Source organism: Ambystoma mexicanum, chromosome 3q (assembly GCF_040938575.1).
Source record: "Ambystoma mexicanum isolate Mex_15411 chromosome 3q, UKY_AmexF1_1, whole genome shotgun sequence".
Lineage (NCBI taxonomy): Eukaryota > Metazoa > Chordata > Amphibia > Caudata > Ambystomatidae > Ambystoma > Ambystoma mexicanum.
Window position 1 is genome coordinate 133,670,632 of NC_090926.1, and position 144,179 is coordinate 133,814,810.

Genomic DNA, 144,179 nt, shown 5'->3' on the forward strand with positions numbered 1-144,179 from the left:
AATGTGTTCCATAGTGCGTATTCATGTTGCAGCATTAGTAATTCCTCAAAGCGACCTGAACATTGGATAGTTTCCAAAAGCAGATGCCCATTTGGGGAGAAGATCACTTGAATTCCTCACTCGAACATGGAGGGAGAATAATTTCTCTGCTAAATCGATAGAAGCCTTGATCCTTTTCCATATGAGCATAGGCTATTCAGCAAAATTGCCTCAATCTTCATGACTATCTTCATGCCAGGGATCCAGACGATGGCCAACACCAAATGGTTACAGACTACCATAAAGGTATTCAATGCGATCAAGGTAGAATTGAGGGCTATAAGGATGATGACCCTCCAGAACAGATATGTCCTTGATATGTTCACCGCAATGGATGGAGTGGTTGGCACCAAAATCAGAGAATTGTGTTGCACATTCATACCTTCTCACGATGATGAGAATGGGACCTTGACAGAGGCTATAAAGTTGCTAACAAAGCTACACAGTGAACCCGTAGACCCTTTAAGATGAGATAAAAGTATCTCAGATGGATGGGGATGCAGATCTTACTCTAACATCAATAATCAGACCGGCACAACTTTTTAATTGCAATTGTCTAAAACAGGGAGTACAACTGACATCAAGGGATGCCACACAAACATTCTCTCAGCGATTTACATGAAAAGACACATATTTATAACAGAAATTTGTCATCATTGACATCATACTACATGGCAAAATAAGAAAACCTACCAGTGGATGTGATAGTCTTAAGGGGAACATCTATGTATACTTTCTATGCGGTGTGGGATCGTGATTGGGACTCTATGGTCAGGTGGACAGCTATGCCCACCCCTAGTGCAAGTCATCTTCCTTGTCATGAAAATACACTACGGTTCATTGGCTTTCAAACTATAGGGCCCATTGCTATGCGGCCCTCTACAATTGGTTGGCATGCTTGTACTCTTCTGGAATATTCAACTCGCTAGTAGAACGCAAGCTGGTACCCCAGGTCCTGGAAGGTTGGCTTGGTCATGGCTCCCCACCCAATTAGCCCATCATCCATCATCACTCCTACTGTCTATCATTCAATTAGTCAATTATTCCTTTGAACTCTGTCTTGCAAAGGATCTATGTGCCTGAGAATAAAAGGGAATGTGAGCATGGTCTTATCTGCTAATCTCAGTGTAGCTTGCCCAAAGTCTATTTTCATCTGACCATGTGACAGGAGACCATGTGTCATGATGCCCACTCCCGGGGAGCCGGTTCAAGCCCTGCGTCCCCAAAAGCGGACATCCAGTCCCCAAGGAAGGACCCATCAACCCCATATAGGGGCCCTTTGGACAGTGTCCTGGCGCCTATGGCGCCAGGCTCATAAAAGACATCAGTCCTGGCGCCATAGGGGCCAGGCTCATTATGGGAGTGCTTGGTTGCACTTACCTGATGCAGACCATGCTGCAGGATCCTGGCCTCCTTGAGGCCTGAAAGGAACTACTTTACCTGTGGGACTAATTTACCATCCGGGCGTGGTCGGGGAAGGATACATACCTGATTGGAGGAAGGATACATACCTGGAACTTCTTCCAAGGCTATTTAAACCCCACCCGAACAGCCACACGTGCTTCGTGTTGTTCTGCATCTAGCAGCTGGACGCTCACCGTGTCTGCTCCTGCATCCTGACTTCTGCCACGCCTGCCAGCATCCTGGACACCTGCAAAGGAAGGGAAGAAGAGAACAGAAGAAGGAAAAGTCCTTACCTGCTAAATCCTCATCCCGGAGACATCTCGCCGACAATCCTGAAAAGGAAGACTTTTATTTAAAAGCTCATTGCGTCGATCGCTGCGGCGCCGCATTCCACTCACCTTTACAGGGCGCCTCCATGTTCAGCAGCGATCATCCGGATTCACAGTCACGCCCCAGCGCCTAGGGAGAAAAAGACCAGAACAAAAGGTGAGAGAGAGAAGGGAATAGGGATAGCTAAACCTCCATGTTAAGACTTACCTGTTGATTCATTCCCTCTTCATTTCGGGTCCGCGCCGCATCCTGGCATTTCCGGCCCCAGCCCCTAAGGGGAAAAAGAGACATCAGCGTTAATGAGCGAATGAAAAGACATTACCAAAAAACGCTCATTACAGACTTACCTGATTTCTACAAGGATTTCACCTCCCATCTCGGGTTGGTGCATGTTCCCTGGCATTCCCTACCCCGGCCCCTATGAGGAAAAAGACACTAGCATTAGTACAATAATGCATGGACACAAGGGGAACCTTTTATCAAAAAACTTACCTGGAAGCCAAGCAAGTTTGGTTCTCATCAATCCGAAAATCCAGTGAAGTAACTGGATACCAACGCGCCCCTGCATCAGAAGCAGGATGGAGAGCTCGTCCTTCCAGACCATAAGGTGAGACGCTACGAGGAATCACAGAAGGGTTTCGAGGAGGGTGAGAGGGGAAAGTGGGAGGCCGATTGCATTACCCCGCAGACAGTTAATCCCCTATTTTCGCCTACAGAAGGATACTTCTGCGAGCCAGACAAGCCAGATTTGGGGGACCGGTCCAGTCCATCTTCCGAACCCTGCGCATCACCTTAGAAGAGGTCACAGCAGCGCGAACCAGGCCAGAGCCTCCGTAGGAGTCAGGTGAGCGTTACAGAACACAAAGCCTTCCTACAAATTCCCAACCAGGCGCTATGGAAAGTTCTGAGACTGATCAGTTGGCCCAATTACTGGGGGAATTACGGGCCGAAGTACATGCCGCTCGTCAAGAGAATAATGCCCTCAGGAGGGAATTAATAATATCAAAGGAAAGAACTGATGACTTGGCCAGACAGCTTTTTCAAGGCCAAGCTGGGCAAACTCCTCTACCCGGTTCCGGAGGGAACCCCGCTCCTGTGGTTTCCAGTAACCCTGTGCAGATTGATCTACCTGGAAACATGCCTCTGGCCCCACCCGAACGCTTTGCTGGGGACCCCAAATGATTCGCCGTATTCATGAATCAGTGTCGTTTGCACTTCCTATGCAGATCTGGGGCCTTCCCTTATGATCAGACCAAGGTAGCCTTTGTATTGTCATATCTCAGCGGTTGCGCTGCCGATTGGTCAGTTCCACTGGTTACTCAAGATGACCCGATTCTCCGTGATTTTCAAAGGTTTCAAGCAAGCATGGAAAGGTTATTTGCTCGACACTCTCAGGGGCAGGCTCTGGATGACGAACTTCTATCCCTGCGACAGGGCAATCAGGACCTCCTATCCTATATTGCAACCTTTAATAGACTAATTGTGGAAACGGGATGGCCAGTGGATAAAAGAGTCACGTTGTTTTATCGAGGCCTACGCGGAGAACTTAAAGATGTCTTGGCCCAAGTTGTAAATCCGCCCCAAGAATGCACAGAGTATATAGACTTAGTGGTCCAATTGGATCACAGACTTCAAAACAGAAAAGCTGATCAGTCCAGGTTTGAGACCCGGGTGTTGGTTGGTCAAGACCCATGCTAATCCCAAGGGAGTTGATGTCTCTCAGCCTATGCAAATTGGAGGGGTTAAAGGACCCTTAACTCAAAAGGAACGTGAAAGGAGGCGGCAGTTCAAATTATGTCTTTATTGTAGGAATTCTGGACACTTTCTACGAGATTGCCTGGCAAAACCGCCCCGAAAGGCGGTAGGAGCCGCTGATAAAAACCAGGAAGACTCTGTTTCGGGAAACGACTCCGCCCGACAAGTGTAGGGGTCCGCTTGCCGAGCTTGAAAATTAACTCTCAGACCTCGCATTTCATTGTGCCAATGGTTCTCGTAGATCCAGAACAGCCTAAGCGGTTGCATGCAATAAAGGCATACATCGATAGTGGGGCTATTGGAAACTATGTAGATCGTAAATTGGTCTCTAGGATTAACCTCCCTCTCCGTCCTAAAACCAGCAAAGATGTCATCACCACAGTCGATGGAACCTCTGGACCGGTAACACATTCCACTACTGAGGTGACTCTTATTGGTCCCGATGGCCATCGGGAGGGTGTTGTGTTTGATGTAATCAAGGCTCCACAGTTTCAGGTTATTCTTGGAATCTCTTGGTTAGAGACACATAATCCTTGAATTGATTGGCGAGCTAAGAGAATAACCTTCCCGGATTGTACACAAACCTGCTACCCAGAAAACCTGAAGATTAATCTAGCATCTGTAACCTCTGCCTCCATGCAACTACCTCCGGAATACCTAGACTTTCAGGACGTCTTCCAAAAGGAACAGGCCAACACGTTACCTCCTCACAGATCGTACGATTGCCAAATCGATCTGGTACCCGGTGCACAACCCCCTTGTAGCAGGATTTATGCCCTTACCGAACCTGAGAGCCTGCATTTGAGACAATATTTGGATCAATACCTAGCTAATGGTTTTATTCGCCCGTCAAAGTCCCCGGCACCCTCGGCATTGTTCTTCGTGCCCAAAAAAGAAGGCAACCTTAGAACTTGTATCGATTACCGCGCATTGAACCAGAAAACGGTTAAAAAACGTTATCCTCTGCCTCTGATCCCTGAACTCCTTGACCAGGTGAAGGACGCTTGCATATACACCAAGTTAGATCTCTGGGGGGCTTATCATCTGGTACGAGTTAAAGAAGGCGACGAATGGAAAACTGCCTCCCGTACTAAATACGGATTATTCGAGTACCAGGTGATGCCTTTCGGATTGTGTAACGCCCCGGCTGCCTTCCAATACTTCATGAATGATGTCCTTCGGGAACTCATCGATGTTTGTGTTGTCGTATATATCGATGACATTCTGGTGTACTCCTCTTCGGAATCTGATCACAGAAAACACGTCAGGGCAGTACTTGAAAAACTGCGCCAACACAAACTATTTGCTAAATTGGAGAAATGTGTTTTCCATACCACAGAAGTCGAGTTTCTAGGTTTCATCCTGACACCCAAAGGAGTCCGAATGGACTCAAGAAAAGTGGATGCCATCCTCAAATGGCCATCACCGAGCTCTGTAAAAAGGGGTACAAAGCATGCTTGGCTTTGCCAATTTCTATCGCAGGTTTATCCCGGAATTTTCACGCGTGGTACAACCCATTACTTCACTCTTGAGGAAAAATAAACGTTTTGAATGGTCTGAAGAAGCCGAGCAGGCCTTTCAGGATTTAAAAGCTAAGTTTACCTCTGCACCTATATTGAAACACCCGCATCCAGATCTCCCTTATGTCGTTGAGACTGACGCATCCAGCCTAACCATGGGAGCTGTCCTGTCCCAAAGAGATCCCGAAACCAACCAACTGCATCCCGTAGCATTTTGGTCCAGAGAATTCTCGGCACCCGAGGTTAATTATGCAATCACGGACAAAGAACTGTTAGCCATTAAGTCCGCTTTTAAAGCCTGGCGGCATTATCTGCTTGGCGCTCGACATACCATCACAGTGATCACTGATCACCGGAATTTACAGTATTTGAAAACCGCCAAGGCTCAGTCATCATGGCAGCTCCGATGGGCTTTGTTTTTCGCTGAATTTGATTTACCTATCGACCTGGCTGCAAGAATGGCAAAGCAGACGCCTTATCCCGAATTGGAATGGGAGAATCTGATACAAACTCAGAACCAGTACCAATAATTCCCAAACAGAGGATTCTAGGCATGACTTCGTTACAGACGCTTGAAGACATTCAGGCCAGAGTGAAACAACTCCTGGACTCTACAACCTTACAGGATTGGATACAAAAGGGATCAGACTTTACCATAGATAATGGTTTACCTTATTTCCAAGGACGCTTATTCCTGCCACATAAGGAATTACACGAACTAGTTATTTCCGGTTATCATGATACATTAATAGAGGGACACCCCGGTATTGCCAAGACAGAGGAAAAGGTGAAACGACAATTTTGGTGGCCCTCTTGGCGAAAAGATGTTAAATCTTTTGTGATGTCCTGTGGTGTTTGCGCCCAAAATAAAAGTCAAAAGAAAAGACCAGCCGGTCTCCTTCAACCTCTAGACATACCGCAAGCACCCTGGCACACCCTATCAATGGATTTTATTACGGACCTGCCTCCTTGTTCGGGGTACAATAATATTCTGGTAATTGTGGATTTGTTTTCCAAAATGGCCCACTTTATTCCTTTGAAAGGTTTACCTTCAGCTTCTGTCCTAGCCAAAGAATTCCTCGAAAATATTGTTCGGCTACATGGATTCCCATCTATACTAATCTCTGACCGGGGAAGCCAATTCATTTCCCACTTCTGGCGCAAATGTTGTCAAATGACGCAGATCGATGTAAGATTATCGACCAGTCACCACCCTCAGACCCATGGTCAGACCGAGAGGACAAATCAGACCCTTGAGCAGTACTTACGGTGTATGTTACAGCAATCTGAAAGCAACTGGAAAGACATTCTTTGGATAGCCGAATACGCATATAATAATTCGGTACACTCTGGAACTGGCCACAGTCCTTTTTATATTCTGTTTGGGCATCACCCTCGAACCTCAAACCTTGACTCACCTCAGAACCTCGGAATACCTGCAGTAGAACATCTGCATTCTACAATTACCCAAGCCTTCAAAGAGGCAACTACGCATTTACAACAAGCCAAGAGAAAATACAAGGAGAATGCTGATGTACATCGGAGTGAAGCACCTCCGTATCAGATTGGGGATCAAGTGTGGTTAGCTACCAGACATTTACCACTCAAAGGGCCTCGAACATTTAACCCAAAATATCTAGGACCTTATTCTATTACGGCAATAATTAACCCAGTGGCTATTAACCTTGATTTACCAGCTAGTATGTGAATTCACCCTGTTTTTAATGTGTCACTTCTGAAACCAGTTGTACCCGGAACCCGCCTACTCAAACCTCCAGAACCTATTCTAATAGATGGGGAGCCCGAATTCGAAGTGAAGAACATTTTAGACTCAAAAATGTTTAGGTCAAAACTGTTCTACCTAATTGATTGGAAGGGATACGGACCTCAGGAGAGGTCGTGGGAACCCAGCGACAATGTGCATGCACCTCGATTAGTCAGGAAATTCCACCGACTCTTCCCAGATAAACCAAAACCCCCGGAGGGAACAACCTTGGGAGGGGCCTTGGGGGGGAGTGCTGTCATGATGCCCGCTCCCGGGGAGCCGGTTCAAGCCCTGCGTCCCGAAAGCGGACATCCAGTCCCCAAGGAAGGACCCAGCAACCCCATATAGGGGCCCTTTGGACAGTGTCCTGGCGCCTATGGCGCCAGGCTCATAAAAGACATCAGTCCTGGCGCCATAGGGGCCAGGCTCATTATGGGAGTGCTTGGGTGCACTTACCTGATGCAGACCATGCTGCAGGATCCTGGCCTCCTTGAGGCCTGAAAGGAACTACTTTACCTGTGGGACTAATTGACCATCCGGGCGTGGTCGGGGAAGGATACATACCGGATTGGAGGAAGGATACATACCTGGAACTTCTTCCAAGGCTATTTAAACCCCACCCGAACAGCCACACGTGCTTCGTGTTGTTCTGCATCTAGCAGCTGGACGCTCACCGTGTCTGCTCCTGCATCCTGACTTCTGCCATGCCTGCCAGCATCCTGGATCACCTGCAAAGGAAGAGAAGAAGAGAACAGAAGAAGGAAAAGTCCTTACCTGCTAAACCCGCATCCCGGAGACATCTCGCCGACAATCCTGAAAAGGAAGAATTTTATTTAAAAGCTCATTGCGTCGATCGCTGCAGCGCCGCATTCCACTCACCTTTACAGGGCGCCTCCATGTTCAGCAGCGATCATCCGGATTCACAGTCACGCCCCAGCGCCTAGGGAGAAAAAGACCAGAACAAAAGGTGAGAGAGAGAAGGGAATAAGGAAAGCTAAACCTCCATGTTAAGACTTACCTGTTGATTCATTCCCTCTTCATTTCGAGTCCGCGCCGCATCCTGGCATTTCCGGACCCCGGCCCCTAAGGGGAAAAAGAGACATCAGCGTTAATGAGCGAATGAAAAGACATTACCAAAAAACGCTCATTGCAGACTTACCTGATTTCTACAAGGATTTCACCTCTCATCTCGGGTCGGTGCCTGTTCCCCGGCATTCCGTACCCCGGCCCCTATGGGGAAAAAGACACTAGCATTAGTACAATAATGCATGGACACAAGGGGAACCTTTTCTCAAAAAACTTACCTGGAAGCCAAGCAAGTTTGGTTCTCACCAATCTGAAAATCCAGTGAAGTAACTGGATACCAACGCGCCCCTGCATCAGAAGCAGGATGGAGAGCTCGTCCTTCCAGACCATAAGGTGAGACGCTACGAGGAATCACAGAAGGGTTTCAAGGAGGGTGAGAGGGGAAAGTGGGAGGCCGATTGCATTACCCCGCAGACAGTTAATCCCCTATTTTCGCCTACAGAAGGATACTTCTGCGAGCCAGACAAGCCAGATTTGGGGGCCCGGTCCAGTCCGTCTTCCGAACCCTGCGCATCACCTTAGAAGAGGTCACAGCAGCGCGAACCAGGCCAGTGCCTCCGTGGGAGTCAGGTGAGCGTTACACCATGTTTTGAGCTCCTTCGTTGTATTTAACACTATTAAATGAATAAACCTGCCCCTTCCAGTGTTTTTCCATTACACCTCAACTAGGGCTCGGCTCGCTTTCTCATGTTCATTGTATCACCTCAAATAGATAACCAGGTTCTTGGCAGCCCCAACTCTTGACACTGGGCCAGACAAGCCTTCTCGAATCTTCCTTTGCCATCAGCTGTTTTATTCAACTGCGCCACACTTTCAGCCCTTCTGTTCACAGGGTTCTAGTTTACTAAAATGCGTCGTGGTACATCCAGATTCTATGCACACTTATATATATATATATTGGTGGCACCACCTGCAGTCTCTTCACTACGTATAGCCAGCCTTTTGATTACTTAGTCTACTTCTGTTACTGCATCTGTACAATTGTAAAACGACTTTGCATTTCTTCAGTGCTTCTCCGCACGTGCAATCTTCAGTTTGCTCATGAAATGTTGCTCCATTCTTTACTTCACCATCAGATTCTATAACATCTATGTACGGTCTTCATTGGCATCTCGTCTGGGTGCGCCATTTCTGCTTCATGGGATGTCACTAGTCTTTTCTTTCATTCACCTTCACACTTCTTCCGGAACTTTCTTCAGAAGACTGTCATTTCTTCGCGGATACATCATATAGGGTTTTCTCAATACATACCTTGTTTCAAGGACTCTTCGCAGTATAGGTACCATCACTGGTGTTGCGCATGTCACAATTTCCGGTTGACAACATTTAGGCAAAATGGGAGCGGGACTTCCAGTAGAGGCACTTGGCTCCTCCTCTACAACAACAAGATGGATGATGAGACAGACGATATTGCACATGACAGTGTTAAGATGGATTTCTGAACTCTACCTGGTGAGCAGAGGTTCAGAAGGCCAGCCTAGTTTCCTGGAACAGGTTAACCTTCTGGACAAGCCAGACAAATCAAGGGAGCTTAGGCGGCGGTCAAGACTAGGTCTCAGGAGGGGTGAGGGTGACTGAAAGACCTCAATGAGCACACAGAGTAAAGGACACTACAAATCACTCCCAGACAGGTGTATATATATTAAAAATACATGTACATTTATTCAAGGCCTTTGAAGTTCAACACACAGTAATTATCACTAGTAATACATCAAACCAATACAACACTACTATAACACATATATACAATCCCAAGTGGCCTAAAGGGTTAAAAGCACAGAATGGGTCCACAACCTAAAAGGGAAGGAAACAAGCAGTTCAGATAGTCTTTAGGCAGTTCTTCATTAAATAAACCCTAAATGAGAGGCAGTCCAGTCCCTACAAGAAAGCAGCCTAGTGCTCAATGTACTTTCAAATGCTGGTGCACGCGATAGTGCAGACGGGCGGAAACAGGGTCTCTTACAGGGGCTGTAGCAGCTCGGGAAGGTGGGTGAGGCAATGAAGAACAAGTTCCACTATTAGTAGAGGGTCTTCCCAAAAGGGAGGAGCAGGTTCCAGGAGTTGGGAATGCGGCAGTAGCACAGGCTACCTGTGGAAAGGTAAGTGGCCCTCAGGGGACACTTGTGCATAAAAGTGGCTGGATGCACTACGGGCCACCAGTACGGGTTGCAAGTACTCACCAACCCCTGGCGCACTCCGGGCCAAAATTCGGCAGTCAAGTTCACTTCGGTTGCAGGTTCAAATACGGCAGTTATGCGGCTTTGCGGCTCTCAGCGGCAAAGTCACAGCGATGATTCCCTGACAGAACAGTGGGGATTTCTCCACTCCTGGTGGATGGATCAGGCCTGTTTGACTGTAGCAAGCTTCAGGGCACAGAGGGCATAGCAGCAAGGCACCTGAGAGGTTTGTCACCATGGCTGCGCAACACGCTAACCGCACATACTCCGGTTCAGGCGCTCTCTCTTTATTCCAGACCTGGAAATGCTAAGTGTACAAAATTCAGTGTGAGACAGTGTTAACACAGAGCGTGTACCATGTTTCAAGGGACTCCTCAAAAGAGCAGCAGTTTCAGAACAAAGGCCCTGCGCAAGCTGGTTAGCCCACTGGTTGGCCCAGGGACATTTACGTAAAGGCTTACTTGAAGGTTTAGATGAAGGCGCCGTGAATAGTTGGTCCCACTATTCAAATGGGTCAAAGGGTCTTTGCAGACCTTCTGGTTCAATCAGATGTAGAGTGGTCCAGCGGGACAACAGCGGGCTCAGGGTGCCAAACCTTCCAGCGGGTCACCAGCGGTTCCTCAAATTGGCTTCTTAGTTTCAGGATACTTGTATCCTATCCTAGGTTCAGTGAGAACTCAAGAGATCGACCTGGTGTGGGTGTTTGGGGCCTTCTCTTATCCAGAGTCTCCTATGCACCAAAACGAAAAGGACCCAATGGGAGATCTGCTCACATAAAGGCACACCAGACGTGGACCAATCACGGACCACAGCACTCCCAGTCATTCACAGCACACCAGACTTGCATGCCACCCAGGATGTGTATTGGAACAAGACTGCCCAGCCCACATCCTGGAAGCACACACACCAGGCATGCAGAAGCCAGCAAAAGCTTGGCATTTCGCAGGAGAATGCATGCCCTATTAAGGACTGAAATGGGTCAGCTCAACCTGGGGAAGGCAAAGGGGCAAGATGGCAAAAGGACAGGACAAAGAACCTAGTGGCATGGGCATTTTGGAGCCAGACAACATTTCTGTGGCAACCATGGTAAACACGGTGTGCATGGCAAGAAAGGGTTATCAATATGCGAAAAGATAAGATTCCACCAGCCCTGTCCAGGGCACATCTGCACATCTCCTAAAAAATCCTATGAGGGAGTCTAGGGCCTTTGGAAACGAAAGGAAGAACCAAGCGCACAGAACTGTAAGGTACATTGTGCACTTGTAACATTTTGCAGAAAAGTTGCAACATTGGAAAGGACTAAGGGAAACAACATCTCCCAGTACTGACTGTACTTAAGGGTATGTCAGTTACCCCATAACAAAGTGAGCGAAAGCCCAGTGGAGTGCAGCTGAAGGCTGTGCTTCAAAGTCAGACTGTGCTGTTTAAACAGCAGCTAAACGTTGGTGGGTAAACAACTGGAGGGAAAATTACACATAAATAGGAATCTTTCCTAACAGACAGCTGGTTTGTGTATTTCTTCTCATGGGTTGCACAATGCATGGCGAATATCTTCAAATTCCTGGGAGCAATATTGTTGATGGTGATGTTTGGATTCTGTATGATCAGGATAATAATCACACAGTGTAAGAAGACAGCAAAGAAGGCAGCAGGAATAAAGATAATGATCGTGTTGAGTCAGGGTTTGGACCCAAGGAGTTGACAGATGAAGAAATCAGAAAATATATAGAGGCCAGCATTTTAGCACCAGAAGGAACGAAGTTCCTGCATCCAAGAAATCACAGGAAGTATGTGAGACGATGGATCTACTGTTATCCGAAAGGACAATGCAGCCATATGACGTGGGGCGTTGATGAACATGTAAAATCAGCAGGATCTCTGAAGGGAGTGGTAAAGGTCTGGACTCCAAAGAAGCACTTCTTCACGAAAGAATACCAAAATGTAGAGACCAGTGAAGGAGTGGTCGATAAATCAACCAGAGGGGAGAATGTAGAGGAGCAGCTAAATGCCTCTGCAGGAAGCCCCACCCCTATTCTGCCTATATGTTAGAAACCGGAAATTGCGACATGTAATGGAACCTTTACCCCGAAGAGCCTTTGAGACAAGGTATCCACTGAGAAAACCCTGCTGGCGACGTCCGTTGATATCCATTATATTACCTGTTTTAGACAATTGAGAATAAAACAGAAACTTTGCCAACTTCCTGAGTCGGTCTTCTTATTTGGTGTGAGAGTTATTATCCATCCCATCCATCGTACAATGTCTTACCTTAATTAAAAGGACCATAAGGGTTCACCACCATCCACACCTTCCATGTTCCCATTCACTGCAGCATAGAGCTCCATCATGGACTTCTTCAACTTTAAAATACACAACATCAGGTAACCCCTTCCCTCTGCTCTCCCACTCCCAAACATTCCAAACATGGAATACCTTCCACCACATCAGCACAGGCACCCTCATCCGCCTTACTGCCAAAACAAATCCTGCACACTTTGTGGATGAGGCCTGCCCACCTCAAACAGCATCCAATTGCATCATCACCCTCGATTCCCACTGGCTCAACATCATCAAAAAATGTCTCACATTGTACTATCCCTTCTGCACTCAAACCTGGACAAACCTCACCTCTCCTCAATCTTTCGACCCTACGCTCCCCAAAAACTACTTCCCCATTACTATCCTCCCATATGTAGTGGAAACATTTGTAATTGAAAATTGTATGTACTCCCCTTTGCCACTGCTACATTATAATATTGATTAGGTACTGCAAACTGCCATGTTTAAACACTGTTTCTTGCCCGTGTGAGATGGATCAACTTCCCGGGCAGCCGTGATCCAGGAAAGAATATCGGTTTCTAAAACATCAATCAGCCCCACACCTCTAGAACACCAGATGGAATCTGAACAGATTGGAAAGACAAGCAAATTATAAACCTCCTTGTTCAATTTTGGTAACGAGGACAGAATGGCAGGCGTATCTCTGCAAGGTCGTGGATCGTTGGTTAGTTGCAACACAGCGAAAATACAATTATTATCCAATGATAAAAGGGACTGTCCAATCAAGGTTGTATACAAATATCTACATTATTATTATCAAGACAGACAGTTCTAGCACACTTCAAAATACAACCCACCCTGTAAAGAAATGCAGAGGACATACTGTTTGAAGAAGGAAAAGGGATGCACTCAGGATACTGACAGGAGGGTAGTCGATAAAGTAATTAATCGCAATAGTTCAAGGATACTTGGTTTCAACACAAAGGGAGCAATGGGTCATAACATGTCACTAAGTGCCTTCAGAGAAGGACCAGGGGGACAGAACCACAATGTACCTTGTGCTTGTAGAAGTTATTTTTGCTCGACAGGGTCAAGTCAGTTTCAGGTCGCTTTGCAACTTCTGCGGCAGAGTTCAAGACAGGAGATAGCTGCGGCTATCAGGAGGCAGGCCGTTTGGGGAGTGAGGCTGGATGGACGGCTGCAGGCTGGCCTAAACGGCAGCTCAGATTCAGGAATCATTGTCTCAGAGCTGGTAGGCGGGTCTGAAGCACTGGTCGATGGCGTCTCGGATGGCGTTAGCGACTGCAGCGTAACAACAATCAGTGGTGCAGTCGGTCGGGGGGCTCAACTGGCTCAAAATGTCCTTAAAGGCAGATGTCGGTGGATGCTTGTCGATGCAATCCTCCTAGCTTCTTCACTGGGGTTGTGTCGATCTTTAAGGTGCATGGCCCATAGCTGAGGAGATTGTTGCAGACAGCTGCCTTGTCCTTAGTTTGGTTCAGTGACTCTCTGGCACTTCCCACCTAGGAAGCTTGCTGCAGGGCATGCTGTGTGCTGGCTGGGTACTGGTTCTGGAGCTGCTGGAGGGTCCTCTGAATTCAGTATCTCCCTCTGTTACCTGGGAGATGTTTAGGGGAGGGACCATGCTTTCATCTTGGAGGTCCTGGTCTTCCTTCACTGGCGGAATATGTAAGGCAGACTGTGCCTTCAACCAGGGTCCAATAATGAGTTATTTTTGCTACTCCCTGCGAAGTCTTCAGATGATCTGCTGAAATGAGGAACTCAGCCCTCTTTTAAAGCCAAATGGGTCACATGGATTTGTGTAGCCTAAACCTAACTGAATGAACCAATCCTGGGTCCCCACCAACAATCTCCTGTATGCCTGAGGTCCTAACCAGAGTGCTTTGCAACAGAAAAGGTAAAGGAGTGAAAACATGTAATACTAAGTCCCACCCATCTTCCTGTCTGTTGTGGATCAAAGGGTCTCTCTGGTTAATTGAACTTTCTGTGGTTCCTGATTAAAGGGGCAGGTCTCCCTTGAAGCTGCAGTGAGACCAGACTTTCTGACTTCTGCAAACCACGTTATTTTTATTTTATTTTTTACATTTGTAGAGTGCACTACAGCCCAAAGGCATTGAGGCGCTTTTACATGAAGGTGTACGTAGGCAAGATTACGGTTACATGTGGTTACTTGGTTACAATAGTAGGTGCTAGGTCACAAAGTACAGTTGGGTATATTTCACGGTGTACAGAATAAGTACTAGGAGTTAACAGATCAGACAAATAGCCTATTTGGATGGCTTTGTGGAAGGCTAGGTAAGAGTCGATTCCCCTGAGGTGCGTAGGTAGGGCGTTCCAGTGCATGGCAGCAATGGCTGGGAAGCTGGTGCCACCTGCATGAACTCTGCGTGTTTTTGGCATGGAGATCAGGTTTGTATAGGCCAGTCTGGATGGCCTAGAGGATGTAGGCATGGCTATGCGCTGGGCAGGTAGGGGGTGCCAGATCATGGAGGCATTTGTGGGTGAGGGAAAGGATTTTGAAGATGATTCTCTGCTTAACGGGAAGCCAGAGGACCTGTCTTCTCAGGTTGGAGATGAGATCCTTTTTTGAGAATCCTGTGGCGGCCCTGAGGGCGTTGTTCTGGACCAATTGGAGTTTAGCAATGTTTTTCCTAGATGTACCCCCAAGGAGAGCATTGCAGTAATCCAATCTTGAACCAACCGTAGCCCTAGCAATGGTAAGGCAGTTCTGTGAGGTTAAGAAGGGTCTTGCTGCATTGAGCAGTTTGGAGTAGTAAGAAGAGGCAATGGCGTTAACCTGCCTGTTCATAGTGAGATTCTGGTACCTTCTGAATGGGGTCCCCTTGCGGAGATGACTACTGTAAACAGCTATCCCAGACATGACAGTTCACTGCCTTTGTTACTAAGAGGCAGGTGCTGGCTTCAAGTTGACACATATGCATATCAAAGGTTGTTGGGGTTTTCCTGTCTCCTTTGTTAGTCCTGCAGCCAGGCCCCATGTGGGCCTGTTTGAATTAACTCTGATTATTATGTGAAGCTGCCACCAGCAGAGCTAACCAAAGGGCAGGGCGGATCCATGGAACCTTTGATAGTTAATTAGGTTGGCCATGGCAGGAGGAAGGTTTTGGCCCTCCCCCTTCTGAGATGCATCATGTACTCCACATACCAGATACTAACTAAATATGACAGGGAGGACTGTGCCTGTAGGCTGTGTCCACGCAGAGTACACGGTTCTATGTGTATGTCATGTGGTGAACATAGGAAAACATCTGCGGATAAGCCCCACACATTTTCTGTAGGTTGATCTACCATCATTCAATTTCATTTAAAATTTCCAAAAGCCCAGGCGAGCCCACACCCACTGTGCGCATGGTCAAATTTGTCACACTTCTAATCTGGCTTTTGCCCTGGACACACAAGGCTCCTCCGTATCTCCACTCTTCTTCAACCTATATGTGTAATCCCTTGGACAGACCCTTAGGAAACACAGCGTCCAATTCCACCAGTTGTCAGGAACTTAGCTTATCTGAAGCTGGTTTTGCAGCCGAGACAAAGATGGAGTGCGTCGTCTGTGACAGGACTTAGTGTCCTGCAGATAAGGATGGCCCGCTCTAGAAGCCATCCTACTTGTGATATAATATGGGCAGCAGGACACCTTATCCTTTCCGAATGGGAGAGGTGTCCCAGTGCCAGACAATATCCCAAGGAGCTATGGAGAGCAGAGGGGCTCTGCCAGGACAAAAGTTCCTGCTAATAGTCCCGCTATCTATTAGCAGGAACTTTTGTCCCTTTAGAAATGTGCATGGGAGAGAGTGATCCACAGTAAAACAGGTGCATAAAGCTGCATGCTTTATGAAGTAATGTCTATGACTTTACCCAAGTTGAATTTGTTAGGTTCATATTAATCTACATGATGCTACTGTGACTTTACATGCAGGATGGGGAGAATAAAACTAAAGCCATCCTCTTACTGCTCAACATATTTCTGCAATGATGTATATAATGTAAAATAATTATGAAAGGATAGTTTATTATGGTATGTGCTTTGCTTCCAAGGCCTTGCCATAAATAAAGTATTATTTGAGCACATGAAATGCAAAGGGAAACCTTAATAAATATCTATATCAACTAAACCTGTGCAGATGTGCTCAGTTGCTTAAATTGTCCACATCCCGGTTTTACCATTCAACCAAAGTGTGTGATCCTGGGCAGATCATTTAATCACTCTGGGTCTTATCTGCAGCTCCATAAGTGATTCACTTCAGAGCTTATGTAAATATGACATGCTGTTATTTTTTTAAAAGCCTGACTATAGAGTTGCTCCATATATAACAATAGGGCAATTTGGGTATTTTGCACCAGTTATTTGCCACTTGGCTTACTTATGCCAACTTATTCTAAAGTCACCTCCATGGTGCCTCCAAGTATCAAAGACTGGTGTTGCTCCTTGCAATGTCCTTGTGAAGTCATTTCTGTTGGTGCAACCGATATGCAAATTAGGAGGTTTGCTTGTATTTTCCCCCACAGAGCCTGGACAGAGCTCTAATAGATGCGTTCCCTGCATCTGTAATGATTCTGCTATTTTTTGTTATGTGTTAAAATGCCATCTGCCACTAATGTTACCAATAAAGTTGATTGGGGCAGAGGTGGGAGGTTTGTGTGCGCGAATGAGACCATATGGAATTGCGCGCACTGCATTTGGGGCGAAAGTAGCAGGACTTTTTTCGTGCCTATCCTCCCCCCCCCCTACTCTTGCAATGCTCGATACTTCCCCGACTACAGGCACTCGCCAGTGGGGCTGATGGCTGCATTGGCTGTTACAGTACACTCCATGTACGGTACAGGCACTTCGTTGCATGTAGCAGTTGGTGCGCACACCTGCACTTCCCAGTATCAGGCGCTGGTTCTGATGCGGCCGAATATACTTCCCGTCTTACTTATACATCAAACAAGAATAGAGTCGAATAGGTACACGAAGGCAGAACTCTGTGTCCTCGATGACCCCTCTCAGGGCGCCTGAAGCCCTATTTCTATGACGCCTTCCTTTCCCTCACACAGAAATACATCTCCGAGAGGGGCGTGTCTGCCCTCTGAATGCAATGCCGCTGTTGAAGGGTTCTCCGAGTGCTGGAGGGCCCCCCTGCCCGGGCTCTCCTCCCCATCCGCCCCTCTCTTTGATGTGCTTTATTAACAGGCGGGCATGCTAATTACTGCATTCTCCGAAATTACCTGCAGTCTCCACACCGCCCTCCCTTGCCCTGTGAAACCCAATATTCCAGCGTACCGCCCTCCACTAATAAAGGCGCCCTGGGGCACCCGAGGGCCTCACTTCACCCCTGGGAGGTTGGCTACCCTATGGGGTGGGCACTGGTCTCTCCCCTTCGCCACCTTCATGTTTTCCCTCGCCCTCTTTTCTTTCTATTGCCAATGTTTCGTCTTCTCGACAAAGTTCCCCCTGTGCCCAGTACACAGTCACCCATTCTCCCATTCTCCCACTGTGGTGCGACGCAGTGTACACATGAGAGGTGCAGGAGAAGGCGCATTACACAGAGCCACCGAGCCTGGGTAACTAGTGAATGGGGACATGGCCTGGCGCTGCCCCCTGGAGGAAAGGCAGCGAGAGGGGCCGAGCCGCTGCCCGGGTACCGCTCTCCTCTCTATTTCCCCACCGTTAGTTTCTTGTGTTGTCCTTGTCCTAGCTCACCCAATCGTTAGTCTTCCAACCTTTCCTCTCAAAAATGTGCTGTTCTGTTCCCGCCTACTACCCGGTACTAATTAGTGCTCTCGCTCTTTTTTTTCGGCCTGTGTCTCCCTCTCTGCTCTGTGATGTCATCCATATCTCCCTCCCTACAGTATTTCCGGGTATGTCACACTCTTCTCGAATTGTTCCTGTTTTGCTGCTATCTCTCCTCTTCACTCGTCTCGTCTATATTGGGGTCTGTTCCTCTTCCTCTTTTTCAATAATGCCCGCTCTGTTACGCCACTTTCCCCACTCTCGCCTCCAACTCCCGCCCCATCACGCTCACTCTCCTCTCGAACATTCCCAAACTGTCTCCAGAACAATATCGCTTACTCTCCTCTCATATTTAGTATTTTTCTGTGCAGTGCATTCCTTCCCTCTTCTCTGCCATAATTCCCCTGCTGCCCTCTCTAAATCCCCCATGCCCCTCTCCACTCCAACATGTCTGGTGTTGGCATACTTTCCTTCTACCCCCCCAACCCCCGCATATGTTTTATTGTGTTACTCACACTCCTCCTCTGTGTTTAAAGGCATGTCCCTCTCGCCTCTGCTGTATTTCCTGGTCTGCCCTCTCTCCTCTCCACTATAACTTGCTCTGCCCTCTTCTGTGTTTCCTGGCCTGCTCCTCTCCCCATCCCTTTAGATCCTGGCATGCCCCCATTTCTCCTCTCCTGTATTTCCTGCTCTGCTCTCTCTCCTCTCCTGTATTTCCTGGTCTGCCCCCTCTCCTCTCCTCTATAACTTGCTCTGCACTCCTCCGTGTTTCCTGGCATGCTCCTCTCCCCATCCCTGTAGATCCTGGCATGCCCCCATTTCTCCTCTCCTGTATTTCCTGGTCTGCCCTTTCTCCTCTCCTCTATAACTTCCCTCTGCCCTCTTCTGTGTTGCCTGGCCTGCTCCTCTGCCCATCCTTGTAGATCCTGGCATGCCCCCATTTCTCCTCTACTGTGTTGTCTTGTCTGACCCTCGCCCCTCTACTCTTCCCTGGTCTGATCTTCTCTCTTCTATGTTCTAGGTTGTTCCTCTTACCTCTCCTCTGTTCTCTGGTCTGGCCAGTTTCCTAATACTGTATTTCCTGTATTTTCCTGTCTGACCCTCTCACACCTTTTCTCTATAACCTGTTATGTCTCACCTCCTCTGCAATATCTGGCCTGTCCCTCTAACCTCTCCTATGGACCCTGCTATGTCCCTCGCTCCTTCTCTACTATACGTCCTGGTCTCTCTATCTCCCTGCTTAAGTATTTCCTGGTCTCTACCTTCTCTCTCTCTCTCGCACTCTTCCTCTCCTTCATTTCCTAGTCTGTCCCTCTCTCCCTCTGTGATTTCCTGGTCGGCCCCTCTAGTTTCTACTCTCCTGTAGTCTGCGTATTGTGGTATCTCTTCCCAGCTTTCTTCCGTGCCCTGCTCTGTCTGTCTCTCTGCCCCATTATTGCTTGGTCTGCCCCCCCAGTCCCTCTCCTCACCTCTCATTTCTGGTCTAACCCTGTCTTTTCTCCGATAATTAATGTTGTTTCTGGTCTAAAGTCCCTCTGTTCAATTCCGATAATGTCTGTTCTCCAACTTTGCCCCTTCAGTCCTGTTCCACTCTCTTACACCCCATGTCTGTTTCTCCGATGATTTTTTCTGCCCATGTCAAGTTCCCCACATGTCCTGTTCTAGGCCTCTCAACAATACTTCCTATGATGACCCTCTCACGTCTGCCACATTTAATATCTTGTCTGTTCCACTCTCCCTTTAATTAATTTCTACTCTGTAATCCTACATCCTCTCTCTTGTTCTCTTTTTCATGTCTTTCCTGCACCCCGTTCCTGCATATTTCTTGCACACCTCCCACCTCGCCAATTTGTTCTGGTTCTCTATTTACTCTCTGTTGTTTCCTGTTCTGTGCCTCTCTTGCTCCTGATCAATATGCTCTGCCTCTCCTCTCCATTATTCCCTATTTTGCCCACCTCTCTCTTCTTCCCCATTTCCCGTACTGTCCTCTCTAATAGATCCTCTTCTGTTCATCACTGCTTATCTATGCTTTTTGGCATGTCCCTGCCTCCTCTCGAATGTTTCCTGTTTTGTCCAGCTCACTTCTCTCAAATATGTCTTGCTGCCTGCTATGCAATGATTCTTGGTCTCTGCTCTTCAATATTCCCTGTTGTTCTGTCTTCCCTCTCTTTCTTCTCCTCAATATTTTCTGGTTTGCCACACTTTCCGCTCTGGTAGGTTTAGTTTTGAACCCTCACCCCTTCTCTCATAGTTATTGATTACCTCCCTCCTCTCTGCCCCTCCTTCTTCTTCATCCGTCTCTCCTTTAACCCATGTATTTTGGGGTACATTTAAAGGCCCTAGGCAGAAGCCCCGCCTCACCTGAACAGCAGCATTTAAACACTGCCACCAAAAATGGCATTGTGTTGCTTTTATTTCATCGGACAGGCAAGAAGTTCTTCACTGCAACAAAAAATGGTCCCGTGTTGCTTTATTTCCTTTGAATGACAAGTTCTACATTACAACCAAAAATGGCCTTGCTTTACTTTTATTTCGCCTGAATGACAAGAAGTTCTACATTGCACCAAAAATAGCCTTGTTTTGCTTTTATTTCATCTTAATGACACACATTTCTACACTGCAACCAAAAGCGGCCCTGCTTTGCTTTTATTTCATCTGACTGGCAAGAAGTTCTACATTGCCACCAAAAAGGGCCTGTTTTTTAAAATTTCCTCTGAATGACAAGAGGTTCAACATTGCAACCAAAAACAGCCTTGCTTTATTTTTATTTCCCCTGAATGACAAGAAGTTCTACATTGCACCAAAAACTGCCCTGTTTTGCTTTTATTTCATCTGAATGACACAAATTTCTACACTGCAACCAAAAACGGCCCTGCTTTGATTTTATTTCCTTTGAATGACAAGTTCTCCATTGCAACAAAAAAACAGCTTTTGTTTTCCTTTCACATGAACAGCAGCCCTTTAAACACTGCAAACGAAAAAGACATGGCTTTTTCTTTGTGTTCATGTCAAATGAAGGAACCATGGGAAAAGGGGGCGTACCCACCATTATCAATGGACTAACAGCAAATGTGAATTCACCCAAGAAGGAAAACTTAGAATCCTGTGACCTGCAAGACAGGATTTAAACATTAAAAGCAAAACGCCTGCACATGTGTGAACAGAAATCGGATTTAAAAGCCACAGTGGAAAGATAGCATTGCTCATGCAGAAAATGGCAGGGAAATATTATGTGGAGGTTGACCAAAGCAAATGCAGATTATGTTCCAACCCACAAAACTCCAGTCACCTTTGAATAGACCCTTACTACAGGAAAAAAATGGTTCTGGCATGAAGGCAGGAACTCATGATGACAAAGCCCCACTCCCACGGGATATCACACATATCTTATAACCAGCCTGCAATGAAATGTAATGCTGGAGAGGGCGTCATAATTCGAGAAGGCAGGAGCCCAAAGATTTCAAAGGAGGCAAAGTGTGGCTAGAGCTTGACCAGGAGGTGTGAGCTCCTTGTTGCACCCCCTTCAAAAGAACCCACAACACTTCAAAGAGACTTATAAAAAAACTCTGGTTACAGGCTAAGTCCCAGGGACACAAATGGCTGTGGGGGGTTAAAGCGGCCCTCCCCCAGGTGGAACAAGACACTCCCAAGTTACATTAAAAGACTGATTTCATTTTAGGCATTATCACAGCAATCAGAATAAGAATCAATTTCATTTAATGCTATTTTTTCATGTAATTTCCAGGCAGTTTTAAAGAGACTAATTGCATTTCCCTAGGACTTTGGAACCTGAAATAGCCAGTTAAGAATAGTTTCTGGCTAATTTGAAGAGATGACAAATATGACAGTTGATGAAAAGATGGAAGATGAATTTAGGAACATGGTGGGTCATTTGCAGAGTCATAACTGTTATACATTTTATAAAAAATGACAAAAATCGGCCAAAGGGCCATGCTACCTTGTACAGAGTTGGCGATTGGCTTACCTAATTCCCTATGAGCAACTGAACCCCCATATCTATTTCATATGGCCGGGGGTAGTATAAGTATGAAGTTAGGAGACATAAATGGTTTTGGCCAAAAGTAGTCATGGGAACAAAGCAGTGTAATAAATGCAAACAGACCAAAAATCCAGGGAGACAGGAGAAGGAGGACAGAGAGAAGAAGGTGGCTGAACCTTACCATCTTTGAGAGTGCAGTGACCAGGCCCCTTGTCCTAGCTGTCCAGAATGTCCTGGGATCCAGCTGGCTTTCCTGAATCTTAAACCAAGGCTTGCTTTGTAAGCAGCATCTACCCCAGCCCTACATTGCATAAGCCCTTCATTTTTGTAGCATTACATCCAATATTTCTCCCATTGAAACCCCCCAAAAATGTTCAGTGTAATTCAGTCACCTTCCCATGGAAGAATCTCCTATTTGCTTGTGTATGTTAGCATATCTCCTTTGAAAAACCTCTCAGTGTCTGTGTAAATCCTTGGTATATTTTTAAGCAAATCAATTAATTCCCTCATTGAAATTCATGGTTCAAGATTGGGAAGTTCAAAATCAACCATCTTGTCCCTGGTGTTGTATTTAATTGTCATAGTCCTTAAGGTGTTGCTTCAAAAGAATTAGTCTCCTTGTAATGGAAGACCGAATTTGTCTGTGTATTGTGTGCAGTACCAAATGAATTCCCATTTGCATCTGTCCTATTAAACCCCAAACCGTTGTTCCATTTTGAGCAATCCCTTTTGCCTAGAAGTCTACATGTTATGTGCCTCTGTCCTTGTAATTGAAACCCGATTTTCCTATTTGTAAGCTAAACTCCTTAGCCAAGATGTCTGTCACAGTAAACCCAGTGTAAACGTATTTCCATTTGCCACTGTATTTTCCCTTTTGCGTTTGCTTTCTCCCAAGACCGATTTCCCCCCTTCCTTTCTATTTTTGCCCTGGTGTGCTGATTAGTATTCTATAAACTTTCTCAAATCTCCTAAAGTGTAAGCAATACAAATTTCCTTTCATTCTGTCCCCTAAACGTTGTGAGTAATAATCAAAATCCCATTCTGCCATTTTGCTCCAAAAAACAGTTTTCACTTTCTTTGCTAGCTTCCCATCTTGTGGTGGTGGGCTTTACCCCAAATCCGATTTTCTCTCTCTATTCCTACTCCTTGCCACTGCCTTACATTCAAAGGAATCAAGTTTAGCTGATGTTTGGGGGTGAGTGTTGCAGGGGGAGTGCTAAACCTTTGGTGCTATGAATTGGTAATCATTGTTTTTCTCTTCTGTTTTGCCATTAAAGAACTGTGTGAATGGTAATAGGATATCTTAACGTAATTGTTCTGTACAGATCATTGCATTAGTGTTGCCACAACATCACAACATTGGTGGCTGTGGAATTGTTTGATTTTCCTTTTTGATTAAATAATACATTAATAAATATCTTATTCATACACACCGGCCTGGTTCCTAGTCCATTGTGACAGGGGGTGTTTGTGGAGGTTGGGTGCGAGACGGGTTGGAGGCCTACTCAAAAACAATCTGTAGTATATTAAAAATAAACCATGTTTTATAGTGCGCCACATCCATTGTAGGGCAAGAAGTTCCCTAGCTGGCGTGTGTCGTGTAATAAACCCGCGACAGTATGTGTGCCCCTCTGCCTCCTGCCTAATCTTCCCTTTTTCCCCATTCTCCACTGCGGTGTTTCCTCTTTATCCCCCTCTCTCAACTGTGATAGTATTAATTACAATTATTATGTATTATTATTTATTTAGTACTTCTTTTACCCCATGTGTCCACTTTCTGATATGTATTGCTTGCTCTGTCCTCTCAAATATTTCCTATTTTTCCACTCTTTTATTTCCTGCTATGTTCCTCTTCATTATTTACAGTTCTTCTCCTCTCTGTACTCTGATAATTTCGATTCTGTTGATTTCTTTTCTCCAGTATGCCATCTTCCACACTCTGTCCATGTCTCTCTGTCCAATATTTTTGGTTCAGTTCCCTCACCCACCAGGCCAATGTTGCATGGTCTTTCAGCGCAAACAATTCCTGTTGTCTTATTCCACTTTGTGACATGTTCTGTTCTGTCCCCTTATGTCACATATGCGTGAGTTGTTCTGTCCCTCTTTCTCCACGCCAACACGTCTTGGCCTCTTTCACCACTCTAACTCGACATGTCATGCTCAGACCCTCTCTAATCACTGATATTTCCTAGCCTGCCTTTTTTATTCACCTTGATATGTCCCGCGATCTCTCCCTCTTTCTCCCTCCTATTATGTTACGGTCTGTGGCTCTCTCATCTCTGATGTCATATGCTGCTGCTTTCTCCTCTCTGCTATTTCCTTGTCTGCCCCTCTCTCTCCCTGACATAATATGTCGTGAGCGGCCCCTCTCTACTCACTGATATTTCCTAGCCTGTCCTTTTTCTTCACCCCGGGCTGTCAGAAGATGTGGTGAGGCCCGGGGCAAAACATTTGGTGAGGCCCCCTTAGAATTTTTTTGACTCAGCAGCGGTGGCACATCCGCAAACAGGAGACTCTAGAAATCTCCCTTTGAGTTTGTGTGCAGGATCCCAAATATGGTTTATTAATAGAACTCCAAATCAACTATAGCAACGTTAGATTTCTCTACTGAAGAAAGGTTTATGCCGGACTAACTTTTGTATCATATGCAAAAATATATATAGGATGGCATGAGCTCTCCACTCCGCCACCTTCAACTCTCTGAGGGTCAGTCACTTTTCCAAGGAAAGAGTTGAGGGCAGATCTCTTTCTTCAGGTGGGGCCTCCCTCTGAAAACAGCCTCCCTGCCATTCTGAAACTTGAGCAGAACCGTCTCCGGTTCCGGAAGCAACTCAAGACCTGTCTCTTTGCTTCTGCCTTCTCTCTTCCTCGCCCTTGCTGATCACCTGCCTGATCCATGCACTGGTCACCTGGTCAAGCTCTGAATTCTGGCCCAGGTCCCTGCCTGTCCTTTTGCAATCCTGCACTGCCTCTTGGCTCCCCTGCACTTGTAGTCTGTACCTGTAACCCTACAGTCCCTCTCTTGCACTTATTCTCCACCCGTTAGCTGCACTTATGAGTACCCGCACTAGCCACCCATTGGCTGCACTCTTGTTTCTCCTTTGTTCCTGCACTTCTGCATCCTACCGTACCCTCAGCACTTCTCCCCTCCCCCTTCCCTGCTCTTGCGCGATCTGAATGACACAAGACCTAGTAAGATCTGTGTTTTGTCCTACTCTTTTGTTTCCCCCTCCTTGCCTTGTCGCGCCTACTAACACTTGTGTACCGGCACGTTATAAATGCCATATCATATCATTAAGGAGCACACTGCCCCTGTGTGCACATTAAAACACACATCATACATAGTGACAAATGATGTACAGTGGAGGCTGATATATTTCTGAACTTAAGAGGCTTAAAGGTTTGTGACAATTAGGCAGGATCAACAGAGCACAGTGAGGGAGCCCAAACGGAACAAGGGTTGCTGGAGGTGGGGTTCTCACTCCCAGGAAAATGTTTGAAACATTGGGTTAAAATTATGCATTTTACAGCACTTTCTTTACAAAATTGGGTACAAATCCATACAGTTTGCAATTGGTTTTGTATGGAAACACATGGAAAATCCCAATAGTTGTAAATCACAAACCGTGCACAGGAACATTTTTCAATATATTTCATGTTGCCTTTCCACGCAAGATATGCTATTATAAAATATATATTCATGCTTGTTGTTCTCATGATTGTCCATGCAGGCTACATCAATATATGCCATTGTTACCATGTACAGACTCCCAGCCAGTAAAAATGCCATGCCACAGAAAGTATATCCAGGCTGACTGTGTACCATAAGTGTTATTACTGGCTAGATTGGCCTACATTCAATGTGGGCCAATTTAGCCAAGTAGTATGTTTGCTTTAAACTTTATGCATAGTCCTGTGCATCAAGGGTAAAGCAAAAAGAGCATTGGCAATGCTAACAGTTTGGGCATTCGTGTAGGCATGGGAAAGGCACTTCTGTATTGGTATTAGATGGCCATTTATAGTGTTGGTGCAAAATGGTTTGAGTACCTGAGCAGCTAATAGCAGTGCCTGGCAAATCCCTAATACTAATACTTATACACAAGCAAAAACTGTTGACTTTGCCAATGCTTCTTTCAACAGGACTTCACCAAAAGACACACAGGGTGTTTTTAAATCGAGTGGCCAAAGGCAGACCTGATTAAGACATTTTTATTACAGCAGTTCCGTGTTTACAACTCCAATTAAGTCATGAACTCTCAGAAGACTCCTTTGAGAAAAAAACTCACAAACACTTTGAGGGCAAAGTTTGATGGCAAGGCCTTGATTAAAGCTAGCTCAAAGAGTTCCAGTGAGGAGGTGTTTTGGGTGGGGAGGGCAGGAACTGGATGAGAATTAATAGGGATTAGCATGGCCATGAGAAGTCAATGGATGGGCAAATAACTAAACAACAACAGGGATTTAAACCGTGGTTCCAGAAGTAAGACAATTCCCCACAAGACCACTTGAGGGTCTGAGCGGGAGCCCTGTGAAATCCCTTGTCAATGTTGCACTGTACTGGAAATATTGATGTGCATTTTTTAGGTCTAAAGGGGTGCAGATTTTGAACTTTGCTGACTATAAATCCTCTGAGTGGAAGAGGCAAATGTTCATGGGGTGACTAAAATACCTGCCCTACACCCTCCTGATCATCCCGTCGCTGGGCCCGGCCTCTTTCCCTCTGGTAGGAGGGATGCCCCAGAAAAAAAGTCTATTTCCACCACTGTCTTTTCGCTAAAGCAATAGTTTTGGCTTATTGGTGGCACACCTAATAACCCAAACAAAAAGAATGCCATGCAGTGGCGCAACACCATTGAGCAGATCAGGTTCTAGCCCCTTCCTGAAATGTTGGCCTTTGCTGACTGGACCTGGCTCCATGCGCGGCATCAGCCCCTGGCCACTTTGAGGCAGCAGGCCTCTTTCGATGTGTCGCCAGCCCGTAGCACTCGTTAAGGAGCAGCATCAGCATCAAACATGCAGAGCACAAAAACCTATCCATGCGATATCAACAGACTCACTTTGATAAAGCCAAAATCTTAAGTTCTGGTCTCAGCTTTTAGATGGCCTACTTCTCCAGAGATTAGCATAGCACTATGAAAGTAAACAGCCTCTGAATTGGGGTGAAAGGTACGCCTAGTGGCCAAAGGGAAGGTGAAATCGCTTTTCAGCTTCCTAGCTGGGCTCAGGGAATTCTGAGGGAAATGGGAGCAGGGCTGGCTAAAGATGTGTCAGGGCTGGTGGGGTCCCATTCCTTTTTGATGCTTGGGGCACCCCTTACTAATTGGAACAATGGTCCAAGGCACCTGTGGAGTGCTTAAATCAATAAAGAAGTCAAAATAATGCAGCAAGGAAGTTCAAATCTGCAGATTATCAGTAGGTCGCTGTGTCATAAGGCTGCCAACAGGGGGGCAGCTACTTGGGGGCCCATTTCAACTGTAAAAGGTGAAAGGCCCAGATGGCATCCCTCAGGGGGGAGACCGAAAGTGCAATGGGTTTATTGCCCCCACTCACTATCCACTTTGAAAACTGTCATCCAGCCCCTGCCGGGTTGACCGACAGAGACGTGGCCAGACGGAACGGGATACGAATGTTAAACGGTGCCTAGGCTTCGCTGTTAACAAAGGCGTTGCAATTACTAACATAAAACATTTTACTGTTAGCACTTGCGTTCATATGCATACATTTTATAGGTAATTGAAATTGTGATGTGGGGTTAGCACTTGCATGCCAGGGGAGTGATTAGAAGGGAAGTGGTGACATGAGACATCTCATTCTCACAGCAGCCCCACTCATGCTCCCCCCCACCACATTTTAGCCTAGGTGCACCTCTGATGCCATGAACCCACCCCTTAATGAAGTGCTCCCAGGGCGGCTAAATTTAGGGGTGGGGCTGAACACACATACACATAAAACACTTTCACCCATGCATTCATCCACCAGTTACACAACTCCATACATGCATGCATGCATACATAAAACCAAACACAGCATTGACACAAACACCAACATGCACTCATACATACACATACTAATTTAATTTAAATACACATATATACATGTAATTTAAAATAAAAAAAACACTTACCTTACCTCCATGCACCCTTCAAAAGCATCCACGCAGCCGACACGTAGACATGCTGCCTGACAGGAGAGAACTCATCTCCCATCAGTCAGCGCGGGCATGTTGGGCAACGTGAACACACTGACTGACAGGAGAGGAGTCCTCTGTTGCGGAGCCAAACGGCTTTGCAACAAACAGCAAAATCATTGCACGGGCAGCACAGTCCCCCATGTGAATAAAGGTCACGGGAGACTGTGCTGCCTTCTCCTTAGGAGAGGGGGCCGCAAGGCCCCCCGCAAACGCGAGGCCCGTGGCAGGTTGCCCCCTTGTGACGGCCCTGTTGATATGTCCCGCTGTCTCTCTCTCTGTCACCAATATATTATGGTCTCTCATCTCAGATAGTTCCTATTCTGCCCCTTGCCTTCTTTAATATTTCCTGTTCTGTCTCTATCCCTCTCTCAGCACCAACAGGCAACGTCGGTGGCTCTCTCCTGTCTGATATCTCCTCTTCTGGCCCGTTCTCCTCCCTGACATTTCCTGGTATGCCCCTCTCCCTCTCTCTGCACCGATATACTTCAGCCTGTGGCTCTCTCCACTCTGCATCTACAATTCCACCCCCATATCAACTCTGATATTTTCTGTATTCCTCCCCGGTCCCCACACCCCCTCTCTCTCTGCACCAATATGCTATGGTCCTTGGCTCTCCGTCAATGATATCTCCTATTCTGACTGGATCTCTTCCCTAATAGTTCCCTCTCCCTCTCTCTGCACCAATATGCTATGGTCCTATCCGGCAGGAGCCTCCCCTTGGAATGACCTTCCTTCCCCTCTCTGTCTTGAACCGGATCTCTGTAGATTCCGGAAGCTTCTCAAGACCTTCCTCTTCTCCCTCCCCCTCCCGTTACTTCCCCTGCCTTTATGTCTGGTTTACCTGTCTCCCTCATGAGCCTCACTGGGTCCCGGCCAGTCTCCCTCTCGCCCCTCACCAGCACTTGTCCTCAGGCACCCTTCCCGGACTAGCCTACTGAGTCTGGTCCACCTGCCCCCCCCCGCACTACTTGACCCCTTCCCCCCCTTTTCTCCCTGAGCACTTGCTGTCCTTGGCCTCCCTTGCACTTGCCCTTCCCCCTGACCCATGTCTCTCCAGCACTTCTCCCTCCTCCACTCTCCCTGCACTTCCTGCTATTGCATGTGCACAATCCGAATGTCACAAGGCCTAGTAGGACCGTTTCTGTAATTTTTTCCTCTGTGCCCCCCCCCACCCCGCCCTCTTTGTCTTGTGGTGCTTGGAAACAGTTTCTGATGTATAGGCGCCATACAAATGTTCAATAAATAAACCTTTTTTTTTAATGGGCCTCTTTCCCTCTGGTATCTCCTCTTCTGCCCCTATCTCTTCCCTGATATTTCCTGTTATTTTCCTCTCCCTATGCTACAATACTATGGTCCTGGGCTCAAACATCTCTGCTGTCTCCTATTCCAACCCTATCTCTTCCCTGATATGTCCTTCTCCCTCTCTCTGTGTTAATATGCTTTGGTCTGTAGCTCTCTCCGCTCAGGTACCTCCTATTCTGACCCTATAACTTTCCTGATATATCCTGGCAGGCCCCTCTCCCTCTCTCTCCATTAAGATGCCATGGTCCTTGGCTTTTTGGTGGCTCCACTTGTGCCCCTATCTTTTCCCTGGTGTTTCCTGTTATCCCCACCTCTCCGTTTTCTAATATGCTATGGTCCTAGGCTCTCTCCTCTCTGTTATCTCCTATTCCAACCCTATCAACTGATATTTCCTGGTATGACGCTCTCTCTCGCTCTACGTTAATATGCTATGGTCCCTGGCTCTCTCCTGTCTGATTTCTCCTATTCTGGCCCTATACCTTCCCTGATATATCCCTCTCCCTCGATCTGTTAATATGCTATGTTCTGTGGCTCTCTCCTCTCTGGTATCTCTTATTCCGACCTTATCTCTTACCTGATATTTCCTGGTATGTCCCTCTCCCTGCGTTAAAATATTATGGTCCTTGGCTTTCTGCTATGTCCTATGCTATCCGTATCTCTTCCCTGGTATTTCCTGTTATGTCCCTCTCCCTCTCTCTGCGTTAATATGTTACGGTCTGTGACTTTCTCCTCTGTGATATCTCCTATTGCGACCCTATCTCTTCCCTGATATTTGCTGGTATACCCCTCTCGCTCTCTCTGCGTTAATATGCTGTGGTGCGTGATTCTCTGCTCTCTCCTAGCCTGACCCTGTCGCTCTCCCTCTCTCTGCGTTACTATTTTATGGTCTGTGACTTTCTCCTCTGTGATATCTCCTATTGCGACCCTATCTCTTCCCTGGTATTTGCTGTTATTTCTCTCTCCCTATGCTACAATATGGTCCTTGGCTCTCTCATCTCGGGTTTCTCCTATTGCGACCCTACTTCTTCCCTGATATGTCCGTCTCTCTGTTAATATGCTACGGTTTGTGGCTCTCTCCATTCGGTTATCTCATATTCCAACCCTATCACTTACCTGATATTTCCTGGTATGACGCTCTCCCTCGCTCTACGTTAATATGCTATGGTCTCTGGCTCTCTCCTGTCTCATTTCTCCTATTCTGGCAAAATCTCTTTCCTGCTATATCCCTCTCCCTCTCTCTGTTAATATGCTATGTTATGTGGCTCTCTCCTCTTTGGTATCTCTTATTCCGACCCTATCTCTTCCCTGATATACCCCTCTCCCTCACTCTGAGTTAATATGTTGTGGTCCGTCTCTCTCTCCTCTCTGGTATCTCTTATTCCGACCCTATCTCTTACCTGATATTTCCTTGTACGTCCCTCTCTCTGCGTTAATAGGTCTGTGACTTTCTCCTCTGTGATATCTCCTATTGCGACCCTATCTCTTCCCTGATATGTCCCTCTATCTGTTAATATGCTACGGTCTATGGCTCTCTCATCTCGGGTTTCTCCTATTCCGACCCTATCTCTTCCCTGATATTTGCTGTTACTTTTCTCTCCCTACGCTACAATGTGGTCCTCGGCTCTCTCATCTCGGGTTTCTCCTATTCCGACCCTACCTCTTCCGTGATAGGTCCCTCTCTCTGTTAATATGCTACGGTCTGTGGCTCTCTCCTCTCTGGTATCTCCTTTTCCGACCCTATCTCTTCCCTGATATTTGCTGGTATACCCCTCTCCCTCTCTCTGCGTTAATATGCTGTGGTGCGTGATTCTCTGCACTCTCCTAGCCTGACCCTGTCGCTCTCCCTCTCTCTGCGTTACTATTTTATGGTCTGTGACTTTCTCCTCTGTGATATCTCCTATTGCGACCCTATCTCTTCACTGGTATGTCCTATTATTTCCATCGCCCACTCTTGGTGCTAATGAGCTATGATCCATGGCTCTCTGGTATCTCCTTTTCTGCCCCTATCTATTTCCTGATATTTCCCGGTACCCACCCCCCCACGCTAATATGCCATGGTCCTTGGCTTTCTGGTATTTAGTCTTCTGCCCCTATCTCTTCGCTGGTATTTCCTGTCCTGTCCCTCTCAGCTGTTGGATACACACACCCTGCTGCGTCCCTCTCTCCACTTTCGCTACCTCTTTAGTTTTCACCTGCATTTCTCTCTGTCGTCCATTTTCATGCTTCATTCCTTTTCCTTGTCTCTTTCTCGCCCCTTTTGACTTGTTTCTTTTTTTCTCCGCTCCCTCCCTCTCCCCCACACCCCCTTTACTCGTGCACTGCCCTTTTTACCTGCCCCCACCTCTCCTTCAAGTGCCCACCTTTCCCAGGCCAGTAATGCTTTGCTGGAGTAGTGACTCCGCGTGAGAGTGTCTCTCTCTCTCTCTCTCTCTCTCACCCTCCCTCTTGTTCCTCGCCACCCTGCGGCCCGCCCCCTTCTTTTATGAGCTTCGAGGAAGTGGTGCAAAGTATTTAAAGATACTGAGCCGAGCCCCATTGGAGGCTGGCCGGGGCTCCGGGACCCGAGGTGTAATTAGAGTGCGGGGCGGGGGGAGGAGGGAAGGGAGGGGAGGAGAGGAGAGGGTTCGGCCAATGAGTCTGGCCCACTCGCCCTTCCCAAGTTGAGATGAGCAGACTGCTCACCTCGGCCTCTCACAGCAGCAGCGGCAGCAGCAGCAGACCTCCAGAACCCCAGGGAGCGCCATGGCCTCATCGATGCTCGAGGCAGGTAACTCGGCGCACTTCTTACTCTGCATGGGGTCCTAGATAGAGGTGGGGACGAGAGGGGTGGGTTCACACAGTACCTGTCCCCTCCCGGAGGCAATATGCACCCAGCGCCCAATACCGCGGAGCAGCCGGTTTCTACGCAGCCTGGGCAGATGAACCGAGGATTCGCCCAAGATCACAGACTCCGGTCAATTGAGGAAGCCGGGATTGAACGCCGTGTCTCCAGCTCCACGTTAGCCATATTCACCATCGGATTACACCACATCCCTGCCCGAATCCCCGAGCAGAATTAGCAGACTAGCCATAGCTTTTTTTCAATCTCCTTTATATTTTCTTCTGATGTGAAGATGGAAGTGTTCTTATTCCAGGGATTAGACCCGCTGGGGCTGACAGGTAAAGGGATGCTCCTCGTTGCTAAATGTTCGGAATGTAGGTAATACTTGTTCCCTGTGACACTTTAAACAATTATCCTTATACAATTCAATGCAATCGCATGTTTTAATAGACCGTGTAAGAGGTCGCTGTTTATAAGAACACGCGAGTTTGGTATCTAAGGGAGATGTAGTAAAGAGGGGCTCCCTTTATCTGCCCAGGATCACACTGTTCTGTCAAGTGAGGATTGGATCTCGGGTTTCGGGATGCTGTCACTTGGTGGGGGGCTGGGGTGGGACGTATTTAGTGTTAAGGGTCATGCTGCTTTATTAAGGGGTACCCGCTTGTAGATTTGCCCTGCACACAGCAAGAGGTCAATGTTGGTACTAGTCCCCGAACACAATGCATGTACTGGCGTGAGGTGGTCTTATATGCCACGAGTTCTTTATTTGAAAAACATCGCTGACTAAGTTCGCCATGAAAAGCTTCAACGAAAAGTTCGCGCGTGAGCATTGCTTCCAGAGTAAGGGCACCTCGACGAAAGCTCGCGTCGGGCGGAGGTTACAGTGTCCCATGGAAACGGGTCCTGGTGTCAGTGGTGTCCCCCTAGGTTGGCACCTCTGTGTGGGTGTTTGTAACTGAAGTCATGACAATGTGTGCGGCGCCGAGCTGTTTCTGTTATCAGCGGGGAATTCTAATCACAGAAATATATGGATTTCTGAAGTAAGCGAAAACCGCGGGGGGTCGGGGGGGCTTTCCTTCAGTGGTAAGAATGGAATGCTGCCCGTTACTCGCAGCGCTTTGAAGCGTCAGGCCAGTGGGAAGCGCTATATGGTGAAAGCATTGTGTTACTCGGGCAGTGGCAGAGGTTGAGAGGCTGGGACTTTGGAGGGGTGTACGCGAAGGCTTTTTTTGAGGGAGGGGCGGGATCATGCCTTCTGCGTGGCGGCGCACCGTGATACGAGGACTTGGGGAGATGTCCGTATCTGGGGAAGGTACTCGAAGGACGGGCTTCGGTTGCCTTCCTGCATTCCTGTGACCGGTAAGTAAACATGGAAATGGGTGGCAAGCACCGGGCACGCGTGTGTGTAGCTGAGCTCCTTTCTCACTGCAGGGCAGATTTCTGCTGCTTCTATGGTGACTCTCGCTGGCGCTATGGGGAGCGCGTGGTTCTCTCGGGGAACCCCTGGACTGCAAGCTCCCCATCGCATTGCTTATTTCTGAAAGTGGGGGGGTGGGGGTTGGAGCCCTCTAGGGTATTCCATTGAGGAGGGAATCTTGCAGCAAGGCTCCTTTCAGTGGACAGGGCCATGCATGGAGCCTTCTAGAATATTCGCTGATCCGTCGCGTAGAGAAGGACCCTCTGTGGCCGGGGAGAGAGGGGTCTTGCATGGCTAATTTCCTTGGAGAATGGCCCACAGGGTCTCTTAAATAATATTCTATAGTCGTTTCTTATCACAAGGACCATCTGCACTTTCTGACAGGGCCTGAAGACGCCACTCTTCCGAGAACATCTTGCCAGCCGTTGAAGGCCTCGCGGCACCCTACTAGCCTCTCCGAACTGCTTCTGAAAGTCTCCCGCCTTCAGTGTAACCCCTGGGTGTGTCCTCTAGGGAGCGCTATTCTTTGGTTCCCAGATAGGTTTGCACTTTATGAATCCTATACATTATAATAGTAAGTTATAGCAGAGCCCACAACTGTAGACAGTTGCCCTATGGGTTGATAGACTATAGTAATCATTCCCAGGAAACCTTTGCTCCAGCTGTCTGTCACATAGTCGCTGACATAGCAGTCATCTCTGTGCCTCAACACAATCCTCTGCATGACTTTTGCAATGTTGTATACTAGTCAGCTCTGCTAGCAATTGAATATGAACCTAATTCTAGTCATTATGTGCATGCAATGGGATGCTCTTTTTATGTTCATGTTTGCACAGACTATGGTCTTCTGAAGGGCCTTGGAACCCACAGCTCTTCACAACCTCAGCAGTGGCAGTAGGCACAGGGTGTGCCAAAAAATATATAAAAAAAGACTACATTTGAGGTGCTAACTTCAGAGATGGTGGGGGAGGGGTACACTTATTTGTGTGGGGGCATCCAACTTCTTTACGCATTCTAATAAGACTGTTCTAGTGCAGCTTCAATGTTACAGGCAATTAACTCTCTCCTTTAAGTCTGAAAGCACCCACTCCAGGAGTGCTGTGAGGATGGGAGGTCTCCTGTCCTCTCTCCACCATTCCAGACACTCCCCTTACATGCAAGTTCTTAAGCCCCTGTCATGACTTTAATTGCCTAAAAAATGTATGCAAATGAACGCAGGTGCTAACAATGAAATGCTTTAATTTGGTAATTGCTGGGCCTTTGTTCACAGTGATGCCGCGGTGCCTGGCTCTGTAGGTCCGCCAGGTCCAGTAAACATAGCCCAAAATACCCAGCAGGGACGCAATGGTGTTGCACTGCTGGTAGGCGCTATACACATACCAAATAACATAACATCAAATAGCATTAGGGTACTTGTTGAGCTCGAGGCGCTATACACATACCAAATAACATAACATCAAATAGCATTAGGGTACTTGTTGAGCTCGAGGCGCTATACACATACCAAATAACATAACATCAAATAGCATTAGGGTACTTGTTGAGCTCGGACCTAGCTTTGGGAAGCAGCTGAGCCCCATAGGGGGAAGCACACAGTGAGGGAAGCAGTGATACAAGGGGAGGCGGATACACACATAGCTCATTGAAACTTAAGGGGCGCCCAGCACAGGGGCGCTACAGATGGACTGAAATCTTGGCAGTGCTTTCCAGTTTCCACAAGCATTTTCTTATGGGCAGGAGATGCTTACTATCAGATCGACTGGTGATTGAACTCAGCTTGCACAAATGGCCATCAGATATGCATTTTGCACGCGTCACCCCTCCCGCGGCGCTGGCCCGGTGCTTTTCCTACGCGCTGTGGTTGGTGCAGCCTGCGGGAAGTCCTGCACATCTGCTCATTACTCGAGAACATAGGACGTTGCGGGTTTTTACTTCATTAACGCGCTGGCGAGGATCTAACGAGAACCTCAAAACTGTGGCTGAGATTGAAAAAACGCAAACTAGTTTGCCCTGATAAAGATCCGTGCCCCAGGGTCCCATAAAACGAAGAGCCGAAACATGGCGACGACTTGGGCCAGGCAAGCGCGGCCTCGCAGACACGAGCAGGCGTTCCCACGGACGCTCTGGAGATCGCTTCGGGGGCCAGGGCTGGTTTTCCAGTTTCTTTCAGATGCGGGCTTTTGCAGCGGGCAGGAGGGTGGGTTTAGTGGCCGGTGGGCCATAGAGAGAGCTTCAAAGAGACCGGGGGGAGAACCAGCTCGCAGAAAAGGACTCGGCCCGCCTGAAAGGCCCAGCGGGACGCCGAGCCCCTGAGCCCCGAAAGAAGCCAGCGGACTGTTTTTAATTTCTTTTAAGAGGAGCTGCTCTGAGACTGTAGGTAAGTTAATGAGGCCTCGTCCAGCTCCACTGCGCGGCGGACTCGTTCCTCTGCTGCAGAGTCCGTGTGAGGGACTGGAAAGTGTTGCACAAGCGCAGCGGCGCACAGGATGGGGACGTGTGCCGCTCAGAGGCGGCGCACTAACGAGGGTTGCTTCCCAGGGTCGGTGTTTGCTCTATAAAGCGAAAGCGAGCGGCGCCTTTTGTCTGGACGTTTCTTCCGGGGCATTTATGGTGTGTCAAATCTGGCCCCTCGCACATCCCTTTCTGTTTCGAAGCGCTTTAATCGCAGTGTTTCCTTACTACTGAACGGCATGGCTCTTATGCTGTCGACATCGCAAAGAGGAAAGACTGACGAGGCTCCTCGGATACTTGATTACGTGCTATGAATCTCTGCAGTAAACACGGGACCCACTGAGCTATATTACAATCTGGGGTGGGCGAATGGACGTAATGGGGGCATTGGCTCTGAAACCAGTGGGAGACCGTACAGCCTTTTACCCTTTTACACATGAACTGGAGGAGTCATGGCGGGGGAGCGTGCTCTGCTCCGGCAGCGGGCGAGAAGGGGCGTGCTGCGCGTGAAGCGTGGGAGGTATTTATCCGAGGCAATTGCTGGGGGCGAGGGAGGGCGGGGGGCACGTAGGAACCGGATTTTTGATAGTGGAAGGACCGGTGAATGACGTATAATAATAGTCCTCATTTGTGTTCTTACATAGGACGCCCTGGAGACCATGCAAATGACAGCCCGCGCAGGAACATAATAACATCACAGTCCTCCTTCTTCTAAGCGCTATAATGACATGTGTTATTATTGATCCATTTAATGGAGTAGTTAAATATGCCCTGCCATTCAAGCTACAAATCAACCCACCCTAGCACGCAGGGGCTGTTTCCTTGGCAATGCCGTTCTGCTCTGAGGGTAGATATGTGATAAGGAATGGCGCTGGTGCGAATTCACGCTCTCAGTTTCATTTTGTGCCAATCACATCGTGTCAATTTCATCGTAAAACCTTTCATTGCAGTGCAAATCCCGTGCCGTCAGTTACACCCGCAAATGTAGTCCTCGCTTGGGGCGGATGGCGGGCCTGTGCGGCTGGAGGCAGGGCGGTGCAGGCCGCCTGCCAGCACGTGCCGGCTTGACGTGACCTGGAGCAAAGACCAAGGAAGAGTTGGGGGTTTGCGAGGAAGGCACTGTACCCACTAGCTCATAAGCAGAAAGCAGACATGATCCGGGCATTGATTTAAAGGATCGTGCCCGCGGCTTGGGGCGTTTTTTTGGGGGGAGGGTGGGGGTGCTGTTGAGGGAATGCAAAGTGATGGGATCCCGCTATGGGCCAGGGTGCTCTTGTGTCGCTGTGAGCTTCCTCTGCCCCATGGGGTCGGCGAGTGAGGCTTTGCTGGAGGGGAGCGGTGCTTCAGTGCTTGCTAGGATGAGATGTGCTAGCTCCGAGGGAGGGCGAGATGTTCGATGTAGTAGAGCAGCGCAGTGCCTTGGCGGCGGCAGCAGAGTGAGATATGCCCAGTGTCCACTGCGTGTGTGTGTGGAGGTGGCAGAGGCCCTGCCCCAGTGCTCGTTCATTGCCAGGTTATTTGCCGGTTTTTTCTGTGCTGCACTTTGAAGGCAACTCCCCAGCGTGTGATCTCCCTCAGTCAGTGCCGAGGGCAGGCCAGGGTGAAGGACACACGCCGTGCATATCCGTGCCAGGCAGAGGCGGCTCTTCTCCGCCAGCTGAAGTAACTCCCGGTGCGCAGGCTGTGCTTTATGTGGGTAGGTGTAGTGTGCATCTATGTAGGTTTCTTTCACAAATCTTTATATCGCCCTCGGGTCGCTTCAAAGCGCGACAGGGGAAAAGGGAAGGGAAGGAGTGGTGGGCAGTAGGTGAAAGGGGAAAGAGGAGGGATGCGGCTAGAAGAGAAAAGAAAGTGTGATGGTAAAAAGAATCGGATCTGCCGGTGAAGTCCAAGTTAGGGCGCACGAGGAGGCAACTAGGAGGGCAGGGTAGTCTCGGCCCAGCAGATCTGCCCCTCGTACCGGCTGATACGTATTTCCTTAAAAGTCCCGGCTCCTCATCAAGAAACAGTTGAGGCCTTTCTCAGGGAAAGGGAGAGGGCAGCGTTTCTCAGCGTGCGGCAGAAACTATATGTAAGAGACAGATCGCTGCAGCCCCTCTCAGCAAGGGGTGGACGACACCACTGAGCCATGGACAGCACGAGCTCATTAAATGGCAGAAAGCGCTAACATGTCGGGATAGGCCGCACCATACACTTCTCACCAAGAAACAGCTATCGGTATAACCCACGCTTCTCACCTTTGGGACAGCTAGCACTGCACTGCTCACCCAGGGACAGTTAGCACCGCACTGCTCACCCAGGGACAGCTAGCACCTGCACAGCTCACCCAGGGACAGCTAGCACCGCACTGCCCACCCAGGGACAGCTAGCACCTGCACTGCTCACCCAGGGACAGCTAGCACCGCACTGCTCACGCAGGGACAGCTAGCATCGCACTGCTCACTACTGCACTGCTCACCCAGGGACAGCTAGCACCGCACTGCTCACTACTGCACTGCTCACCCAGGGACAGCTAGCACCGCACTGCTCACCCAGGGACAGCTAGCACCGCACTGCTCAGCCAGGGACAGCTAGCACTGCTCACCCAGGGACAGCTAGCATCGCACTGCTCACCCAGGGACAGCTAGCACACGCACTGCTCACCCACCTGCACTGCTCACCCAGGGACAGCTAGCACCCGCACTGCTCGCCCAGGGACAGCTAGCACCGCACTGCTCACCCAGGGACAGCTAGCACCCACACTTCTCACCAAGAGACAGCTAGCACCCACACTTCTCACCAAGAGACAGCTAGCACCCACACTTATCACCAACAAGCGGCTAGCAACTGCACTTCTCACCAAGAGACAGCTGGCACACACACTTTTCACCAAAGAGCTCCTAGAACCCGCACTTCCCACCCAGGGGCAGCTTGAACCTACACTTCTCACCAAGGAACAGCGAGCAACCGCACTTCTCACCAAGGAGCCGCTAGCACGCACACTTCTCACCAAAAGATCAGCAAGCACCTGCACTTCTCACCAAGAGACAGCTAGCACACACACTTTTCACCAAAGAGCACCTAGAACCCGCACTTCCCACCCAGGGGCAGCTTGAACCTACACTTCTCACCAAGGGACAGCGAGCAACCGCACTTCTCACCAAGGAGCCGCTAGCACACACACTTCTCACCAAAAGATCAGCAAGCACCTGCACTTCTCACCAAGGGGCAGCTAGCACCCACACTTCTCACACAGGGAGAGCTAGCACCCACACTTCTCAATAAGGGACACCTAGCATCACTTCTCACCAAGGGGCAGCTAACACCCAAACTTCTCATGGAGGGACAGCTAGCACCTGCGCTTCTCACTAAGGGACCTCTAGCATCCCTACCCATTACCTTCTCTGCCTGCCTAAACACCTGAGATTTGGGCTGTATAGGGCCTGCCGTTGTTATTTCTAAGCACTCTCATGATGGTTACTGGCTTGCATTGCATCTATAAATGAGCTTCCGGTGTAATAAAAGTGACTTAACCAAATGTCCCCTCAGTCACTTGATTATCCCTTGCATAATTTTCTTTCACCGAAGGCCTGACGAACAAAATCACCAGAAACACTGATTGTTTTGTTTATAGGAATTAGCCATTTGCCGGGCCCTGAGATCCTTTGCTAGGTGCTTACTAGTGGTATTTTGACATATACCGTACAAAAGACCCTTGCAGCATTCTGCAGTGCACCAGACCACCTCGAAGCAGCTGTTATCCAAGAGATGCACTACTGCTTCTTACCAGCGGTCACAAGGGACAGATGAGTGCATCGAACACTGAGCACTTTACAGAGATCTACAACAGTAGAGATAGAGAGGGGCCGCGTCTAGCAAGGGGGAATAAGAAGAGACGAACCCTCCAGGCACTTCTACACACTGGGGCAGGGTCGCAATGGAATTAATATCTCTGCAAGGGAGGCTGTGGCCCTTCTCAGAGGGATGCTAAATTGGTAGCATGCTTTTCCTTCAGTGTTACATTATAATTGTTCATTTATAACGTGCTTATTACCAACGAGTGGTTTCTAAGCGCGGGATCGGGATTCGAATCTGTGTTGCTGCGTTGTTTGGTTCCCAAGACAAACGCGTTGCCCCCGAGCTACCCTTCCTCCCCATGGACCCGTGACCACTTCCCTGGAAGCAGAGCCTGCTTTTCCTCAGAAGGGGCAATTCCAGTGTAAGGGTCAGTTCATGGACAGGGTTGAGGGCCCTGAAACTGGGGCAGATGACCAACGGACATGATAAACGCTCACCAGCAAAGCCGGGGTCTCCACTCCCAGAAAAGAAGCAATCCCTGCAGGCGAGGTCCCACATACACAGGCCCTGGAGACCCCCAAGACAGTAGTACTTTGTAACCACGGCAGCCCAAACTCCCCACATAATATGGAGAAATAGATCTGGGTCTGAAAGTCACTCGTAAAAGACCTACTTTGCGGAAAGTCGGGTAAATGCCGTCTCCTGCAAGGTTGCTCTTTCCCTGTCCATTGATGGGGGGTTGAGTGGGGCGGGCGGTTCCCACGCACATCTTCCCTCTGTGCAGCACCCTCTTTCCCCTTATTTACCTCACCAGCCTTGTCCCTTCTTTATTTCGGTCTCCCTTCTGCTGGCTCGAAGCGCAACGTACTGTGCAGCTCTCTTTTGCGCGTCCTGCTTTAGGCCAGGGGTCTGGAGACCACACTCGGAAGAAACATCCCTGGTAAACATTCTCATATCTTATCTCAGGGTTCTGGAACAAGCACCCCATCAAGTCGGTGCTGTATTAGAACGACACAGCCCTCAGGCAGGGTGTTCAAACCCCCATGACCCATTCCCCCTCTAAGATGGTAGAAGTGACCATATCCCTGCTATTGGCATGGCGCCACCATTGCAACGTGGTGAATTTCAGCATCCTGAAACAAGAATTGTCAAAGCCAACCGTTTTGGCTTTTGTGTAGGCATGGGACAGCCATCTGCCAGACGCTGCCCCAGACAGGGCTGGAAATTGGTGTGAGTTCCTGGACATATGATAGCAGTGCATGGTAAATGCATAGCCAACTCCTATGCATTAGCCAAAACTGTTGCATTTTCCAGTGCTTGCTTTTTTACAGGTGTTCAGTTCTAGGGCACACATATTTCTTATAAATCAAGTGCCCAAGGCACCATTGGTTAAGATTTTTTTTTAAACCAGTAGCACATCGTAAGATTCAATTAATACATTAACTCTAAGAAGACTGCTCTAAATTAGCACTTGCGGGCCCTTTACCATGCAGTTTGATGTTGCTGCTTGATAGAGCTAGCTCAGAGAGATCCCAGGAGAATATGCTTTGAATGGAGAGGTACAAGAATGGCAGTGGGGATTATCATGGATGTGGGCAGTCACTGGATGGTTAAACACCCCCCCCCATCTGTATGCCAATGCCATAGTTTCGGTTTATTGGTGACACATAAGCCACCTAATAGCCAAAGTATAAAATGAAGACATAGCGAGACAGTTGTACCAGGCCAGAGTCGGAAGAATGTGGCCATATTAAGCCACCTGCACGTCCTGATTAGCCCAATGTGCAGCCGAGGGTCTCGTTAGGCCTGCCTGCTTTCACCCCGTGTATCCAGGACAGCGCCAGGCGGATAGCTGTTGCCCGTTGCCTCTGTTTATTGCCGGTGAGAGGGCGCAACCACACAGCGCCAGTCACCACGCATATTTACACGGCATGCGGCCCTTTCTCGAGGCATCCTCCTGGACACAAGCAGAAGCTTTGAGGTTGCACTTTTCAATGAGGCGTACCTGCTTTTTAGATTCGGTGATTACAAACAGAGCTCTGAATTATTATTGAAAAAGGCAGTCTCCCTGCTCACTGTTCTCAGAGAGGCACAGCTCCACCTCACTGATGAGGCCCAACAAGGCTGAAACACGTGTATGGGGTTGCTGCTGGTACTCTTATTCAGAGAGGAATTGCCATAGCATTTCGCTGCCCATGTGGGTTGGACAAAGACTGATGTGTAAATGGATATTTCCCATCTGTGAAAGGTACAGTGAGCCAAAAGCAATGGCTGCGAACTCTCAAAGTGGTTAATAACCACTGAACAGGTTATCATGCCTTGTTCTTTCGAGAGAGGGGTACCTGCTACCTTTGTTGTATTTTTAGAGCTCTGAATTATTTTACTATTTATGGGTAGCTGGCCCACTAGCGGCACTTTAAAGGTGACTGTCGGACAAACATGTCCATCTCGCGAGAAGTAATCAAGAATCACAGACCAATGTTGCCCTATCTGTGACTAGGCAGTGTGAGGCTAGTTAGAGTGTAGCAGATAGAATGGGCTGTAAGAGTTGCTGCCGTTCCTCTCTGTTGAGCAAGAAAGGGCGCCAGGATTGGCGCCTGATTGGAGTGATTGATGTGAGCTGTGAGCGGACCAGGCTCTTACTTCAGGGCCTGCAGGCGGCCCTTCACCTCCATCACGTGCAGCGCGTGCACCTTGCCTTCTCACCCCATCATCACAGGGTTAGTGGCGTCCCGGCTCGGACGTACCAAAGCGGCACCCTGAGCGTGCGAACACACGCATTCCGGAAATGCGCCCTCCCACTCTGGCATGTCACATTCCACACGTCCAGAACAGAGCCTACCTGGAAGGTCACCGTGTATACTGCCTGGATGCCGCCAGCTCACAGGTTTAGATCATAATAGTTCTGCAAGTGGCACGAGGTGGGATCTTCGGCAACAGAGCTGGCCTTTAATCAGTTCATTGTACTGTAGTTGTATTTATATAGCGCCATTTCCCCATGTGTATGGCCTCCATACGCTTTGTGGTTGGCGCGCCCTTGGACTGAAGTCCATGTATGGTAAATTCGGAAAATGCGTGTGTGCTGGTGGTTGTATTTCTTTCTGTTGCACCTTTGTGAGCCAATCAGCTCTAGGCGTTTGCTTTTCTTAAATGAATTCATGGAAGGGCAAATAATTCAATTGCTTATTTACATACTGTGCACCACAGACTGAAACGGCTCTTGGTACTTGAATAGTCTGTGTTCCGTCTGAACAAGGCAGTAACATTGGACATTGGAAGCATGTAAAGCAGCCAGGATCCAGCGCTGACGACAACAGGCCAAATCCAGGCCTCGTTAGGGGGCAGATAAGCCGCCTCAGTCTCTGGCTGGCATCGGCGACCGCGCCTGTAAAGTGACGCAGAGCGTCACTACGACAGCGTCATTACGACAGAGCGTCATTACGGAACCGCAGCAAATCGACCACTTTGCAGCAACATCGCACCACGTGCCCCCACCTGGTCCGGTGGGCTTACCAGGGGGTTATGAGAGGCGGCATGTTGCTTTTAATCTCCATGGGGAATGTTTCAGAATTGTTATTCCACTATTCTAACAAATTGTGTTGGTAAGTGGGTGTTTAACCTCTAGCTTTTTGTTGGAGGTGAAACTTCCACCATATCACAGCGGAGCAGTAAAGATGCAATAAAGTGGCGGTAACGGAATTAACCACCACATTACCGCCCTCATAATGAGGCTCATTATCTTTACCTACCTCATTTTTTGGATCTTTGGGGGGGGGGGTTCAGTGGAGACAAACAGTGAACACCTGATTTGGAGTACGTTCTAGGGTTCCAGACGATCTCCGGGTCCATTGGGGGCCGCCTTTCCAGTTCTGGGCTCTGCTTTCACTAACCGGTGTAATCTGGTTCTGTTCAATCTGTTTAGGCGAAGTGAACCCAAACAGCGCAACTGCGAATCTATTGTTTTGTTAAATGACAGCCCAGCAACGTAAACACAGCAACCCTGACTGCAAGTGGCCTGTCCTCCGGCTGCTGCCAGCATGGGGGCGTCGCAGAAGCAGCTTTCGGGGAGTGTTATGGTGTTTTGTGGCGTTATGCGAGAAAGAGCCCTTGACTGCCGTTTCCATGGCCTCCAAGTGGTTGCGGACTGTCCGGGAGTTCGGCAGACAGTAAGTAGCCAGAGCACACAGGACGAACGGCACAGTGTAGGAGAAAACTTTGCATGATGCTATGGGCCCGATTCATGGAATATTTACCCTGTTCAAAGTGACTTAGAAACTGCCGACACAAACCCCGATTCATGGAACCGTGCAAAGTGTATTTTTGCAGTGCAAAGTCATTTTGAACTGCAAAAAACACTATGCGATGGCTTTGGCGGGACTTTGCAGGGCAAAAATACACTTTGCACGGTTCCAAGAATCAGGGTTTGTGTCGGCAGTGCAAAGTCACTTTTCAGCAGTGCAAAGTCACTTTGAACAGGGCAAATATTCCATGAATTGAGCCCTATGTATTTTCGATTGCATGTAAAGGACCATTTCTGGCAGAGATGGCGCGTTTTATAACATTATATGTTGCCGTTTTATGCCTGGGCTGTGGGCTGCTGGGCGCTCTGCTATGTGAGTGCATTTGCGTTTCTCAATCGACTAATATTGGAGGTTGCAGCACGGGCTGGAGCGAGTACAGTAGAGGATTCGGCAATACTTTACAGGCCCATGGGGTAAGCATCGCGTTCTCCTCCCTTGGTGCGTGTGCATGGCCATCACCAGGACCCCGTGTGTGGAGGACTGCAGACCAAACTGCTCTCGCGCACCTTTGTCGCTCCGTCAGAACGAAATGGCCGAATGTGAACATCAGACACGCGCGCCACGCTTCTTTAGTAGGGCTGTACCGAACTTCGGCTTCGAGTCCCTATTCTGCCGAAGTTCGGCTGAAATACAGCTATCCGGCTTCGGCAGAATAGTTTCTGTTTAGGGACTCGAAGCCGAAGTCCACTTTCTATGATTAGCTGCCCTCTCCTGTTTGGGAGATGACAGCCAATCATAGAATGTTTGACAGTGTTCAGGCTGCAGAAGCCAAACAAGCTGTTTGCCTATTGGCTTCTGCAGTCTGACCACAGAGGAACCAGCCTAACGTGTTGAAATAGGAAGCGAGGGAAGGGAACAGTTCTTCCCGTCCCTCACTTCCTATGCCAGCACCCGGACTCAATCACCAGGTAAGTGACGCCCCCCCCCCCATACCCCCTCATCACGGTGAGGCCGCGGGGCCTCAGGGAACCCCCGCGGCCTCACCGCAATAATGTTCTGTTTGTCGGGCCACCGGTGCAAAGCCGGTGGCCCGACGTTTATTTTGCATTGGGGGGCCGCTCCTACAGGAGCGGCCCCCCCAGACTCATGAGGCCGCCGGGGCACTTTGCCGACCCCGGCGGCCTCGGTGCCCCCCATCCCCCTCACCACGGTGAGGCCGCGGGGCCTCAGGGAACCCCCGCGGCCTCACCGCAATAATGTTCTGTTTGTCGGGCCACCGGTGCAAAGCCGGTGGCCCGACGTTTATTTTGCATTGGGGGGCCGCTCCTACAAGAGCGGCCCCCCCAGACTCATGAGGCCGCCGGGGCACTTTGCCGACCCCGGCGGCCTCGGTGCCCCCCATCCCCCTCACCACGGTGAGGCCGCGGGGCTTCAGGGAACCCCCGCGGCCTCACCGCAATAATGTTTTGTTTGTCGGGCCACCGGTGCAAAGCCGGTGGCCCGACGTTTATTTTGCATTGGGGGCCGCTCCTACAGGAGCGGCCCCCCCAGACTCATGAGGCCGCCGGGGCACTTTGCCGACCCCGGCGGCCTCGGTGCCCCCCATCCCCCTCACCACGGTGAGGCCGCGGGGCCTCAGGGAACCCCCGCGGCCTCACCGCAATAATGTTCTGTTTGTCGGGCCACCGGTGCAAAGCCGGTGGCCCGACGTTTATTTTGCATTGGGGGGCCGCTCCTACAAGAGCGGCCCCCTCAGACTCATGAGGCCGCCGGGGCACTTTGCCGACCCCGGCGGCCTCGGTGCCCCCCATCCCCCTCACCACGGTGAGGCCGCGGGGCCTCAGGGAACCCCCGCGGCCTCACCGCAATAATGTTTTGTTTGTCGGGCCATGTCGGTGCAAAGCCGGTGGCCTGATGTTTATTTTGCATTGGGGGGCCGCTCCTACAGGAGCGGCCCCCCCAGACTCATGAGGCCGCCGGGGCACTTTGCCGACCCCGGCGGCCTCGCTGTGAAATGTGCCTCACCCCTTGAGCACGGTGAGGCCGCGGGGCCACAGGGAACCCCCGCGGCCTCACCGCAATAATGTTCTGTTTGTCGGGCCACCGGTGCAAAGCCGGTGGCCCGACGTTTATTTTGCATTGGGGGGCCGCTCCTACAAGAGCGGCCCCCCCAGACTCATGAGGCCGCCGGGGCACTTTGCCGACCCCGGCGGCCTCGGTGCCCCCCATCCCCCTCACCACGGTGAGGCCGCGGGGCCTCAGGGAACCCCCGCGGCCTCACCGCAATAATGTTCTGTTTGTCGGGCCACCGGTGCAAAGCCGGTGGCCCGACGTTTATTTTGCATTGGGGGGCCGCTCCTACAGGAGCGGCCCCCCCAGACTCATGAGGCCGCCGGGGCACTTTGCCGACCCCGGCGGCCTCGCTGTGAAATGTGCCTCACCCCTTGAGCACGGTGAGGCCGCGGGGCCACAGGGAACCCCCGCGGCCTCACCGCAATAATGTTCTGTTTGTCGGGCCACCGGTGCAAAGCCGGTGGCCCGACGTTTATTTTGCATTGGGGGGCCGCTCCTACAAGAGCGGCCCCCCCAGACTCATGAGGCCGCCGGGGCACTTTGCCGACCCCGGCGGCCTCGGTGCCCCCCATCCCCCTCACCACGGTGAGGCCGCGGGGCCTCAGGGAACCCCCGCGGCCTCACCGCAATAATGTTGTGTTTGTCGGGCCACCGGGCCAAAGCTGGTGGCCCGAGATTGTATTGCATAGGGGGGCCTAAAAAAAAAAAACTATTCGGCTCACTATTCGGCCCCGGCCGAATAGTTGACAAACTATTCGGTATCCGGCCGAATACTAAATATGCTATTCGGTACAGCCCTATTCTTTAGACATCTTTAACTCAGACCCGACCTACATCTCTGTTCATTAAAACCCCCCATGTTCAGTGGTCGAAGTGTACGAAAAGAAGTAGTGAAACTATGTTCCCTGCTGGCCTGCCCCTGCTCCCCACAAACCCCTTTGCCACAACCCCTCCCACACACAATACACCCCCCAAACACTTGCACTTGCTGTTTAAGGGAACGTTCAGTGCAGTGCACTGAAAGGGAAGGTTTCAACTTCTTGCTACACTTTTATTTTAAAACAAAACCATTCCGGTACGGTTTCTTTTTAAAATAAAATTATAGGAGCTGTACAAGCTAATTTAAAAAAGTATAGGAGCACCGCTCCCGACCGCTCCCGCTCACTTCAACCACTGCCCGTGGTGCAAAAAGCACACGCAGATTCTATGACAGAAGAGTCACGCTGAGCCGTGCACAGTGATCGGGCGTGCGCTTGAAAGCACCTGGCGGATGCCAGGCTCCTCCGCTGGACGGTGAAGGATTTTCCTAGGGTATCCCTGGGCCTGCCCGCTCACAGAAATGGGGTAAATCTTCCAAGCACAGTGAGTAGAGCAACCACTCAGGTTTTAGACATGACTGCTCAGCCCACAGGCAGGAGACTCCAATTGAACACACAAAATCGAAATGGCCCACGTCCCTCTCCCTTACACCCAAGGTCTCCATGCCGGGACTTTGTGCCTAGCCAATTCATGCTTGCCCGTCCCAGCTTGTCGCCCACAGTGGGCTGCCAATCGCCGGTGGTCTCCTATGGACACCCACTGCACCCGAAAGCTGGGTCATGATGCCTGTATCTCTGGCCGGCGCTGTTGGTGTATGCTTGCTTCTGGATTGTGACCTGTCTGTCGTGCTGTGAAAGAGCATTGCACTGCAGGTACCCCCTTCTCTCCCCCTCCCCCCCCTTAAGGTCTTTCTCCCACCAAGCCTACCTTCACCCCCTCCCCCCAATGCTCTGAAGTGGTATGTCCTGCATGTGGCCTGATATCAGTCATCAAAAGGAACATGAAAACACACTTGGCAGTGCAGATGGAGGCAACCATTGCAAAACCCATATTTACATTGGGGAAGAAAAAAAAAACGGGTTGAATTTCTCTTAAAAGGCCATTATACTACACCTATCACCAAAATTGTGCTCTTACGACGCCGGTACCTTATCCGAGAAAAAGACGTATTTTGCCCCCACCCGGGGAAGGTGACACAAAATGCCCGCATTACAGAAGTGATGAAAAATGAAATTGATTAAAGGGCATCACAATCCGATGCTTACCATGTGGCCTGAAAGTCAAGACCACCGCCTCCACCCCCACCCCCACTCCAGGCCTAATGGATGAGTGTACAATCCACAGGTCCATAACCAGGGACCTAGAGAAGACACCATTACTAAGGACTGTCGCATTGTGGAAAATTCACAATACATATTGCAGAGGACAATAAGAACTGCTGCCCAGAAAAAAACAATAAAACTCCTCCGGGGAGAAAGAAACTTCTACCACATGACCCCATCTTCAAGTAGCTGCACTGGCCACCGTTTCATGCATGCGTCATGATCAAGAAAACCTGCATCACCTACAAATATATCACAACCAAGAAACCACCCTGCTTGGCTGAGATCACTCCTCATCACTGGCGATCTGCACCAGAAGCCTTGCCATGGCCAAAATGGAAGCACAGAACTACAAGAGGGAAACAACTAGGAAACAGGCCATTTTCTGCTAAGTACCACGTGTCTCTCCATCATACTCTTCTGGAAGGAGCTAAAGATCCTATCCTCAAAGAATATATTGTCAACTGCTGATCTCTCCACTGAACCCTAGTCCTCCCCTTAGGATCTTCTCGTGCTTCCCGTTTATGCCTCTCATCTACCGCTGCTACTCCTGACCCGTAACCATTGGTGTGACCCGTATGCACAGTGCTCCATTGCTTGCTAGCTAGCTACCGCTGCTACTCCCGACCCATAACCCATGGGGGCGACCCGTATGCACAGTGCTCCATTGCTTGCTAGCTACCGCTGCTACTCCTGACCCATAACCCATGGGGGTGACCTGTATGTGCTCCATTGCTTGCTTGCTAGCTACCGCTGCTACTCCCGACCCGTAACCCATGGGCGCGACCCGTATGCACAGTGCTCCATTGCTTGCTAGCTAGCTACCGCTGCTACTCCCGACCCGTAACCCATGGGGGCGACCCGTATGCACAGTGCTCCATTGCTTGCTAGCTAGCTACCGCTGCTACTCCCGACCCATAACCCATGGGAGCGACCCGTATGCACAGTGCTCCATTGCTTGCTAGCTACCGCTGCTACTCCTGACCCATAACCCATGGGGGTGACCTGTATGTGCTCCATTGCTTGCTTGCTAGCTACCGCTGCTACTCCCGACCCGTAACCCATGGGCACGACCCATATGCACAGTGCTCCATTGCTTGCTAGCTAGCTACCGCTGCTACTCCCGACCCGTAACCCATGGGGGCGACCCGTATGCACAGTGCTCCATTGCTTGCTAGCTAGCTACCGCTGCTACTCCCGACCCATAACCCATGGGAGCGACCCGTATGCACAGTGCTCCATTGCTTGCTAGCTAGCTACCGCTGCTACTCCCGACCCATAACCCATGGGGGCGACCCGTATGCACAGTGCTCCATTGCTTGCTAGCTAGCTACCGCTGCTACTCCCGACCCATAACCCATGGGGGCGACCCGTATGCACAGTGCTCCATTGCTTGCTAGCTAGCTACCGCTGCTACTCCCGACCCATAACCCATGGGGGCGACCCATATGCACAGTGCTCCATTGCTTGCTAGCTAGCTACCGCTGCTACTCCCGACCCATAACCCATGGGGGCGACCCGTATGCACAGTGCTCCATTGCTTCCCAGCTAGCTTTGTGCTTCATAAATCCCATATGCTATCTTATGTTAAGTTGTCTCCTTTTTCGTATTGTTTCATTTTGAGTTGCAGGTTGTCTTTCGATCTTATGTTTCTTCCTGGTTGGTAGCGGTTGATCTTGGTTTGGAGGAATTAAGTTCCTTGTCTGTGCAATGATTTGTGGCCGATGCAGAGGGCTTTGAAGTGAATCTCTTTTTTTTTTTTTTACTGAGAGCCAGTGTAGACTTCCCTGGTGTGATGTGGTCTCTTCTGTTTAGTCTCAGGTGTATCCTTGCTGCAGTGGTTTGGATTGGGAGTTTTTTCGTGAGCCTGTCTGGCATTCCAAGGTAGAGGCTGTTTGCATCGCTGATTCTTGATCATACTAGCAAGATGATTGGGAGGGTTCTGTGCGAAAAGGAGATAGGGCAGGATCCCTCTGAGTAGTCTCAGAAGGTAGAAGCATTTCTTTGCTACAACATTGACGTGTGGTTCCAGTGAAAGTCTGTTGTCCATGAGTATTCCCAGATTTTATAGCATGGCTTATGCTTCTGGTTGGGTTCCCATGCCAGGCGGCCAGTCCAGCTGTGTGTCTGTTGCGTTGTCCTCTGGGGGTGAGATCATTATTTTTGTTTTGGTCAGGTTTAGCTTGAGGTTGTTGGTTTTCATCCAGCTGTAAATGTCAGTGAGGACGTTGTTGAGGGTGCTGTTTGGGTCTTGACGATGATGTCCATGGTTTAAAATGATTTTCATTAAGGGAGACGTGTAGATGTTGAAGAGTAGTGGGGAGAGGCTAGAGCCTTGTGGCACGCCACAGGGGATGTTTTTGTGTTGGAGGTAAATGGCGGATGGTAGGGTCTTTCGATGCAGTCAGTGAGGAAAGATGTTATCTATTATAGAGCAGTCTTTTACAATGCATTCCCTCTTCTCTCTAAGAGTATTGAGTGTTTGATTGTGTCGAACGTGGCTGATATGAACAGTAATATGAGGGCAGATCATATGCTGGCGTCTGTATTTATTTTTAGGTTGTTCCATATGGATACGAGCGCTGATTCTGTTCCTCTCATAGGTCTGAAGCCGACTTGCGAGTGGTCGAGTATTGTTTAGTTTCTTCGTGGTTGAGAGGGATTTTATATATGTGGTTCTCCAGTAGTTTCGCCGGGTTAGGCAGATTAGATATAGGTCTGTAGTTGGCGTGGTCGCCACTCAAACATTCAAACTGAAAGAAAACAGAAAAAAAGTCTGGGTGGATGGAAAAAAATCTGCCTTGGGGGCACATTGGGCTTGCCAAGAACAAAGAGGCATGGCTACCTGTCCTGTGTGTATTAAAGAAGGCCCACACCTTCCCTACGTGTGTAGGGCCTCGCCAATTCTTGAGCCACGTGGAGTTCCGTCTTTCTATTACGGCACCAAAAGCGACACGTTCATAGGGTGCTCGATGCTCCCCCTTGTCCCAAGATACCTCTCTCCCGCAGTTCTACTGGTGGCACAAGCGTCCTTTCCTCAGAACATCCTTCACACAAGCTACGTGGACGCATTTTAGGTTTCCTATTATTAGTGAGATTAAAGAACATTCATGGCCCAAAAGAAGTTGGCATTTAAAAATCCAGCGATCAAGCACCGTTTGCAAATGGTTCAATTAGGGTTTCTTAGACTGTTTTTAAAGGCAAAGCTAACTAATGTGATCTTTCCGAACAGTATACAAATATGTTAACCAAAGAGAGTATGTATGCAGGTGTCTTGCAAAGCGCTTCACAGCCCCTTCGGGCAGCATCAAAGCGCTGTATGGGAAGAAGAGAATGAGAGAGGGCAAGTAAGAGATTGGAAAGAAAGGTGGACGCAGACCTAGATGAGATAAATAGATGGCAGGTAACAATAGCACAGCGAGTACGTTGACATCCTGCAGAGCCTGTCGTCGCAAGTTCGAATCCCATAAGGGCCACACTCAGCCGTTTTTCTGAGGTGGATATATGAGCACCACAGTGGGTAACCAGTGCTCAGATGCTTGAGGGTTCGTAGCGCTATATAAATCCGAAATATTATTATCATCATGCAGGGTATCTAGGAGGGCGATTAGTAACTTGGTTGAGGGTCGGGTAGAAGGCACGTTAGGGACTTACTGCAAGGACGCCCAGTTGCCACATCTTTCTGACTGTTTTGACGTTTCTTTCCACATTAGGCAGCGTTTTGAAATCCCCTAATTCATGGGACGACGCCGCCACTGTGAATTGCAGGGTTGCTTAACACTCCAGTGGGAACTTAAACTCGCTAAGGATATCAAGTTGCAGTTGCGCTGCAGAGAAGCGCGGCAGACCCCGTCCACGAGCACTGGCGCGAGCGTGTCTTTCTCTCGCGTGTCCGTGACGGCCCTCCTCTCACACGCCTTGTAAGTGGAAGTAAACATGTTTATCTATAGGCCACCACTGTCGGCCTTCTGCCCTGCGTACACTAGAACGTGGGACATGGCTGACAGGTAGGAAACACAAAGGGAGATGGGCTCCGGGGGAAACATTTCCGCTGATGGCTGAATATTCCGTTTCATGTTTCGAGGCAGGAGTGTGTGGATTTCAGCTTTCGGCTGGGGTATGGAATCACTTCGCACAGGAGACATATTGGAAGTCCCTGCCGCGTGTTGCTCAGTGAGACTGAATTGGGAATACACGGAAAACAGGCCCTCTGTCTCTGGCCCGTAGAGAAACACAGATGTGTCTGAGAGCACAACCAAGAATACTACCCCTCGCAGGTCCCACGAAAACCAGACTCTTAACCGACCTCCGTCGGTACATCGGAGGGACAGGCGGCTTCACGCTGGGGAGGATGAATTGGTTAATTAGTGAGCAAAGCTCTGAGGCCCGTAGGTGAGCAGATCCGGTGTGCAGGCACATAGCATTAAGCACCGGCGCTGGGAATGGTTTGTTAGACAATCTCCCTGACTCTGAGGTGTGCAGGCACATAGCATTAAGCACCGGCGCTGGGAATGGTTGGGTTAGAGGACCTTCCAGCCTCTGAGGCATGCAGGCACATCCCATTAAGCACCCGTGATGGTAATGATTTGTTAGACAATCTCCCTGCCTCTGAGGTGTGCAGGCACATCCCATTAAGCACCAGTGCTGGGAATGGTTTGTTAGAGAAGCTCCTTCACGCTGAGGTGTGCAGGCACATAGCATTAAGCACCAGCGGTAGGAATGGTTTCTTAGAGAAGCTCCCCACCTTTGAGGTGTGCAGGCACATCCCATTAAGCACCAGCGCAGTAATGGTTTGTTACAAAAGCTCCCTGCCTCTGAGATGTGCAGGCACATTGCATTAAGCACCGGCGATGGTAATGATTTGTTAGACAATCTCCCTGCCTCTGAGGTGTGCAGCCACACTGCATTAACCACCAGTGCTGGTAATGGTTTGTTAGAGAAGCTCCCTCACGCTGAGGTGTGCAGGCACATAGCATTAAGCACCAGTGCTGGGAATGGTTTGTTAGAGGATCTCCCTGCCTCTGAGGTGTGCAGGCACGCCCGATTAAGCACCGGTGCTGGGAATGGTGTTTGTTGGTCACAGAACCTCCCTGCCTCTGAGGTGTGCAGGCACAATGCATTAGGCACCGGTGCTGGGAGTGGTTGGTTAGAGGACCTGCCTGACTCTGAGGTGTGCAGGCACACTGCATTAAGCACCGGCTCTGGTAACGGTTTGTCAGAGAAGCTCCCTGCCTCTGTGGTGTGCAGGCACATCCCATTAAGCACCGGCGCTGGGAATGGTTTGTTAGAGGATCTCCCTGCCTCTGAGGTGTGCAGGCACGCCCGATTAAGCACCGGTGCTGGGAATGGTTTGTTGGTCACAGAAGCTCCATGCCTCTGTGGTGTGCAGGCACAATGCATTAGGCACCGGTGCTGGGAGTGGTTTGTTGGTCACAGAAGCTCCCTGCCTCTGTGGTGTGCAGGCACACTGCATTAGGCACCGGTACTGGGAGTGGTTTGTTGGTCACAGAAGCTCCCTGCCTCTGTGGTGTGCAGGCACACTGCATTAGGCACCGGTGCTGGGAGTGGTTTGTTGGTCACAGAAGCTCCCTGCCTCTGTGGTGTGCAGGCACACTGCATTAGGCACCGGTGCTGGGAGTGGTGCCTCTGTGGTGTGCAGGCACACTGCATTAGGCACCGGTGCTGGGAGTGGTTTGTTGGTCACAGAAGCTCCCTGCCTCTGTGGTGTGCAGGCACACTGCATTAGGCACCGGTGCTGGGAATGGTTTGTTGGTCACAGAAGCTCCCTGCCTCTGTGGTGTGCAGGCACACTGCATTAGGCACCGGTGCTGGTAATGGTTTGTTGGTCACAGAAGCTCCCTGCCTCTGTGGTGTGCAGGCACACTGCATTAGGCACCGGTGCTGGGAGTGGTTTGTTGGTCACAGAAGCTCCCTGCCTCTGTGGTGTGCAGGCACACCGCATTAGGCACCGGTGCTGGGAGTGGTTTGTTGGTCACAGAAGCTCCCTGCCTCTGTGGTGTGCAGGCATACCGCATTAGGCACCGGTGCTGGGAATGGTTTGTTGGTCACAGAAGCTCCCTGCCTCTGTGGTGTGCAGGCACACCGCATTAGGCACCGGTGCTGGGAGTGGTTTTTTGGTCACAGAAGCTCCCTGCCTCTGTGGTGTGCAGGCACACCGCATTAGGCACCGGTGCTGGGAATGGTTTGTTGGTCACCGAAGCTCCCTGCCTCTGTGGTGTGCAGGCACACCGCATTAGGCACCGGTACTGGGAGTGGTTTGTTGGTCACCGAAGCTCCCTGCCTCTGTGGTGTGCAGGCACACCGCATTAGGCACCGGTGCTGGGAGTGGTTTGTTGGTCACCGAAGCTCCCTGCCTCTGTGGTGTGCAGGCACAATGCATTAGGCACCGGTGCTGGGAGTGGTTTGTTGGTCACAGAAGCTCCCTGCCTCTGTGGTGTGCAGGCACAATGCATTAGGCACCGGTGCTGGGAGTGGTTTGTTGGTCACAGAAGCTCCCTGCCTCTGTGGTGTGCAGGCACAATGCATTAGGCACCGGTGCTGGGAGTGGTTTGTTGGTCACAGAAGCTCCCTGCCTCTGTGGTGTGCAGGCACACCGCATTAGGCACCGGTGCTGGGAGTGGTTTGTTGGTCACAGAAGCTCCCTGCCTCTGAGATGGGCAGGCACAATGCATTAGGCACCGGTGCTGGGAGTGGTTTGTTGGTCACAGAAGCTCCCTGCCTCTGTGGTGTGCAGGCACACTGCATTAGGCACCGGTGCTGGGAGTGGTTTGTTGGTCACAGAAGCTCCCTGCCTCTGAGATGGGCAGGCACAATGCATTAGGCACCGGTGCTGGGAGTGGTTTGTTGGTCACAGAAGCTCCCTGCCTCTGTGGTGTGCAGGCACACTGCATTAGGCACCGGTGCTGGGAGTGGTTTGTTGGTCACAGAAGCTCCCTGCCTCTGAGATGGGCAGGCACAATGCATTAGGCACCGGTGCTGGGAGTGGTTTGTTAGAGAAGCTCCCTCACGCTGAGGTGTGCAGGCACATAGCATTAAGCACCGGTGCTGGGAATGGTTTGTTAGAGGATCTCCCTGCCTCTGAGGTGTGCAGGCACGCCCGATTAAGCACCGGTGCTGGGAATGGTTTGTTGGTCACAGAAGCTCCCTGCCTCTGAGGTGTGCAGGCACACTGCATTAAGCACCGGTGCTGGGAATGGTTGGTTAGAGGACCTGCCTGACTCTGGGGTGTGCAGGCACACTGCATTAAGCACCGGCTCTGGTAACGGTTTGTCAGAGAAGCTCCCTGCCTCTGTGGTGTGCAGGCACATCCCATTAAGCACCGGCGCTGGGAATGGTTTGTTAGAGGATCTCCCTGCCTCTGAGGTGTGCAGGCACGCCCGATTAAGCACCGGTGCTGGGAATGGTTTGTTGGTCACAGAAGCTCCCTGCCTCTGTGGTGTGCAGGCACACTGCATTAGGCACCGGTGCTGGGAGTGGTTTGTTGGTCACAGAAGCTCCCTGCCTCTGTGGTGTGCAGGCACACTGCATTAGGCACCGGTGCTGGGAGTGGTTTGTTGGTCACAGAAGCTCCCTGCCTCTGTGGTGTGCAGGCACAATGCATTAGGCACCGGTGCTGGGAATGGTTTGTTGGTCACAGAAGCTCCCTGCCTCTGTGGTGTGCAGGCACACTGCATTAGGCACCGGTGCTGGGAGTGGTTGTTGGTCACAGAAGCTCCCTGCCTCTGTGGTGTGCAGGCACACTGCATTAGGCACCGGTGCTGGGAGTGGTTTGTTGGTCACAGAAGCTCCCTGCCTCTGTGGTGTGCAGGCACACTGCATTAGGCACCGGTGCTGGGAGTGGTTTGTTGGTCACAGAAGCTCCCTGCCTCTGTGGTGTGCAGGCACAATGCATTAGGCACCGGTGCTGGGAGTGGTTTGTTGGTCACAGAAGCTCCCTGCCTCTGTGGTGTGCAGGCACACTGCATTAGGCACCGGTGCTGGGAGTGGTTTGTTGGTCACAGAAGCTCCCTGCCTCTGTGGTGTGCAGGCACACTGCATTAGGCACCGGTGCTGGGAATGGTTTGTTGGTCACAGAAGCTCCCTGCCTCTGTGGTGTGCAGGCACACTGCATTAGGCACCGGTGCTGGGAATGGTTTGTTGGTCACAGAAGCTCCCTGCCTCTGGTGTGCAGGCACACTGCATTAGGCACCGGTGCTGGGAATGGTTTGTTGGTCACAGAAGCTCCCTGCCTCTGTGGTGTGCAGGCACACTGCATTAGGCACCGGTGCTGGGAATGGTTTGTTGGTCACAGAAGCTCCCTGCCTCTGTGGTGTGCAGGCACACCGCATTAGGCACCGGTGCTGGGAGTGGTTTGTTGGTCACAGAAGCTCCCTGCCTCTGTGGTGTGCAGGCATACCGCATTAGGCACCGGTTCTGGGAATGGTTTGTTGGTCACAGAAGCTCCCTGCCTCTGTGGTGTGCAGGCACACCGCATTAGGCACCGGTGCTGGGAGTGGTTTTTTGGTCACCGAAGCTCCCTGCCTCTGTGGTGTGCAGGCACACCGCATTAGGCACCGGTGCTGGGAGTGGTTTGTTGGTCACCGAAGCTCCCTGCCTCTGTGGTGTGCAGGCACACCGCATTAGGCACCGGTGCTGGGAGTGGTTTGTTGGTCACCGAAGCTCCCTGCCTCTGTGGTGTGCAGGCACACCGCATTAGGCACCGGTGCTGGGAGTGGTTTGTTGGTCACAGAAGCTCCCTGCCTCTGTGGTGTGCAGGCACAATGCATTAGGCACCGGTGCTGGGAGTGGTTTGTTGGTCACAGAAGCTCCCTGCCTCTGTGGTGTGCAGGCACACCGCATTAGGCACCGGTGCTGGGACACCAGTGCTGGGAGTGGTTTGTTGGTCACAGAAGCTCCCTGCCTCTGTGGTGTGCAGGCACACTGCATTAGGCACCGGTGCTGGGAGTGGTTTGTTGGTCACAGAAGCTCCCTGCCTCTGAGATGGGCAGGCACAATGCATTAGGCACCGGTGCTGGGAGTGGTTTGTTGGTCACAGAAGCTCCCTGCCTCTGGTGTGCAGGCACACTGCATTAGGCACCGGTGCTGGGAGTGGTTTGTTGGTCACAGAAGCTCCCTGCCTCTGAGATGGGCAGGCACAATGCATTAGGCACCGGTGCTGGGAGTGGTTTGTTGGTCACAGAAGCTCCCTGCCTCTGTGGTGTGCAGGCACAATGCATTAGGCACCGGTGCTGGGAGTGGTTTGTTGGTCACAGAAGCTCCCTGCCTCTGAGGTGTGCAGGCACACTGCATTAAGGCACCGGCTCTGGTAACGGTTTGTCAGAGAAGCTCCCTTCCTCTGTGGTGTGCAGGCACACTGCATTAAGCACCGGCTCTGGTAACGGTTTGTCAGAGAAGCTCCCTGCCTCTGTGGTGTGCAGGCACACTGCATTAGGCACCGGTGCTGGGAGTGGTTTGTTGGTCACAGAAGCTCCCTGCCTCTGTGGTGTGCAGGCACACTGCATTAGGCACCGGTGCTGGGAGTGGTTTGTTGGTCACAGAAGCTCCCTGTCCAATTGCAGACCGGATTCGTTGTACATCATTCTGGGATTTGCCGGCACTGCCCCACATCGCCACTCCTGTAGGAGTAGACGGGCCCTGATGGCACCAATGCTATGATGGACCCCATTGCTAAACAGGTTACCCTTTTGGACGTGAGGTTTGAGGGACAGTGAGGAGTTTATGCGGTAACCTGAGGACAAATGTGCAAAGACGTAAGCTGATGAGGCATGAGGGTCAGGCAGGAGGAATCTTTCCCCATCTTGCTCCTATCAGTAGGAACCTTTCTTTTAACATGTAGTTTACCTCCAGCCTGTCGGACGCAACAGAGCAGGGCACGCTCTCCCCCGGTACCTAAAAAATGTGTAGGGTCGATAATGGGGCAAGCGTATCCAATATCACACTTGGAGCAGATGCTGCCCCCGCATTGCCCCGGCCCTTTTAGGCCCCCGGGATGCCGGCTGTGTGGGTGTAAGGCGTTTTGGGGATTGAGGGGTCGGTGGGCGGGAACTGCGTCGCATCCATTTGTGGTGCGCGTGGGTCGCAGCTGCGCGCAGACGTAGCTACTGGTCTCTGCTGAGGCATCAGTCTATATTTATTGTTCTAGAAAAAGCCCAGCCCACCTAGGCTCTGTGGTTTCCCTCTGCCACTGACCTTGAACGCATTTGGGGCTCTAAGCTTTTTCTTTCCAATTGACATCACCACAAGCATTAACGAGGCAACCGTAAAAAAATGCTACAAGGACAAGGCTCCCCCTCTGCACATTCTTTCCACCGCCGTGTATTTGTCTTAAGGTAATTTTCGTACTCTCGGGGTGCCCAGCGTCTCGGCGCGCCGCGCAATTGCAGCCGTGATCTTCGGCTCCATTCCCAGGAGCCATCTTCTCAATAGCCGGACTGTTCCGCTGTGTTTATTGTTCAACGTTGTGCATCGGTGTCCTCTGTTCCATTCACGCCAGTGTTGTGGAAGGGGCCGCCCAGAGGGGTCATTTGTGTTATATCAAAAGAGAGAGAGAGGGAGAAAAGGGGAAGCGTAGATAGAGGAATGGGGTGATCGAGAGAGATGCCAAGAACTATCTGAGAAAGAGTGAAGAGATAGGGAGAAAGAGCGCCGACAGAGAGAAAGAAAGAGCAAGAGAAACAGGGAGAAAGAGAGGTAGGGAGGGATAAAGATCGAGGGAAAGAGCGAGACGGGGGTATAAAGGGGAAGTGAAATAAGGGAGACTGGCAAAGAGATTGAAAGAGGCAGGAGAGAGGCAATTACACAAGCAGGAAGGTCACCAAATAAGGGAGAGGCGGAAAACGCGCAGAAAAGGAATGTGAGAGACCAGGAAAAGGACACTTAATGGATCGAGAAAACCTAAATAAAGGGAGTGGCAGAAGAAAACAGACATGAGGACGGTAGCAAATGGAGAACCAAGGGAGAAGGAAGAGTGAACAGTCAGAGCGCATAAAAAGGTATTCCTGTAAAATGTAAGCAATTATCAGAAGGCTGTGGACATTTTGGCAGAGTGAACATTGCCCATTCTACTCAGGGCCAACCAATCACCCCTGACCCCCATTGCCCCTTAAGAGAACCCACGGGGCAGGGTATTGAAGAGACATGTGCTTAGCTTGGAAAGCGTTCAGCCAGGATTTCAGGGTAGCCACCATGCATGGGAACGATTCCCAACCGATGTATTCCAGTGGAGACCATTCCACCAGTTGTGGGCTGATGAGAGCAGTCCTTCGTGGGGCAGAGGGGGGCATGCATAGTATAACATTTGTGGTGGGTTACTATCAGAAGGTTATCGTCCATCTGTGTAAGACCCCATCCTGAACTAGCACCCGTGGGGGGCGGGCAACCAATCAGATTGCCCGGATTGCATGCTGAATCCCACGATACAAGCTGCTTCCCCTCCACCGCCATCTTCCCCCACCCTCCCTTCCCTTCCTCTTAGTTTACGGTCCCTGAAATCCCCACTTACCTGATGATTCCTTCATCGGCCGCGGCGCACCCGCCGCTGCGCTGCCGCTCCATCTTCCTTCTGGCCACCACCGACATGGAAGAAGGTTCCCTTCTTTCAGCTCTGTGGCGGATATCTTGAGTCCATTTTTTGTATGAATGTCCCGTTTTTTCATACAAAAAAGATTGCTGTCAGCACCCCGGGTTACCGTATGGGAAACCTGTGGTGCTAATAGCACTAATACCCAATCCAGCCCGTTGGATCCCTATTATTGCTAAATTATGAACATTAAAAAAGTTGAAGGATTGATCAAAATAATGAGTCTTTTTTGATGGGCATCTGTGGTGTGTATTTTGGGGTGTCCAAAGAACTGGAAGCCATTCTATCCAAACGGGGCGGTTCAGTGTTTTTTATTCCAAAGGTGCCCAGCGGTATCTGTAATAAGTGTAGCATTCATGTTCCACAGAGCGGAAGGCAAGATTCGGAGCTGTGCAGTCCAGGTGATCATGCAATGAATGAATGCCAATCAGCAGTGCCTGATTCAGATCAATCAGTTCATACACAGTACACAATTCGACAGCAGCAAGAATAACCAATGCGCTGCTGTGCACTTGTGCCAGCGAAGAGGATACGCAATGGTGCCCTGGCAAGTGACCTGCTACTGCAGCGGGGCAGGGGTTTCCGCACATGCTTATCCAGGATCCGCGCAGGGTCGTATGTACGTACCCCCGCAAGTCGTGCACAATCATTCTGTAGTGTACTGCAATGTAAAGTGATCGGTCTTGCACAGCGCACTCGTGCATTTTGACGTGTTCCCTGCACGTGGCACTGCAAGAAAAGCGATAAAGAGGGTTGTTAGTGGGATAGAGGGGAAGGCAGTTGCATAGTCTGTGGTGATGAGGCTTTCAAGACCGAAGGAGCGAGTCCTAAGTGTCTGGTCTTTGTGTCAGGCTGTTTCTTAGTAAGATTACAATGAGTTGTGCTTGCGCAGAGTGTTAAAACGCAAAAGATGCCATGTAACCACCTTGCCTTGATTTTATTTTGTCTGAAGGCTAAATCAGTGTGAAGCTTGGCTCTGGGGTGCCCAGAGGCCTTGCCAGAGGGTTTTGTGGGGCTGTAGCCCCCGGTCTTTTGGTTGTAGCCCCGGATAGAAGCTCACGGGCTGCAACCAAAAGGCTAGCTAGCTCCGAGTCCGACAGTCCTGACATTAGCGTAGCCCTGGATCGTTTCCAGACCTAGCAACGCCCCTGTGGGGGCCCTCAGTGCGCATGCCCAGTGACACGCAAACTCCTAAATTACATGAAGGAACTGGCTCCTCAGAGCTTGGCACCCATCACCGAGCGGAACATCCATGCTGAAACGCTGTACAGTTATTAAATACACATCCGTAATCGAGCTGCAATTGTCACTGAAGTTAGAGTTTTGTGCCCCAAAATACGTTCCTTTTCTTCCTGCAGAATTTAGGATGTAGTGTCACCATATCCTGCTTTCTCATGGAGATGTCGGTATCCCCCCCCTGCCCCCGATGCGCCTCAGGTCCGCTGTGCACCTAGGTGTTTTCCAGTCCCTGAGGTCTAGTAGGACAATCAGGGGGATTCCATCATCCCAAATTAAGGTGCAAATGAGGAGTGAACTTGGTGTCTGAGAGAAAGTAGAAAGTCATTGTCAACTGAGCAAGCGTTCAGGAAGTCCCATTATAAATAGAATCAATTGGCAAATATGGGGTGGCTCTCACACTAAATTACTTCTCGATCACCCATTCACCAACTCTTAAAAATAAAAACCCTTCCTTCCACAAACTCCCGGGGAGACAACTATCCGAACGAGGAACCAGATGCAATGTGCACCCACATCTCCCAGTCCTTGCGGCAGAGCAAGATAATGAAGAAGCAAGGCTTTCAGATCAAGGAGGTATTTTAATCACTTATTTTTGAGGCTGGGGTAAAATTCATTGTGGCTTTCAGAATAACCAAAACACGTGCACACAATGTCCACCCAATTCACTATATATTATCCAAGAAGTCGTTCGAGCACATCTGAAATCCATCATGCACCCGTACACTACAATTTGTAATATTCTATACAAAACCACACATCACACAAAACCTTTATTCAACATAAAGTCATCAGGTTAAATACATTACAGAGTACATAAAATTCATAAAATTGAAATCTTCAACCCAAAAATATTTTAAAGAGCAAGAAGCATCTAATCAATATCATGGATTGAAAAATAAAAACCAGGAGAGAAGAACTCGCAGCCTGGGGGGCCCACTTAAGATACTGCTACCTTTCTCCTCAATAGTCATGCTCTGTGCGAATAACAAGCCCCTCAGCGTGCTACGAGGGGAGAAGGACTTTGGACTAAACATTGCCAAGGCATGACTCCATGATTTAATACCTGCCTCCAACAAAATGGGTCTCATGTATAGCCGTCTTAACCGCACAGTGGGTTTGCAGTAAAGGAAAAAGTGTGCAGGTGCTTCTTTGGCAGCTCCACATAAAGGCCGACAAGCAGAATCAGGGCCTTTCCATTTAGAAGTGAAGGCAGCCATTGGCAAGATCCCCAGTCTGACCCTCATGCATAATGATCTTGCATAAGTCGGCGTGATCCGTTCTAAGTAGGCTTTACAGCCGTCTATGTGCCCATTGGCTAAATAATCCAGGCCCAAGTTTCTCTTGAATGCTTTGCAGAGTAGAAGATTCCAAGCTCTCTGTTTTATGAGAGGTTTGATTCGACTCCTACTTGAAGAACAAAGGCTCCCAGGATTTTTCCAAAACTCGCCCACATTTAGACAGAATAATACATCCTTAATATGGGAGAGCCACTGATATGATATGATATGGCATTTGTAACGCGCCTATACACAAGCGTTTCAAACCGTTAGCTCCATTAAGAGACATAACATATGACAGCGCATCCCTACACGGCTCAAAAAGCTGGTTGGGTCCACACTCTGACCCCTAGAGAGACGGGAACAAATAAAATGTCTGTACTTAAGGGAATTGTACCTGCTTCTGGTAGAGTTCTAATGCTGGCAAGAGAGCACCATTTCTGGGATGAGTACAAAAGGATACAAAGGCGCCACTAAATGTATTTAGTGTTACAGCGGCCCTGCTTACCTGAGAAACCCATCCTGGAAGTGCCTGGAATCTCACGCCTAAGTAATCGAAGCTATTAACCTGTTCTATTGGGATATCATCAATCGTTATTTTGATTGAAGAGTTCTTCCCAGTATTTGGCTTGATAACCATCGCCTTGGTTTTTTTTTCCGCATTTATGCAGAGACCTAGCTCCCAAGAGTTCCTTAAAAAAATGCAAAGGGATCGCTTCAGTCCCTGCGGTGTAGTTGGTATTAGGACAGCGTCGCCCACATAAAATAGTGCCGGGAACTTGGTGGCAGAAAGCTTTGGGCTGTCCTGGCTCCACTTTAATTACTCATCTCTAATCACCTGTATATAAAGGTTAAATAGGAGGGGGACCAGGACACAGCCCTACCTAACACCTGAAGCCACCTCAAAGAACGATGTCTGATTTTGACCCCTGTTATAACAAACACAGGACAAAGTGTTCAAATAGAGTGATGATATATTGCTAATCAGGTAATCCGGGACCTTACGTTCTGCCAGCACCCGCCACAGCTCCTCACGGGACACCAAGTCAGACGCAGTCCTCAAATCCACGAACAGAACCTACAGACGTATTTTGTATAAAACAGAATATTTCTGAATGATAAGAAAAAAACATAAAACACTGATCGACCATTCCATGGCCCTTCTGAAACCCTGCCTGATGCACACTAACGACCTTAGCGTGCATCAGGCAGGGTTTGTCGACCCAAAGTTGGAGACATTTCCAAATAATTTTCCCAAATAGTTTTCCAGCCCCCTCTAACAAAGACGTTGGTCGATAATTGGCCGGCATATCTCTTCCGCCCGTCCTGTATATTGGGATGATGACCGCCTTATGCCACGAATTAGGTATCATACTTGAAAATAATACTGTGTTTAAAGCCTGGCACAATGTGGGAGCATAGATAGATCTCTCATCTTTGTAGAGATCAGTTGGGATTAAATCTGGTCCTGTTGCCCTACCCCTCGTTGTAGAGACAATTGCATCCTCTACATCCTTAACGGTAATAGACAGGATATAACCACCAGTTATACAGCAAGTAGCTAAAGGACAGATTGCAGGTAAATATGCCACATACAGATTAAAGAAATAATCCCTCCATCTGTCCCCATCAATGCTGCAAACTGATTGGGAATCTCCTTTTGGGTCATATTCTGATACCATGTCGCAAAACAGGGCATTATCCCTAGAGTGGTAGGCTCTATTTACGCCCTCCCATCTCCCTTTTCGATAGTCGCTGTTTTTTGTGATTATTAAATGTTTGTATCAGGCTCTCAGCAAGCAAAGGTTTCACCTATGAACCCCCTTTGCATCCGATACATCTCTCGATATCCCTTTTTGCTGCTCTGCAAAGACTGTCAAACCATACCGTCTTCGCTATAGATTTGCGTTTGGGCTTAACTACAGGCACTGATACATACGGCAGAACATTATCTTTGCGTTTTTCAAACTCAGACAAAATAGAAACAGCCTCATTTTCAGGGTTACAGATATTTCAATATTAGGTATAATAGAGGCATACATTCTCTACTTCGCTTCTAGGGTTATGGCACCAGCCCATTTCAGAGATCTACGGGCAATACCCGAGGCCCTTGGATCCTGGGGGCCCTGAATGGAATCCTTCAGTCCAGTCCCAGGTAAATCCCACCTCAAGTGATGACTAACGGGCGGTGATCAATCTCGGTCCTATCGATGACTCTAAAATCACTAACCTGTGCCCAAGCAAAAACAGACATTCGAATGTAATCGATTAAGGTACTGCCCCTGTGCCCAATAAAGGTATTTTTTGCAGGTTGATTGCCATCAAATCTGCCATTGCAAGCTCTTAATTGGAGGTTATACATCATTGTTGATGTTTGGGCTGCTAAGGGATACTGGGTTAGGGAGCTAGAGGCCACCAATTGATCGTGGTCATCCCACAGCCCTTCAAGGAGATCATTTGGTTCCAATTGCATAATGAAATCTCCCACCCTAAATATAACAGAGTTATATAAAACCATCCCTCAAGTAAATGCTCCTTTATCTAGGTTGTGCATGAATTAACCACATTTTTAAAAATGAATGGAGAAAAAAACAAAATTCCCACTTGCTTTTTGCACTTTTTTTTTACTAATGCGACCCCATGTACCCCCCTGAACCCCCTAGCACCCTTACCCCACCGGCCTATATTTTAATAAAAATGTTCGAAAATGTTTTAATCAGCCAAAAAAATTCTGTCATTTCTTCCTCATTTTTTGGGAATTCGGACATTTCTGCGGATACCTTTTATCTACTGTCACCTTTGGGCATACCCTTGCCTTTCTGTTTAATTCCTCTACGTGTCAGGCGTATTGCAACATCATGCACCTAAGCTTTCACAAACACCCCCCCCTTCCATTTTACATACTAGTTTATGTCCATACCCATTGGTCTTTTATTTGTTACCCCTTGTTCGCCTCGCCCACTCTGGCACATCTTCCCTTATCTCGCAGACTATGGTCTGGAAATCATGACTGCGACACAACGCAGCACTTTTCAGAAAAGCCGTGACGCTCTGGGGCTACTACTGTGATGGTGATTTGTCAGAGTAGGAGAACTTTCTAACAATCTATTCACCATATCTATTTTTCTGATACTTATTTTATCGTGGCTTTCATAAACACTGGACTGGATTTTATTATTAAAATCTATACAGTCTCAAACTGGGGAGAGCGACTTGGCTGAATGAAATAGCGTGCACTGCGGAGGACCGACCCTTGTCGCTGAATAGCCCACCCTTCAGATTGACATACTCTCCCCTTGTGCTTTCCTGGGCCCTGATTCTACTCAAGGTTGGCCGCCCTCTAATCACCTGACACTCGCATTACATTCTGAAGGGATGATCACAGTAACTTGGGAAGCCCGGTCTCTGAACGTTACGGCTTGCGCAATAACCCCCTCGCCCCCACTGCCATCCTCTAGGATGCAGTAATATCCCCTCACTGTGAACACAGTGCCTGTTACTCGCTGCCTTTCATTTCCTGGCCTGTAAATACAGGCCTATCTAATAATACACGGGATAAAGTTTTCTAAGTTACATGGATATCACAGTCAGGGACGCGATCCATGCCCAAAGGGCGGAGCAAGGCTGAAGGCCGAGGAGCTCCTTCATAAGGTCACAGAACTCTGGGGTGACTCGCAATATCCATAAAACACATAATTACAGGCTTCTGGTTCCCAAGAGCACGTGACCACATCGTCAGCCCATGTAATAATAGACCTTGCGCGCACTTGGCTGGAAAAAGATCTTCCTGTTCTTGAGATGTACAATATGTATCGAGTATGTTTGGTCGGAAAATAGCACATTGTTTTGCAGCTTGCAATGTGTAATACACAGTTTAATGAAAATCCCTTTAATAGGCAGCATTGTGAAGGTCCAGCTGGATTCCTGCTCTCCTGTGTTAAATCCCAGCGGTACACGTAATACACGTGCTGCCACGTTCACTGATGACTGCGATTTGTCAAAGAATCGAGCCCAGCAAAAAGGCTTGTGAAAAGCCCGTCCTTGCTTCACATACGTTTTAAAGCCCGCACACAGGCTCTAAATTGTGTTATCTGACCGCTGCCCGAATCAGAGGTCCCAAGTTGATGGCGAGGGCCTCTAATAGAGATCAAGGTCAACTAGCAAATGTTTTCGGGGATTGCTCGTAAGGGCTCCAGTGCAATTACAGGGTGTTGCATGGAAAAATACCAGTCATTTAAGGGGACTTCCAGTTTGCAAGGGGGCACACGTGGCGCAATAGTAGTGCCAGAGGACAAACTTGGAAGGAATAGAGGGAGTGTGCATCACACGAACATTCATGTCTCCATGCCTTGCAACTGCGGCACGAGCACTCATGCCATCGGATGCCGACCGAAGGAGGGAGGCATGTATGTTATGTTACTTTGCATTTATATAGCGCCTTATGTACCATTGGTATGGCCTCAAGGCGCTGGTAGGTTGAACGCCCTCGGGAACCGAAGTTCAAGTCAGTAGAGAGAAGTAGAGGGAGTCAAAAGGTGCGTGTGAGCACCGGATATGTGTGCAGCTGGTGTGGCATTCACTTGGCGCAGATTCGATCTAAGGTGTGGAGAGAAAGGCGCACTCAACGTGGGGGCCAAGGGCTGGCACGGTGGGACAGCACTGCAGGACGGGACGCGGAAAGAGAAGGGAAACAAAGGACTAGAGAGCGTGAGTGGGCGAGAATGGAGCGCAAAGAGGAAGGATACCTTGCATTGCAGGCTTTTACCAGAGGTTAGACTCCGACCTTATGGAATCTCCTTCCACTGCCACTGCGCGCTACTGTTGTCCAACCGGCCTTTCGAAGGGCACTTAAGACGCATCTTTTTTAGCTGAGCTGGCATTTTTCTTTCTTTACCTGGTCCTGTGTCTCCGGATTTGTTTCTCTTGACTCCCCCAAAAAAAAAAATCACAGCGCCAAGATACCCTTGAGTCCCCGTCGCGCTCTATGAACTCCTGATAACAGAACATAAGTTACAGTTGACCTTTAATAATATTATTACGCAGAGGCTTTTATGCAGATATGGCAGGCTTCCCATCATTATTTATATAGTGCCTCATGCTGGACCTCTCGCCTCCGAGGTGCTGTGATAACAGGTGTAATTACTGAAACTAAAGGTACTCAGTTGTGCTGGGGGTTTAGCAATGACCGACAGAAAGCAGAAATGAGATGAAGGCCTATCTCTTCCAACATGCTCGTTGTGGATATCCTGAAAGCGGGGCTCGATTTCACTATTCAGAGCTTCGGCCCTAAAAATGGGGCTATTGCCTCAAAACACGATAGATCACTGCTAATGCTCCTGGGATTATGGCTTTTATTTTTGCACCATTTCCATCTGTATTTATCTATATTTATTTTTTGCTCCGTAAATAAATAAGTCGTAACTAGTATTTTTCCACATTTACGTCCCAGAAAAAAAACTCATTGGAACGTGGATGCCTGTAATGGGAAGCGCCTAGAGCGGGGCTTCCTGCGCAAGTCAAGGGTGTCCTATCTGCAGCCATTGAAACAACTTCCAAGGGAACTGGTTTCCATTGCAGCCTGTCCGTTATGTGACTTTGCACAGCCACTGACAATTTTAAGACCCGACCTAGAGACGCGCATTTCTGATTTAATCACTTTCTTGCAACTACAGAAAGAAAAAATAGCGATTTCCGTCAGTATTTATTTGTACAAATCAGTAAAAATTGAAAACTGTGAGCCTTAGTTATTATTATTATTGTTAGGTTATTTATTGAGCAGGATCCAGCCCCCCCACCCCACCCCTACCACTCTACAGGTAATCCTGCAGCAGTGGTCGAAGTGAGCAGGAACGTTGGGAACAGCGTTCACCTACCTTTATATTTTTACTGTTAACAGTTCCACTGCCTTTTGGAACCTGTTTCACCACTGTGTAACTGTTCTTTGTGAAGTTAAATCACTCTTCTCTACTTTACCGCCCAATAGGAATTACAGCTAAACTCAAATGTGAACCGGCATGGTTCCAACCGATGAAACATGTGTTGCATGTTGCCCCCTTCCTGCCTGCTCTGTCCCCCGCCGGCTCACAGCTCCACTACTTTTTTTGCTACACTTCTACTTTGTCGGTGCCCTGCTGGTCTCGGGAGGATAGCTCCGGGGCAACGCGCTCACCTGGGAAGCAAGACGACGTGGAGCAACACAGGTTCGATCCCTGGGGCCGCGCTTAGAAACCTCTTGGTATTAAGCGCGTTATAAATAACCAATTATAATCATTATAATTACTCTGCCCTGTCTGTGATTGCTGCCCAGGAACTGAGAGCCCTGGCGTCTCTATATGTCCTTTAAACTATGGCAGCCCTCTCAGAATAATGAGCGCAGTGGGTGGGTGCCTATGTGTAAGCAGGTGCTCACAGGTGTGCATCCCTTCTGGCTCAGGCATTTGCTTGTCCGTGGTTGTTTACATGATTTAGGTAATACTAACGCCTATTAATTACGTGCCATGGGATTAATCAATTTGCGGTCCCAGTTTTTTCTTCAAAATAGAATTCCAACTATTACATAATAAACATAGACGTGATGGAACACGTCATCCTAATAGGCCTCCAATTCTGACATCCCAGCTAGACACCTGCAACGCAAGGGTTAAAAGTAGAGGAATGCAGCGGGCAGGAGTAAGGAAGCAGGTGGATATATGGGGACTGGGGGTCTTAGAAAGACAAAAAGCAAAAAAGCGACCAAATTCAGCTGACCTTTCGCACATTGATGTTGGTCACCTGGAACAGAGCTTGTGCGTGACACGCACAACCAAAAAACAAGGCCGCTCTTCTAACCACTTTGACCAGATCAGGGAAACCACGGACTGCTTCCAAAGTAGACCTTGTAGTGTTTGTATTATAAAGAATGGTGTCCTTCCATCGTGTTTCGGTATATGACACGTCACCTTATGCGTAGCGCACTGACCTGCCGGGCCACGTAGACTTTGCTCGGTACAGGAGCTCCTAATCCTGTATCAGGAGGTTATTTGTCCACACATTTGGAAAAATTCCCACACTGGTGAGTCATGAACTATTGTAATGTTGCAAACCAAACCGTGGACTGTTGTGTGGGCCATGGAGGGCGTAGAAATAAATACCCCTGCTTTTCACAGAAGAGCCCGATCCAGACACAGGGTCCGACATAACATTGTCTCGAACACCAAGTGCCCCACAGTTGCAAATAGCAATTTTTGTGACAGACGGTTTGAGTAGTGCCCAAGGGGCAACGTTTTTTTTAGTCAAATGTGTTACAAATTCTGCATTTTAAAGGATATGTGTTTAGTAACACTGTTCAAAACTGAACTAATTAATGAAAGTGGCCCACTTTGACTCAAAACCCTGGCCTAGACGAGCATGTTGGACCTGCGTTTCGGGCATTGCCCTATGGCCTTCCAGACGCAACTAGGGTGGGGGGTGAGGGGCGGGGAGGGGGTTAAGGGCCATGTTGCGGGATGAGTCCCGAGAGAGGTGGACCGCGGCTTCGCGCGCGAGGCCTGTGCCGGGAAATGTGCTGCGTCAGGCCGGACAAGTTGACCCTGTTTTGCCGCCGCTGCCTGCGGACCGCGGCCGCGGCTGTAGGGCGGGGCACGCTGCCCACAGCCTCCCTCGGCCTCCCTCGGACGGTGAAAGGCCACACACGCGGCTCTGCCGAAATGTGCGGCTTCATTATTTTTTTATTTACTTGTTAGGTTTATTTTGGGATTCTCCCAGCCCACCTAGGTTCTCGGCTTTCCCCCGTAATAACTGACCCGGGAGACATGTGGCAGCGTTGAGTTCTGCGCCCACCCTCCCCACCTCTACCCCCCTCCCCCCCCCTTGCTCCAGAGGCCGAGAAAGCACTGCGGGGAAGCCAGGCTTCCGGGTCCCGAAGTGAGCGCTCGCGTTTGGGAAAGGAGTTGCTGAAAATCGGGAGCCGGGCAGGAGAACCTGGGGGGAGAGGCAGAGGGAGCCGGGGAGGAGAACCTGGAAAAGAGGCAGAGGGAGTCGGGGGGGAAAACCTGGGGAAGAGGCAGAGGGAGCCGGGGAGGAGAACCTATGGAAGAGGCAGAGGGAGTCGGGGAGGAGAACCTAGGGAAGAGGCCGAGGGAGCCGAGCAGGAGAACCTGGCGAAGAGGCAGAGGATGGAGGAGGTGTTTGGAGGCTTGTCCGCTGTCTGTGAGTAATTTTTCCCGCTGGGGACAGGGATTTTAGGTAGCATCTCGCAGGGGGATCTCAACACGCACAGAACTTGTGACTTCAATAAGGAGGGTTACACAGTATCTTTCTTCTTTAGTTGATCTGATTCTATTAATCTTTTTCTTCCCTGTTTTTTTTTTATTTCCCTTTCTCATCCTTCTTTCTCTGTATGTATATGTATCTTTTCGCTCTTATGTTTCGCTCTTTATTCCTTTCTTCTCTCTTGCCGTTGTTTGTATTCATCTTTCTTACTTTCGCCCTTTTAATTGTATGCCTTTTCTCTTTTGGTTTCTTCTGGTTTTTTCAGATTTCTCTTCTCTTATTACAGTCCCTCTTTTTCTCCTGATATCTGTCCTTTCTTACTGTAAGTCTTTTTTTTTTCTTCCAATTTCTCTCCTCTCTCCTGCCGCTGGTCTTTTGCTTTCCAGTTCCTTCTCTTTCGTTCCTCTTTGGAGTACTGTCTGCCAAGTTCATTCATGCACATTTAATTTACACCCCACTTTGTGCCATCTTAATTTATTACTTTATTCCATTCTATTTTCTTCTTGCGTTTTCTCCTTTGCCTTTTTTCCTTCATGCGTTTGTTCCCTTTCTCAAATTATTCTTCACCTCCATCCCTTCTTTCACCTTCCTTCTTTCGCACATTATCTCCCGTTTCTTGATTTCTTAGAGCTTGTCTCATGTTTCTGTTTTGATTTTAGTCTGTTGTCCCTTTTCGCTGTCGTTGACTCCTTCTTGTGTTCTGTGCTTGCTGCTCTTTCACCTCCAGTTCTCTTCCGCTTCATTTACTTTCCTTTTCATGATTCTTATTTGCTTGGAGTTCGGTCGCAGGCATCCATGTTTCCTTCTCCGTGATGTTTGGCCGTGCTGCCCTTACCTCTCTACCCGCCCCTCATTCCCCAGGGGCAGGGTCATGAGATGTGGGGTGAATGCCTGGGTGCATGTTATATCCGCCCTACGTCCCGCAACGCGGTGACGTAGGGCCGTTTAATAAAAGCCCCGCCCCCGGCAGTGGGAGGCAGTTCCGGGCAAACCCAGCACAGCGTGTGGGTGTCTTTTGTCCGCGCTCCTGCTGATGCCGCGCCCCAGGCCGCGCGGCCTCCTGGACCGGTGCCAGCCCCACGTGCGGAGTCCTCCGGAGCACCGGTACATAACAATGGCGACGAGTTCCGGGCAAACCCAGCACAGCGTGTGGGTGTCTTTTGTCTGCGCTCCTGCTGATGCCGCGCCCCAGGCCGCGCGGCCTCCTGGACCGGTGCCAGCCCCACGTGCGGGGTCCTCCGGAGCACCGGTACATAACAACGGCGACGAGGAAGTGAGCGAGCAACCACGCGCTCTAGAACAACTCACACGTGGATGCCCCACGGACGTCCCGTACGAATTTTTGGACACCCGGTGGGGGCCACCGAGACCACGTGACCCGAACCCCCAAAAAAAAAAATGTTTTTTTTTTTTTTTCTTCTCTCATACCCTATCCAAAAGGGGTCGAGAATTTTTTTTTTCTCTTCTTCGCTATTTCTCCCGCATGGCGCACATGCTACAAGGCGCCCATCGGTCGGCGCACAAGTGCCAGTGGGCACATTCACAGCAAAAGAACATTTCTCAATGCAAAGTGCGGACGACCCCATAAGGCAGGACAACATCAGGCCAGCACGACAGCATAAACAACAAACCGAGGGTACGTGACACTATGGCGGCTGGGTCATCAACTCCAGGATTGCGGCAAACCTGTCGATGGCGTCGCCACCACCCCGCACGCAGGGCAGTTCGTCGACGTTGGTCCAACCTTTCGACCCATTCACCGACCCATCGTCCAGTGGACCCAGATGGCAGTTATGGCTACAAAAGTTCGAGATGGCCATGGAATGCAAGGATATCACGTCATCCAGAAAGATGAAAGCTCATCTACTCCTCAGTGTGGGCGACGAGGTGCTACGCATCTTCAACTCCCTGAATGTTGATGATGGCCAAGACGCATACCTGAGTGCAAAGGACGCGTTAACGGCACATTTTCTCCCGCAACTAAATCCAGACTATGAGACTTTCATTTGTTGCACGACCATCCAGGCCACCGATGAGACTCTAGACGCCTACCACACGAGGTTGAGGAAACTGGCCATGTCGTGTGAGTTCACGAACACTGAGAGGGAGATCAGACGACAAATCATAAATGGCATACATTCGGAGAAGCTGAGGCGACTCGTACTCAGTGAGAAAGGCATCCCTCTACAACGCATCCTGGAACTGGGTCGACAGAGGGAGCTTGCCCACTCCAGGGCCGCCAACATGGAAGCAACACTACAAAAACTGCAGCCGTCCCTCTCCGCAGCGATGGTCGCCCAGATCTCCGACAGACAATTTACGAGAGGTGAAAGTAGCGGCAGCCACACCCAGAACAGGTGGCAACCTCGAGTACCAGGACCCACGGAATGTGGGTGGTGTGGTGGTCAAAGACACGGAAGGCGAAACTGCCTGGTGCAAGGCACCACGTGCGGAGCGTGCGGCAGGAAGGATCACTACGCGAAAGTGTGCAGATCAGCGAACACGCCACTGCAGCCCCCACAAGGCGCTCAGGAAAAGGGGTCACCGAAAAAAAAGAAGCAAGCCAGCGCAAGGAGGGTTGCAGTAGTCAACTCCTCGATGGAAGAGGAAGGGGATGATCTCTCAGCCCTACGGCAAACGGCAGGCATGGAGAGCGAAGGAAAGGGCCGAAAGGTATACCTGGTATCTACACTGAACCAGGGGCCAGTACCGCCGCAAAGAACCGCCAGGCGACGAAAATGCACGGTCTCCATCCAAGGCCAGTACGTACAGATGACCATTGATACGGGAGCCTCGGTAAACGTCATGCCAACCAGTGTTTTCCAGACTCTTACACCACCACCTGAGCTCAAGTCCACAGACACTGGGCTATTTGCTTACGGCAGCCGGAGACCCCTGCCAGTCATCGGGAGGTTCCGCACCACTCTTGAACATGGCGAACAGAAGGTGTGGTCAAAGATATATGTCGTGAAGGCGGGAATCGAAAGCCTTCTGAGCGGAGATGCGGCTGAAGACTTGGGCGTGGTCAAATTCATCTGCCACATTGACAACGCAGCCGAAGTCGAGAACTTTCTCAGGCAACACCCCAAGCTACAGAAGGGGATAGGCTGTCTCAAGGGAAAGACTATCAAACTACACATTGATCAATCAGTGCAACCACGTGCAGTGAGACACCGGAGGACACCGTTCCACATGAGGGAACAGGTAGAGAAAGAATTAAGGTCACTGGAAGCTGCCGGCATCATTGAAGAAGTCACGGGACCAACGCCGTGGGTCTCCCCGATGGTGGTCACCAGGAAGCCCAAACAGCCTGGAAAAGTCTGGATCTGTGTTGACATGCGCCTGCCCAATGCGGCCATAAAAAGGGAACGACACATAACACCAACAATCGATGAAATCATCACCAACCTCACTGGGTCATGTGTGTTCTCGAAGGTAGACCTAAAAGCGGGGTACCACCAACTCAAGCTCCACAGAGAGTCGCGCTACATTACCACTTTCTCAACTCACCTAGGTCTGAGGAGGTACAAGCGCCTGAGCTTCGGCATCTCATCGGCCGCGGAAGTCTTTCAACAGACCATCAAGGAGGTCATCAGAGGCATACCAGGGGTATTGAACGTGAGCGATGATATCCTAATACATGCACCTGACACCAAGGAACACATCACGAGACTCAAGACACTCCTGAGCAGGCTGGAAGAAGCCGGACTCACAATCCATCGAGAGAAGTGCGAGTTCCTAAAATCGGAAATAACCTTCTTCGGGTACAAGTTTGACCGCACCGGCATCTCACCTGATCCCCAAAAAGTGGCGGACATCCAAGCTGCTAGTCCCCCAGCGACCCCCACCGAAGTACGCAGTTTTCTGGGAATGGCCACCTACTGTGGCAGATTCATTCGAAACCTAGCAACCCTATCTGAACCTCCACGGGAATTAACAAAGGTCAGCACCAAGTGGGTCTGGGGGCAGGAATGCCAGGAAGCCTTTGAGAGCATTAAAGACTCCCTGTCGACTGATACCAAGATGGTCTAATACGACACGGACCTCCCGACAGAACTATTTGTGGATGCCAGCCCAGTAGGACTTGGAGCAATCCTGATGCAGGTCACGAAAGAGGGCGAAAAAAGACCGATCGCATATGCATCCAGGGCACTCACAGCTACGGAACAAAGGTACTCCCACATAGAGAAGGAGGCCATTGCCGTACTATGGGGGTGTCGACACTTCCACATGTACCTGTATGGGCGCAGGTTCACGGGAATCACTGACCACAAGCCCCTACTACCAATCTTCATCGGGTCATCGGCGCACCCACCAGCCAGAATCACCAAGTGGCTGCTACACCTCCAGCAATATGATTTCGAGCTCGTCTATCAGCCGGGCAGTGGCAACCCGGCGGACTTCCTTTCGAGACACCCACGACCAGCCACTCAGCAGGAAGTTCTGATCGCCGAAGAAACGGAGGAACACATTTGTCAAGTGGTTCGCACCATGAGGCCCAAAGCGGTAAACATTAAGGACATTGCAACAGAAACCCAGAATGACCCCTGTTGCGACCTGGTAAAAGATGCCATCATGTCAGGTAACTGGAAGGAATTCATGACGCACACCCGCAACAGAACCGAGGGGGCTAGGGAGTTCCTATCCGGCATGTTCACGGTTCAACAAGACCTCTCAATCACCGAAGGAGGGCTCCTGCTAAGGGGAAATCGCATCATCATACCCCAAATCTGCAAGACAGGATAGTAGCCCTAGCGCATGAAGGGCACCAAGGTCTCGCAAGAACAAAGGCCCGGGTCAGACACAGGGTGTGGTTCCCTCACATCGACGATCGTGTCGAAGGCTTAGTGAACACATGTTTGCCCTGCCAAATAATGGGTGGGCCCCCAGATCCAGAACCGATTCTGTCGGCCGAGCGCGGCCGGGCACGATGGGAAGCGATCAGCATTGATTTTTGCAAAATCAGAGAGGGTCTACATCTACTGGTGGCAATCGACGATCACTCACGCTATCCAGAGGTCGAGATACTGGAATCCACCGCCGCAGAAGTGGTCATCCCGGTAATAGAAAAGATGTTTGCCACTCATGGTCTGCCCACAACCATTAAGAGTGACAATGGACCCCCGTTCACAGGGGAAGAGTTCAAGCAATATCTACAGGAACTGGGCATCAAATACCACCACATCATGCCGAGGTGGCCACAAGCCAATGGGGATGTCGAGCGGTTTATGAGGACCATCAATAAGGTGCTCCGAGTATCGAGGGCAAACGCCAGCCCGTGGAAGATCGACCTATACCGGTTCCTGCGGAACTATCGGGTCACCCCACACAGCACCACGGGCATACCACCTGCTGACCTCATGTTTGGAACCATCATCAAATCGTCGATTCCCCATCACCCAAGCAGGACCCCCGATGACGTCGACAATGCCCGCATGGAGATGAGGAGAACACGTGCCAATGCTCACATGAGTGCCAAAAGAAGAGCAAGGCCGTCCGACCATCGAGTGGGTGACCAAGTCATCATGTTACGAAACCCCACGAAGTCCAAGCTAGACACCAGGTACGAGGAACTGCCATGGACTGTCAGCAACCGGCGCGGGACCATGATAACTGTGACCCGGGGAGGTCGGAAAGTGACAAGGAATGCCTCCTGGTTCAAGCACGTGCCCTGCACTCTCTGGACGGATTGCGAGGGCCCTCAAGACGACGACAACTTACAACAAGACAGCGAAGAGCTGGCGCAAGACCCAGAGGAAGAAGCCGCATGGGACCACAGCTGGCAACCAGAGAGCCTGCTCGGCAGTGGGGACACATGCAGTGAAGGTGAGCAGATTCACGAGCCGAGCGGGGACAGCCCCCAGGTGAAGCGGTATAGTCTGAGAACCAACACGAGGCCGCCCGCGTGGCTGAATGACTATGTATGCTGAGCAGGACACCGTTGCCAGGCATCCCACACAAGGGGGAGCTGGTACAGTGTGAACAGAAAACTGTGTCAGGAGTTTGAAGTTGAGTATGTTGATTGTGTTGATGTTAAGTTTATTTGAAATAAAGGAGGAATGTTATATCCGCCCTACGTCCCGCAACGCGGTGACGTAGGGCCGTTTAATAAAAGCCCCGCCCCTGGCAGTGGGAGGCAGTTCCGGGCAAACCCAGCACAGCGTGTGGGTGTCTTTTGTCCGCGCTCCTGCTGATGCCGTGCCCCAGGCCGCGCGGCCTCCTGGACCGGTGCCAGCCCCACGTGCGGGGTCCTCCGGAGCACCGGTACATAACAGTGCATAGGGTGACTGGAGTCTGGAGCATACCGTGACCTCTTTCCCAAAGTTCCCATCAGCACCACCGTCTGGCCATTTATGCCAAGGATTGGCGTGGGGGCAGGAGGCTAAAGAAAGGTATTCCTGTGCCATGGTCGGCTTCCAGCTTTCCCATCACACTCCCTTTCTCATGCGATTCCGGGCCGGCACATATTTCGTTTTGTGAAGTCGACCGCAGGGGTCTGTTCCCCGGGCATCTGCTGAGGCCTGCCTGCCTGCACTGGGCCTGCCTGCCATGGGTCTGCCTGCACTGGGCCTGCCTGCCATGGGCCTGCCTGCACTGGGCCTGGCTTGGGCCGGTTCAGTGTGTGGAGCCTCGCCTTATCAGGCTGTCTGGAACCTGGGGCGCGCGCGCATTGCAGGCAGCCGATAAGCTGGGCCTCTGAGCTGAAGCACCAGGCCTGGTTCAGCCGCACTACTACCCGGGCTGGCAGAGGGGAAGGCGCGACCTTTGCGCTTCGTATCGTAGGTGTGCACTGGCAGCATGTCAGGGGAAAGGGGCACAGCGGCTACGCGGAGTCACCCCGCGACGCGTGTAGTAAGCGGCGCTTTATTTAAAGAGCTTCTAGAGTCCAGGCCTGTCCAGCAATGCAAAAGTGCTTTCACTATTTTTCTTGCATCTCACTGTTGATGCAGCTTCTGAAATACGGTCGGGGGGGGGGTGGGGGGGGTAGCGGGGGAGAGGTAGGGGGGAGGAGTGGTGTTGTTGATTCCCCCATAACATTGGAACATGCTGTCTGCTTCAAAACAGCAGGAACGCGTCAGGGAATGTGCAGCCCCCCCTCCCCACCCCCTGAAAATGCCACTGCCCTGGTCCCCGGTTTGGAATGGACTTGATAACCGCGAGGTTGGGGGGCTGGACTGAGGTGGTTTTCACATATTGCCACCCCAGGCTAGGAGTGCTCCCCCCAACCTCTTTCTCCGGAAGCGCGTCCCCTTTATTGGGAACGTTCAGAACTGCGTGGCATGCAAGGCAGGGGCGTCACTACGGCTGGTGACACCCGGTGCGTTAACTCATGGTGTCGCCCCCACGCCCCATAACCTCTAATAACCCCAAGTCGAAGATTCCCACATCTAAAGGCGGACACAGATATACGTGACATTTACTACAGTTATATTGCGACCGGGCGTTAATGCTTTATGGAAAACCAGGTGGCACATTGCTGCCGGCCTGCTCGCTCTCTGCCTATCTGTGCATGGTCTCCAGCTTTGCGGTCCCTAGCCCACCCAATGTCATGGGCGCCAGCGTCTGCCCCAGACATACTTCAGTAACACTTTCCATCTACGCTGTCCCCACTGAAAGGACGCCTCACATCTCAGCCACCACGACTGACACAGAAAATGCTGCACCCGCAGAAATACCAACCCCGTGTTCTGTCATTCTCGGGGTCGCAGCATCCACTTCAGAGGCTCTGGAAAATTGGGGGGATCGAACCATGCCACTAAACACTCAAATGGGCATGACCGACCTGAAGAAACCTTCATGGTAACAAATGCGATCACTTTACACATGAACGCATCCGATTTATTCTGGTCTATACACCGCAAGCTGAACCGACAACTCGGGGGGTTCACGAGTCTGCTGTCACGGGTTCGGGTCTCATAGGGTGCAGCGCAGGAATTCCCCTTTTGGTGCAAATAAAGCTGCTGCCATTGAAACAGGTCTTATGTACAGCGCTACGAAGCTTCATGAATGTGGCAGCAAGCACTATATAAAACAAGTGATTAAATCCGGACATCCGGTTACTCAGTAAAATAACCCACTCAAGGAGGAGGCTGGAGGGGGTCAAGGAACTCACAGGGGTCTAGCCCTGCACCCCCCTGCTGGTGGTTCCACTCCAGCGGGGCGAAGTTGCTCTCCACCACTTCGAACTGGAATTTGGCGTGCAGCACCTGATGCAAGACATAGGCCCACCAGGAGAGCTGGTACCCCTTCAGGGTGCTCATGGTTCCTCTGCGCAGGTGGATGTCCTTTACGCCTGGTGCCCCTGCGCAGAAGGGGACCAACAGTGCTGGAAATGGAAAACATTTATTGGGCGAACAGTCTCTTCTTGGGAGGGGCGGGCTGTGGGAAGGAGGGGGCGGGGGCATCCCTGGCCAGGGTTGCGCAACACATTAGACTCCAATCCTGGCAATTTGCATAAAAGCAAAGAGCATTATGGGAATAACATAATGTCCACAATTATAAATGTTAAACATGTCTTGTAGTGATTAAGTAAGGAAACGTTTTAAGCGAATAATGGACTCTTCTGTTTTGACTGGTCAAAATATTCACCCTAATAAAGAGATGCCTGTAGATTGCAGGATATGTATACCCGTTTGAACAGCTGCATATGTGAGGCTTTGGCAGTTTCTGTAAGCAGCCGCCAGTACTGAGTTTTCTGAACGCAGTCTACAGAAAGCTGTGCGCTCGATGAGACACAAGATCTGTGAGAGACATGCCAGGGAGCCCCTGGATCTAATATTACCAAACTTAAAAGGGCTCAACCCCTAAAAAAGGTGGGTGCTCAATATATGCAGGTGAGCTGAGTACGTAGGGGCCAAGGGCGTAGTTGCACCTGTTCTCCTTGAACAATGGGGGCAGGAGTGTTATTTTGCCCCTATGGAGATTCTGCAAAGTATTTACATGGGGCGACCAAAAATGAAAAAATCCAGAGTGTCATGCTCCTCTAAACCACTGGGTGTGGAAGGGTTTCTGCCTCCTCTCCTTGGTTCGGTTTGGTGACGTGTTAGCATGCATCTTGCAAAATGATCAAGTGCAGCTCACTTTAAAATGATAAGGGAGTCTCAATGTACCCCGTGAGCTGTGATTGGAGGGGGAGAGCAGGCTAAGGCTGTTTGGCGGGCGCAACAATAGCAGGGGGAAGCAGGGGATCCTATGGCAGAATGTTGCAAAGGCAAAGTTGCAGAAACACTTGTGTACGAGCGTGATACAAATATCATATCATAACTCAGCAGATTAGATGACTATGGGCCTCATCACGAGTTTGGCAGTAACCCTTAAATCCGGCAGTAGCGCTATTACCGCCGGATTTAAGGGTCCGCCAAATCAGGGCTTCGGCGGATTTCTCCCCAGCTCTGAGCTGGGGGGAAATCCACCGAAAATTCGCACTCATACCCCCGGCGGGAAATCCGCCGGCGGTATGAGCGCGAAAATTCCCTATTGAGCCCAATGGGGAATGGGGCATTCCCGAATGGGCTCAGTGGGGAATGGGGACTTCCATTACCGCCAAACCCGTGATCCGGCGCTAATAGCGCCGCGGGGTTTGGCGGAAGGGCAGATAGCGCCAGCGCTATGAGTGCCGGTGTTACCGCCCAACTCGTGATGAGGCCCTATTGCTGAGATGTCATATGTTCATAAGTTTCTGTAAATCATATGGCTTTTTTCCTGTTCTTGCTGCAAAATGTAGTGTTTCGACCTGGGGATGGGGACAGCTCCCTCGCGTCACTCGGTGTGGAAACTACTGCCCCAGCTTTCACCCATGAAAATACGCATAGCAAGTGTACTTATCTTAAAGTGAAATACATACATTTAGTTCAATTGACCTTTCCCCTTAAAAGAAAGAGCACAAGTACAAAAAACATTGCCCTTTCCATTTTTTTTATCCATTCAGAAAACATAACTGAAGAGGGGAGATTTCCCAATAACCAGGCTGGCAAAGTGTAAAAGTTGCCCAACTTTTAAACCCAACAATCTATAGTGAAATATTCCCTGGCAAGTAAAATCCCAATACGGGACATGTGCTTTGATACTTTTAGGTGGACTTGTGGGTAAGCTTTTGCACTGGGAGCACGACCACCTGGGCGAAATCTTGGTAGCCAAACACTCGAGCAAGCTTGCAGACCTCAAAAACCCCCCCGAGAGGTTGCATCCGTACTCTGAGAAAAGTTGGCCAACATTCTCCACCTACATGTGTTCCCTACTCGTGCCATGACAAGCAGTACATGGCCACACTCAAGGAAAATAACCTCGCGTCTCCAGGATGGCAACCTCTCTTGCCACATCCTGGGGAAGTCTTCATGACTCACGTGCCCTCTTATCCTTTCTCTCCTCCCCATGATCGGCTTTCAAGAATACTCTCTGTGATAAGGATGACTTGAAAAGTACACAAACTTTATTAAGTTACACTGTATAAATCATTCTAGTAAACGTTTTTGAAAATATACTTTCAAGACTTAAAAAGACCCCTAACAAAAGGTTAGGTGTGAAAAGGTAACCTGTTTGTGTTTCAATGTTTGACAAATGCAGAATTCATATATGATTTGATGAAAACGTTACATTATATCAAAGATAAACACTTTTGGTGTGTTAAATATCCACTTCTAAACATTATGTAGTTAGTTTAAAACTGTTTTGTGTGACAGTGGAGGGCGTGGTTTTAGGCACCTAACTGGTGCTTTGTGTCTGCTTTCAGAATAAAAAATGTTCCTTTGCATTTATTAACATAGACACGTTAAGAACGGGTGTCCAAAACAATGACCTCTTAAATGAGCCATGACTTATAAATCATTCATACTTTAAAAGCCCTGCTTGAAGAAAGAAAGTGATATGATGTGATATAGTTTATTTATATAGCGCCTATACACAATGGGCCTCATTACGACCCATGCGGAATGGGTTAACGGGTTCCACTAATGGATGCGGACCCGTTAAAACCATTCCGCACAATTACGAAGTCCCCTCGCGGGAACCGGTAAGGACGCCTGGCAAAACCAGGCGTCCTTACCGGGTCCCGCAAGGGGATCAGGGAGCTAACAACGGGCCGGTCGTAATCGGCCCGTTGTTAGCTCCCTCTCCCATTCCCATTGAGCCCTATGGGGGCTCAACTGGGATTGGGGAAGGTCCGGGCCCGGGTTCCCTGAGGGAGGCCATTCCGAACTCGGAATGGCCCGGTAATTCCCCATTCAGGGAACCCGGTAAAGGAGCCCGATTTGGCGACAGCCATGGAGCTAACAGCTCCATGGCTGCCGCCAAACTCGTAATGAGGCCCAATGTGTTTTAAAGCACTTCACAGCAAGGGAGGGAACAAGGGAAAATACAATGACATTCTTACAGGCCATGAACAACTAGAATGTGAAATTAACTATCGTACTCAGCCTGCCGACATTTCAGATAGTGCAAGAGCTAAGACACAAACAGGAAGGAAATGGGAAACAGCCAGGCAACTACCGTACTAGGCCTGACGACATTTCAGATAGTGCAAGAGCTAAAACACATATAGGAAGGAAATGGGAAACAGAGCGACGACTACTGTACTAGGCCTGATGACATTTCTGGTAGAGCCAGAGATTAAAAGAGGTGAGGGTGGGGGAGAGGAACAAAACAAGCGACTATCATAATAGGCCTGACAACATTTCAGATAGTGCTGGGGTGGGCAAGTAAATAGGAGGGGAGACAAAAAGCAGTAGTTATGAGGCCTGCAGCGTCTGATGGGCCACTGGGAAGGGGGTAAAACAGCGGAAAAGGAGGTTCATACATGGAAGCAGCAGAACCTCTCTTTAAAGCAATATTTCTTGGTATAGTTGAGACAGGCACTGGTGCCTGTGGGTCCCCCTGACAACGAGGCCCTGGGCAACGGCACAGGCTGCCCATGCCTTGAGTCGGCCATGGTGGGATGCTGAGTTTCCATCTTGTGTTCCTAGACAGCAATATTTTCCAACTTTCATGCCTTCTAATAGAGTGTTGGCTGGCTGATAGGGGGAAGGTTTTGGATGATCGACACATTTTTGTGTTCTACAGCTTGCTCTTTCACAAAATGGATATCACTCTATACTGCCCAGTGACATGGTGGATACAACTTAATTCAGTGCTGATGACTGTAAAAATGGTACCCTCTCTTAACGGCATAAGCCAATATCACAATTGGGTGGACAAAAAAGACCTTTCCTTGAAAGTGGATTTAAAGCACATGCAAAATAGGAGCTAGCGGCCCGAGGAGGCGGTAGCTCTATTTACCCATCATAGAAAATAGTTTTTAGGCAATGGGGTCTTAGTATGGAAGGCAGGGCACCTGCTAGGGTAGGAGAGCTGGTCTATTCTATGGAGCGTGGCCTATACCAGACTGTAAGGACGATATAGCCACATTTTAAGGATTCCAAAGCATGTCTGTAAGTATGCTTATGCAGAGGGTGGATTGCAGGCTTATCAAAGACCAGTTCTTTTTTTACTACATGCTCCTTTCTGAGTTATCCACTGTCAGGAAGGATTCTAGTTTAATTCTACGATTGACCATTCATGGCCCATATCCTCAAAATACATGTCTCCTCCTCACAGTCCTTCAAGAACACAAGTTTAGCGCAGAAGGAAAGTGCCACCTGAGCGCCCAAGAACCCTCAGTGTTTTTTCCCCCTCTTTGAGCATCCGTTCTGATGAACTCTCAGTCTGCCACCAGCAAGTTAGGACATCGCTCATACTTTTGGCTATGTTTACTAAAGACACAAAATGGTTTGTCACCACCCAGATTCGCTGACTCACAGGAAGCTCAGAAACCAGAACTTTAATCAAAATAGCACTTCTCTAAACATTTCTTGTTTTTCTCCCCTAGCTCATGGCAAGTATAGTCCCTTCCCGTCTGTCTCCTCAAGCTCTGCTTCTGAGTCAAGCGGATGTTCATCCTTAGACCATTGTTTGTACACCATGCCACCACATATATCAACGACTACAATCTTACATCCGTTCCTCCGCCCGGGTCAAAAGTCTTCTCCCTGCCCCTTGCATACATACTGAGATTATTTCTTGTTTAGTGACAGAAACTAGCGAAACAGCCGTCGACCTCTTTCTGGCAAAGGCGATGGTGTGCTTTGCTGGTTGAAAAGGAATAACTGGAGAAGATGTTTAAAGTTGAGTTTTCCTCAACTCAGGGAACAAAGAGGCACTTTTAACGGTATGCAGTGATTGTATCGAATAGAAAACAATTAATGAAATTGTAACAAATTAAAAAACAACGGAAACAAAAATAACTCATTTTGGGAAAAACTGGGATTGGGAGTGGGAATAGTGGTTTTGGGGGTGGAGGAAATTACTAAAAAAAGGGAAGGCTTTAGAGGGGAACTCCCCAAAAACAAAAAGAAATGTGTTATTTTGGTTGTTTTTTATTCGTTAAAATGTCATTCGTTTTTTCATTCGATTAAATAACATGTAACCCTTTTAACATCTCAAGAGCTTCCTGCTATTTTTTAAAAGAGAGTGCCTTTGTCTCTAGAGTAGTGCATTGCTATTGGTCGCCAGCCTACTCGATTCATCTGCAAAATATCACAACTGGCAGAGATCTCCCCCGGCTTCTCATGAATCCATGAAGATAAGTTTACAACTTATTTCTGGACTTGAAATCTTGAATCCTGGAGATCAGAAACCTTCCTCAGTGATGTTCCTACAGTTAATGGCTTGTTGTATGGAAGCCTTATGTCTAAAAGACTCTAGCCAACAACCCCCAAATTCTCACTGATGGCACCTTCTTCTGGGGATGAATTTGGTCTCCCTTCCCTATCCTTACAGAGGATCCCAACCTGCTGGACATTTTCATTTCTTTCTTATACTTGTGCCCTCATGTACAGCACAGCCGGACTCGCACACGGAAAAATGCTCTTTATCCTACTCTTGGGAGGGTTAATGGAAGCAATGGTCTATTGAATAAGGGCCCAAGACTAGGCAATTCAAGCGTTTTTTTGGAAGGCTTGGCTACTACCATCAGTAGATATAGTAACATATATTTGTTATATAGCGCTACACACCAATGGGTCTCGGAGTGCTGAAAATATCAGATGACATTATTATCCCACAGAGTGTTACTCAATTTATCGACCTCAGAAGCATGAAAGACGCAGTTGACTCTGCTGGGGATTCGAACCTGCCACATCCGGCTGCGTTCAACTCGCTGTGCTATTGGACCGGCCGATATCCATGCTTTTATACTAGACCATGAGTTTACGCATGGGTGGATACTTGCTTGATGAGAAAACAAGACCTGCGATTCTAAGATAAGCTTCTTTGTAGGAGTGGCTCAAACCTAATAAAAAACAAAACAGACGTGACAGAAGCCTTCTTGTATGAGAACCTTTACTTGGACATCGAGGGTACACAAATGGAGCTGCCATCTGATGGCCTCTCACACATTTAGGTCTCAACCAATGTTCTATTGACATGACACGGCTAAGCTCTGGTGCAGCACTTCCTCATGTCTGACTGAAGCACTTTTGCCCTCCACCCACAGTACTGTGCTTCTGATCCCAACCCTCAAGAAGGTTTCCACTTTTTCTTTACCCATGACATACTCGGATTAGGACATTTACTTTATCCCGGTAAACACTTGAGGGGACAGGGTGACTGGAAGGCTTAGCTAAAAAATCCAGAGCATGATTTTAATGAGACATGAAGGTCCACATGAGAAGATTAGGACATTAATGGAATGCATGCATCACGGAAGCCCCGTGGGGTGTCTCTCTTCTACTGTTCCATCTCCACCAGCCACTTGCTGTACACCTTAAACTCTAAATCCCCACATTGCAGGAAAAAATAGCCAAAACCCGGCGATCCTGTGCCAAACTGAAGCCCACTCGTGTATCTTGATGGAAGAGCGCGTCTTCATGTCTCCCGAATGGGGTTGAAGTTGACGTTAGATTTGGGTGTGTCCTCATAACGGACGGGGCCATCTCTATGAACTGAGGATAGCACAGGGGCAACGTGCTGGTCTTGGAAGCAAGACCACACAGTGCAAAAGAGGTTCGAATCCCGACTTCGTGCTTAGAAACCCAACTCAGTTATGGTATTAGACGTATTATAAAAAACAGTTCAATAAATATGTTTGTGTTTAAGTGGGCTTTCATTTTTCAGGACATACAGATAATCCTGATGACTGAGGCATGTATGGTTACTTGAACACTCCGAAGAGACGGGCAATCTTGCTTCTTAGCTTCTTGCTTCTGGGTGTGGGCTTTCGAATGCCCGAAATGGTAACCGCCTTCAAGGGCAAGTCTGTAAAAGTCTCCCTTGTAGGCGATTGTAGTTCTTTATTGATTTTCCCTAAACTGCAAACTCCATAAGTGGAGCTTTTTGTATTAACGTCTTGTGACTAACTCTGTATCTTACAGTCTTCAGACCATGAACTGTTCACCTGTGGATGGTTGAAGACTCCAATTTAGGGTTCAGAACAACCAAGCCGTCCCAGAAGTCCTGTGTGGCCTAACAGGTTGTGGTGCAGCTTCTCGTATCTTGGCGCTGTGAACGATGATCACTCTCTGTGAGGGCGACCCTGCTGCCCTGCCACTCTCCCTGCCCGTGTAAAGGGAGAAATGCCTGTAGCAATCGACATTCTTAGCACACATGACCCACTCTCCGTGTAAACAGTATCTCAACTCCACAATGCCTGGTGTGGTTCTGGAGACGCTCCCCAAGTCCTGGTTCATCATTTTCATATTCTCTGACTTGTAGATTGGCTTTTCCCATTTATAAATCAGGACAGGAATGAAGGTCATGGGATGTAAAAAGACAAATTCAGGACTGTGTGAGCAGCTACGAAAGACACCACATGTTGGCATATTTGAAATATATGTGCCAGTGGTTTAGACGTATTCAAAACCTTCCACTCATCCCTGTTTTGCTGATAGTTTGTCTGCCTGTGTGAATGAGGGTATGCCCAGATCTGGGTCCCTTGCTCGCTGCGCCATAGGGAACCAAGCTGCACCTCACTGATGAGGCCCAACAAGGCCGAAACATGTCTGGGGTTGCTTGTGTGTCTGTCTCTGCAGAGGGGACCAAGCTTAGTGTTCCGGGCTGGGCTGCTCCCATTGGTGGCAGCATCTGACTGATTTGCATGTGGCTGTACCACCTTTTGCAATGTGGCAGGCGGGCTAAAACACGTTGGTGTGAAGGTTGCCCAGAGCATTGCCAGTGGTTCAGGTGTGTGTGTGTGTGTGTGTGTGTGTGTGTGTGTGTGTGTGTGTGTGTGTGTGTGTGTGTGTGTGTGTGTGTGTGTGTGTGTGTGTGTGTGTGTGTGTGTGTGTGTGTGTGTGTGTGTGTGTGTGTGTGTGTGTGTGTGTGTGTGTGTGTGTGTGTGTGTGTGTGTGTGTGTGTGTGTGTGTGTGTGTGTGTGTGTGTGTGTGTGTGTGTGTGTGTGTGTGTGTGTGTGTGTGTGTGTGTGTGTGTGTGTGTGTGTGTGTGTGTGTGTGTGTGTGTGTGTGTGTGTGTGTGTGTGTGTGTGTGTGTGTGTGTGTGTGTGTGTGTGTGTGTGTGTGTGTGTGTGTGTGTGTGTGTGTGTGTGTGTGTGTGTGTGTGTGTGTGTGTGTGTGTGTGTGTGTGTGTGTGTGTGTGTGTGTGTGTGTGTGTGTGTGTGTGTGTGTGTGTGTGTGTGTGTGTGTGTGTGTGTGTGTGTGTGTGTGTGTGTGTTTTTTGATAAGGTGGACTGATCACTGCACCAGGAATTCCGCTATAAGCAGAGTTCTATAGGGGACACTTCTTGGGATCTACGGGTTTCTACCGAATTACAGATTCATGAAGTCAAAGTTAACAACCTCGAATCTGCCCTTAGGGGAGGGTCTGCCCAGATTCCTCCATTTTCCCACTGCCTCCCCCTCGAACCGCTCCATATTACCTTTCCCTCTGCAACCTCTGTTTAATTTTTTTATTGCATTTTCAGGAACATGTGCTCTCCAAATGCACTTCTTTACGTGAAACTGGGAGAATTGAAGCAACCCAATAATAAGCCTGCGGTTTGATGCTGTGCAGCGCATAGCAGCTGCCATTGCATCCTGAGTGTCTCATAGAGAAACATGGCTAGATGGGGTGAAGTGGGAGGTTGGGGCGGGGGACAAGCCATGTGATTCAAGATTCCGGTCAACACACGTGGAGAATGGATGATTGACCAGTGGCCAATACGCGCAGCATGTGATCCTCTTCCAAAATTGTGTCCAAGAGTTCTAGAAAGGTGACCGGATAACTTGAGTGTGCTGCTGTGTACATTATACTTCACAGGTGTATGAGGTATGCTAGACCCATCTTTCAACTTGGCCAAGCCGAAGAAGGCAGTCAGAACTGTGTAGGCACATGTTTGGAGTGTGTTTGACATTTGCAAACGTTTTTGTTTTATTGGGAAGAGAAGGAATGGGTGGTGTGGTTCTACTGCATCTTATGACCTAAACATTCTGTTTTGGGAAGTTGGAGATTCCTGGTTTGAAGGGACACAACCACAGCGTGTCTCGGAGGTTGAAAGCGCGCAGAGTGGGAATTCTATAGCCTGAGTATCCTGGTAAACATTTAGAGCGCTTCAAATGCTTGGAACTGATCACATCTTAAGTGCTATGCTTTTTATGTTTTGGTTTTAGAGCTGTATATTAATCTGTAAGTGTCAACACATGTTTCCCCATCCAGGCACTTTCACAAGACAGATAGTTTGTCAGTGTGGCAATGGAGCTTCACAGCCATTTGTGGGGACCGCTCTCATCCTGGCAGACATCTGAAACGGGTATTATTGGGGGACAATGACAAATAAACTGTCTTGAGAAAGAAAGGGCCCAGAGGTGAAGAGCACGCGTTGGCACTTAGAGATAATTATGCAGCTCGGAAACCAACAAATAAAAACAAGCATTGGCAATGCCAACAGTTTGGAATTTTGTGTAGACATGGGAAAGGCCAGGTACTGCCATAGTGGTAATAAATGGTCTGTTGATGGTTGCAGCAAAATGGTGTGAGTACCAGGGCATATAATAGAAGTCCCTGGCAAGCGCACAATAATTATACACAAGCCAAAAGCCAAAGCTGTTGGCTTTGCCAATGCTTGTTTTAACAGGATTTTAGTTAAAGACACGCATAGTGCTTATAAATCAAGTGGCTGAAGGCAGACTTGGTTAAAACATGTTTATTACACCAGTAGCACGTTTACAGATCCAATTAAGTTATTCATTCTCAGAAGACTGCCTAGAAAAAAACACAGGCACTTTGAGCACACAGTTTGGTGGTAAGGCTTGATAAAGCTAGCTCAGAGAGATCCCAGAAGGATGTATTCTGTTCGGGGAGGGGTTGAGAATGGCCACATAGACTAGCATGGCCACAGTGGGTAAATAACCAAACACCTACAGGCTTTGTGTCCCTCCTCACATGCAAATTCTCTATAGCTGTACTCTAATGCAATAATTTTGGCTAATAGGTGGCGCTTTAGGCCACCTAATACCCAAAACTAATAATACATCATATTATTTATGGCTAGAATACATGGAAGAATGCACTATCCATTTACAAGTCTTAAATAGTGTGCTTATTAGTCTGCCAGTAACGTCACTACTCTACTCTGATAAGAACATGACATTATAACTGAAATGACCCATTCATGTTTCCGTGCCTGTTGCTGGAGCCGGCACAGAACAGAATTCCAGCTGCCACTGAAACACTTCATTAAAGCCATGATTAACTTTTCGGATCCCTTCCTTCTAAAATCGAGTTCTGTGACGCTTTACGGCCATTCAATGACAAGGAACTGTTTGTGGTAGAAGGTTCGTTTTGGAGTTCAGCATATGACAGCAAGAATCTATTGCCTGTTCTCACTATTTGTAAACCTATTTTATTAAGATGCCTCCTACATATTAGTGCGTTTTCCTTCAAACAGGTTATATATACATTGATTACATGCATCAACAACTAGAAGATCCCTTGCATTAGAGTAACGCAAGAGACCAAGTTTCAAAGGCGACGGTGGTGCAGCCATGACCCCCCTACCACACCGAAATAGGCTAGTGCAAGTCACTGCGGCCTACTTCCTCTCTTTGGTCATAAAAATCCTCAGTAAATTGAAATAACCTTATACCGTACAATGGGGCTCCTGTACCCCATATATTACACTAAAAAGCTTCAACTGCTTTCATTTGTTATTGGGGGTGGCGAAAGGGCCACCAAGTTCTGAACCCACTCTTTGTTGTTTTTTTTTTCTTACGTTTATTCGTGAAAATCACGTTTTTACTTTCTTTGCTTGGCTTTGACTTTTACATTTTTCAGTTATTAGTGCTATAAAACACCAACACAAAGAAACCTCACGCTATATCCGGGGACCAATGGCGGGCGCCCCTTTCCCTCTACATCCAGGCTCTTCGCAAAGGCGCCATCCCAACGCGTTTTGTAAAGCGGCCCCTCTGTCTTCAGTGAGATTGGAGTGGTCACGAGCGCTGTCGCCTTAAGTCGTTGAAGCCCATGACTCGCAGAAGATGACATGAAAGGGGGAGCTTAAAGTGCCCTTTCTTTGCTTGTTCAGGTAAGCGAGGACAAGCTCGCCATTGTCTAAAAAGAATCACTGGGCTGTCTTCAAAGGGGCCGCTCTTACGAGCCTATCGCGCCGTGTCTCTGCCCCACAGCCCCGGTTTAACGCTTTCATAGAGTACGCTTCTGTACCCTGCCTCTGATTGGACCCCGGGGCCATGAACACGCCCAGCCGTGGGGTTAACACTCAATGCACCTGTCCATCGTCCTCAAATGCCAGGCTGCCCGATGACTCCTTATCAGCGAGCAGACCCCTGTGCCCTCTCCATCCCAGCCCTTGCTTTTACTCTAGTCCACTTTACCACACTGAAGTGACCGAAGACTACAACTCCCAGAATGCAATTGCGGGAACAAGTAAATCCGTGAACTCGGATAGGGTTAGTGGGATTTACACTCGTATACTGATCTGCTACTGGCCAGAATCCTTTCCCTCGTCCAAGCCCAGGAATAAACATAAATGGCTCCCACATAATGGACCCTCTGATTGCATTTTGAGGAAACCTTCCAAGGAAAGTAATTTGTTTCACCACCCCTCGAGGAATACAGCAAATAGTTCACTGGGTTAAGATGTTCATAACACAAGTCCAGTTTATTTGAAAATGCAACATGTTGCACTCATTTCCCCAAAATGTTCCACCTGGTACTACTCAACAGTTTTTAACCTCATATTTTTGGGCTACATTTTTTTTAGTCTGTGCCTCATTTTTGTCCCTGTTCTATCCTACTGTTCACCCTCTTTAATTTTCGTCTATGCCCCTTGCTATCAGCTTTGCACGTTTGGAAACCTACAAACCCTTTGGTCAATTCCCTCTTGCTGTGTTAAAGTTCAGCTTCCAAATGTGGGCGTAGTAGGATAGTTCCAAACATAACATTTGCAAATCTACCTCCATTATAATGTGCTGAGAACACGTGTGATGCCATGTCCGTCCAGCTTGGAAATCAAACAAGATATAAGTGCATGCTTGGACTGCTCTGGGGCAGTAGAACCAACAACGCAAAATGCTAGCATGGGCCAGTTTGTTTTTATCAAAGTGGTCCACTTTTTTGGCCAATGTGGGCCAGTTTGATGAGTTACTTAACCACGTGGTTAGTAGTTTTGACCAGTGTTGCTGAATAAATGTTCTTTAAAATGCGTTTCAAACTGTGTCACAAAAGGAATAAATTGCCATTTGCAACTGTGGGCCTCTTTTTCATTGGTGCCTGAGAGAATTGTGTGGCCCTGTATAAGTGTTGAAACCTTTTATAGGACTAACAGAAATGTGATCTTATGATATGAGATATTATGCTGAGGGGATAAGATGCATAAGCTTTCCAAGCCCCATAGGCTTCTTCATCACATGGTGGACGCGCTATAAAACGAGCCGTAGGGTATCGTCTGACAACCATCGGGTAAAGAAGTCTGAGACCTCAAAACTATGCGATCTTTGCATCCCAGCATAATATTGACACTCATTTTCATCTGTGGCACTTGGAAATGTTACCATCTCAGCATAATTAGAGCTGGTAAGATAGCTCAGCGGGTTGAGTGCTTGCTGCTGTGATCTGCAGGTCACAGGTTCGAATCCCGGCAAGGCCAACTCAGCCTTTCTTCCGTCTGAGGTCAATAAATGAGTACCAATTTCAGTTAGGTGATATTGTATGTAAATATGTACTCTGTAAAGCGCTTTGGATTAAGGTGCTATATAAATAACACATCATTATCATAATATTTTCAGTTCGACGAATACAAGTTATCAAAACTTGGAATTTGATTTGAAATCTACCTCGAGTAAACTGGTATTTCTTTGCTGCCTTTTCTATTTTTGAATTCTCTCTTGCTAATTCAGATTAGATTCACAGTTGATCACATGTTTCTTGTTCATTTTCGAAGGGAATAGTTTATAGTGGCTGAAAATAAATCTATATTATACATTTTGAAGGCAAACCAATTCAGTCACTCTATTGGCACATGTGTGTGTGCCCTGAAAAGGATGTATGTTATAAAATCCCAAAATAATATCACGCACTCAAGATGAAACAGCAAAAAATAACGTATTTTCATTGAAATGTAAACAATAACCACACGGATGTAGCGACTGAATAGAGAAAACATAACTATTGTTTTTACAAAACAAAAATCTGGCCAACTCTATGAATGTGTTTTTTGAAAGCAGGGTGAAACTGCTCCTACCCACCATTCTGCACCCCTTCAGATTCTTCATACCTGTGAATTCATAATTTAAAAACAGGGGGGACCCGACTCTGTATTCCCAAGCACCCTCCAATCATCCCGCACCACCTACTGGATCTAAGCCACATTCGTCGTCAGCAAAGGGGTTCTCCTTTTTGTCATACATAGTCTATTTAATTGATTTTTTCAATATTAAATAGGGGTAATTCTTGCATTCAGTTTATCATGGTTGTTTTCTGTCAGTTATTTTCCGAGCTTTACTTTAGCATTCTTTTTTGTGCTAAGTTTTTATTTTTACTGTGCACTGTGTTTCATAGCTCCTCTCTAAAAGCGCTGGATATTCTAACCATGTAAGGTTTCAAAAATGAAGTCTGGGTAATTCGTTAATGACAATAAACAGCCGCCATTTTGAATATCCATTGGTTTTTCTAAGATATTATAATTCAAAATCAACCTGTTCCATTCATTTAGGTGTTTTTTTCTGTGTGAATCTGGACACAAATGTAATTTCTTAGTAAACTTCGAGTATTCTCTTTTTGCCCTACATCATTTGACTGGTGCTTTATATGAACACGAATGTCCCGTGCCCTAGTCTTTTGCTAATGACTTGTTTTGGTGTCCCCTTTCAGGAAGAAGTTAGATATGGTTCAAGTCCACTGGCTATGCTGACTGCTGCCTGCAACAAGTTTGGAGGTTCCAGTCCAATACATGACACAACCACGTTTGGCAAAACAGGCTCGAATACTTCAAAAAGGCTTTACAGTCTCAGCTCGGACATTTGCATTCCAAGAAACCGCAGCTCCGACGGAATGGGGGAGTCTTATGCTGCCACCTACTCCAATGGAAATGGCCTTCTGTCACCCTCCTCCAGCCCACAAGCCTCCACAGGGTACAGCACCGACTATAGCCCTTTCTCTCACTCCTTCCAGGCCTCATCTGTGGCCCAGGAGTCCTCTCTCCTAGTATCCAAGGGCCACAACACAGCGGATTGCCTTCCTAGCGTCTACACCTCCTTGGACTTGGCGCACTCCTATGGATCCTGGTACAAGACTGGCATACACCCTGGCATATCCACCAGCTCCACCAATGCCACTGCATCCTGGTGGGATATGCATTCAAACACTAACTGGTTGAGTGCCCAGTCGCAGTCCGACGGCCTCCAGTCCTCGGTGCCAACACAGATGTCCATCAACTCGCAACTTTCCAACTACAGCCCAGAGTTCACAACGCTGAGTCCGGCCTCCTACCCAGGTGTAGGCATTACTTCCAACCAGCACATGCTTTCTCAAGACATGTACAAACCCAAAGCTGTGACCAACAACACTCTGATGGAGGGCTCTCTTGGGATGAAGCCTTCCAGGGGTGGCTCCTACGGTACAACAACTGGCCGATCGACATGCGATTGCCCCAACTGCCAGGAGCTTGAGCGATTAGGAGCCTCAGCGGCCAATCTCAGGAAGAAGCCTATTCACAGCTGCCACATCCCCGGCTGTGGTAAAGTCTATGGCAAAGCCTCCCACTTAAAAGCCCACTTGCGGTGGCACACCGGCGAGAGGCCTTTCGTCTGCAACTGGCTTTTCTGCGGCAAGAGGTTTACCCGGTCAGATGAACTGGAGAGACACGTCCGGACACATACCCGGGAGAAAAAGTTCACGTGCCTCCTATGCAACAAGCGGTTCACTCGCAGCGACCATCTCAGTAAGCACCAGAAGACTCATACCGAGGCAGACATGGTGGGCAAGTCTGCTGACGGAGGCGAGGGGGTGCCCGGCAATGTCTCACCCACCAATGGACTGCAGGACAATTTGGGCCTCACCGAAGACAAGCCGTCCAGGAGCCCAGAGCATGGGAACTTGTTGGAGATTTAAGACACTCTTGGCCCCTCCCCACGAGCCAGTACATTGGTTGGAAGGAATGACCCAGTGAGAAAGCCTCATGCCATAGAGACGCCCCTCAATGTCAGCTTTGTGTAGCAAGACTAGGAAAAGTGGGATCACGCTGCGATGCCACAGCGTGGACGCTCTGTTGCTATGGTGCTCATGGTCTTTCATATCTGCCTGTCTGGGTTCTGACACTCACAAGTACATGGGAACTGATGGGGGAATCTCGAAGACAGATTGTTATTTAGGTAGAAAGCAGGGCAACAGGAGGGCAGGGACACCCATTTGGCCTGTGCCAGCTTTCTGGAGCTCCTTACTAGATCTGCAGCGACAATACACCAATGATTGCAACAAATGGCAAACGTATTTTTACCCGTACATTAGCTTCTGACCAACCTCGAATACCAAAAAAAAAGGACCCTCGACGTGGTGTCCTGCATCTGGATGCGCTCCCTTTACATGATTCTTATTTAATCTATTACCAGACAAGCTTTTATTTATGTCTTTAAGTTATGCTGATAAGTTAACTAGTACCTCTGCCTGGGAGGAACACACACACACGCAAACGTATATATACCAGCTGGAAAGTCCATCATAACATACTTTAAACATTAAAGGGAACAGGAATGACCTGAAGGGGAAAAAAAACACCACCTCTCACCACTGAGTAAATATGTGATTGTAGTGCAGGCCTGTTTTTAAGCTGTCAGTACATTGAAACACGAAATCAGGCCTAGTATTATCTGGGTAGATCAGTAGGCCTGTTGGAAAGCCAGGAGTGGAATACAAATTCACACTTCCGACTAAGTCCCTAGAGTGATGGTAAAAAAAAAACTTGAAGTTGACGAGCTATGTAGGTTTAACATTTCAAGTGCAGTTCAGGAAAACCACAGGCACCACCAAGCAGGAAAGCCAGACCCGTTCCACCTGTCCCTCACCTGGGCTAGAAATAAACGTTCCAATAATCACAAGTATAACTCCACTAAACCCTGACACTCACCAGGGCCGATAGCAGAGTATAGAAATCCGTCCTCCATTGGCTGTAGAAGAGTGTGGCAGCCATGTTGGAGTGGAGGAGTCTTTTCCCTGCAGCTGTGCAGGCTGGCCAAATGTAAGATGTAAACCCCCAGGTATGACCTGCCAAATAGCCTGTTCTGATCTAATACATTAGGACTAAAAACATGCCGAATTGATAACAAGATATCGCTCGATTACATTTAAGAGTGATCCCACTCTACTATAGGAGAAGCTTTGCTTGAAAGGATATGACAGCAGTCCATAGGAAATTAGAGAACATGTTGTAATTTAGCATGGATGCTCGAATTCTGTGGGCAATTAATGTGACATTCAGGCCTAAGGCGATCATAGCAGCAGGTTAGCCTTTGGCCACATAATTTCCCCTTGGTTCCTTCCTATTGTCATACTGCAGCTCTTACAAAGGTCTTGGTCCAATGACAGCAAGGCAAAATGGGCCCTTTTCATCATGGCCGTATAAATGGTCTACTACCAGACTGGATAAAGTCACAGTGAATGCAGGCGTTTCCTTTTCAATGTTGCTACAAGGCTCACCTTCCTATCATGGCTGCCGGACTGGTCTGACATTATAGCCTGGGGGGTCGTTAGTCTGTCCCATTGCAACATGGCTGACCGTAGGGCTTCCACTACAGTGAAATAAGTGAGCCATATTCCAGTATGACTGTAGTCTGCTACAGAACTCATTAGAGAAATGTTCTCCTAAGCCTTCCTTTGCATCTCAATCTTGAATACAGAAGCCAGTAGCACAAAATGAAGTTTCTGGAGCTATTTTTCACGACGACAATCACATTTTAGTAGAACGAATCAATAACCCTCAAGTCCTTCGCTTCCCTGAGAACCAATGTTTTAGTAGTAAGTGATTGTTTCAAAAGCATTGTTTCTTTTTTATGTAACAATTTTCTATGCAGTTTCTCCTTTTTCTCTTTCTTAATTCCGTGTGCAGACGAAACACTCAACAGTTTTTGCAAAAAATATGCTTTTCTTTTCTTGTGGCTGTTTGTGATGGCGTTGATGCTAAAGGCTAGCAGCTGTTCATTCCTTGCACTTTGTTTTGAAGATATGTGTTGGCAGAAAATGTTCCATAATGGTTGAACTTGCAAAAGCGGTCTGACCTCCAATCCCACACAAAGAATTTAGAAATGTCAGAGCTATGACACACGTGATTGAGTAAAGCTACATTCCCCAACTGTCTTTCTGACATAACTGCCAACAAAATATGCCTACCTGTTGCTTTTCACTGCTCCTACAGTGTAACAGCAGGTAGGTTGGAATAGGTAGCAAAATAAGAGGGAAATGTGTTTTCATTAATGGTGGCAGTCCATTTGGGAAACATCGAGAGAAATGACCTGTGGGGCCTTGTGCCTCTTCTGCTATCGTAGCCATCGCTGCACGCTTAGGGGAAGGCTACGTGGTCTGGAAAATGGAGACGGCCCCCCACAATAACCTTAAGTCCCAGAATGCCATAACCAAACGCCCTTGCTATACTCGTATCTGCTCTGTCACACTGAAAGGTAAAAGACGCTTTAAGTTTAGTCCCATTTCACTGATCGCATTAATGGCCCTGGCATAGCTTGATAACATTAATGGCCCTAGCGTAGCATGCTTCCGTGACAGCGGCCTTCGGGCTCCATAAGAACGTCTTCTCTATTTCTTGGGACTTCCCTTGAGTTATGCAATGGCACTGGACACACAATTAAGCCGATTCTGATCTATAAAACAGAATCAGTTACTCTGAGTTCCTGCAAAGAACGGGAACGCTTGCAATGGTGGCCCAGTCTCGTATCCCTCCCAATGCCCATCTCTTGCCGTGGTTCTGATGTGGTTATGTGATTTGGAAAAAGTTGTGTTACACTTTCCCCTGACAAAATCACAAAATCCGATGAGTACGGAACAATCAAGCTGCCACCAGGGAGGATGGGGAGGGAGAATGTATTTATTTTATTTTTTAACCCAGCTAGCTCAGGCGTCCCATACTAGTGGGGCTGCTTTCTAAATGTTTCTCCTAAAAGAGTGCTGTGATCCTTAATGGGCATGGCCACTCTCTAAAATTCACAATACCTTCTCTGTTTCTTCATAATGTGCATCGATCGTGCCCTGTTCACTGGTGCCACTGCAGGCTGCTGGGGGCGGAAAGGAGGCACAGGGACTTCCCTGGTCAAGTGACCTGGATCAGAAACAGGGACCTTCAAAGTATGTTTGAAAACTGGAATCTCCGTAATTTCGATGTTCTTTTCTGTCAATTAAGCATTATGTTTTTTTAAAAATTATTTTAATTTATTATTATTTGTTCAATAAAGAGTAAGGACAGTCGCATTGAACCAGCTGTTGCTTTCATTGCTCAGTGTGCCGATCAATGTTGTGGTCTTGAGTGTATTGATCAATGTTGCCATTTGGAGCGTGTTGGTCAATTGTGCTATCTGCATTGGCAGCAGGGTTAATATACACAGGTCGGACCAGTGCATCAGGTTCTGATGAGGAGTTCCCGGCTCTCCGGATTACCACAAAATGGCTGGATGGACATGAATGCAAGCAAGAACAGACTCCTTCCTCTATCTAGCAGGCAGTAGGCCTTAGACCACAAAGGGAACACAGTGTGAGTATTTACTTAGTGGTTGGTGAATACTTGTCTTGCCTAGAAATCATGAACGTTTAATTGCTTTTTACTGTTTTATTTAGCATGCAGCAGGATGGCTAAGGCGATGGAGCAGACACAGAGCGCGGTGATGCGGTACAGTTGTAAAACAACAAGACAAAAAAGAATTGACATAGGCTATTGCAGGGAGTGCGAAAGATGGTCAGGGCGATGAAAATATTGAGATGGGGCAATGGACACGTAGGTATAGTTATGTCAATGGACTTTTGTAAAGCGCCTTTCACCATTAGTGTGGTCTCAACGCGCTGTCGGTTGAACGCCCTCGGAGATCGGTGCGCAGGTAAGTTGAGATAGAAGTAAATAGTGCGTATGTGCACTAGGTATGTGTGCAACTAGACCAAGGTTTTCATGCGGGATAGCTGCATTCCAATGCTGGAAGTGGCGTGCAGGGTATGTGAGACAAATAGTATGTGTGCAGCTAGGCCGAATATGTTGTGCGGCTAGCTGCATTCTCGGGGAAGTGGTGCTGCGCTATGTGTAGAACGTATGTGAGATTATGTGTGCAGCTAGGCATAATTTATCGTGGGGGATACCTGCATTCTAGCATTGTAGGTGTTGAGCTGAGAGTCAGGGTAGTGGGTGGTACGTGAGATTATGCATGGATGCTCGCACATTCCACCCACTACCCTGACTCTCAGCTCAGTACCTACAACACTGGAAAGAGGCCTCTCTGTTCCTGAGGGCCTTCCTGTGCCTCCAATTTAACTATGCTCGCATTTAGAGGCGTCTGGTGTGTCCAGAGCCTCTAAGTCTAGTTTGAATCTCAGCTCTATCTGCAACACATGGCCGGTCCTTCCCGGGGCCAAGCACTTCAGCCAATGCTGTGGTTGGCCACCTCCCACCTGCTGTACGCGGATAGTTTCTTCCAGGTGCAGAGGAATGTTGAAATATCTAGGTCCAGGCATGGCTAGGGCTTCTGAGTGTAATAATGCTAAAGTCATTTTCAGTGCAATGCAGGACCAAGGCGTTACAGATCAGTCTACCTTCCCTGTGTCTACCTAATTAAGTAAAGAGCATGGATTATAAGCTTCTGGAGTGGCAGACCCCAGGTCAATGACACATTTCGAATACTTACTGCAATAAGTGGCTGGATCGTACAAGAACACAGAGACTCAAGCGCTTAACCAGGCCATCCTCTTAAGTGCTGTGCGTGTCTGAATCTTCCAAGTGCAGTGGATCGCTGAGTATTCTGGGTGCAATGCGTGGCTAAAGGATGCTAGGTGCAGTGCATCGCTGTCTCTTCCAAGGGCAGTACCTGCTAGAACATCACTGATCTACAGAGCATAGTACATTGCCAAACCTCTAAGTGTGGTAGATGATTAAGTGCTTCTAGGCACAGGGTTCTCTGTTTCGGGTATTCTTACCTGTCTTTTGTAGTTGGTACTTGGCCTTTCCCTAGCCGTGGACAGTTAGCTGCAAGGCAGGGTTTCGCAGAGGGTCAAAATGCCTACTGTGTCCTTTAGGATGATTTAGGGGAAGAGGCAGGTCTTTGGTGCTTTTTGGAACGCCCTGTGGTCTTCGTGTGTCAAATGAGGGGTCAGGGGAGAGAGTTCCAGATAGTTGACACCAGGGTTGAGAAGGCGGACCCGGCAATTCTAGCCGATTTGGAGGGGGGGCCACTAAGTGGAGGGCACTGCTTCACCTCAATTTGCGTGTTGGAAAATAGGGTGTAATCTTCTTTTGTATGTATTTGGGGCAGGTTTTGTGCTTGGCTCGGTGAGTAATGCACATGGTTTTGAAGGTGGCTCGTAGCCCAATGTGGATCCAGTGTAGGGTGAAGAGTGCAGGAGTGATGTGAACCCTGTGGCCGAGGGCAAGGGGGAACCTATCTACAGAGTTCTGGAGTATTTGGAGTGTGTTTAGTTGGAAGGCGGGTGCACCCAGGTATAGGGAGTGCGCATAGTCAATTCTAGATGTGACAATGGACATAATTGCTGTCAGTCTATGGGGGTGGGTGAGATAGGGGAAGATGCGTCTCAGTAGCTTGAGTGGAAGGATTTGGATACATTGTTAATGTGATGGGACTGGGTCAGGTTAGAGTCCACTGTGCAGCCAAGGTTTTTGACTGAAGAGGATGTTGAGGGGCGAAGGCCAAGGGAGGATAATGGTTGTGAGAAGAGGGCTGTTTTTCTGCACACCATCAGAGGCGTTGCTAGGGGTGTGGCTAAGGGGGCTATAGCCCTGCCCTGAGTCTGAACTGTCCCGACATCAGCGTAGCCCCAGATCTTTTCCAGACCTGGCAACACCCCTGCACACCATGATCTGTTTTTCCTGGTTGCCCGGGTTGAGACGGTAATGGTTACTCATCATCTAGCGATTAATGTCTGTCAGGCATGTGCCAAGTCAGGGCGAGGGGCGAAGGTTGATTTGAGAATTCACCGGATGATTTGTGGGTTATCGGCATAGTTGTAGCATGTGAGCTTGTGGGAGCGGATGAGCGCAAGCAGAGGGGTTATGTAGAGGTTGAAAAAAAGGGGTGCTATGCAGGCGCCTTGGGAGACTCCATTGATCACTGGGTGTGCAGTGGAGGAAAAAGGTGGCTGATAAGTGATTTGATATCTGTTCATGAGCAACAGTGCGATCCAGTTGAGCACAGAGTCTCGGATGCTTAGAGAATGTAGTCTGTCAAGGAGGATGGTGTGGGTGACAGTTTCAAAGGCAGCTGAGAGGTAGAGTGCAGCACAGCCTTCTGCGTCTGCGGTGACTTTAAGATAATCCCAGATAGAGACTAGTGTGGATTCAGATCCATGGAGAGGACAGAAACCTGATTGCGTGGGGTACAGGAGGTGGTTGGTTTTTATGAAGGAGTTGAGCTGGGAGTATGCAGTGCGGTCAATGAGCTTCGCCAAGAACTGGTTGTTGAAAATGGGTCTGAAGTTAGATGGTTGGGGTGGGTCAAGGGATGGTTTCGTTAGAAAGGTTTTGACGCATGAGATTTTGAAGGGTTTTGGAAAAATGCATGAGGTGAGGGAGTCATAGGATGGACTTGGCCAGTTCCACTGCATATGTTGAGGTGAAGATTTCTTTAAGGAGTGAAGCAGGGCAGGGGTTGTGGGGGGAGCTGGATGGTTGTCTGTCAGACAGCAGTTTGATAAACTCCAGACTAGACATGGGGCTGAAAGGGCAGAAGGGGGAGGTCTCAGAGGGCATAAGGTTCCGTTCATGGACATTGGCCATTGGACAGGAGGTTAGGTTGGTTAGTTTGGCGTTGACGGTGGCCGTTCTGTAGGGTGGTTTTGTGGAAGTGTTCAGAGAGGGAATTGACGAGAGATTGAGAGTAGGTGTTGGGGCGGGCGGTGCATGGTAGGTTCAGGAATTCAGAGATAATCCTGTGGCGCTCTTTGCTGCTGCTTCAGCAGTTGAGGATTCTGTTATTGTAATAGGAATTTTTAGACTTGCGGATCTCGGTTTTGTAGTTACGGTGATGCTGGGCATATGCTGATTTGTTTGTGGGGTTCGGGTGGCTCGCCATTTGCATTCTAGCGAATGGTTATGGGTTTTGAATGCCTTGAGGTGGGGGTTGAACCACTAGGGGATCAGGCCTTGGCGGGCAGGAGTGGAGCTAGTGGAGGTGAGGGGAAGAAGTGTGTCATGAGCCAGGAGTCAAAAAGGTCAATGGGTTGAGGTCTTTCTGGGGTAGGGATTGAGGGGAGGGTGAATGTTCCTGCAAGGTCTGGGCTTACTTTGACCTTGTTCCAGCTCTTGCAGGGAGGGATGGAGCAAGCCTTGCGAGGTGGTGGGGGTATATGGAGAAAGAAGGGGATAGCTGAGTGGTCTGTCCAAATGAGGGGTCCAGGGGTGGGTATTTTAATAAGGTTTGTTGAGCTAAAACTGACATCAAGGGTTTGACCGGCAGTGTGGGTGGGTCCAGTTATCTGTTGGGTACGGCCTCCATGCTATTGACCAGTGGTTGAGACCTGGGATTGTTATGGTCATCAAACTAGATATTGAAATCCACCAGTAGGGTGAATGCCGGGTGGGTGACCATTATGGCTGCAAGTGAGTCGCATAGGGTGTTGGGGAAGTATCTGTCATATCTGGGGGGCCTGTAAATAAGCAGGAAGCTGTGGGAGAGTGAGTGCGGGAAGGAGAGTTTGACTAGTAGGGATTCTCAGTTAACTATGCAAGGCTGTGTTTCGAAGAGTGTGATTGTTTTGTGTGGTTTATGTAGGTAGGCTACTCCACCTCTAGAGAGTCTGTTGTGAGAGAGGATTGAGTAGTCATTGGGGAATGCATTGTGTGTAATCGGTTTGAGGTCACCTGAGAACCATGTTTCAGTGATGCATATGAGATCAGGGTTTTTGGAGAGGAGGAGATAAAAAATGCTATGTCTGTTACTGGCCACAGAGTGGGCATTTTTTTTATTTTTTTTTTTATGTTTTACTGGTTAAATAAATTTTCAACCTTTAACAAATGCCCAGGAAATAGTCAGGAAATAGTCAATGTCCTTATCCAGACCCCACCGTCCTTACGAGGATTCAACCTCCTCTTCCACTGCATCATTATTACCCTCGATACCTTTTAATATCGATTCTATGAATCGTAGTACTTCCAGGGTCGGACCAAGTTTTTGGACCGTCAGAACTCGTTCCCAATAATCCTCATCTGTCAATATATTTATATTATCCACCCAATCTCCTAGGTATAAGTTCCTTCGGGTGATTAAAGCCGGACAAGAGATCCAATGTTTTACTGATTCCAAGATGTCCGGAGCATTGCAGAAGCGGCAGCTAGCAGCTTCCTTTAGAATTTGTTTTCTTAAATATTGCACTTCTCTTGTTGGCAGGATGTTAAATCTGACTCTCATCAAGAGATCCCTGTATTTTGAGGAGGGAAATCTTCGGAGATAAGGTGGAGGATCATTCAGTGCCTTGCGCTCCCAGATGATATAATAACACTTTGTGTTCTCCCTCTTTAGATTGTCAGTGGCTATCCAGTCATTTTCTCATATTTTTTTCTTTGCTTTCTCGGGGTTATCTATTAGCGTATCCATTTTGATATGCTGATGTTCCAGAATTTCAAAGCAGTTCTGTTTCCAAGCATTGAAATGCGGATCTGCATTGATTACCTCTTTGTTCGCTAGTAGTTCGAATGAAATAGGAGGTTTATCAAGAATACATTTCCAAAATAGCGAGAGGGTCTTCCACAGCACTATTGACTCCATTGATTGTAATCTCAACTCATGTCTTATTATCGATGCAGGGAGACAATTCGGAAGCCTGAGTACCCTTCTCCAGAAAAAAGCCTCTAGAACCGCCCACGTTTTCCAGTGAAGATTTAACAATGATTCAGCTCCGTATGTTATACTTGCCACTACTTTTTGCTTGTAGAATATGATTAGTGGCATCATTGAATAGGTTCCGTAGCGTCGATGCAGGGCTCTAGCTTGATTAGAGAGTTTCATCAGCTTTTCTTTGATAAAATTTAATTGGCCCTGCTCGTTGATGTTTTTATTTATTCTGACCCCCAGATAAACTATTGAATCAACTATTTGCAGAGGTTGATTATCCAATGACCATGTAAAGCCCTTTTTATTTTTCCCGTTATTAGGACCTCGTGCCGACTGCATTATTAGAACCATGGATTTTTTTACGTTGACCGACAGATGGTTTTTGCTTAAGTAAGACTTGAATTCCACCATGCGTCTTTGCAGACCTATGGGAGTTTGGTCCATAAATACCACGTCGTCCGCATAGGTGATCCATGAGAGGGCTTCCTCCTGAAATACTGGGGGGAATGCACAAATGTGTTCCTGTGATTCTTTCATGTCTGCTAGGTACAAAGCCAATAGGAAAGGTGCAAGGGCGCACCCTTGCTTTATGCCCTTGGTGGTTAAGATTTTCTCTGTCAGATCTCCTCCTTTTGAGACCACTATCTGAACTGAGGTGTTAGTGTACAGTTCCTGAATGGCCTGTAGCAGATCTTGCGGGCAGTTCCATTTCCTGAGTTTGGACCAAAGCAGTTCTCGACAGATCCCATCAAAGGCCTGTTCGAGATCAATGAAGCCCAGGTAAATATTCCTTTTTTGTTTTAGCGCCCGCATTTTAGCATATTCAAAATGAATAGATTCAATGATGTTCCGACGCCACTCATGAAAGCTGTTTGTCTTTTGTCCAAAATCCCTTCCCTAATTGCCCACATTTTGAGATCTCTTAGCAAGATAGAACAGAACAGTTTCCCTATGGAATCTAGGAGGGCGATGGGCCTGTAATTCCTTGGGTTGTTACGATCTCCTTTTTTATATATGGTTACAATTAAGGCCTCTTTCCAAGATTGTGGGATTGATCTTGTTTTTAATATCTGCTGGAATAATACCAGGATGAAATCCGCCCACTCTTCCTTGTTTTCCTTCAGCATTAAATTCGAGATGCCGTCTGGACCGGCAGCTCGCGATGAACTCAATTTTTGAATTCTTGTTAGAATGTCATCTCTGTCTATTTCAATACGCCATTCGTTCCCCGAACTTTTCTTGGTCTTTATTGGGCTTTTCTCATGAAAGAGGTCACTGTAAAACTTTACCCATTCCTTTTTTGAGACATTACTGGCTGTCAAGGCCGACTGAAAATCATCCCCTTTATTGATTATCTCCCACAGGGACCTAGAGTTGGATGTAGTTATTGCTGCTATCATTTTCTCGGCATCTGCTTGTGCTCGCCAAATCCTAGTGGATTTTAACCAATTTTTATAAGACTGTTTACAGTGTCTTATACGTTCCTCTTTGTTAATGTGGCTGCTTTTCTGGAGATATCTCAAATCTGCACGATATTCCCTTCTTTTTTCCACCAGGATTTTGCTATATGCATGATTCCTCGTAAAATCTTTTTTTTTGTTTAATCCCTTTTTGATCTCAAACTCCTTTAATAGGCAGCCATATTCCGCCGTTTCGTGGTTAACTTCAAAGTTATGAGTAAGCCGGACTGCTAGTTGAGGGATTGACCTTGCTTTGATTTTCAGCCTGTTACGTCCCCATGATAGTTCCATTTCGGGGATGATTTGATGTTCCGGCTCTTCCGTTTTCCAGAGTAATTCAATTTCAAGGAGAGCATGATCGCTACGAGTCTGTGGGACAACTTTAAAGGAGTTTATCCAAGGCAGTGTATTTCTTGCTACAAAGCAGTAATCCAAGCAGGCTTTCGTTGAGTTCGCGAACCAGGTGTCTGCTCCCGGAATATCACCTGCTGTTTGACCATTCAACATTGACAACTCTCGAATGTCCATTTCTACCAGCCATCGTTTTTCATTGTTCGGGAGATTGTGTCTTCTTTGTAACAAGCCATTTTTATCCAGCAATTTAATATTCAGGTCCCCGCATATGATAATCAGTTGATCCTTGTCTTCTCGCATTGAGACGTCAAGAGCCACCGTCAAGTCCGATAGATAATTCTCCGTAGCTAGTTCGGAGACATTCCAGTATGTGTTTATTAACAGGAGTCTCTTTTCATACCGTCCTCTGTTTTTCACTATTTTAAGTATTTGGAGCAGCGGATTTGGCGTCAGATGGTCTAATACTTGGAGTTGACAATCATCCTTCACTAAGGTTATGAGCCCCGCCCGGGGTCTTCCCAAAGGTCCTTTCTGTGCCGGATTCATATAGACCAAGTAACCTTCACACACGGGAGTTGTTCTAATCCAACTCTCTTGTATGCAAATTATTTCATATTTCTCAAGGAAGTTACTTTCTCCCGAATATAGGTGGACAAATCCCCGTGTGTTCCATGAGGCTAAGAGGGATTTGGTTCCTGCTCCAATGCAGTCGGTCTATTGTCGCTTTTTTTCTGGATTGATGCTGGGCGTCAGTCCTCGACTCTCCACTTTTGTCAGTGTCTGATTACTGACTCTTGCCCGTTTTGTCTTCATATTTGAGTTACTAGAGTTATCAACTGTAAATCTCAGATTTATTAGTTGGTTGTCTATTGACCTCTGAGTGCTGTTTATTTTAGGCACTGGTTCTGAGCTGCGGTCCCTTGTATCCACGTGATCTTGGCTGGTCTTTAACTTTTGGTTCGATCTCTCTTCTTGTCGCGGGTTAATGGGTTTCCTTTCTCGGGTTTTAATAATTTTTTCCCCCCTATCATCGACAGGTCTGTTGGTATTTGCCTCTCTCCAGGTACTTTTAATATCTGGGTCAGTAAGTCTATATCCCCAGGACTTCAGATTATTCTTTACATCCAGTAAGCTATCTTTCAATTTTCTTGTAGTCAAGTGTAGTAGGACCACGTCCGGCTTTTCTTCATCAATGAATTCCACAATTGCCACGTCATCAGTGTGGATTTTCCGACTTACTGGTAGATCTTTAAGTATTGACATCACCCTGTTCCTGTTCAGCACTATCCTTCGTCTGTCTCTCCAGGTCCTTTCCAGTTTCAGTGTGTAGAAATGTTCGTGCTCAACTGGGGTATCCCATCTCTTCCCTTGCTGAACTTTTGTCCTTGACTTTTCAGGACTCCTGTATCTTGGGATCTTTCTTGAAAGATTCCCTATACTTGTCTGACGTCTAGACATTCTTCTGGTTTCTATTTGTTTTAATAAGTCCCATCTTTTTGTTGCATTATTCGGGCTCCTTTTCTTGTCCCGTGGGATTGATCGTAGTTCTTGGGTTTTAGTGTCAATCTTTTTTCCTTTGAGATCTTTTGCCCTGTTGTCACGGAATTTACACGGCGATTTAGACCACCGATGAGATCGATTTTCTCGGTAGTTGTCCCGTGGCCTCCTTTTAGCGTTTTCCTTCTCTTCTTTTGGGACTCGGTCTCGTTGTTCTGACCATCGCTGAGATCTACTTACTTGATGCCTGTCCCGTGTGTTCCTTATGGCATCCCGATGTTCGTCTTTGCAATCATGCGAGCGATTCTGTCTTTGTTTATCATTTTCGTTTTTCCTTGTATTCCCAGTGAGCTTATTCATTCGCTGCTCTTCCTTTGTTCTTGATTCTTTTCCTGTCGGGACATCATTTAACTGCTTGTCAATTTCTTGCCATTCTGATAAGCTAATGTCGTCCTACATCTCTTCCTCTCTGGTTTCCTCAATTATTTCAATGAGATCACTCAGACAGCCACTTGTGTCCCGGCCGTTTTTCTTTTGCAGGACCGACTCCCCAGATTGAGGTGTCGTCTGCACAACTTTTTCCTTCGATACACTCAACAAGTTAATTTCTCTCCTGGGCTTCTTAGATAATGGCTCATCCGGGTCCTCGATAGGCAGATTGATGTTTCTTAAGAAGGCTCTTGATCCATTAGCCTTACGCTTGCATACCTGTTTTTTTGCTTTCTTTTGACCTGTTTCTTTCTGGTCTTTGTGGGGAGGGTCTTTTGTCGTAGTGCAGTTTTTTCCCAGTTGCTGTGGGAGTTCTTTGAAGATCGCAAAGCTTGATTTTGCCTCCTCCTGCTCTACTATCAAGATGCAGTCCGGATTAGTAGGTTTAGACGTCTTTATGCCCTTCCCTAATACTAAGGGACCGCCAACTTTTTCCTTTGTCTTGGCCATTTCCTGGTCTGCCCTTCTCCCGTCTTCCAGGTCTTTCCTCCTAGGATCTGCCAGGTCCCTGTCCCTTATAGGGCTTCGCTTTGGGTCTGATCTTAAGGCGGATTGCTGATTCAATTTTCTTATCCATTTGTGATCGTCCAGTATGGCTTCCATCAGTAGTTGCTTATCATTGGACTCCTGACGCGCCAAATCACATAGGCGATTTTGCCATTGATGTGAAAGGTCCGACTCTTTTTGTAATCTCATGTCCAATTGCTTCGTGAAACTAACTATTTCACCCATCCCTATCTCAGTTTTTACTGTTGATAGGTGTAATAGCTGCAAAGTTTCATTAAGAGTCTCATAAAGTTTCAAAAAGGGAGCAAGCGTGATGTTTAGTGATGCCATCACCACATTTTGGATGTGAGCTAGGTCTTCCTGCCTTCCCTTTGAGCACGGATCACTTGTTTTTTCCAGGCCGATTTCATCTATGCCCAGCTTGTGGGCCTTTTTCGCCTCCCTGTGGGAGGCTTGGTTTCTGTAATCCCTCTGTCTAATTCCTGGGGTTTGATGCAGATTACCCCCTATTTGTGAAGAGTTCGAAGGAGACTGATCTGCGGGATCCACTTCACCATCAATCGCAGCTAGTTTATCCCTGATGAACGATAAACTTCTCCTTTTTTCTCTCACTATTTTACCCGTGAGGTTTGAGATATCCTGGATTAATTTGGAAGCAAGGCTAGTGTTACTAAGGGTTTCACAGGTCCTGTCCAAGCAAGCACTTTGAGGGTAGGTTTCCTGCAAAGAACCGGGCCTGTGCTCCCCGCAGACACTGACACTTAAATCCATATCGATGAAACTGCTTCCAGAGCTTAAATGGATTTGTCGTGGGCTGAGAGATTTCTCCAGAGTGGCAGGATACCTCTGAGGCAGTTCGTTCTCTGTAGTTGGAAATTCTGTGATCACCGTCTTCTGAGTTGGTGTAATTTCCAGATTTTCCCTAGTTTTCTCTGATTGTCTGCTGCAGAGTACAGTCCCCTGTTGCTCATTCAGGTCTTCCTTGTTCATGGATGGGGCTGAATCATAAGAAACTGACCCTACTACCTTTGCTTCCATAGCCATACCTGTTTGGGTCACAGCATGGGGCTGTTCCACAACCAGATTCTCCTTGTGCATATCTAGCCCCCCTTCCGAGGATTCTGCCCCACCCGGCATTTCCATAGAATGAGACCCCTGTGTGGACGACCCTGCCTTTAAAGGGTTTTGCAGGTATATATTTCCCCCTAGGTCACTCGGCAAGGTGTGCTGACTCTGTTCCCCCTGAGGCCTATCCGCCACAGGTAAGCTCTGTTCTAGGTCTGGGTTGAATAAAGCCTCCGTCAGTGTATTGCCAGAATCCCCTTCATTGTGTACCAGATCAATAGAAGTGATTTCTTGTATGGCTGGTGCTTGGGGCTGGTCCTGCACATGTGCTTTTTTTACTGCGAAGACAAGACGGCTTTGTTTCCAAGGCAACATACCTTTCTTAGGCCCGTCCACAATCGGTGACAATCCACTGACCAAAGCCGGGTCAGAAGCAACACGCTGCCTTACCTGTTGCCTGGTTTTCACTCGCTCATCCGCCCCTGAGTCTGAGTTCTCACTTTTAAAGCGACCCATCGTTGTGCAGCTCCTCTCGGCCTTGTCACTAAGAGAGGGAAGCAATATCCTCGTTGTGGGCACTTCCAGCGCCAAACAGCCGCACAACAGCCAGCGGCCTTTACTCCTTCGGGCTTAACGCCGCAAGGGTGTGCTGGACTCTGTTTTCTGTGCCTGGGTAGGTCAGGTGATGAGTCACGTGACAGCACAGCGCTCCGCCTCCTCCTGGAAGCGAGCGTGCAGGCGAGTTCGAAATACGAAATGCGCGAGTTCTTAGAACTCCCAGCGCACGTTGAAAAAAGGCAGCAGCAGCAGCAAGAATGAAAGTGTCCTCTCCTCACGGGAATTGCACACACCGCTCGGCTGTGCTGGGCTCTGTTTTCTGTGCCTGGGTAGGTCAGGTGATGAGTCACGTGACAGCACAGTGCTCCGCCTCCTCCTGGAAGCGAGCGTGCAGGCGAGTTGGAAATACGAAATGCGCGAGTTCTTAGAACTCCCAGCGCACGTTGAAAAAAGGCAGCAGCAGCAGCAAGAATGAAAGTGTCCTCTCCTCACGGGAATTGCACACACCGCTCGGCTGTGCTGGGCTCTGTTTTCTGTGCCTGGGTAGGTCAGGTGATGAGTCACGTGACAGCACAGCGCTCCGCCTCCTCCTGGAAGCGAGCGTGCAGGCGAGTTGGAAATACGAAATGCGGGAGTTCTTAGAACTCCCAGCGCACGTTGAAAAAAGGCAGCAGCAGCAGCAAGAATGAAAGTGTCCTCTCCTCACGGGAATTGCACACACCGCTCGGCTGTGCTGGGCTCTGTTTTCTGTGCCTGGGTAGGTCAGGTGATGAGTCACGTGACAGCACAGCGCTCCGCCTCCTCCTGGAAGCGAGCGTGCAGGCGAGTTGGAAATACGAAATGCGCGAGTTCTTAGAACTCCCAGCGCACGTTGAAAAAAGGCAGCAGCAGCAGCAAGAATGAAAGTGTCCTCTCCTCACGGGAATTGCACACACCGCTCGGCTGTGCTGGGCTCTGTTTTCTGTGCCTGGGTAGGTCAGGTGATGAGTCACGTGACAGCACAGCGCTCCGCCTCCTCCTGGAAGCGAGCGTGCAGGCGAGTTGGAAATACGAAATGCGCGAGTTCTTAGAACTCCCAGCGCACGTTGAAAAAAGGCAGCAGCAGCAGCAAGAATGAAAGTGTCCTCTCCTCACGGGAATTGCACACACCGCTCGGCTGTGCTGGGCTCTGTTTTCTGTGCCTGGGTAGGTCAGGTGATGAGTCACGTGACAGCACAGCGCTCCGCCTCCTCCTGGAAGCGAGCGTGCAGGCGAGTTGGAAATACGAAATGCGCGAGTTCTTAGAACTCCCAGCGCACGTTGAAAAAAGGCAGCAGCAGCAGCAAGAATGAAAGTGTCCTCTCCTCACGGGAATTGCACACACCGCTCGGCTGTGCTGGGCTCTGTTTTCTGTGCCTGGGTAGGTCAGGTGATGAGTCACGTGACAGCACAGCGCTCCGCCTCCTCCTGGAAGCGAGCATGCAGGCGAGTTGGAAATACGAAATGCGCTAGTTCTTAGAACTCCCAGCGCACGTTGAAAAAAGGCAGCAGCAGCAGCAAGAATGAAAGTGTCCTCTCCTCACGGGAATTGCACACACCGCTCGGCTGTGCTGGGCTCTGTTTTCTGTGCCTGGGTAGGTCAGGTGATGAGTCACGTGACAGCACAGCGCTCCGCCTCCTCCTGGAAGCGAGCGTGCAGGCGAGTTGGAAATACGAAATGCGCGAGTTCTTAGAACTCCCAGCGCACGTTGAAAAAAGGCAGCAGCAGCAGCAAGAATGAAAGTGTCCTCTCCTCACGGGAATTGCACACACCGCTCGGCTGTGCTGGGCTCTGTTTTCTGTGCCTGGGTAGGTCAGGTGATGAGTCACGTGACAGCACAGCGCTCCGCCTCCTCCTGGAAGCGAGCGTGCAGGCGAGTTGGAAATACGAAATGCGCGAGTTCTTAGAACTCCCAGCGCACGTTGAAAAAAGGCAGCAGCAGCAGCAAGAATGAAAGTGTCCTCTCCTCACGGGAATTGCACACACCGCTCGGCTGTGCTGGGCTCTGTTTTCTGTGCCTGGGTAGGTCAGGTGATGAGTCACGTGACAGCACAGCGCTCCGCCTCCTCCTGGAAGCGAGCGTGCAGGCGAGTTGGAAATACGAAATGCGCGAGTTCTTAGAACTCCCAGCGCACGTTGAAAAAAGGCAGCAGCAGCAGCAAGAATGAAAGTGTCCTCTCCTCACGGGAATTGCGGCATTGATTAGAAGGCCGGAGAGTTTGTGGGGTGGGATTGGGCTGGTGCTTCTCTGAATCTCACAGGGTCGGTTGGGGGTGGGAGTGATGTGGTTGGAAAGAGGGAGCAGGCAGTCACAGGACTTCTAGTGTTGATGGGTGTCGTTCGAGCAGGGATGTTAGGTTGATTGTGATTGGCTCGGATGTGAAAGGGGGCGTGGTGAGTGGAGATGGGGCATTATATGAAAGGGGAAAGGGAGTGCTTGGAATGGGATGCCCGGAGTTGAGTGGGAGTGTCTCGATGGTGGTGATCGTTGCTTGTGGGGGCAAGAGGTGGATTCTGGGCAGTGTATAAAAAGTGATTTGACAGGCATTGGTATGTGAGGGGGGTGGTATAAGGGGGCTGAAAATGTGTGGTCGGTAGACTGGTCTAGGGCTGGAGAAGCATGTAGAGCAGAGGGGGAGGGGCAGTCCCAGCCTCGGTAATTTGGGTGCCAGTAGGGTATGGGATAGGGTGGAAGTGTCGGTAGGGAAGGGGTTTGAAGCAATGGTTCGGGAAAAGGTGAGACGTGCCATGCTGAGGGATGGGAAAAAAGTAGTCGAGGGTGTGTGGGAGGGGTGGCTGCGGGTGTTGAGCGGCTGTGGGTGGGGTTGGCAATGGGTGCAAGTGAGGCTTGAGAGGGATTCCTTGGATTTGAGGGTGCGGGAGCCATGCTTATCGAGGGCGATATGAGAGACTGAAAGGAGTTGATGCCTCGTCCGGTCCTGCTGGCGGGGCCAGTGGTACTGTGGTTTGGAACCGGGCATTGACTATCGGAGAACCAACAGGTCCCATTGGTAGGGGGTTGGAGTGGGTATGGAATGTACTAGGAGTTGTCAGGAAAGTGGGTGTGAGGGTAATGTGGGGGGGGCAGGAATGGGATGCCTTTTGGAATGCCAGAGAACTACCCTGCTATGAGAGCTGGACGAAGTGTGGTGTGTGAAGGGATATGTGGCTCTGGGCAGGGGTACATGAGAAGGGTTGGAGTTGGAGTTGGAGGTGGTATGAGAAGAGGTGGGTGCATTCCTGAATGTAGGTGTGAGGGTTAGGTGGGGGCAGGAAAGGGGTGTCTTTTCGTGTGCCAGAGAGCTTCCCTGGTTTGAGAGCTGCAAGATGTGTGGTGTGCGGACATGGCAGGGTGTGTATCTTTGGGAGGGGGTGAATGAGAGGGGTTGGAGCTGGAGGGGGTATGAGATGAGGTAGGTGTGTTCCTAAATGTAGGTGCAAGAGTAATGTCGGGGGCAGCAATGGGGTGTCTTTTCAAGTGCCAGAGAGCTTCTCTGGTATGAGAGTGAGAAGATGTGTGGTGTGCGAGTGTGAGACTCAGGGCGAGTGTGATTGTGAAGGATGTGAGTTTTGTGAGTTGAGTGGTGGTCTAGGTTGCAGATGGACCCTGCTCCAGTGTGAGTTGGCAGTCATAGTGACTGATCGGTGACTGGTTGGCACGATTGGTAGGGGTGAATTGGCGGTGGAGTGCAATGCCTCCAGAAGAACATTTTGTGGTGTGGCTAGGGCGTGGATGAAGTCAATTTAGTTTTAACTGATTCAAGTTTGTCGCGAATTAGTGAGATGACAATTGTTTTCAAATACAGAAAAGTGTGAAACACGACCAGGTTCAGAATTTAGCACAGAAGTGAAAAACGCCCAGATAAAAAAAAAATCAGCACAGAAGTGAAAAGGGGTAGATTCAAAATTCAGCACAGATGTGAAAACGCCCAGATTCAGAAATTAGCACAGTAGTGAGAACGCCATGATTCAAGATTCAGCACAGAGGTGAAATCACTCAGGCACAGAGCTCAAAAATTCAAAATTTCAGCACTGCTAGCACAATCGGGCAAAATGCAATATTAGGCTGACAAGCACAATCAGGCAAAATTTGATATTAGGCTAACAAGCACATTTAGGCGCAATCCAATATTAGGCTATGTAGCACAATCAGGCGAAATGCAATGTTAGGCTACCGTGCAATCAGGCGAAATGCAATATTAGGCTACCTAGCACAATCAGCCGAAATGAAATATTAGGCTAACTAGCACAGTCAAGCGAAATGCAATATTAGGCTGCCTAGCACAATCAGGTGAAATGCATTATCAGGCTACCTAGCACAGTCAGGCGAAATTCAATATTAGGCTACCTAGCACAATTATGTGAAATGCAATATTAGGCTACCTAGCACAGTTGGGCAAAATGCAATATTAGGCTACCTAGCACATTCAGGCAAATGCAAAATAAGCCTACCTAGAACAATAATGCGAAATGCAATGTTAGGCCAACAAGCAAGCACAATAAAGCTAAATGTGATGATAGGCTAATAAGCACAATCAGGCGAAATGTAATGTTGGGCTAACTAGCACAGTCAGGGGAAAAGCAACATTAGGCTACCAAGCACAATCCTGGCAAAATGCAATATTAGCCTAACAAGTACAATAATGCAAAATGCAATATTAAGCTAACTAGCACAGTCATGCAAAATGCAATATTAGACTACCTAGCAAAAGCAGGAAAATGCAATATTAGTCTACTTAGCACAATCAGGCAAAGTGCAATATTAGGCTACCTAGCACAGTAGGGCGAAATGCAATATTAGGCTACCTAGCAGAGTCAGGCGAAATGCAATATTAGGCTACATAGCACAAGCAGGAAAAATGCAATAATAGGCTACCTAGCACATTCAGGCAAATGCAAAATTAGCCTACCTTGAACAATTGGCTGAAATGCAATGTTACACTACCAAGCACAATAAGGCGAAATGCAATGTTTGGCAACAATGGGATAGGTATCTGATATCAAGTAATTAGAGAGGTAGGGCTGATGAAGATTGATTCCAGTCTGAAGGACACAAAGGTGAACAATGGGGAAGGGAGGAAGGCGGGAAAAGTGAGGGGCTAGGCTGGAAAATGAAACAATGCAGGGAGAAACTACACAGACAGAAATTGAGTGAACTTGTATAGCTAAAAAACAGCGCTCACAATAAGGATAGCAGGACACACTTACCCAGGCAGGGGCACTTGGCAGAATGAGACTAGTGGTGAAACTTCCCATACACCAGTACAACGATTATATGACAGGCACAGTCTCTTATGCCCAGACAGTGTCCTCATGTGCCAGGGAGAGCATCAACTGCCCAAGTCCTGCCAGCCCCGCTGTACAAGTCATTGAATGCTTTGGTGTCCAGGATGTTTATGACTGTGTACTGTGGTGAAGGAAGTAGTTCGGAGGGATTGGTGTCAGAAATTCAGAAGGTAAGGAACGGCAGGGAGTTCTTTTTGGGATATGCGAATGGTGGGTCAATAGCTTTTGTCTGAACAGGCGAACGACTGGAGTCATCCAGTAGTTGTGGGCAGTACTTTCGAGACTATGGTGCTTGAAAGCGTTTCTATTCGAATTTAGGAGTTTCCTCAGGAATCTCAATGCCAATTATTGCTATTCTATTAATGCTACTGAGGCAGTTATTATTCCTCCTTTATTTGTTTTACAGCAGAAGGAAAAAAACATATAAACCTCTAGTTCCAGCATTCCCTACATCATTTGACCCTACTCCTTTCTCCATTTATCCATTAATCCTAAAACTTATGTGACAATTGAAACAGTAGGAAAAATAGCAGAAGAGCGATCCATTCACACATCTAAGGAAGCTCGCTCACAGAATCCGTCAATTGTAAACAAAAAATCCTAGTCATTGGAATCAGCTGAGGCAATAAGAAAAAACAGGAAATAAAACAAATGTCAAACATCTCTGGCAAAAAAAGGAGGGTTAATATTCAGTTCTGTGCAATGAATAAAGTCGGTTGTAATTTTCCCGGGAATGATCAGCATTCTATTGCATGACACATTGGATATCATTACGACCCTGGCGTTAACCAATGGTGCTATTAGCGCCATGGTTAACGCCGGTAACTTACCGAATCCGCCATGGTGAAATGGGGAATTACCACCCCATTCCAAGGTTGGCGGGGCGGTAATTCCCCATTTACCATTGGCCCTTCCCCATTCCCAATTTTGCCCCATAGGGCTCAATGGGAATGGGGAAGGCGGTAATTACGGTACCACAAATTGCGGTACCGTAATTACCTTCAAGGTCCCTTTGCGGGTCCCTACTTTAACGGCTGTTACAGACCAGCCGTTAAGATCGGGAGCCGCAAAGGGACCTCGTAGTAAGGCGTTAAGGGGTTAACGGCACCGCAACCTTTTACGGCGCCGTTAACCCCTTAATGCCTGGGTCGTAACGAGGCCCATAGACATCCTATTACGTGTGTTTGAAGTTGTGGAAGAAAAGGAGAATCATGCGCGATAGGTTTGTATTAAAAACAGTTGTATTTGATTTTTTGGAGACTGCCTTCCAACCTGGGCCCAGACCAAAAGGCTTAGGAAGCCATAGCACCACTAGATGAATGGGATCCAAATATGAACAATCCTTCTAAGCCGTCTTCAATCGTATTGCATGTAACCTATGTAGCCAAAGCAGAGCTAGATGGGTCACAAAGTGGATACCCAGAACGCAACAGTACTGCGCTAGTGTTAAACGATGCCAGCCGAAGCACTGGCTATTCAAACCTTGTACAGCCCTCTACTGTGCTCTAGCTAGATCTCCACTTTAAACAATAAATACATAAATAAATAGGGCAAGATTCTGGATGAAAGTGCCTCTAAAAGGAAAAAAAAATATTTGGAAGACGTTCTCCCTCCCAGCACCTTGCAATACAAATCACACGATTGTCGCTGTAACGATACATCCTGTCCATCCTCTTTGAACATTTCAGGACTTGTTTCTTAAGGGTTGACGGTCAAAGGGCATCTGGTGTGAAGGATTTTTGTGGACCTTAGGGTTTAGTCAGTTTTATGGGCTTTAACTCATGGTCACTCAGGAATGGGCCGGGTCATGCGTTGGCCACAGTGAGATAACATGCCCACCAGGTACCGGTCTCTAATCGCTGCCTTGTATGGCACATTCCTTTTGGGTGAAAGACACCTCTTTGCAACACTTTCAAGAATAATGGACAGTGTGGCGGGTGGGGGCGCGAACTGTCCTCATGGGAGCCAGCCTGAGTTTGACTGGAGATTTCCGTTGCCTCATGGATTTGGGCCTAGTGCATGCAATGCCACCTTTACTGTGCTTACCGCACAAGCCCTCACTTCGACCCAGGAATATTAATATCTATGCAAATTAGCAATGCCGTACACCTTGGGCCGCACCATATGACCGCACCATATGACCGCACCATATGAATATGCTATAATTGATGTTAGCATGGGGGTCCTAGTGGACGGGAAAGTGCCCCTTTCACTGACTCCCCCTGGTTCATTAAAGTACCTCAAATACATCTTGCCTTAATTTAAAGCACCTGGGGTGGTGGGCTATCCCTTTCCCAACATTCCCCCCTTTCGTTACTTCTACAATAACAAATTCTGGAATTGCTCTGCACTCCCTCTCCCCAGTTTCTACATCCACATATGGCTTATTGCTTTTTACTGGCACCCACACCCTACACACTGATCGCAAACTCTTCCGTATGCAGGTACTCTACAGGAGTCATGTAAATGCATCCCCACTCCCCTGCCAGGTCCACCCAAACCTCTGTGTAGTTTTCTGGGTCAGGGGGTTGGGAAATGACAATGGCCCTCAACCCCGGCGCTAAACCATGGCGCTATTAGCACCATGGTTGGTGCCGGTGTTGTAACGAGTCCGCCATGGTGGAATGGGGAAATACCGCCCTATTTCAAGGTTGGCGGGGCGGTAATTCCCCATGCTGCCATGGCCCTTCCCCATTCCAATTTTTGCCCCATGGGGCTCAATGGGACAGGGGAAGGCGCTAATTACGGCACCGTAAATTACGGTGCCGTAATTAGCTCCTAGGTCCCTTTGCGGGTTGGTTTTTTAACGCCTGCTAAAAGCAGGCGTTAAAGTGCAACCCACAAAGGGACCTCGTAATCAGGCGTTAAGGGTTTAACAGCGCCGACACCTTTTACGGCACCGTTAACCCCTTAACGCTTGGGTTGTGATGAGGCCCAATGTGTATAAGGGATTGACTTCATCTCCATACAGGATGGGACCCATTTCATACTTTGGGCCACCCTTTGGGACAGCGGTCTGCACTTCAGTGTTTTCTGTTTCGCAAGCTGCTTTTAAACCCCCAATTTATACCATAATTCTTGCATTATCAGGGGCCACAATGGCAAAGCATCAAAGAACCAGCTGATACATGCAGAAAATGACCAGGATGAATACAATGATGGGCATTAACATCTTCATGATTGCTCCTACCAACGATGAGGCCAAGTTGCAATTCATGCTTAGCCAATTATTGTCCTGGATAACTCCCTTCTTCATGCGAACACCTAGGCCATGCACAGCTGCAATGATGTGGGACAATGATGCATTTTCTGTGTCTTCTGGAGGTACAAACGTGCAGCAGGAATCACCAAATGTGTTGCAAACCCCACCCTCCATTGCTGTCAACATATCGAGCACATATCTATTTTGCATTGTCATATGTCTTAGTGCCCGTAACTCAACCTCAATCACATTGAACCCATTCACTATATTTTTTGCACGCTGGACCAGTTCCCACTGCGCTATCTGTAGCCATTTGGCATTGACCTCTGCCTGTACCCCTGGCATGAGTAGGGATGCGAAGAAGGACCCTGCTGAGCTGAACAGCCGATATTCTTCTGGTATTTCAGCAAGCAAAGTGTATGAGTCTTTAGAAATGTAATTCAACCTTTTCATTCTCTGTGGTTGCTGGAATTATCCTTTTCCTAACCGGATATAAGGCTTGTGCGTGGGGAACAGGCTCTTATCTTTCAGTTGTACTGTGGGGCAACTCGTTGGCCTCTCTGCAGGCAGCACTCCCCCCTTCAGGTTATTTTCTGGGATTACCAATAGCGCTGAATGCAATGTGGCCAGCGAAATACACCCCCTCCATGATGCTGGAGGTGCCAGTAAGCTTGACAACCACAGATCCAGTAGTAATCCATCACTGCCACCATTTCTGTCTTCATGTCTGTGATCAAGAAAGTCCCATTACAATGTTTGTTTGTGCCAACAGAGACTGTACCCTTGCTGTGGAAACAGAACTTGTATTTTCTTCCTTGTGCACTTGCACCAGCTTTTCCAGAGTTGCAATCCATGTTAGCTTTGTGATATGCTCTGTCCATAATTGTGCGCAGAAGTTGACCACTCGTGCTTTTCTGTCCTTCCTGTATGTTACCAGTCCTTCCGCCAAGCAAGGTAGTGTGCCGTCCTGCCAGTTATTGTTGACGTATTTCCACTCCTTCACCATCAGATAAGGTAAATCCACACACTTGATGTTTGGTTGTCTGGACATTTTATCGAAATCTGGGCCCACCATTTGCAATCCCACACTTTGTGCCTGGAAAGTTCCTTTTATTCCGAATAGTGCAATATGAACCAGGCATTGTGCCTCTATAATTGGAACTGCTTGGGGTACTAACACCTTGGGAGCCCCTGACATGTGCAGAATGAGTGAACACACATAACAGCTCCCATTTACAGCATTTCTCCCCACACCACTCATATCAGAATACCAGGAATTAGAGAATTCAGAGTGATGAATATCCTCAATCACATCAAAACCCAACCCTTGATATGCATCATACTTTCGTCATACTTCTCTGTTCATTCTTCTATACACATTCTCTAAGATAGTCACTTTAGTAATACTGTCAGAAATACCATTGTATCATTCCATAGTGGTAGACAATCCGCTTTTTATTGGAACCAATGTGTTCTCTACTTCCTGCACAGACAGAACTTGCATATTGGAGTCATTGACCGTATTACCATTATTACTATTCGTATTCACATTAGTACTAATATATGTAACCCCACTCGTGGTATTGACATTTATATATATCGTTCCATTTGGGTAAAATACAAACCTCTTTCCCCCACTCTCTCCTTCATAGGACCTCCCTCTATAATACACTCCCCCAATATACGCCCAGTAGTATTAGCAATATCACACACATCACTCTAGCAAGTGCTAACCACCATAATAGATATATTTCTATATATCGGGCCTCATTACGACCCAGGCGCTAATGGGTTAACGGCGCCGTAAAAGGCTGCGGCGCCGTTAACCTATTGGTGCCTAATTACGAGGTCCCTTTGCGGGACCCGACCTTAACGGTTGGTTTTACCAGCCGTTAAAGTAGGGACCCGCAAAGGGACCTTGGTGCTAAGTACGGTGCCGCAATATGTGGCACCGTACTTAGCGCCTTCCCCATTCCCATTGAGCCCTATGGGTCAAAAATGGGAATGGGGAAGGGCCATGGCAGCATGGGGAATTACCGCCCTGCCAACCTCAGAATGGGGTGGTAATTCCCCATTCCGCCGTGGCGGACACCGGCATGGACCATGGTGCTAATAGCACCATGGTCCACAGCCTGGGTCGCAATGAGGCCCATAGTCTTTCATTTGCATCTCTACGCCTCCGATCCCCACTTAACAACCTATGTACATGAGCTGTGTCCACCTTATTTTCACCTGTAATGGAAACACAGACGTACAAGAAAAAAAAAAAGGTGGGACGTGCAAGAGAGAGAGAGAGCTCATAGAAGAGAAACAGTATGGAGCTAGCAACTGAACTTTGGCCAACCATTTAATTGTGCCACCACATCCGTATCTCCTTCGAGCAGGCCATTAAGGTGATTGGGGTACAGGTACTGTCACCCCTGTTTTTAAGACAACGGATGTACCACTGTACTTTCTGGAAGTGCCGTACAAACGTCAGAGAGATGGACCCAGTAACACAGCTCCTTTACTTTAACTGCAAGGGGAGTACAAAACACCACCTCATATGGTCCATGGAACCAGGGATTGTTCCAGCTGTGCACAAAGTTACAGACATAAACATAATCCCCTGGCAGCAGTGGCTTAGCTGTTATATGCTCAGGATATGTTCCCGTTGTCTGTGCAGGATTGGGCATCTCCGTAGTCATGGTTCTGGAAGGTGCAATCTGTCGGGAGATATATTTAATGGCCTGTGTTAGTGTCATCAGATAATCGCTGAATTCCTCTCCTAACACCACTGCAGTCATATGCGCATTAGAAACCCTTCTCACAGGAGACATGGGGGTATGCATATGCCAACCAGTAACCACCTCATGAGGCGACATGTGATGGTCTTTACTTGGCTGCGTGTTTAAGCCAAAAAGGGACAGGGGCAGACAATACAGCCAGTTTTTCTTCAATGTGGTGCACAATTTAGATAACTTACTCTTGAGGAGCCCATTTATCCTCTCCACAATGCCATTGGCCTGCGGGTGATAAATTGAACACATCCGAAGCCTGATACCCAGTAGTGCTGTGACATGCTGGAATAATGCATTGAAGAAATATGTGCCATTGTCTGATCTCAAAACCTTGCACACATCCTAACGCAGTAACACTTTCTGAACCCGAAACCCAAAACCTTGCAGAACACATGACAATATCAGTCATGCTCTCCTGGATATTTGGTGCGATTGATCCTCCTGTATGTCTGCAGCTATGTGTTGTTTCGAGTTATGAGATGGGTAGTGCAATTGTTCAAATGCTACTGCTAGCAATTCCCAGGGCATCAGTGTCTTCCCAGAACTCTCCTGCCTCCACAATAGATCTGTCAGAGAGTGCTTACATCATCTCCTTAGCCACAACTCTTTCTCCCACTCAGGCGCCCTCCCTTGAAGCTCAATAATCTGGGAAATGGGCAACATGGTATAAGTCACTGGACACTCGTCTGTCAGTGGGGCAGTCATAACATACTCAGTGGATGTCTCACTGGACAGATAGGCTGCCATTTTGGCTGCCGCATCATGGGCTGCTTTCCCTCTTCAGATTTCATCAGTCCCGTGAGTATGGGGGGCGCACTTGACGTCCGCCACAACAGTTGGCTGTGATAATGCCTCTATCAACATCTCTAACAGCACAGCATGCTGTACCGGAGATCCAGCCACCCTCCTGAACCCCCTCCTCTTCCAATGGGAGAGACTCATGTTTACTGTTGTTGTAACGCACGCTTAGTCTGAAAATATTGTATCATGGCACCCTTGTGAGCTCTCAGTGCTTTGATGAGTGCCATAGGTTCTGCTGCTAGTGCGAAATAGTGTGTAGGCAACCTCTTCACAACAACTGTCTTGTTCTCCCCTCCCTGAAGTCATACCACTGCTACCCCTGTCTGCCTCTGCCCATCCTCCTGATCAATCGTGGACAACCCATCAACGAAAAATACGATACCTTCTGTCAATGTATGATCCTTGCTTTGGGAGAGTCATCCTCCTCCCCCTCGTATGTGGAAAAGTCGTCTACTGTCAAGTCGTCTGCCGTCAGCATTTCTGTTATGAAGGTGGAAGGATTCACTGTCTTACACTTAAGCACGTGAATATAAGGTTTTAAGATGATAATCTCATATGCCGATGACCTTTACGTAGTAAGGGTAGCCTTCGACCTATCCAAAATAGCAATCAATGTTCCAAATACAACATCACTGAACACCCCATAACAATTGTGGAACTTTTCTCTATAGCAAAGGCAGCAACTGCGAATGCTTGTTTGCACGCAAACTGTCCTTGTATCACTGCATCTAAGGTACCACTATAATAGGTCATTGGCTCATGGCCCCGAGTGCTCTTCTGTGTCAATACTGCTGTCATAAGCTGACCACCAGAATGTGAAAACAAAAAATATTCCTGTGTATAATCCGGAGCGGCCAGTACCGGTGCCGAGCTGATCATTTCTTTTAAATCATCAAATTGTCTAATCATTTCTGCTTTCCACAATAACTTGTGGTCCTTTGTCTTCTGCGCTTCCCTTAGGGTCTGCAGAAGTGGCCTGGTATATGCCACATTGTCGAGGATCCAGGCTCTGCAGTAATTGCACAGGCCCAGGAATGTCTGCATCTCCTTAACTGAAGCAGGTCTGGGGTGACGCGTACCGATGCTGCCCTGTCAGGTAATATCCTCTTCCCATTCACTGATATAAACTGCCCCAAGTAAATTACTTCCTGCTGGCAATATTGAAATTTGGCCTTGTTAACCTGGTACCCTTTACAAGCTAGTAATTGTAGCAATGCGACTGAGTCTCTTCAGCAATGCTGTTCATTGTCACTACAAACTAGCAGATCGTCTACGTACTGAATAATCATGCAGGGTACCTGAATTTTCCCTAAATCAGCATGCAGTATTCTGTTAAATCTACCCAGGCTCTCACAGTACCCTTGAGGTAATCTAGTATTTTCGAACCTCATCTGACCTTCGTAAATGCTGTAAGGTACCTCGACTCTGGATGAAGTGGAATCGAGAAAAATGCATTTTTCAAATCTACCACAGTGAAATATGTAGCATCCTTGGGGATGCTGCATAGAATCATTGCAAAATTTGGAACCGCTAGAAACTCTTTCTGCACCTCATCATTTAGGAGGCGCAAGTCTTGGATCATTCTCCAATTTCCCCCTGTTGATTTTTTGACCAGATATATCACCGTATTACACAGGGACGTAGATGGCACGATAATCCCCTGGTCTAGGAAAGTCTGTATGGTCTTTCTGATGCCTTCCTCCGCCTCTCTTGAAATTAGATATTGGGCCTCATTACGACCCAGGCACTAATGGGTTAACAGCGCCGTAAAAGGCTGCGGCACCGTTAACCTATTAGCGCCTAATTATGAGGTCCCTTTGCGGGACCCGACCTTAACGGCTGGTTTTACCAGCCGTTAAAGTAGGGACCCGCAAAGGGACCTTGGTGCTAAGTACGGTGCCACAATTTGCGGCACCGTACTTAGCGCCTTCCCCATTCCCATTGAGCCCTATGGGGCAAAAATGGGAATGGGGAAGGGCCATGGCGGCATGGGGAATTACCGCCCCGCCAACCTTGGAATGGGGTGGTAATTCCCCATTCCGCCATGGCAGACACCAGCATGGACCATGGTGCTAATCGCACCATGGTCCTCCGCCTGGGTCGTAATGAGGCCCATTGTCTTACACGGACAGCAGCGCACCTGGTTTTAGGGTTATACACACAGATGTTACATCTTTCAACAACCCTACATCATGTGGATTCGTAGTACACAACTGCAGGGGCACATGCCGTAAATCTTCTTCAAAAAATCGGGATGAAGTTACTACTGCCATTAAGGGACACTGCACTCTACAGTATTGTACCATTATGTCTCAAGGGATGCACATTTCTAGAATTATTTCCCCCTCTTTGTCGTTATTCTCAAACAATTCATCATCTGCCACCTCCTTTAGCTGCACGGTTGGGTCTACACAGTGCACTGTGCGCCACTCACACCCGTCCTTATCCACCCCTAATAGGACAATCCTTCTGTCTGACACTACCAACCTCTGCAGGTCCAGCGATAGTATCGTTCCTGCCACAACCTCGGGTAACATGATGGACGAAAAACGAAATCAGTGGGCACTCGCCAGCACTGCTTGGCAATCTGGGGCATCACCTTCACAAGTACCATGATACCATAAATAAACATGCCTGTGTCCACAGGAATCCTGCAGACCACCACCTCCCTTGCCATCGTGTGGATTATCACCATCGCCCTCACATTGTACATCCCAGGCGTAGAACTCCTACGCCATGATCTGTAAAGGATATAGTCATGTTTAATTTACTGAGCAGATCCCTAAGCAGTAGACTGACAGGGGAACTCTCGGAATATAGTAGGGGGGCCCGTACTACCTCCCCCCACCTTTACATCCAACTGCTCAGTTTATTGAACCTTGGAAATAGCCCCAGAGAACCCCTGTTTGTCAAGATATTTTCCAAATAGTGAAAAGTTGCCTTCAATAACACACAATTTAATTGCACCAGAATCCACCAAGAATATGAATTACTTGTTTCCTATCTTCTCCCCCACCAATGGTTCCTCTTCAGGGTGGATAGTCATCGACAGGACCGGACACGCGAGTGCTGTCCTAATCGGGATACGTGCTCATTCCAGGGAACGAGAAGGGGCTACCTCCTACTTCTGCTGCCCCACCCCAAGGGAGCTGTTGCTCCACCTGGTGCCCTTATTACTCGGGAAACACCACCCTGCTGTTGCTGCGGCAGATGTTGCACTTGTGTGTCCAGTGCTTGGGGCTGATGATTAAAAGTTTGGTGTTGCCCCCAAATATACTCATGGTTCTGGTACCCTTGGCCCCATTGCTGGTATCCTAATCCTTAAGATCCTTGCACCCCTTGGCCCTGTTTCAGAAGCCCAAAGTTATACCCCACCGCAGACTTGCTCTTGCATTTCTTTACGAAATGCCCCCACCTTAAACAATTCCAACATTGAGACTGTCCGAACTCACCCCCCCTTGGCCCAAACCCTCCTCCTCTTGCCCCTTGAAATCCCCCTCTTCCTCGGTGCGGCCCTGATTGCTGCCACTGTGGGCCGTAGTACTGTTGCCCCATGGCCCACTGTCTTTGTCCTCCCTCCGCCCAGAGCGCCTCAATAGTGGTACTCATAACTTGCTGTGTATTCTCTGTTCCCTCTCCCTGTACTGGTGTTGACACAGGCACCTGAACCACCACTTTTGTCAATTATTTTCTCTATCAACTTTGCTTCATTCCACTGATGCCTTGTGCCATTTCCTTCTCACGCTCCTTAATCCTCTTGCAATCATGCACTACTATGCGTTGTATCTCCGGCCAACCCTTTGGCTCAATACCCACAATCTTATCCAATGATTTCTGAACTTCATTCAGCAAACCCCTCTTTACAATAAAATTGAAAAATGGTATTGATTGATCCCACAGCCCTCCCGTCTCAGCTCTCCACTTATCCTGCATTTTAAGAATAAATCCATCTGGGCCCTCATCATCACCCATGGTATATTGCATCACATTCTGTAGAACAGGAGTGTCCGGAAAGGCTCTATGTAATGCGTCCCATACAAAAGCTCTAACTCCTTTGAATGATACCCCATCATGCGCATCGTCCCCTAAGGTTACCCCTGGGTATCCAGCCTTAACCCATACATCTCCAGCTTGATCCCCAACTACGGCAACCAGTAAGCTCTTCAGATCCCCTATTGCAAGGGGCACCCCTGCCGATTGTTTTTCAAACTCATATATCCACTTGTTCACCCCTGCTGTAAGCTGTGGGAGGGCCTTCATCAAATAGTTCTTATCCATTTGGGGCCAAGGCACATACTGTGTCCTCCCTTCCTCCTTATGTATAAGGGGCATCTGCATCTTTACTCTACTCCCCATACCCTTATTCACAAAACCTCTTCTTTTCACCAATGCCATCCAGCAAGCTCTGTTCCTTAACCCACCTCCCATCCATATACCTTCTACTTGGGGGATATTTTCAGCTGCCACTTCACCCCTCCCTTCATCTTCACTCAGGTCCTCTGTGAACGTGCCAGCATCCCCTCCCTCCACATTTCCCCCCAGCACTGTAGTGTCCTCTCCCAAGACAATCCTCCCAACCGGGCTATTTTCCTTTTCAACTCCTACAGGTTTTATACCTTCAACGTCCATTTTAAGCAATATTTCTCCTGACTTCCACTCTCTCGTCCCTGTTTTTTTTGCGCTTACTTCCCTTCCTGTTTCTGGGGATGTCTGTAACCTTGGAAGGTCAGTTAACAGACCTGTCACTCTATCCTGAAACTCCCTAGACCTGTACTCCATCTATGCTGGCGCTTCAAGGGGTGGATAGATGGAGATGGGGGAGTGGTAGCCTGTAATGTTGCTGACACCGCAGAGGACCCTACTGCCATGGGAGGGATCCCTCTCGTAGAGGGTACATAGCTTGGATTAGTGTATCCTTTTGCAGGATATAGTGTTAAGGGATATAATCCCTTGGTCCCTACCTGTGCCCCACTTTCTCTTTCTCCCATCCTGCGCTCCTCATTTCTCTGTCTCTGCGCCTCTGCTCCATTACCTTGATCTTCTGTATCTTCGAATGTACTCCAAAGATCGAGGATCTCCTTTCTGTTTTGTAGCTGTTTCACCTTGTATTTTTCTAATAAGAATATGGACATGTGTTCCAAAATGCTCCTATTGTGCGAGCCCTGCCCTGGCCATGGGCAGGGCATCCCCCCTCCTCCTGTCTCCGCGATCCACTGCTTATGATATTTTTCCACATTGTCACGATACAGTGGAAGGGCCTTGTACATGTGCCCTGTTGGTGGTCCTCGCCCTATGCTAGTGAGATCTATCTCTTACCAGCCATGCAGGGGGCCTCTAAAGTGCTGCACATGCAGCTGCTTACCTATAACAATAAAAACAAGAGAATGGTTGTCTCCATGACCATCAGTCCCTCATCCGACCCCTCCTGTCTGGCTAACTATCACCCGATCTCCATTACTCCTTTCCTGGGCAAACACTTGGAAAAGCTGGCCATCTCCCAGCTTAATCTTCACACTGAATCTGTTGGTTGTCTCCATGATCATCAGTTTTGCTTCAGAGCAGCCAGAAGCATGGAAACTGCTCTCCTGAACATCCGTGAAGACCTGCTCTCTAACCTTGATGTCAATCACCCCTCTGTCCTCATCTTACTCGATCTCTCCTCTTCTTTCGACACAGTCATCCATGCCATCATGCTCAACTGGCTCTGGGATAACCTGGATATCACTGATCAGGCCCTGGCCTGGCTGACCTCTTTCTTCTCTGACCGACCCTCCCAGGTCCAAATTGGGTCCTTTCTCTCCCTTATCTCACTCTCTACCTGTGGTGTTCCCCAGGGGTCTAACCTTTCCCCCTGGCTGTTCAACCAATACCTGGCACCTCTCGCCCACAGCATTGCTTCTCTCTGCTCCAATTTTCAGTGCTATGTGGAAGACACTCAGCTAGCTTTCAGGTTCCCCTCAGCCGCCTCCTCTCCCTCTCTCAGCCTGGATTGTCTGTCTGCAATCCAGGAGTGCTGTACCGCTAATGATCTCTGCCTTAATGCCAGTAAGACAGAGATCCTCATTGGCACACCTGCACCTTCCTTTCCTTTCACTCTTTGGCTACCCACTCTGGGCCCTCTTCCAGCTCCCAACTGTGAGGCTAAGAACCTCGGGGTCATCTTCGACTCCACGCTCTCCTTCTCTCCTCACATCTCTGACGTCTCTAAGAAATCAAACTACCAGATGCACCTCCTCAGAGGTATTCTTCCTTTCCCCACCTTCCCCCAGTATTTCACTGTCTCCAGAGCTCTGGTTCTCCCTAGGCTGGACTCCTGCAACAGCATCTTTCTAAATGTGCCTGCCTCTACTCTCTGTCCTCTACAACTCATCAAGAACAGGACTGCGAGTTTTGTCCTGGGCCTCAAGCCCAGGGATCGTATCTCTCCAGCCCTGAAATCTCTCAATTGGCTCCCAGTGGCAGCAAAGATCAAGTTCAAGACCCTCTGTGTTGTCCACAAGGCCTTCTTGAGCCTGGGACCGCAATACCTCCAACTCTCTCTTTGGAAATATCTTCCAAATTGAGCTCTTAGCTCCTCCTCCTCCAACTCCTTGACGGTCAGATGCTTCTCCAAGCAACACATTGGGGGCAGATCTCTTTCTCCGGCTGGCGCCTCCCTTTGGATCAGCCTCCCTGACTCTCATAAACTTGAGCAGAACCATCCCCGGTTCCGGAAGCACCTCAAGACCTTCCTCTTTGCTTCTGCCTTCTCTCTTCCTCTCCCCTGCTGATCTTGCGCGATCTCAATGTCACTAGGCCTAGTAAGATCATTGTTCTTGTCCTCCCTCTGTTTCCCCTCCCTTGCCTCATTACGCCTTGTAACATTTGTGTATAGGCGCGTTATAAATGCCATATCATATCATAATCAACTCCCTCCCTTTCTCTCTCACCCTTCCATATGCACACACGCTGCTCCAAGAGATCTGGCAGCACCACACCACAGAGCGATTCACATGATTACTGGACCTGCTAAGGCCTGCTTCTTCACCCACAAAACACCATTACCACAAAATGAACCAACGTGCTACGCTAACAACCGCTACTTGTTCCAGGCCTACTACATCTATGAGACCACTACTTGTATCTCCAAGAACCTCCTTTAAATATTATTCTGCTTCGTGGTACCACCTTCCCATCCCTTCTGAGGAGGGGATCCCTTGCCTTACCTCTGCCTTACCATATACTGCCTTACCAAACTGATCAACTAATAATACAAATGTTCACCAGTAATAACCCTACAAGAGATTGTCAGATTTTCATGAAAGTATATTTTCACAGACGGTTGCCCTATAGAGACACGTGTTTCGGCGAATCACTCGCCTTTTTCAATCAGGGCTAATTGGTGAAAGATAAAGTTCACTTATTCAAATGGTACATTTCATGGGATCAATCCCGCCTCACAAGAGGTGGTCTCCTTCACAAGCGTCGGCGTCTGTCTGTCTTTATTGTGTGGCGCTTGATCTAAAGTGGAGCAGGGTTCCTCCTGAGCCCTATATACTTACTTATACTTACCGGAGTTGGGGGTCCATCACTTCGTTACTCCACTGTTCAGCTGCCACCTCTGCTTACCTAGCGCAGGACATTGATGGTTGATATTCCAAAATACCCCCCACTGCTGTACTACAGTAATAACCCTAACCTCATCCATGTCACATCAATGACCTCACTCTCCACCTCCTCACACCATTCACACTTCCTCATGCATTCATCCCCTACTTGTTATCCCTTACAACAGTCTATTCACATGTGCATGTTCACCCGAAGGCCTCCATCACAGGGTTCCAACACCGGCCTGCACTCTCCTCAGAGCCGCACCGCCCTTCAAAGAGTAGAGAGGTCTTTTCGTAAAATGGCACCTACTAGACCACTCGGAACACTGTTTATTTGTGTCCGGTCGCTGTAGGTGGGCGTAGGTCCTTCTGGAGAAGTGGCCTGAAGCCTCCACATGTACGGGGGGTGGTAGTGTCAGGTCGGGGTCACCAATTGAAAGTAAACCCCTGAATGCTCACACAGAGAGAATACAACCCGCTAGGGAAGAAAGGCCCAAGTCGATCTCATAAGGATAACAAGTTTTAATCTCATTCGCAGATGAGAGCAGCAGCAAAGAACTCTGCTGCCAAGAACGTTCTGCCAAAGAAAGGTACAAGCCAAAGCTCTTAAAGCAAAATATCATTATAAATGACACCATACATACAGTGAAAACCTGCACGGCTGATTGGATGGACACTATACAGGTGCTGCCTCTATCCATATGGAATGGTAGTTTATTGGTCCCAGCCCAGTCCATCCAACTTCCATCACATAGGTGCTGTATGCTCATCTTTTTCTCACGTCGAAGGTCAGACAACAAATTCAATTAATTATACTCCTACTATACAGCCTGTTTATCACTCATAACGTATACTTGGCAGTTTCAAAACAGACACACAGGAGGTTCCAGGGCACTCTAACCTTCACCCACACATTTCACTCACTCCCTCCACGCCATTCGGCTCCAAGGTCTCTGCCCTAGTTTTGAACTATAATGCATCTGTCCCAGCACCTCGCAATACAAATCACACGATTGTCTCTGTAGCGATACATCCTGTCCATCCTCTTTGAACATTTCAGGACTTGTTACTTTAGGGTTGACGGTCAAAGGGCACCTGGTGTCATGGAATGTGTGGATCTTAGCGTTTAGTCAGTTATATGGGCTATAACTGGTCACTCGGGAATGGTCCGGGTCGGGTTTTGGCCACAGTGAGATGACATGCCCACCAGGCGCCGACCTCTAATCACGGCCTTGTAAAGCACATTGTGTTTGGGTGAAAGACACATCTTCGCAACACTTTCAAGAATAATGGACAAACAGTGTGGCGGGTGGGGGTGCAAACTGTCCTCATGGGAGCCTGGGCATGATTGGAGATGTCTGTTGGCTCATGGATTTGGGCATAGTGCATGCAATGCCGCCTTTACTGTGCTTACCGTGCAAGCCTCATAATATCTATGCAAACTAGCGATGCTGTCCGCCCTGGGCCGCACCATATGAAAATGCTATAATTGATGATGTTAGCATGGGGTCCTACCGGACGGGAAAGCACCCCTTTCACTGACCCGCCTCCCCACTGGTTTACTACAGTGCCTCAAATGCATCTTGACTTACTGTAAAGCGCTTAGGGGGGATGGGGCTATGCCCTTCCCATCAATTATCAGCCTCATTGAGAAAAAGGGACATAACCTGATTCAGAATCGGAGGTATGGGGTGTAGGACGGCTTTAAGTTAAAAGCCTTTCACCAAACGCAATACCAGCGGATGCCCTCCCAATGGTAGACATCCTACCAAACCATGTTTTGCAGAAATGGCAGATCTGTATGTGTTTAACAGAATTGCAGGGAACTTTAAGGCCAATCCTGGCAGAAAGTGCACCAGCCGAACTAAATCTGCCGTGCAGAGGTCCACATTTCTATGCTCCGACCAGCAAACCAAAGATCAGCAGGACCCGAGAGTAAGGCGAGCCCATGTGGTCGGGCATCCATATGCCCCTAAAATCAACCATGCCTTCAACTGAAGCTGGTTGTCTATCACAAAGAGTGGGATTCCTCCTACAGCTTCTAATGCAAGATTATTGAACTTTTGAAACAGGAGCATGAATCTCCCGAGAGACCTAACATGAGAGCGACCATGCCTGTGTCTCCCAAAAGGGAGTGATAAGTTCTAGCGCAGCACCATGCCACTGAGCCTGTAAGAATTTCTTGTAATCAATGTGACATGGTGGAATGCATATTTCATACCTTCATTAGATGTGGGAGCCGATGCATCCCTGGCCTGTGATTTTGTATCTAGTCTGCAGCTGAAAAAACTCAGAATGTGCACACTGAGCCAGATGCAAAAGGGTCTAAAGGGTGTGACAGAACCTTCACCACACCTGGAAAGTGCGGGTTCGGCAGCTTTAGGGCCTAATTCACAGAAGCGTTTTATAATGGCAAAACCCCATTGGAAAACGCTATGTGAATTTGGCCATTCGTCTTTGCATAGAAGGGGTTGAATTAGACCTATGGGGGAAAAATGGTATGTACTAAAAAGGATAGTCTACTCAGTTGTACTATGCGATCCGGGAACAGGGAGAGACTAAGTAAAAGGTCGTGTGGGGAGATGTTTCCAAGGTTTTTATAGCAAGCCTAGTCCTCTTTGGCCAGGATCCCCAATGTTCTTGGCCAGTGCTGCCATTGAATGCCTCTCCTTTCCTTGGTGTCTTGTGCTCTGAGCGCAGGTTAGCTGCTCGCTTCCCTGCACTTGCTCTTAGCCCCTGTCCATGATCATTGCACAAACTCTGCTGCCTTTGGGGCGCACAGCGAGAGCTTCCTCCAATCCACAAGTGGTCTTGTCTAAGAAGGGGGTACTTGCTGCATGTACATCATCTTCTTAGAAAGCAATCTTACACAATTGGTTTCTGATCCCTGACACGATGCAACCACTGAGGCCCTGGTGTGGTGAGTCTTACCTTGCCACCTCCATAGCACATGTCATGGTGGTCCATAACGGGGGCTTCCATGAATGGGGTGGTGTCAGGTTCTCTGCGTGTTGGGAGTGAGGGCCTGGGGAAATCTGGGGATTCCTTGAATACGACCTCCAGTTGTCAGATCACTTAGCTGGTAAGAATTGGAAAGAAGTCCCTGGGCCACTCTAAAGTCGGGATGGTGGCCTTCTCTGGAAACCATTCTCAATACCACGAGGAAAACAGGACCTTTACTTCTAGAGGTTTGCTGGGTATTCAAGATATCTCCTGGCATCAGCACTTGGAGCATTTAACCAGTGGGGAAATCCAGACAGTAGGTCAAGTCTGTGTGAAAGATGCCCGTGGAATTTCTGAGTCCAAAAGGCATCTGCTGGGGTATCCACAACCCACACCGGGATTGTGTAGCCTTCTTCCCCTGCACTATGGGATAACATCTCCACTAACTCCTCCTCTTCACATTTTCTGCCACCCCATCTGGGTACTCCTGGCAATATCTGCTTCCTCCTGCGGATATCTGCTGGGCAACATATAGCTCGTGTCTATGGCCCCTTCCAGACAAAGATACCCTACTGCAGCAGTAACATTTCCGAATGGGGGTTCTGTCAGTAGTGGTAGAAGTAGTGGGGGATTGGCTTTCTAGCTAAATGTCCCCTATTCCTGATGTCTGAAGGAAAAGTGCTTGCTGGTTTCGCCCGAGGGTGAGGTTTTTGCACTTGGCTTAAGCAAAGTCAGGGTCTTATTGCTGGACAAACAGAGCCTTTTTTTCTTTGCCCAACCAGACTAAGCCTTGAAGTTGGAGGTTCCTGTGACCAGATTTCTGGGCCAGTATGGGCTTTGTTAGCAGACGACTCTTCGTATTGCTTCCCTCTAGGGATGGGTTCTAGAATCATCTTACAGACCTCAAGAGAATTAGTAAAATGCTCAAGAACAAGCATGGCCTTCAAGGTTTCTAAAGTTTTCGACCCCATGCTTTTCGTCAGAGGATATTTACCCATTGACAGCGTTAGTATGGTTATCAGGATAGTGTCCCCTCGTTTTCTGACAATAGAATTCTACATCATGGCCCATTTTTTCCAAAATTCACTATTTTATTTTGTCTAAGTGGGCGGTACCATTTGGGTTCAATACCTGATAGGACGTCAGTGATTAATCAGTTGGTAATGGAGCTATTCCCCATTCCCCCGTGCCCCTCTTGTCCATTTTAGCTACCCATTAAAAATCTGTGAATAATGATTCAGGGGGCCTCATTACACGGTAGGTGGTAGCCATGGCGCTATTATGAATTCCGTGTTCCCGGAATAGAGACTTACCGGGTCATTCCGACCTTGGAGGACCCGGTAAGTCCCCATTCCGGAAACCATTCCCCATTCCCATTTGAGCCCCCATAGGGCTCAAATGGGAATGGGGAAGTAGCTAATAACGGTACCGCAATTTGCGGTACCGTTATTAGCTCTGAAGTCCCTTAACGGGTCCCGCCCTTAACACCAGGTCAGACCTGGTGTTAAGGAAGGGACCCGCTAAGGTACCTCGTAGTAGGGCGGTAAGGTATTACCGGCACCGGTGCCCTTACCGGTGCCGGTAATCCCTTACCGCCTACCGTGTAATGAGGCCCAGGATCTTTTCCAGCCAGATAACATTGTAATATAATGGGAAGTATCAGTGAGGACTTTATTGGATTAAGCAGCACTGATTTTAACTCTTCAAGATCTTTGTCATTGCATTTCCCCCTGCTCACCTGATTATCCACCGGTGTTTCATGAGGTTTTTAAGTACCATGTCAGGTTGGACTTATTTCCCTAGCGCTTTGCCAAGGACCTGTGCCTCGGTGAGCTTGGTCCGAGCAAAGGTTCTTCTAAGGTATGAACTAGTAGGCTCTATGTAGGCCTGACAAACACTGGTATTTGGCTTGATGGGTAAAAGTCCCAGCATGGGCCATAGAAAGCAGGATTTGAGCAAGTTATAGTGAGGTTTGACATGGCAGCCAGGGTCTGATAACCAGCATACTAAGGAAGGTGAGATGAGGGCAAAGGGTTACCATAGCTCAAGCCGTTTTTCTCTAAAACAAAATGTGTGTGCCTCGCATCAACCTTACCACTTCTCTTAGTCTAATGAGACACCCCCCAGTGTATTCCCTGCCCATATCTGCCAATTCTAAATCCTCGTTGCACGTGGAGTACAATGTATCTATTTGAGAGATTGAAAGTGGGAGATATATAGAGAGAGATCACGATATAAGGAAAGAGACAGAGACAGAGAGAAAGAAAGGGGCTACCAGTGGGAAAGTGGGAAAGTGAGAAAGTGAAATGATGGTAGCTGTCCCACTATTGTGTTTTAGCTTCCTGCCCTACTGCGATTCTGCTCCTAGGTTTCACTATGTAATGGAGCAGTCTCCAAGCTGCCTAAATCGAACTTTTCTAGTTTCGATTTGAGCTAAAAGTTATTTTCGCTCTCAACGAAGAAAACATGTAAATTCCTTTCCTTCAACAAGACATGTGAGCTCACGGTATCCATAGACACCCCCGCCCCCTATTACAACCATCCCGGTGCATGCTTTTACAAACATGTACTGGCAACTCAACATGCTATACTCAGATGACGTTAGATGGGCTGGCAATGTCCCATCAACCAGCCTGTGTTCAGTGTCTGTCTGTTTGTGCCTTTGCACCTGCCACCACCCACATGACCAAACCTGGGATAACCGAGGCTCATCCCCACAAATCAGCAAACTAATGTTTCACAAATGGACACTTTAAAAAATACTTCACAGGGAGCAGGAAGAAAAGAAGAAGCGACAAAGCAGTCAGAACCTTATTATAGGCCACGGTGTTGGCCTACTTGCACCTCCACGCAGACCTTTCTACTTGGTTCATATATGCCACCACGGCAGGCCTCCCCTGGCTAGAGATGGCCGACTGGGTCCCATGCAAGACCCAGCTATTTTGGGATTACAACATGAATTGCCATAGCCACGCCATCCTCAAATGTTCCCTAGGGAGCATAGGGGAGTGAGGGCAATACATATAATACTCTGTTTCACTGAAAAGCATTGGTGGTCGGTGGTTAATGATACCTGGTGAGGCGGGGGCTAACAATGCAATAATGCAACCCTACAGGGATAACACATTCCATGCCTGTCATGATAGTTGTTACAACACGCAAGTATGTATTACCGCATATCTTTATTTTCAGTGCACAATAAAGAGGCAGAGGTCTACATGACATTTATGGCCAACATCCACTCAAGCAGGAAGCGATTCCATCCCATGAGCGAGTCAAAAGCCAAGGCTTGGAAGTCAAATCTAACATAGGCACTGGGGCATCAGTCAATGGAATGCCCAAGGAGTAGTTATGACAACTGCCACCCAGATAAAAGGTCAAGCAAACTTCCGCAATTGTACAGGTCTATGCCGGCTTGACACCAGCCCCACTGTGAGGAGCTTTCAAGGCAGACATCAAACACGTCAAGCATGGTGTTGTCCAGGACTCAAGTCCTACAAAACAAGTAGTGGGGGACTCTGACATGCACAGGGTAACTAAAGGGAACAAATCCTGCAATTGTATTCAATTTGTCATTCCCAATTAAAGACATTTCACAGGGCAACTAAGCATTTGGGAAGAGAATAGATTTTACTTTAATATCGCTGGCTAAGTATGAAAGGTGCGCAACTTTTATGCTTAAAACTGTGTAACAAAACAAGTTACGTATAGCAAAATCTAAAAATTAGACATTTTGCAGGTTGATGCTCAGAGATGCATGTGAGGTCGCAGTTAAGGGTTTAGTTTCAGAGCCACGGCAATGAATACGCGACACGGCAACGTATTTTTTTTATATTCCTTGAAAACACACAGGGGGGGGGGGGGGCGTCCCCTCTGAAAAAAGTGTGTCATCCACCCGCGTGTTCCTTCGACTTGAGTCCTGGTGTTGTCACCAAGATCTTTATCACGACACTGCCACAAGTACATTGCTGACCGGCAACACAGCAGAACCCCTACAACTCATCCGTTCTTCTAAAATAATTGGTCTTTGTGAACTGGAAAGCCTGCTGCATGAGGTATCATGGAATATATCCGGAAGGAAATATTGTATGACTACGCATTGAAGTCTGCATCGACAAAGAATTGGACACTTTGGAGAAAAGGGGGAATAATCAAGAAGGACCACAGGACCTTACCCCAGGAGTCGCCGGTGGTGATCACAAAGAAAATCAAGAAACCTGTTGAAGTCACAATCTGCGGTCTCTCCACAAAGACGTTTGTCACATAACGCCTATCAGGGATGACATCACGGCTGTCGAGTGGGTCCAAAATGTTCTCAAAACTCAATATTAATTAGGGACACTGTCAACTATGCTGCACCCTGACTTATATAACGACTTTTTCAACTCTTCTCAGCTAACACAGGTACTCTGACTCAGTTAGGGGTGTCCTCGGCCACAGAGGTGTTCCAAAATGCTATCAGAATGCACCCTCCTTGGGATGATAATACTTGTACATCGTGTGCTGCTGTCAGATGCACAGAGATAAATGGGGGCCTTGTGGGCGCTCCAAAACAGTCCCTTGCGTGTGTGCATGAGTCGATCCGTGCTCTGCAGCCCAAACAATAATCAGGCGGGCTCCAACGACAGAGCACAACACTGTTCCTTTCCTACTGCCATAGGGACTGCCCCCTACTGCATCCTGCCATCTGACACCCCCATGTCCTGTTGCTGCATTCATTATCACCTACTCTCCCCCAATGAACCTGCAGAACAATTGTGACCACCCAAAAAAAATAGCCCAAGAGAGAAGCGTTTCACATAAACTTGCTGCCAAAGTATAAAAGCGCACCTTTTAGATCAGAGAAAGCTGGAAACATCTTAATTAGATATTTCACAGGCTTGACGTGAGCAGGCCTTGAAATGGTCTGGAGGGGGTTTCGCTGGCCTCAACCTGACAACGTTGGTTCGAATGCCCACTTCCTTAGGAGCATGGTTCGAATCCCTGCTTCCGTTGGAGCAGGCCGGAAGCATTACACTAATTGAAAGAGCAAGTGATGTTTTATTGCTCCAACAATACCGAGGCGAGGAGGGGGTTCCACTGGCTGAAAAAAGTGGTCGGATGTCCACCTGCGCGTTTCCTCGACTTGAGCCCCGTGTCCCCTGGACGTGACTAACACGGATTATTTCCGGTCCGCCCTGGATTTCCATTTGTATCAGGAAAATCCTTGCCAGTTTAGCTTCCTTCAGCTTTCCCTGATGCAATGAATTTTGAAGTAAGGTGGAAAAAAAGAGAAAAAAAGAGTAGGGGTGGGGTCACGTGTAGAATTATTTGGGAGGGTGAAAAGGTGACAAAATAACTGACATGGAGAGCATTGTGAGCTGGACAGGAAACTAATACAGGAGCAGGAGGGAGAGAGAGTGAGGGACAGAAGAAAGAGAGAAAGAAGAGAGAGAGGGAGGCAGAGAGAGAGAGAGAGACCCCATTCTTTCCAGTGTTTAACTTTTCTCTTCAGGAAATTACGGTCTCTTTCTTGCATTCCGTAACTGGAACCAGCAATCAGTTCACCCCTTAGCCTAGAAGTTCTGGGGGCTTGAGGCGTGACTGCATTAGGCACGCTCTGCTAAGGATAATTTTTCAGTGGTCCAGGAACTCAAACAACAAGTGGTTTAAAGGGAACACATCCACTGGAAGAGGCTTTTTAAATCACTTCCCCTGGACTTTGTTCGATAAAACAAAGGAACGGCTTAAGGTAATATCTTTAAGTGGCCTGGATAGGTATTTCCTTACACCTGTTGCCTCGGTTCTGACTCATGTTGTTCCTGCACTCACAATCTTTGCCATTGATTACTTGTCTATAATTTGCATATTGTGCTTTCCATAAGAAACACGGCCCGGGTTAGTTCTTTGCGAGATACAGAGCATTTTCCCGATTGCTAGTGGACAGCACAAAAAAGGAACACGTTTGTAAATTTTGGCAACAGCCTCTAACTAGCTCTCTCGGCATACGTCACGAGTAGATTTTAAAACACAGCTGGGACATTTACAACCTAAAGATGACATCACCCCAGTCTTGCAGACTGTTCTGTGGCTCACCATCGAGTGTTGAATCACATTCATGGATCTCTACATCACACACATGGCATGGATCCACTATTCCCCTATGGCAGGGGTCTGCAACTTTTGGTGCTCCAGATGAAATGGACTACTGTAGAGGAGCAACTGAATGCCTCTGCAGGAAGCCCCGTGCCCCTCCAACCTGTATGCTGGAAGCCTGAAATTGTGCCATGGTTGACACCGGCGGTTGTGACCATTCCGCGGCAAATCTTCGAGAGAAGGTATCCACTAAGAAAACTCTATCAGATGTATTCCCAAAGAGATGACAATCTCATGGAGGAAGTCACTGAAGAAATATTAAAAGAGCAAGAAGAGGAACTGGTGACGTCACAAGAGACAAGCATGACGCACAGAGAAGACTGGCTGAAGAAGAGAGTGTATGGACCTATAGAAACTGACGATGAAGTAAAGAATCAAGTAAACTTTCATATGCAAAACAAAGATTGCACGGGTGAAGAGCACTTCAGAAAATGCAAATCGTTCAATAACTGTACAGATGCAGTAGTGCAAGTAGACCAAGTGATCACAGAAGCTGGCTATGCATAGTGAATAGACTGCAGTTGGTGCCACCATTATATAGAAGCTGGACATCGGTGTCACAACTTTAGTAAGTTCAAACCCTTCGAGAGAAGGGCCGAGCAAAGAATAGCCAAGAAAGGGGAAGAAGATGGAAGGGCTTTCTGGCCTGGTGTTAAGGCTGAAGCAGCTAAGACTGGTTATCTATTCTTGAACTCAGTGAACATGAGATGCTGAATCATCCCTTGTTAAGGTGCAAAGAAAGAACACCATGAGTGCCAAGTTTTATTAATTTAAGAGAATTAAATGCTGCAAAGTGTGCCAGATTGTGGTCTCCTGTCACGTGAGCCAAGGATGGAAATAGAGTTGGGCATGCAGTTCCAGAACTATGATAGTACATGCCCACACTCCCTTACATTCTCAGAGGCAAGGAAACTTGCAAAGCCAAGTTCAAAGACAATCTTCATAGCAGAAGGCATGGGTGATGAGAGATGTTGGGCTAATTGTATGGGGAGGTACAGTCAAGTCCACCTCCTTAGACCTTGGTTATGAGTTTACGTGCTGCTAGGGAGCCGAATGTTCCAGACTGGCACGAGCGTGCCAAACAATTGTAGAGGACCATGTAACAAAGGACCTTATAGTTTGAGAGCCAATGATATACCATGTACCTAATAATTGTTGAAGATGACATGCATTGGAAGTGGGCATGTGTTGTCCACCTGACAATAGATGTCCAATCACAACCCAACCCCTTATAGAAAGTATACCTAGATGTTCCCCTTGAATGTATCACAACCGCGTAGGTTTCTCTCATTTGTCACAGAGTATGATGTCATGTATGACACATTTTTACTATATAAGTGTAATTTTTTGTATGAGGCACCAAGAGAGCTTGTGCGACGTGCGTTGATGTCCGTTGTAACTACCTGTTTTAAACAATTGATCATAAAACAGACAAACTTTGCCATCTTCCCGAGTTGGTTCCCTTATTCAGTGGAGAGTTAATCTGCTTCCCATCCACTGCATGATACGCTACGCAAAGGACCTTACGTTCACGTGGTAGCAATGTCAGATGGTGCCAAAACATCCAAACTAGTTTGTCCCCAGTCTTTCGGACAATTGGGCATCCTCCGCCATCTGGCCGGAAGATCGCAGAGTTTCCTGTGGAGAGCGGGCGAATAGAAATCTTGCAAAAAGACCCGAGTCGGTGGGCAGGTCCTTATTTGACGAAATCCCTGCCTGGTTTCCACAGGTGATGTGCGGAAGGAAGGCGAAAGTGGTCATTTGGAGGAGACAATACCGAGGGCTTTGAGTCGATTAACAAACAAATTGTGAGTAGACTAAGGGGAATGGCAAATTAAGGGGAGAGGGTTGTAATCATTTTAAGTAACAGTAAATATTGTGAGAAGAGATAGCAGCACCTAGAAGCCTGACTCAAGGGAGTCCAGAAGAAAATGTCTCACACTTCAGCCAGAGGAAACTAGGCAACGTGTGAACAGGTTCACATAAGGAGATGTTTTAAACCCTGTAACAGGCTGTTGGGTGAAATATACCCCGGGATGCCAGAAATACAGAGGCCATAGTCAGTTATGAGGGCTCACCAAAATACAAGGTCAGCGCTGAAATGATATCCGACATAAGGCCTACGGAACCCGCATCAAAAGGAAAGAAATTGGGCCTAACAATCAGAAGATGCTAAAATGTGCACAATGCTTTTCATGAAGGGTGAGAAGGAAAGACACGTGGTGATGATGTTTTGAGAAATCCATGGAGAGCTGCACTGGTATTTCCAGAAACCACAGTGCACAGAGTTTTAAATGAAATACCATATTGTGCTACCAGCAGCTGCAGTGAAACGGAGCATTTTACATGGAAATTAAATAAAAGAATGTCATTTCGTTTTTCCCTCATCTACACTAATAATATGCTCAGCAAAATGCTTGCCAGACTTTCAAAGTGTGAACATGGTTTCTGCCTCTCACAAGCTCATCCACATGGACAATTTCAAAGCAACACTCATATATTTTTGAAGCTTTGTGCCTTATAATATGTCCTTTAAAATGCATTTATGTACGAGTTTACAGGCTGCTTGCTGCTGGTCATTTCTCCCAATGTGTAACTTAACTCCAGAACCTGCCCTCTGTTGCCCTGGAGATTCAGGCCTGGTTACCTTCATCCACCATTGCCTTTCCTTAGAAATACAAGCAGGAATACTTTGCAGATCAGAAACGCGGTGAAGACCAGATAAACTCCGGTCTGTTCTGCAGCACAAGTCTCATAAAAAGTGCATTAGTGTGGCCATTAGACATTGAAGGGGGAGGCAAAATCTAAACACAGATCTCTCTGCTGACGTCATGTGCTTAAAGAGAAGAAGTGAAACTTAAAAAAGGTGGTGGCCCAGCAAATGAGTAGTGAAACTGCACCTTGATTTAAATGGGAGATACACATTTTATCGCATAAAATGGACAGCGGACATCGCACAATGGTCATTCCAGGCTTTTATTAAAGGTGACAGTCAACCCCTTCCAGCCATGCTAAAACAATGTTGGTGGGATAAACACAACTAAAGTTATTAATGAAAATGTGATGTCGGCCTTCCTGTGGTTCCCAGAGACGCAAAGAGTTGATAAAAGCATGCCAATAATAATCAATATAACGCCCATAAAGTGCCATATTTTTTACTATATGGTTCCTGGGTAAATGAAGAAAAACTGTATCTCTGCACAGAAAGAACGTGCAGACTCCAGACTAATCTCACCTGATTTTCTTTAAAATGTAGTTCTGGTAAATATGTTCATACATGTAAATATTTTAAAATTAAGGATACTTGCCATGTTGTGAAATTTTTGTGTTTTAAAGCAGAACAAGCCCAGCTGTCAAAGTGAGATGATGAAGCTCTCTCCTCCCACAGCTAACCCAAAGCACTCCCCCATCCCTGTGTCCTATCAGCAAACAGGTGGGAGGGGGTAGTAATAATCAACCAGTCCCTTTTGCGAGAATCATGACACATTTGTGATGTCACTTGCCCTATAAATAAGCAAGTTTGCCCAAGAGCTGGACTTCCTCCAATAATTCCGAGGGGTGACCTGCTGCCGAAATCTGTTGGGAAACAACTGAGCAGCAGAGAGGTCTAAGGCTTGCATTGGAGGCAGGAGGAAGGAGTCAGGCGACATAGAAGCTCAGCGTGACGCTTGGAGTAAAGAGAGGAGACCCTTGAGTGACCCCCTTGGCTGTCCCAGTGGTGTGTTCTGATGCTCCCTGATGCCCAGCCCAGACCTCTCCTGTAAGTGGAAGCACCCCAAATCCATAATTGTGTAGGCCCCATATTCCTCCAGCACTGTTTTAGTCCCAATAGAAAATATCCGGTTTGTCTGTGTAGATCCCTAGTATATTTATCAAAGTAGATGAATTCATTCCCCTATTGAATTCACAGGAGTCCTTTTTTGCCATGAGACATTTTCTCAGCAATGAGAGTTTTTTGATCTTCATGATGCAAGCAATCGATGTTAGACCCAACTCGTACTGTATCATCTCAAAGGGTATGCAGGTTGGTAAGAAATATAGGATTTTACGCCACATTATGGGTTCCAACTGTTTCAGAAAGTATACCATGGAATCTGGTAAGAATTCTATCCCATAGGTTAGTATTGGGATCATTTTCGACCTGTAAAATTGTATGCAGTGTGCAAGAGTACATTTTCCAAACCTTCTTTCTATAGCTTTAATTTGGAACAAGGCCTTTTTAGCTTTGAGTATTAAAGTGTTTTTTACTATCACATTCGAGTAAGATTTATATACAAAATAGCTCAAAAATCTTAATATTGTTTGGCTCTTTATTTTAATACCGCCACAGAGCCATGTGTGTTTCTCCTTTTTGCAACCTGCATAAAAAATAACTGTTTTATTTGGATTGATTTTTAATTTTCTTTCTGATATGTATTCGCCAAAATCATTTATTAATCTTTGTAGACCTATTTTGGAACCATCAATAAGCAAACAATCATCAGCATAGGTGATCCAACGTATCGTAATTCCACCTATCTTTAAACTAATTAACCCGCTCAAATTTAGTTTTTTTCCCAGCTTTAGCCACGTATAGATTGAATAAGGTGGCTGCGAGCCTGCAACTTTGTTTCAAGCCGTTTGAGGTGTTTATAATGCCGGTTAAAAGTCCGTTATTATTTAGCCTAACCTTCATAACTGTATCTGAATATAGGTTGATGATAACATTTAATAATCCATTGCCGATACCCAATGACACTAGTGTTTTCCACAATGTAGGTCTTTCCACTAGGTCAAAGGCTGACGTCAAATCCATTGATGCTACATACAGATGGTCATGCGTTTTATCTTTCACCAAGTTCAACAAGTGATGTAGCAACAGACCCCCTGCATCGGTGCCAATGCAACGTCTAAACCCAATTTGTCTCACATTTAAGACCTCCTTTTCATTTATCCAAGTAGTAAGCTTTTCTAAGACAATGGCCGTAAATATTTTGGATTCGACATTCAGATGGGTAATAGGTCTATAATTAAGGTGGCACATCCTGTCCCCTTTTTTGAAAATCAATAAAACATAAGCCATTTTCCACGCTTCTGGGATTTTTTTTGTTGTCACATAGGTCCTGGAACAGCACTGTCATGAGTTTTGCCCATATATGTGGATTTTTTAATATGACTCAGGATGTTTGTTTCAGTAATATCCAAGCACCAACTATCCTCTGTACCCTTATCATTATTCCACAACACGGTTGATTTTGTGTAGATAGAACTAAAATGCCCCTGCAATGTAGTAGCATCAATAGGATTCATTTGCAGCTGATGTTGGTCACTTTTGTCTTTATTAATGATCGCCCAATATTTCTGTGGATTGGATGTATTCATGGCTTTCAGCATTATTTCACCGTCATTTTACTAATAAGGGCCTTGATGCTTTAATGCCAATTTGAATAATTCTGCTTACATACCCTGATTTTTGCTAATCCCTCAGGCGACACCCCATACACTTTTTGTAAGTCTCTAATCGCATGCCTAAGAGTCTTTTTCTTTGTTTTCACCACTTCACTGAAAGTATGTGTATGATGTTTATATTCACGTTGTATAACATTATTCAGAACTTTTCTTCGTCCTAAGGTCCCTTCTATATAATCAGCATACGATTACACAGAATAATTGGCACATTTCAATTCATACAGAGAATATGCATAATCTTTGGACACCATGCCATTGAATATTTTCACGTTGTGTTTCGACCACCTTACACACTTACCATTATTACTAGTAGTGATCTGAATGGGAAAGTCTATGTCATTAACTTGGATTTTCGACCATGGGAGATCTAAACACAGCATTGCATGGTCACTATGTATGGAGGGTATCACAACTAGATTGTTGCATCTCAGTGTTACTTGATCACTCGTGAAAATGTAACCAAGTATAGAGCTCTTACCCCGAGCATGCCATGTGGTCTTATTATTGAAAACTAACATCAAGTTCCTACTTTTGGCAAAATTAAGCCACAGGCTTCCTCTGTTTATTTTGTCCTGACTGTTACACAATCCTATGCTATGCATCATTAATTCATCTTTAGATACATTACAGTCAGCATTCAA

At 48.2% G+C, this 144,179-nt stretch overlaps 1 protein-coding gene across 4 annotated transcripts; it reads left to right on the forward strand.

The window, feature by feature from the left end:
• The first annotated feature begins 32,218 nt into the window (after positions 1–32,218).
• Positions 32,219–97,840, forward strand: SP7 (Sp7 transcription factor). 4 transcript variants are annotated; one of them, XM_069653316.1, is made up of 2 exons: positions 32,219–32,367; positions 93,237–97,840. In XM_069653316.1, exons 1-2 carry the CDS (start codon positions 32,266–32,268, stop codon positions 94,473–94,475), a joined length of 1,341 nt encoding a protein of 446 aa, XP_069509417.1. In that variant the 5' UTR covers positions 32,219–32,265; the 3' UTR covers positions 94,476–97,840. The 4 variants fall into 4 exon arrangements, with proteins under 4 accessions (XP_069509417.1, XP_069509418.1, XP_069509419.1 ...); XM_069653317.1 differs by having other exon boundaries at positions 32,238–32,367; positions 93,241–97,840; XM_069653318.1 differs by lacking the exon at positions 32,219–32,367 and adding an exon at positions 33,685–33,780.
• The last annotated feature ends 46,339 nt before the right edge of the window (positions 97,841–144,179 follow it).

Excerpts from the sequence above, each read along its gene's own strand:
- SP7 (XM_069653316.1), top strand. The coding sequence starts at position 32,266 with ATGAGCAGACTGCTCACCTCGGCCTCTCACAGCAGCAGCGGCAGCAGC. Across the intron at positions 32,368-93,236 it reads CTCATCGATGCTCGAGGCAG|GAAGAAGTTAGATATGGTTC; the intron begins GTAACTCGGCGC and ends GTCCCCTTTCAG.